At 45.8% G+C, this 144,179-nt stretch overlaps 6 protein-coding genes across 10 annotated transcripts in view; 1 reads left to right on the top strand and 5 right to left on the bottom strand.

The window, feature by feature from the left end:
- Positions 1 to 5,992, bottom strand: part of LOC106613311 (aldehyde dehydrogenase, dimeric NADP-preferring) — a 12,698-nt gene extending 6,706 nt beyond the window's left edge. The window contains exons 1-6 of one of the 2 annotated variants that reach the window (XM_014215402.2): positions 4,790 to 5,992; positions 3,423 to 3,601; positions 3,008 to 3,136; positions 2,549 to 2,651; positions 2,174 to 2,259; positions 789 to 997 (exon numbers count right to left, since the gene is read on the bottom strand). In XM_014215402.2, coding sequence (XP_014070877.1) covers positions 789 to 997; positions 2,174 to 2,259; positions 2,549 to 2,651; positions 3,008 to 3,136; positions 3,423 to 3,578 — 683 coding nt within the window. In that variant the 5' untranslated portion in view covers positions 3,579 to 3,601; positions 4,790 to 5,992. The remainder of the gene's footprint in view (positions 1 to 788; positions 998 to 2,173; positions 2,260 to 2,548; positions 2,652 to 3,007; positions 3,137 to 3,422; positions 3,602 to 4,789) is intronic. The other variant, XM_014215405.2, reaches the window with a different exon arrangement.
- A 13,786-nt stretch (positions 5,993 to 19,778) lies between these two features.
- On the bottom strand, positions 19,779 to 21,825 carry LOC123744763 (diacylglycerol O-acyltransferase 2-like). The gene has a single exon (XM_045724858.1). It carries the CDS (start codon positions 21,681 to 21,683, stop codon positions 20,703 to 20,705), a length of 981 nt encoding a protein of 326 aa, XP_045580814.1. The 5' UTR covers positions 21,684 to 21,825; the 3' UTR covers positions 19,779 to 20,702.
- Positions 21,826 to 40,374: 18,549 nt separating this feature from the next.
- Positions 40,375 to 46,552, bottom strand: bud23 (BUD23 rRNA methyltransferase and ribosome maturation factor). Its single transcript, NM_001165274.2, is given in 8 exon segments — positions 40,375 to 40,703; positions 44,516 to 44,687; positions 44,823 to 45,054; positions 45,229 to 45,325; positions 45,484 to 45,566; positions 45,826 to 45,921; positions 46,115 to 46,152; positions 46,402 to 46,552. Coding segments are annotated over 8 exon segments (816 nt in total). The 5' UTR covers positions 46,450 to 46,552; the 3' UTR covers positions 40,375 to 40,653.
- An 86-nt stretch (positions 46,553 to 46,638) lies between these two features.
- dnajc30b (DnaJ (Hsp40) homolog, subfamily C, member 30b) lies at positions 46,639 to 49,316 on the top strand. Of its 2 annotated transcripts, XM_014215401.2 has the most exons (2): positions 46,639 to 48,182; positions 48,293 to 49,316. In XM_014215401.2, the coding sequence occupies exons 1-2, from the start codon at positions 46,933 to 46,935 to the stop codon at positions 48,321 to 48,323; spliced, it is 1,281 nt and encodes a 426-aa protein (XP_014070876.2). In that variant the 5' UTR covers positions 46,639 to 46,932; the 3' UTR covers positions 48,324 to 49,316.
- Positions 49,317 to 56,415: 7,099 nt separating this feature from the next.
- LOC106613312 (SH2B adapter protein 2) lies at positions 56,416 to 111,639 on the bottom strand. Its single transcript, XM_045724857.1, has 10 exons — positions 111,439 to 111,639; positions 108,272 to 108,706; positions 81,349 to 82,309; positions 68,066 to 68,167; positions 64,366 to 64,457; positions 63,868 to 63,968; positions 63,572 to 63,736; positions 60,944 to 61,149; positions 58,415 to 58,580; positions 56,416 to 57,184 (listed from the first exon to the last, which is right to left on the bottom strand). Exons 3-10 carry the CDS (start codon positions 82,276 to 82,278, stop codon positions 56,790 to 56,792), a joined length of 2,157 nt encoding a protein of 718 aa, XP_045580813.1. The 5' UTR covers positions 82,279 to 82,309; positions 108,272 to 108,706; positions 111,439 to 111,639; the 3' UTR covers positions 56,416 to 56,789.
- Positions 111,640 to 121,642: 10,003 nt separating this feature from the next.
- LOC106613316 (protein CASP) overlaps positions 121,643 to 144,179 on the bottom strand; it is a 179,852-nt gene continuing 157,315 nt past the window's right edge. For 2 of the 3 annotated variants that reach the window (XM_045724853.1, XM_045724855.1), the window contains 4 exons: positions 125,053 to 125,109; positions 123,473 to 123,553; positions 123,308 to 123,372; positions 121,643 to 123,198 (listed from right to left, as the gene is read on the bottom strand). In XM_045724853.1, coding sequence (XP_045580809.1) covers positions 123,150 to 123,198; positions 123,308 to 123,372; positions 123,473 to 123,553; positions 125,053 to 125,109 — 252 coding nt within the window. In that variant the 3' untranslated portion in view covers positions 121,643 to 123,149. The remainder of the gene's footprint in view (positions 123,199 to 123,307; positions 123,373 to 123,472; positions 123,554 to 125,052; positions 125,110 to 144,179) is intronic. The other variant, XM_045724854.1, reaches the window with a different exon arrangement.

Raw genomic sequence — 144,179 nt, 5'->3', positions numbered from 1 at the left:
AAATCCCCAAATCCCCTTGTTTTCCAGAAATCCTGGGTGGATGATTATGTATTTCCTGCTTATTCCCTTCTAACTCCGGGAATCTCTCGAAAAGGATTTCTGGAAGACCTTGGAATTTTGGGAACATTTTTACAATTTTGCAACCTTATGACCCTTAATAAATCCTGTTCCTCACATCTTTCTCAATCACCAACTGCCAAAACATTAGCCACGATGCTACGCTAATACACGTCAGCTGAAACGGCTTTGCTAGGCAAAGATTCTAACTAGTCCAAAACTCCCTATCAAAGATGTTAACTAGTACAAACTCCCTATCAAAGATGTTAACTAGTACAAACTCCCTATCAACGATGCTAACACGTACAAAACTCCCTATCAACGATGCTAACTAGTACAAACTCCCTATCAAAGATGCTAACTAGTACAAACTCCCTATCAAAGATGCTAACTAGTACAAACTCCCTATCAATGATGCTAACTAGTACAAACTCCCTATCAAAGATGCTAACTAGTACAAAACGCCCTATCAAACGTGCTAACTAGTACACAACTCCTTATCAAAGATGCTAACTAGTACAAAACTCCTTATCAAAGATGCTAACTAGTACAAAACTCCTTATCAAAGATGCTAACTGTTAAAGCTAGCTCACTATGTCATCTCTCGCTGATAGCAACAGGTGGTGGGGTTGTTACCTTGACCAACAATATGGCTGTTATATTACTGACACCAGGTATTACAGACCACAGGTATTACAGACCACAGGTATTACAGACCACATGTTACTGACCGGCATGCGACTCTGAGGTCGACGTCCTTATCGATGTAACAGGGGCTCTTCCCCCCCAGCTCCAGGGTCACGGGGGTGAGGTGTCGGGCTGCGGCCTCCATCACCAGTTTACCCACAGTGCTGTTCCCTGTGTAGAAGACGTGGTCGAAACGCTGACGCAGCAACTCCTGGGTCTCTGACACACCCCCACACACTACAGGGTACAGCTCCTGGAAAGACCCCAACATTAACAGGACAGTTCATCCCAGAACCAAAGTTGCTTAGATGCATGGTAAGATGCTTGAAAATTAAGCATGCTGTGTACTATCCCTTTAAGCGTGCTGTTTACTATCCCTTTAAACATGCTGTGAACTATCCCTTTAAGCGTGCTGTGAACTATCCCTTTAAGCGTGCTGTGAACTATCCCTTTAAGCGTGCTGTGAACTATCCCTTTAAGCGTGCTGTGAACTATCCCTTTAAACACGCTGTGAACTATCCCTTTAAACACGCTGTGAACTATCCTTTTAAGCGTGCTGTGAACTATCCCTTTAAACACGCTGTGAACTATCCCTTTAAACACGCCATGAACTATCCCTTTAAGCGTACTGTGAACTATCCCTTTAAACACGCCATGAACTATCCCTTTAAACATGCTTTGAATTATCCCTTTAAGCGTACTGTGAACTATCCCTTTAAGCATGCTGTGCACTATCCCTTTAAACATGCTGTGACCTATCCCTTTAAGCGTGCTGTGAACTATCCCTTTAAACATGCTGTGTACTATCCCGTTAAGCGTGCTGTGAACTATCCCTTTAAACACGCTTTGAACTATCCCTTTAAGCGTACTGTGAACTATCCCTTTAAACACGCCATGAACTCTCCCTTTAAACACGCTTTGAACTATCCCTTTAAACATGCTGTGTACTATCCCTTTAAGCGTGCATAGGACACTAACTCAAGACAGCAGGATGTAGCCACTATGTATTATTGACATCACAGCAATAGAGGACTTGTCTATACTACACGCAGTATAAAGGTGATGCTGTAATATTGGAGCTAAATCGCTGACTATTGGCTCACAGTCACAGGACTAAAACAGTTCAGCTCAGATTGCTCTCAAAAAACGGAGTATACAAAACATTAAGAACACCTTCCTAATATTGGGTTACTTTCACCTGGTCAGTCTATGTCATGGAAAGAGCAGGTGTTCCTAATGTTTTGTACACTCAGTATATATAGGTAGTGTCCCAAATGGCACTCTATTACCTATATAGTACACTACTTTTGATCGGGGCCCATAGGGTTCTTGTCTAAAGTAGTGCACTATATAGGGAATAGGGTGCCATTTGAGGGACGGTGACATACAGTATTCTCATACAGCAGACAAGGGGGAATAGAATAGGGACCTGGTCCAGATATCGTGGGAGCAGAGCTTTGAGGAGACTAGCAGAGTATTCACTCAGCTCAGACGGCTTCACCACAGCTGCATTGCCTAGAGAGAGAGAGAGAGAGAGAGAGAGAGAGAGAGAGAGAGAGAGAGAGAGAGAGAGAGAGAATGAACAGTGTGTGAATGGGATGACATCACTCAGTGGTATCAGAAGGCTAGACAACTAGGGAGATGGATAATGCTGTGTGTCCGTGTCCGTGTCAGTGAGGGATGGAGAGACAAAGCTGAATAAAAGACAACTACAGTGGTGGGAAAAGTAGGAGTGGAGGGGGCAGCTGAAGATTACACAGCGAAGGAGGAATAGGAATGAAGGGGGGGGGTCGTTGTGGTGTACCTGCAGCGATAGCCCCGACCAGGGGCTGCAGGGTGAGGGCCCAGGGGTAGTTCCAGGCCCCAATGATGAGGACCACTCCCAGGGGCTCCGGCTGGATGTACGCCTTCAAGTATATTACATTACATTACAGTACATTCAACTTTATTCATCCCTTTTGAGTTCCAAGTAGAACCCTTTTGATTCCCAAGTAGAACCCTTTTGAGTTCCAAGTAGAACCCTGTTGAGTTCCAAGTAGAACCCTTTTGATTTCCAAGTAGAACCATTTTGATTTCCAAGTAGAACCCTTCTAAGTTCCAATTAGAACCCTTTTGAGTTCCAAGTAGAACCCTCTGTTGAAATGGTTATTCAAAGGGGACAGCGGCAGAACCATTTTAGGTTCTAGATATAACTTTGTTTCTAACAGTGTAGCTAACTGTAAACGGACTGATGTAGTGCAATGATAAGTCTTCCATAGAGTACCTGGTCTGAGATGGTGAGGAGGTTCCTCTCTACATGCCGAGGAGCAGCCCACTGGGCCAGCTTCGACACAGCCAGGCTGATCTCATTCTCCAGGCCGATCAGCTCAAACAGCGGGGTGTCGTACTGGCTCTGTGGAACGCAAAGTGAGCTTTCTTTATGTGAGATATGGGTATTTCCACAGTAAACTTACTGAAACTTTTGGCAAAATGATCTAAATGTATAAGTCCGTGTATTTGTACAGTTACTCCCAACACTTTAAACTTTCAAAAGCTACTGAGGAAGACATAATTCATAGTTCAGAGGCGTGATAGTTTGTGATATACTTACAAGGCTCATTTAATTGGCTCTTATCGAAGGCGTCACAATTGGCCCCAGACTATCACAGCTAATGAACTACTGTATGATTGAAGATTACCCTGCTGATGTCCTGTTTGAGGGCAGTAGCGATCTCTCCCTGTCTGTCTGTGATCATCCTCTGGAGGGACTTGAGCTGCTGAACTCTGAACTCTAGGGGTCGCGACCGCCCAGCGAGGAAAGCCTCTCTGGCCTTCTGCACCGCCTGCTTCTCCATGGTAACCGGTCACCAGCACACACCTGAACAGTAAACACACAGCCACTGTAAAGTACACACAAAGTACACCTGTTCAGATAGACACAGGTACATGTCACTAGAATACACCTGTTCAGATAGACACAGGTACATGTCACTAGAATACACCTGTTCAGATAGACACAGGTACATGTCACTACAATACACCTGTTCAGATAGACACAGGTACATGTCACTACAATACACCTGTTCAGATAGACACAGGTACATGTCACTAGAATATACCTGTTCAGATAGACACAGGTACATGTCACTACAATACACCTGTTCAGATAGACACAGGTACATGTCACTAGAATACACCTGTTCAGATAGACACAGGTACATGTCACTACAATACACCTGTTCAGATAGACACAGGTACATGTCACTACAATACACCTGTAAAGTAAAGTACAGCAGACAGACACAGGGACACTCGGCACGGAATAACTAAAATATGCATGCCCATCCTTATACTTGTATCATACATGGCTATATACTGTATATCACTAAATTTCTTATGAAAGATAATTGTTTTGAATAATTGGTACATTGGTTTATCATAGATTTGCCTATGAATACTCACGTGAAGAAAATGCTGAGAATTATCCCAAACCATCAAATAAATGTCCAGTGCTTTTGTGGTCTGCTTAAAATGAACAAATATGAAGTAGGTCTACTGTATTTTTCTTGAAGAGTATATTATCTAATCAACTTTGACCTGGCATGGTCCCGTGTAGCTCAGTTGGTAGAGCATGGTGTTTGCAACGCTAGGGTTGTGGGTTCGAGTCCCACGGGGGACCAGTACGGAGAAAAAAATGTATGAAATGTATGCATTCACTACTGTAAGTCGCTCTGGATAAGAGCGTCTGCTAAATGACTAAAATGTAAAAATATGTAGCGGGGTTCAACAGAGCACGAAAGTAGAATGCACGGTCTACAATAGAAGAGTAACTACAGGGTCAACAGTACTATGCAGTTGTTTGTTTTCTCTACCATCAACCTAAATGTGGAATATAAAATATCACTTAAAAATCAGTTTACATATGTTGGTTGTCAAATATGTTGAAATAATCATTAAATGATGACGCTTTCACCGCACAATAAAGAAGTACTGAACAGTATTTTGTCTGTTGAATAAGCTTAACTACGTCATCGAATACATGTAAAACAACGTTTCCAATACTCACACATGAATAAAAGAAGCACGCAGGATTATTGTCCGTTGTCAATAAATTCCATCCATAAAATCGGAAAAATGTATGACAAAAAATACACTTCTGAAAAGTTAAATCCTTCGGGACAGTGTAAAAAAAATATATATATAACGATATCAGAAACTTTACTATTCTGCGCAAACTTCTTGCATAAAACAAAAAGTCATTCACCGTGTGAAACAAAATGCGCTGCTACCGACGTCTCATTACCAAGGAGGTGAACTTCATTATGCCACAGTAACGCACCTTCTCTTCCGCTCAGGTTCTGCCTCACTGACGTAACCGCGGGATTGACGTTTATTTATTGCTTGAGGCAACGGGTGGTATCGGTTTAGCCGCAGACCGTAGCCTACTCAAATTAGCCGTTTATTTTGCATTTTTGCTAATTAATGGAAGTATTTGTCTTTATGGAAAACGAGCTAAAAATGACCTAGAATTTTCTTAATGACGTTAATTAAATATGTTTAATATATATTTTTTAAATGTCTCCTAGATTTAGGACAGACAAAACCGTGTTTCTAATCATGTATTCTTTGACTGTCCTTATTGCCATTATGAATGTATTATTCAGTCCTTCTTGCCATTATGAATGTATTATTCAGTCCTTCTTGCCATTATGAATGTATTATTCAGTCCTTCTTGCCATTATGAATGTATTATTCAGTCCTTCTTGCCATTATGAATGTATTATTCAGTCCTTCTCACAGCAGGAACACCAGCTTCCCCACGTTAACCTCACAGCAGGAACACCAGTTTCCCCAGTTAACCTCACAGCAGGAACACCAGTTTCACCACGTTAACCTCACAGCAGGAACACCAGTTTCCCCACGTTAACCTCATCGCAGGAACACCAGTTTCACCACGTTAACCTCATCGCAGGAACACCAGTTTCCCCACGTTAACCTCACAGCAGGAACACCAGTTTCACCACGTTAACCTCATCGCAGGAACACCAGTTTCACCACGTTAACCTCACAGCAGGAACACCAGTTTCACCACGTTAACCTCACAGCAGGAACACCAGTTTCCCCACGTTAACCTCACAGCAGGAACACCAGTTTCACCACGTTAACCTCATCGCAGGAACACCAGTTTCACCACGTTAACCTCACAGCAGGAACACCAGTTTCCCCACGTTAACCTCACAGCAGGAACACCAGTTTCCCCACGTCAGCCTCACAGCAGGAACCTCTGCAAGAAACACAAGGCACAAAATGGCTCCCATCATCACCTCTATTCACAAAACAGGACAACAAGTGAATACAAACAGTGACACAGCAAGTCACAGAGATGAGGAGATTGGCAGTCAGATATACTTTAAAGGGACTGTTCATGTGAGGACAAAGTGTAGAGGTCAACAAACAGCGATACAAAAAAACAAAGGCCTAATTTAGTGGAGGAGAATGGTGCATGCTGGGTAATTATAGGGGGCTGTAGATCATGTCGCTAGTTTTGTGTGGTTAGATTTTCCTCAACAACACCATACATTGTCTGACGGTGACAAAGCCATTCTTGTGTTGCAGCAGCGCAAGGGCTGTGTACCCAATGCCACACAGTTCCCTATATAGCGCACTACTTTTGACCAGATCTCTATGGGTCCCTGTTCAACACTAGTGGACTATGTAGAGTAAAGGGTAACATTTGGGACAAGCCTTAGCCTTTGGAGCTGTGGGACAATGTTCTCATAATGCATCTTGAAATCTCTGAGGAAAATGAACTTTTCATGATGGATTGGCGAGAGAAAATAGAAGCGTTTCCCCATTTTAGACAAACAAATAGCTCATTGAATAACAATAGCTGAGGTTTCTTTTTCCCCCGAGATAATAATTGAGTCCTATTTATAAAATCAAATGTTTTCATTTGAAAATAGTTACTGTTTGACAACATAAACTACGTAAAACACTGCTGCTACTCTCTGTATATTATCTATGCATAGTCACTTTAATAACTCTACATACATGAACATATTACCTCAACTACCTCAACCCCCTGTATATAGTCTCATTACTAACCTGTACCCCCTGTATATAGCCTCATTACTAACCTGAACCCCCTGTATATAGTCTCATTACTAACCTGTACCCCTTGTATATAGTCTCATTACTAACCTGTACCCCTGTATATAGCCTCATTACTAACCTGTACCCCCTGTATATAGCCTCATTACTAACCTGTACCCCTGTATATAGTCTCATTACTAACCTGTACCCCTGTATATAGTCTCATTACTAACCTGTACCCCTGTATATAGTCTCATTACTAACCTGTACCCCCTGTATATAGTCTCATTACTAACCTGTACCCCCTGTATATAGTCTCATTACTAACCTGTACCCCCTGTATATAGTCTCATTACTAACCTGTACCCCTGTATATAGTCTCATTACTAACCTATCCCCCCTGTATATAGCCTCATTACTAACCTGTACCCCCTGTATATAGCCTCATTACTAACCTGTACCCCCTGTATATAGCCTCATTACTAACCTGTACCCCCTGTATATAGTCTCATTACTAACCTGTACCCCCTGTATATAGTCTCATTACTAACCTGTACCCCCTGTATATAGTCTCATTACTAACCTGTACCCCCTGTATATAGTCTCATTACTAACCTGTACCCCTGTATATAGCCTCATTACTAACCTGTACCCCCTGTATATAGCCTCATTACTAACCTTTACCCCCTGTATATAGCCTCATTACTAACCTGTACCCCCTGTATATAGCCTCATTACTAACCTGTACCCCTGTATATAGCCTCATTACTAACCTGTACCCCTGTATATAGTCTCATTACTAACCTGTACCCCTGTATATAGTCTCATTACTAACCTGTACCCCTGTATATAGCCTCATTACTTACCTGTACTCCCTGTATATAGCCTCATTACTAACCTGTACCCCCTGTATATAGCCTCATTACTAACCTGTACCCTCTGTATATAGCCTCATTACTAACCTGTACCCCTGTATATAGTCTCATTACTAACCTGTACCCCTGTATATAGTCTCATTACTAACCTGTACCCCCTGTATATAGCCTCATTACTGACCTGTACCCCCTGTATAAAGTCTCATTACTAACCTTTACCCCCTGTATATAGTCTCATTACTAACCTTTACCCCCTGTATATAGTCTCATTACTAACCTGTACCCCTGTATATAGTCTCATTACTAACCTGAACCCCTGTATATAGTCTCATTACTAACCTGTACCCCCTGTATATAGTCTCATTGCTAACCTGTACCCCCTGTATATAGCCTCATTACTAACCTGTACCCCCTGTATATAGCCTCATTACTAACCTGTACCCCCTGTATATAGCCTCATTACTAACCTGTACCCCTGTATATAGCCTCATTACTAACCTGTACCCCTGTATATAGCCTCATTACTAACCTGTACCCCCTGTATATAGCCTCATTACTAACCTGTACCCCTGTATATAGCCTCATTACTAACCTGTACCCCTGTATATAGTCTCATTACTAACCTGTACCCCTGTATATAGTCTCATTACTAACCTGTACCCCTGTATATAGCCTCATTACTTACCTGTACTCCCTGTATATAGCCTCATTACTAACCTGTACCCCCTGTATATAGCCTCATTACTAACCTGTACCCTCTGTATATAGCCTCATTACTAACCTGTACCCCTGTATATAGTCTCATTACTAACCTGTACCCCTGTATATAGTCTCATTACTAACCTGTACCCCCTGTATATAGCCTCATTACTGACCTGTACCCCCTGTATATAGTCTCATTACTAACCTTTACCCCCTGTATATAGTCTCATTACTAACCTGTACCCCTGTATATAGTCTAATTACTAACCTGAACCCCTGTATATAGTCTCATTACTAACCTGTACCCCCTGTATATAGTCTCATTGCTAACCTGTACCCCCTGTATATAGCCTCATTACTAACCTGTACCCCTGTATATAGCATCATTACTAACCTGTACCCCCTGTATATAGTCTCATTACTAACCTGTACCCCCTGTATATAGCCTCATTACTAACCTGTACCCCTGTATATAGTCTCATTACTAACCTGAACCCCTGTATATAGTCTCATTACTAACCTGTACCCCCTGTATATAGTCTCATTACTAACCTGTACCCCTGTATATAGCCTCATTACTAACCTGTACCCCTGTATATAGTCTCATTACTAACCTGTACCCCCTGTATATAGTCTCATTACTAACCTGTACCCCCTGTATATAGCCTCATTACTAACCTGTACCCCTGTATATAGCCTCATTACTAACCTGTACCCCTGCACATTGACTCTGTACCGGTACCCCCTGTATATAGTCTCATTACTAACCTGTACCCCCTGTATATAGCCTCATTACTAACCTGTACCCCCTGTATATAGTCTCATTACTAACCTGTACCCCCTGTATATAGTCTCATTACTAACCTGTACCCCTGTATATAGCCTCATTACTAACCTGTACCCCCTGTATATAGCCTCATTACTAACCTGTACCCCCTGTATATAGCCTCATTACTAACCTGTACCCCCTGTATATAGCCTCATTACTAACCTGTACCCCTGTATATAGCCTCATTACTAACCTGTACCCCTGTATATAGCCTCATTACTAACCTGTACCCCTGTATATAGTCTCATTACTAACCTGTACCCCTGTATATAGCCTCATTACTAACCTGTACCCCTGTATATAGTCTCATTACTAACCTGTACCCCTGTATATAGTCTCATTACTAACCTGTACCCCCTGTATATAGCCTCATTACTAACCTGTACCCCCTGTATATAGTCTCATTACTAACCTGTACCCCCTGTATATAGCCTCCTTACTAACCTGTACCCCTGTATATAGCCTCATTACTAACCTGTACCCCTGTATATAGTCTCATTGCTAACCTGTACCCCCTGTATATAGTCTCATTACTAACCTGTACCCCCTGTATATAGCCTCATTACTAACCTGTACCCCTGTATATAGTCTCATTACTAACCTTTACCCCCTGTATGTAGTCTCATTACTAACCTGTACCCCTGTATATAGTCTCATTACTAACCTGAACCCCTGTATATAGTCTCATTACTAACCTGTACCCCCTGTATATAGTCTCATTACTAACCTGTACCCCTGTATATAGCCTCATTACTAACCTGTACCCCTGTATATAGTCTCATTACTAACCTGTACCCCCTGTATATAGTCTCATTACTAACCTGTACCCCCTGTATATAGTCTCATTACTAACCTGTACCCCTGTATATAGCCTCATTACTAACCTGTACCCCTGTATATAGTCTCATTAATAACCTGTACCCCCTGTGTATAGTCTCATTACTAACAAGTACCCCCTGTATATAGTCTCATTACTAACCTGTACCCCCTGTATATAGCCTCATTACTAACCTGTAGCCCTGTATATAGCCTCATTACTAACCTGTACCCCTGCATATTGACTCTGTACCGGTACCCCCTGTATATAGTCTCATTACTAACCTGTACCCCTGTATATAGCCTCATTACTTACCTGTACTCCCTGTATATAGCCTCATTACTAACCTGTACCCCCTGTATATAGCCTCCTTACTAACCTGTACCCCTGTATATAGCCTCATTACTTACCTGTACTCCCTGTATATAGCCTCATTACTAACCTGTACCCCCTGTATATAGCCTCATTACTAACCTGTACCCCTGTATATAGTCTCATTACTAACCTGTACCCCTGTATATAGTCTCATTACTAACCTGTACCCCCTGTATATAGCCTCATTACTGACCTGTACCCCCTGTATAAAGTCTCATTACTAACCTTTACCCCCTGTATATAGTCTCATTACTAACCTTTACCCCCTGTATATAGTCTCATTACTAACCTGTACCCCTGTATATAGTCTCATTACTAACCTGAACCCCTGTATATAGTCTCATTACTAACCTGTACCCCCTGTATATAGTCTCATTGCTAACCTGTACCCCCTGTATATAGCCTCATTACTAACCTGTACCCCCTGTATATAGCCTCATTACTAACCTGTACCCCCTGTATATAGCCTCATTACTAACCTGTACCCCTGTATATAGCCTCATTACTAACCTGTACCATAGTATATAGCCTCATTACTAACCTGTACCCCCTGTATATAGCCTCATTACTAACCTGTACCCCTGTATATAGCCTCATTACTAACCTGTACCCCTGTATATAGTCTCATTACTAACCTGTACCCCTGTATATAGTCTCTTTACTAACCTGTACCCCTGTATATAGCCTCATTACTTACCTGTACTCCCTGTATATAGCCTCATTACTAACCTGTACCCCCTGTATATAGCCTCATTACTAACCTGTACCCCTGTATATAGTCTCATTACTAACCTGTACCCCTGTATATAGTCTCATTACTAACCTGTACCCCCTGTATATAGCCTCATTACTGACCTGTACCCCCTGTATATAGTCTCATTACTAACCTTTACCCCCTGTATATAGTCTCATTACTAACCTGTACCCCTGTATATAGTCTAATTACTAACCTGAACCCCTGTATATAGTCTCATTACTAACCTGTACCCCCTGTATATAGTCTCATTGCTAACCTGTACCCCCTGTATATAGCCTCATTACTAACCTGTACCCCTGTATATAGCATCATTACTAACCTGTACCCCCTGTATATAGTCTCATTACTAACCTGTACCCCCTGTATATAGCCTCATTACTAACCTGTACCCCTGTATATAGTCTCATTACTAACCTGAACCCCTGTATATAGTCTCATTACTAACCTGTACCCCCTGTATATAGTCTCATTACTAACCTTTACCCCTGTATATAGCCTCATTACTAACCTGTACCCCTGTATATAGTCTCATTACTAACCTGTACCCCCTGTATATAGTCTCATTACTAACCTGTACCCCCTGTATATAGCCTCATTACTAACCTGTACCCCTGTATATAGCCTCATTACTAACCTGTACCCCTGCACATTGACTCTGTACCGGTACCCCCTGTATATAGTCTCATTACTAACCTGTACCCCCTGTATATAGCCTCATTACTAACCTGTACCCCCTGTATATAGTCTCATTACTAACCTGTACCCCCTGTATATAGTCTCATTACTAACCTGTACCCCTGTATATAGCCTCATTACTAACCTGTACCCCCTGTATATAGCCTCATTACTAACCTGTACCCTCTGTATATAGCCTCATTACTAACCTGTACCCCCTGTATATAGCCTCATTACTAACCTGTACCCCTGTATATAGCCTCATTACTAACCTGTACCCCTGTATATAGTCTCATTACTAACCTGTACCCCTGTATATAGTCTCATTACTAACCTGTACCCCCTGTATATAGCCTCATTACTAACCTGTACCCCTGTATATAGTCTCATCACTAACCTGTACCCCTGTATATAGTCTCATTACTAACCTGTACCCCCTGTATATAGCCTCATTACTAACCTGTACCCCCTGTATATAGTCTCATTACTAACCTGTACCCCCTGTATATAGCCTCCTTACTAACCTGTACCCCTGTATATAGCCTCATTACTAACCTGTACCCCTGTATATAGTCTCATTGCTAACCTGTACCCCTGTATATAGTCTCATTACTAACCTGTACCCCCTGTATATAGCCTCATTACTAACCTGTACCCCTGTATATAGTCTCATTACTAACCTTTACCCCCTGTATGTAGTCTCATTACTAACCTGTACCCCTGTATATAGTCTCATTACTAACCTGAACCCCTGTATATAGTCTCATTACTAACCTGTACCCCCTGTATATAGTCTCATTACTAACCTGTACCCCTGTATATAGCCTCATTACTAACCTGTACCCCTGTATATAGTCTCATTACTAACCTGTACCCCCTGTATATAGTCTCATTACTAACCTGTACCCCCTGTATATAGTCTCATTACTAACCTGTACCCCTGTATATAGCCTCATTACTAACCTGTACCCCTGTATATAGTCTCATTAATAACCTGTACCCCCTGTGTATAGTCTCATTACTAACCTGTACCCCCTGTATATAGCCTCATTACTAACCTGGAGCCCTGTATATAGCCTCATTACTAACCTGTACCCCTGCATATTGACTCTGTACCGGTACCCCCTGTATATAGTCTCATTACTAACCTGTACCCCCTGTATATAGCCTCATTACTAACCTGTACCCCTGTTTATAGCCTCATTACTAACCTGTACCCCCTGTATATAGTCTCATTACTAACCTGTACCCCTGTATATAGCTTCATTACTAACCTGTACCCCCTGTATATAGTCTCATTACTAACCTGTATCCCCTGTATATAGTCTCATTACTAACCTGTACCCCCTGTATATAGTCTCATTACTAACCTGTACCCCCTGTATATAGCCTCATTACTAACCTGTACCCCTGTATATAGCCTCATTACTAACCTGTACCCCCTGTATATAGCCTCATTACTAACCTGTACCCCTGTATATAGTCTCATTACTAACCTGTACCCCCTGTATATAGCCTCATTACTAACCTGTACCCCTGTATATAGCCTCATTACTAACCTGTACCCCCTGTATATAGCCTCATTACTAACCTGTACCCCCTGTATATAGTCTCATTACTAACCTGTACCCCTGTATATAGTCTCATTACTAACCTGTACCCCCTGTATATAGCCTCATTACTAACCTGTACCCCCTGTATATAGTCTCATTACTAACCTGTACCCCTGTATATAGCCTCATTACTAACCTGTACCCCCTGTATATAGTCTCATTACTAACCTGTACCCCCTGTATGTAGTCTGACTATTGTTATTTTACTGCTGCTCTTTAATTACTTGTTACTTTTATTTCTTATTCTTATTCATATTTTTTAAATTGTGTTGTTGGTTAAGGGTTTGTAAGTAAGAATTTCACTGTAAGGTCTACACCTGTTGAATTCGGCACATGTGACTAATAAAATTTGATTTGATTTGAAACACTTTATTCAGCCAATAAGCTGCAGTACCGGTCAGTTAGAGACACACAGTAAACTGCTGTGGTTTCGTCCTAAACGGCTCCCTATTACAGATATAGTGCGCACAAGTAGTACATTAAAAATGCACCCTTTATCTCCCTCTCTTCCTTGGATCACTGGTCGCTGAGAGGTTCTCGTAATTAAACCAGTCCCTCCCTGCCCTCACACAGGCCACTATGTTATTTAAGTAGGAGGGGTCGTAGAGACCAGCGGAGCTAAGAGGGGGGGAAATCTAATGTGGGGATCTCAACTGTTCATAATATCCATTTACGATATATGTCCAAAATGGCACCCTATTCCCTAGGTAGTGCACACTACTTTTGACCAAGGCTCTGGTCAAACTGGTTAAAAGTAGTGCACTATATAGGGAATAGCGTGCCATTTGGGACACTACCCTGGTTCTCTAAATCAGTGGTCACCAACCGGTCGGTCGCAATCGACTGGTCGATTACCAAGGCATTCCTAGTCGATCACCAAGGCATTCCTAGTCGATCTCCAAGGCATTCCTAGTCGATCTCCAAGGCATTCCTAGTCGATCTCCAAGGCATTCCTAGTCGATCTCCAAGGCATTCCTAGTCGATCACCAAGGCATTCCTAGTCGATCTCCAAGGCATTCCTAGTCGATCTCCAAGGCATTCCTAGTCGATCTCCAAGGCATTCCTAGTCGATCTCCAAGGCATTCCTAGTCGATCTCCAAGGCATTCCTAGTCGATCTCCAAGGCATTCCTAGTCGATCTCCAAACATTTCTGTAAAATAACAATGATAAAGCCTTGTGTTTATATTTGTTTTATTAGTTTTGTGCTGTTTGTGTTACGTTAATTATCCTAACCTGCTACATTAATTATCCTAACCTGCTACATTAATTATCCTAACCTGTTACGTTAATTATCCTAACCCGCTACGTTAATTATCCTAACCCGCTACGTTAATTATCCTAACCCGTTACGTTAATTATCCTAACCTGCTACATTAATTATCCTAACCTGCTACGTTAATTATCCTAACCTGTTACGTTAATTATCCTAACCCGCTACGTTAATTATCCTAACCTGCTACGTTAATTATCCTAACCCGTTACGTTAATTATCCTAACCCGTTACGTTAATTATCCTAACCCGTTACGTTAATTATCCTAACCCGTTACGTTAATTATCCTAACCCGTTACGTTAATTATCCTAACCCGTTACGTTAATTATCCTAACCCGTTACGTTAATTATCCTAACCTGTTACGTTAATTATCCTAACATGCTACGTTAATTATCCTAACATGCTGCTTAAGTTCTCCTAACCTGCTACGAATTGTCAATTCTGTTCAATTCTGACATAAAGTGTATCTCATCTAGTCAAACCCCTGTAACTGTTAGCAGAGAGGAAGAGGCGAAGCGAGAGGGGTTTCTCCACCCAAAAATGTATCCATGTTAAGCAGATCATGAATTATTAAGCAAGTGAGGAGTTTTTGTATGGGGGCAATGAGAGTACGTTGAATTTAGTCAAGATAAACATGAATTTCTATTTTGATACGTAATGCTTATTTGATCCTAATAGAAGTTTGGTAAATGCTTAGGTTGTTAGGAGTGTACTGATATAAGTGTGATGCAAATGACATTCCAGACACTTTGATTAAAAAAACACTTTATATCAGAGTTGTCCCTGTTGAAATTCGAGACAGTCTATGCATATTCATAAGGTTGATTAATTTGTAATATCTTTGCCAGAGATTTCAGGCGGTTGACGACAAAACTTATCGAATATTCACCACCCCTCATCGAATATTCACCACCCCTCATCGAATATTCAAAGGCATTGATGGAAAAGAGACCACTCTTGGGAAGTTTTCCCATAACAAAAGGGTCGAATACTTATCGACTCAAGACATTTCAGCTTTTCATTATTTATTCATTTGTACAAAATGTTTTAAATAAACAATTCCACTTTGACATTATGGGGTATTGTGTGTAGGCCATTGACAAATATAATCAATTTTAAATTCAGGCTGTAACAACAAAATTAGGAAAAAGCCAAAGGCTGTGAATAATTTCTGTAGGCACTCTAACTGGTTTCAGAGCTGAGGTGAGAGAAGTTGTCCGCCATGTTTTGTGTTTTGGCAAGGGTTGTGCGACGTCACGCACCCAAGAAGGCTCAACCAATCATCAGACAGATATTATTGACTGCCTCCAGGGATAGAACCCAGTCCGGTATTAGCTAGAACGTCGCGACTCTGCCCACCTGTGGGGTAAACAGCTTGCGGTTTTATTGTTACACAGAGAGATATGGAGTGCAGATCCGGGGAAGCTCGGATGAGTTGCAGAAAAAACAGATGTGGAGACTGAGGTTGGAGTTGGCTGAGTAGAACAGGGTAAACAGGTCCTAAGGGGAATCCAAGGTAGTGGTGGTGAGTAAAATCCAGAGCAAGGTAGTTGGGTGGTGAGATGTGGAACAGGAGACAGGAGCCAGAGACAGAGCTGTAATGAGCAGAGATTACAATCTGGCAGAGTGGAAGTGGCAGGACTGAGTATTTGTAGTAGAGGTCTTGATTATGGAACGAGTTGCAGCTGGTAGGGATCTGCTTTGACTCCAGCACACCTGTCTCAAACCACACAATCACACAGAGAGGGAGCGGGAGAGAGAGAGAGTGTGTACAAGGGGAGTAACTGCAGGTCAAGAAGATACCGGATGAACACCAGAGGGCGCTAGCTTATCGACTTTGAATCTCACTCCCCTAACAATGACTTACTACAGTGTTTCATAATTTTGTGATATACTGATATTCGTTGTTGCATTTCATAAGGGTCTGCTCAATAATACATGTTACAGCAATGCATACTTTGAGGTTCTGTTGATGTAAAAAGCTTATTACCAAATAAAGTAGGCTTTCTTGACACAGCGGCTTATGGCAACCTAAAGTAGGCTCTATAACAGAGGGTTCTGTTAAGTCAGGCTTATGACAGTTCTATGATAGTGCGTTCTGTTAAGTCAGGCTTACGACAGCCGAAAGTAGGCTCTATAACAGAGAGTTCTGTTAAGTCAGGCTAACGACAGCATAAGGTAGGCTCTATGACAGAGGGTTCTGTTAAGTCAGGCTTACGACAGCCTAAAATAGGCTCTATAACAGAGGATTCTGTTAAGTCAGGCTAACGACAGCATAAGGTAGGCTCTATGACAGAGGGTTGAAGTTCTACAGTATGTGATGACAGCAGTATGGTAGGCTCTATGACAGAGGGTTGAAGTTCTACAGTATGTGATGACAGCAGTATGGTAGGCTCTATGACAGAGGGTTGAAGTTCTACAGTATGTGATGACAGCAGTATGGTAGGCTCTATGACAGAGGGTTGAAGTTCTACAGTATGTGATGACAGCAGTATGCTTGGCCGTATACCGTATACTGGGGTATTTGGAAAAATACACGGGATGTTTTTTTTAATACAGTCAATACCGTTGAAACAATTTCTTTGAAGTGTTTTTTTATTCATTTCAATATTTGTAACCACTTTTTAAGTAGGTGCCTGCAGTCAACTTGTGCAATACGTTAGGAGATAAAGAACATTGCTTTCTTCATTTCACCTGTCACATTATTATGACACTTATGGTAGTCCCCAGTCACGTGTCATTTGGTGTTTGTTTACAAGCATATAACGATGAGTGACCGGAGCCTTGTGAGTCACTCACTGCTGTGCAGCATGCGCCAAGTGATCTAATTACAGAATACAAGATGGCGCTGATAGAGATGGCAGCTTCGCTTCTAGGCCTTAGGAAACTGTGCAGTATTTTTTTTTTATGTATTATTATTATTTATTTGATTTGATTTACAGTATTTGATTTACTAGATATTTACCAGATATATATCTTATAACTATTATGTTAACTGTCTAAAATGTGCTAAATGCTCAACAATTCTGCTAATTTAGTAGCTTGTTAGCTATGGTTTAGGTCAGAAACTGTACAAAATGGTTGCAATGCACTCGTTAGCATTTAGTTAGCATTCTCTATGGGATTTTACATGTACTTGTTAGCATTGCTAACAGTGAGGTTTGGAAACAGCACCCCTTGTGCTCAGTGCCGGTATTATTGAATATCACAGTATGGCACAAGGTCGGTATAAAAGGTATGACAATCTGGATACCGCCCAAGCCCAGACAGCATTCTGTTTCTGCCTGAGAATCATTTCCCTCTCAGTGCAACCAGCAGGCAGGTCAGAGTTCAACTGGTTAGACTGTCTCTGTCATCACAGCCCAGTCCTAATTATGTTTGACTCAACTCCTGGCTCTCACACCTCACTTATCTTCTTGGCACATGCACACACACACACACACACACACACACACACACACACACACACACACCCCATATCAACTACGTTCCAGATGTGAAAGAATATACTCCTTCAGAGAAGACCAGTGTAAAACACATGCTCCGGTCATAGGGTAAAGGACTTAGAGAATTACTGCTAACTGTGAAATATCTCAATGACACTAATCAATTATGGATCTAAAAACAAGAAATTGTCCTTTACCGAGGTGGTGTTTTGATGAATTTCCAGCGTTGTCTTACTGTGTTGTGCAAATGGTTGGAGTAATTATGTTACTATGCATGGAACTGGTTTAAACTGTTTGGCTAAGGTATCTAAGACACACACACACACACACATTGTCTCAGACACACACTGAGATGGAAGAAATCTAGGACACCCAAAGGTAATTACAGCTGCTAACTGTAAGTGAACAATGGTGAGATCAGAAAATTATCTAAAAATGCAAAGGGATATTCGATTTTAACGATGTATCAGATGACAAGGATGTTTTTTTCTATTTAAAATGTTTTGTGTGTGTGTGTGTGTGTGTGTGTGTGTGTGTGTGTGTGTGTGTGTGTGTGTGTGTGTGTGGTTCAGTTGTACTGTCATAGTAGTTGGTGAGGCAGAGTGTGTTCTCTTTCTTAAAATAAATAAATAAATAAAACTGATCAAAATTGACCCTCATCACAAGTCAAATTTATTGAAATAGAAAGTCATACTTTCAATATATTACTCTAGTGCGCAACTTGTTCAAAAAGGTTTGAGTTATTATACATGAAAGACTGTTAAGATCCCTGGTAACCTCCCTGGTAACCTCCCTGGTAACCTCCCTGGTAACCTCCCTGGTAACCTCCCTGGTAAACTCCCTGGTAACCTCCCTGGTAACCTCCCTGGTAACCTCCCTGGTAACCTCCCTGGTAAACTCCCTGGTAACCTCCCTGGTAACCTCCCTGGTAACCTCCCTGGTAAACTCCCTGGTAAACTCCCTGGTAACCTCCCTGGTAAACTCCCTGGTAACCTCCCTGGTAAACTCCCTGGTAAACTCCCTGGTAAACTCCCTGGTAACCTCCCTGGTAACCTCCCTGGTAACCTCCCTGGTAATCTCCCTGGTAAACTCCCTGGTAACCTCCCTGGTAATCTCCCTGGTAAACTCCCTGGTAAACTCCCTGGTAAACTCCCTGGTAAACTCCCTGGTAATCTCCCTGGTAAACTCCCTGGTAAACTCCCTGGTAACCTCCCTGGTAACCTCCCTGGTAACCTCCCTGGTAATCTCCCTGGTAACCTCCCTGGTAACCTCCCTGGTAACCTCCCTGGTAACCTCCCTGGTAATCTCCCTGGTAAACTCCCTGGTAACCTCCCTGGTAACCTCCCTGGTAATCTCCCTGGTAATCTCCCTGGTAAACTCCCTGGTAACCTCCCTGGTAACCTCCCTGGTAAACTCCCTGGTAACCTCCCTGGTAACCTCCCTGGTAACCTCCCTGGTAATCTCCCTGGTAAACTCCCTGGTAAACTCCCTGGTAAACTCCCTGGTAACCTCCCTGGTAATCTCCCTGGTAAACTCCCTGGTAACCTCCCTGGTAAAGCGGTAACCTCCCTGGTTATCTCCCTGGTAACCTCCCTGGTAACCTCCCTGGTAACCTCCCTGGTAAACTCCCTGGTAACCTCCCTGGTAACCTCCCTGGTAACCTCCCTGGTAACCTCCCTGGTAAACTCCCTGGTAAACTCCCTGGTAATCTCCCTGGTAAACTCCCTGGTAACCTCCCTGGTAAACTCCCTGGTAAACTCCCTGGTAACCTCCCTGGTAATCTCCCTGGTAAACTCCCTGGTAACCTCCCTGGTAAACTCCCTGGTAACCTCCCTGGTAACCTCCCTGGTAATCTCCCTGGTAACCTTCACTCAGATTGCTGCTGGTAACTACAAAGTCTGATTGTACTCAACATGTCCACCGAGTATTTTCTTTATAAATCCTAAATCACACAATCAATCACTGTGTTTTTTTAATGAAATGGAGAGTGAGGTATTCAGATTCACAGTTATATTATTGCTACATATAAAGCACATGCACTGCTCCATTGTAGTCTTTAAAAAAAAAAATTATATCACAAGGACAGACTACGTAAATAGCATCTGACCAAATTACGTGAGATTTGTGTTGATTCTTACAGTAAATACAGTCAGAAGCTATTGGCCAGGCAGCTTGGGTAATCCAGGGATCAATGATTGTGACCTCTTTGAATCAGATCCTCTAGTTGGAATGGGTGGATTGAAGTAGTCTCACTGTGGAGATCAGTAGGCTACAGTATCATTTACATTGTCCTCGTGGAAGCAGTCTTACATTTTTATTTTACCTTTATTTAACTAGCCAAGTCAGTTAATAAGAACAAATTCTTATTTTCAATGATGGCCTAGGAACAGTGGGTTAACTGCCTTGTTCAGGGGCAGAACGACAGATTTGTACCTTGTCAGGTCGGGGATTCAAACTTGCAACCTTTCGGTTACTAGTCCAACGCTCTAACCACTAGGCTACGCTGCCGACCCGAATGATTGGTCTATACGATGCGTAGCTCGTGGCTGTCTGAGAGTCCACAGCTGGCCTTGTGTTCATTGAAGAGCTTGGCCAGGGATTCCATGTATAGGCCATGATAGTGGTCCACCTCCTCCTGAGTGGGAAAAGGCCTCTTCGGCACTAGGATAGGACTACCCACTACAGTGGTGACCGGGCAGTGGTAAGGCATCCAAAACCAGCGTTCCCCTACAAACAGACATGGGGAAAAGCTCATGATTTTCTTAAAGAGTTGCTGTAACCTCCAGCCCACACTCCCCTCTGAGAAGATCACCTGGTGGAACATATTGTTCTCCCCATACGAGTAGACGGGCACCAGGTCAGCCCCAAACTCCAGGGCCACCCGGACGAAGCCTTTCCTCTGTTTCATAACCACAGTGTTGACCCCAGGCAGGCTCAACAATGACTCAGCAGCGCCCCCTATCACAATCACCACCGCATTGCCTTGTCCACTTTTAGACAGAAGGTGCTTTAGACTGGGCTTGCTGACTGGACAACAACCTGTGGCCATGGCATATTCCCTGTAGAGGGGGATCTTGAAGAGACCACCCAGGATGCAGAGGCAAGAGCGCACGCCAGGAAAAAGGTCCATAAAGCCACAGGCCTCGGTGCTAAAAGAGGCAAAGGCTCCGATACTGAACACCCCATGAGGATGACACCCTAAGATGTAGTTCTTGTTTGGGTTCAACTCCGCTGTCTTCACTAACTTCATTGGGAAATAATCCCTAACGTGCTTCCACACTTTCCAGTTTCTCACAAAAGAACTTCTCCTACCCCCTCTTTCAGGTGTGTGCCAGTCCGTCAACTGCCACATGAGGTAGAGAACAGGCAGCGGCCACAGAGAGGTCAACAGAAGGTACACCATCAATCCAATACAAGCCGGACCTAACAGGAGGAAGCTCCATATCCATTTCAGAACACTGATATTCTCCAGGAACTCCTTGTGTTTACTCTTTTCCTGCTTCATCCCTGCAAAACCTTTTCTGTAGTTTTCCCCCAAAAGTGTTTATAGCGTGACTCCGCGAACAAGAACAACTGTCCCGGAGAGCACTAGTACCCCTGCATGGACGTACTTTGATCACAGATCAATTGAAGTTGCAGAGATAACGATTACTTCCACTCCCCCGAGACTTTGACACACTGACGAGCTATCACTTTTCAAAGATAAACATGGCATTGTCCAAATCTAACATGAATGGGTACGATCCAGATTGAGGCTGTTCTCTCTGATAGCTCCATAGATCCTGGAGAGACAGCCCGGTCTCATAGACGGCTCCACAGAACCTGGAGAGACAGCCCGGTCTCATAGACGGCTCCACAGATCCTGGAGAGACAGCCCGGTCTCATAGACGGCTCCACAGATCCTGGAGAGACAGCCCGGTCTCATAGACGGCTCCACAGAACCTGGAGAGACTGCCCGGTCTCATAGACGGCTCCACAGAACCTGGAGAGACAGCCCGGTCTCATAGACGGCTCCACAGATCCTGGAGAGACAGCCCGGTCTCATAGACGGCTCCACAGAACCTGGAGAGACAGCCCGGTCTCATAGACGGCTCCACAGATCCTGGAGAGACAGCCCGGTCTCATAGACGGCTCCACAGAACCTGGAGAGACAGCCCGGTCTCATAGACGGCTCCACAGATCCTGGAGAGACAGCCCGGTCTCATAGACGGCTCCACAGAACCTGGAGAGACAGCCCGGTCTCATAGACGGCTCCACAGATCCTGGAGAGACAGCCCGGTCTCATAGACGGCTCCACAGATCCTGGAGAGACAGCCCGGTCTCATAGACAGCTCCACAGATCCTGGAGAGACAGCCCGGTCTCATAGACAGCTCCACAGAACTTGGAGCGACAGCCCGGTCTCATAGACAAGACATAACATAGTAATTGTAAGTTCGGGACACTCAAATAAGTATGATATGATACATTTGGTATTGCTACATAAGACAGTCCAAAAAACGAATGTGGGGTGGGTTGGTTGAGACTTTGAATCTCATCACGGATAACTTTAGCATTTTAGCAAATTAACAACTTTTTAACTACACAGAACAAAATGAGCAACGCAACATGTAAAGTGTTGGTCCCAAATCTCAGCATATAAAATGTATGCGGGAAAAAAACTGAAATAATGGCAATAGGAAAAGGAAAATAAATAATTCACGATCTGCAGCAATCCTTTAAGTGGACCACAAAAAATATGAAATACTAAGTATTAAAGTATTAAATACTTAGAATAAGTCACAAAGAACAAATATACAATGAACCCATGTCCCATGTTTCATGATCTGAAATAAAAAATCACCAAATTTCCATAAGCACAAAAAGCTGAGGAGTATTTCTGTCTGAAATAAAGCCCTTTTATGGGGAAAAACTCATTCTGATTGGCTGGGCCTGGCTCCCCAGTGCGTGGGCCTGGCTGCCATGTTGGTGGTCCTATGCCCTCCCAAGGCCCACCCATGGCTGCACCCCTGCCCAGTCATGTGAAATCCATAGATTATGGCCTAATCAATTTATTTAAATTGACTTATTTCCTTATATGAACTGTAACTCAATAAAAACTTTGAAGTTGTTACATGTGGCGCTGATATTTTTGTTCAGTATACTTAATATGCTTTAGCTAGTAGTCAGCTAGCCACTGCTAGCGGTCATCAGCTAACCTTTAGCCCGGACAACTCCTGCCAGTCTGCACAACGCAATTCAACCCAGAGCTTATCGGACTTCTTTTTCTCCCATATCGCCGGATTCCTACCGCAAGCTTTGAACCTCTTCACCTGGATCATCGCAGCTAGCTAGCTGCTATCCGATTGGCTTCTCCTGGCTAACGTCTCTGTCCCAAAGCAAGCAGCAATTAGCCTGGAGCTAGTCTATGCTAAGCCCATCTCCCGGCTAGCTGAAGAGGTCCATCAGCCACTCCTTGATCACTCGGCCACGCATGCCTCTCCCTAATGTCAATATGCCTTGTCCATTGCTGTTTTGGTTAGTGATTATTGTCTTATTTCACTGTAGAGCCTCCAGCCCTGCTCAATATGCCTCAGCTAACCCTCTTGTCCCACCTCCCACACATGCGGTAACCTCACCTGGTATAACTGATGTCTCTAGAGACAATACCTCTCTCATCGTCACTCAATGCCTAGGTTTACCTCCACTGTACTCACATCCTACCATACCGTTGTCTGTACATTATGCATTGAATCTATTCTACCGCGCCCAGAAAACTGCTCCTTTTACTCTCTGTTCCGAACGCACTAGACGACCAGTTCTTATAGCCTTTAGACGTACCCTTATCCTACTCTCCTCTGCTCCTCTGATGATGTAGAGGTCAATCCAGGCCCTGCAGTGCCTAGCTCCACTCTCATTCCCCAGGTGCTCTCATTTGTAAACTTCTGTAAACGTAAAAGCCTTGGTTTCATGCATGTTAACATTAGAAGCCTCCTCCCTAAGTTTTATTCACTGCTTTAGCACACTCTGCCAACCCGGATGTCATAGTCGTGTCTGAATCCTGGCTTAGGAAGGCCACCAAAAACCCTGAAATTTCCATCCCTAACTATAACATTTTCCGACAAGATAGAACTGCCAAAGGGGGCGGAGTTGCAATCTACTGCAGAGATAGCCTGCAAAGTTCTGTCATACTATCCAGGTCTGTGCCCAAACAATTTGAGGTTCTACTTTTAAAAATCCACCTTTCCAGAAACAAGTCTCTCACTATTGCCGCTTGCTATAGACCACCTTTTGCACCCCGATGTGCCCTGGACACCATATGTGAATTGATTGTCCCCCACCTATCTTCAGAGTTCGTACTGTTAGGTGACCTAAACTGGGACATGCTTAACACCCCGGCCATCCTACAATCTAAGCTTGATGCCCTCAATCTCACACAAATTATCAATGAACCTACCAGGTACAACCCCAAATCTGTAAACACGGGCACCCTCATAGATATCATCCTAACCAACCTGCCCTCCAAATACACCTCTGCTGTCTTCAACCAGGATCTCAGCGATCACTGCCTTATTGCCTGCGTCCGTAATGGGTCTGCGGTCAAACGACCTCCCCTCATCACTGTCAAACGCTCCCTAAAACACTTCAGCGAGCAGGCCTTTCCAATCGACCTGGCCCAGGTATCCTGGAAGGATATTGACCTCATTCCGTCAGCAGAAGATGCCAAGTTATTCGTTAAAAGTGCTTTCCTCACAATCTTAAAATGAGCACGCCTCATTCAAAAAATATAGAACCAGGAACAGATATAGCCCGTGGTTCACTCCAGACCTGACTGCCCTTGACCAGCACAAAAACATCCTGTGGCGTTCTGCATTAGCATCGAATAGCTCCCGCGATATGCAACTTTTCAGTTTAACCTAACTCCTATTAACCATAACAGTAACCCCCAGCCTAGCTAACTTTAGCCAGCTAGCTAATGTTAGCCACCTAGCCACCTAGATAGAATTCATAACATATTGTACAAAATTGAAATTCATAACATATAATACCAATTGTAAATCGTAACATATCATACGAAATGGGTGATGGACATCCACAAATTAAAACGTAACATATCATACTACTACTCTGCTCTGAGACCAGGTTGGGAGAGAAGAGGCTGACTGTGTACTGACCATGCCCTGCTAAGAGAGCACAGAGCTTGGTACCAGAGTATGGGGATGACCCCTCTTCACGTAACAGAGAGATCGGGTCAGGTATCCAGTGTCATGACATGACATTAGATGGTCATGGGAATGCCATGACATTAGATGGTTATGGGAATGCCATGACATTAGATGGTTATGGGAATGCCATGACATTAGATGGTTATGGGAATGCCATGACATTAGATGGTTATGGGAATGCCATGACATTAGATGGTTATGGGAATGCCATGACATTAGATGGTTATGGGAATGACATAACATTAGATGGTTATGACATGACATTAGATGGTTATGGGAATGCCATGACATTAGATGGTAATGGGAATGACATGATATTAGATGGTTATGACATGACATTAGATGGTTATGACATGACATTAGATGGTTATGACATGGCATTAGATGGTTATGGGAATGACATGACTAGATGGTTATGGGAATGCCATGACATTAGATGGTTATGGGAATGACATGACATTAGATGGTTATGCCATGACATTAGATGGTTATGGGAATGACATGACATTAGATGGTTATGACATGACATTAGATGGTTATGCCATGACATTAGATGGTTATGGGAATGCCATGACATTAGATGGTAATGGGAATGACATGACATTAGATGGTTATGACATGACATTAGATGGTTATGACATGACATTAGATGGTTATGACATGACATTAGATGGTTATGACATGGCATTAGATGGTTATGGGAATGACATTAGATGGTTATGGGAATGACATGACATTAGATGGTCATGGGAATGACATGATATTAGATGGTTATGGGAATGACATGACATTAGATGGTTATGGGAATGCCATGACATTAGATGTTATGGGAATGCCATGACATTAGATGGTTATGGGAATGACATGACATTAGATGGTTATGGGAATGCCATGACATTAGATGGTTATGCCATGACATTAGATGGTTATGGGAATGCCATGACATTAGATGGTTATGCCATGACATTAGATGGTTATGGGAATGCCATGACATTAGATGGTTATGGGAATGCCATGACATTAGATGGTTATGGGAATGACATTAGATGGTTATGGGAATGCCATGACATTAGATGGTTATGGGAATGCCATGACATTAGATGGTTATGGGAATGCCATGACATTAGATGGTTATGGGAATGCCATGACATTAGATGGTTATGGGAATGACATGACATTAGATGGTTATGGGAATGACATGACATTAGATGGTTATGCCATGACATTAGATGGTTATGGGAATGCCATGACATTAGATGGTTATGGGAATGCCATGACATTAGATGGTTATGGGAATGACATTAGATGGTTATGGGAATGCCATGACATTAGATGGTTATGGGAATGCCATGACATTAGATGGTTATGGGAATGCCATGACATTAGATGGTTATGCCATGACATTAGATGGTTATGACATGACATTAGATGGTTATGACATGACATTAGATGGTTATGGGAATGCCATGACATTAGATGGTTATGGGAATGACATGACATTAGATGGTTATGGGAATGACATGACATTAGATGGTTATGAACCATGACATTAGATGGTTATGGAAACATGACATTAGATGGTTATGAACATGACATTAGATGGTTATGGAACATGACATTAGATGGTTATGGGAATGACATGTAGATGGTTATGGGAATGCCATGACATTAGATGGTTATGCCATGACATTAGATGGTTTTGGGAATGCCATGACATTAGATGGTTATGGGAATGACATGACATTAGATGGTTATGGGAATGCCATGACATTAGATGGTTATGCCATGACATTAGATGGTTATGGGAATGCCATGACATTAGATGGTTATGGGAATGCCATGACATTAGATGGTTATGGGAATGCCATGACATTAGATGGTTATGGGAATGACATGACATTAGATGGTTATGGGAATGACATTAGATGGTTATGGGAATGACATGACATTAGATGACAGGAGTTACTATAAGACATTATGTAGAGAGACCGGGTTTTCTTCCTTTTGGACCAGCAGCTCAAGCGCCTCTCCATAAGTGCCTTTGTGAGAGAGTGAGTGAGTGAGTGAGTGAGTGAGTGAGTGAGTGAGTGAGTGAGAGAGAGAGAGCGTGCGTGCAGGGGGAGGGGTAGGGGTTAACCTTCTGTTACTGGGCACAGAGTCACGGGACAGGAGAATGTTTTCTACATTCAGGGTAACCATAGCAACGTCTATTTAACTTCCTGGGCTGTGAGGTCAATGCCACCAGACACATGGAGCTGGCCGCCTAAAATAGAGCAAATAACAGACTACGGCTGGTGTGTGTGTGTGTAAACAGATCAATCCAGTGCATATCACCATCCTTTCTGCTGTCTGACTCAAGAGAGAGAAGGCTAGACTAGAGAATCAATAGAATTCTAACTTCACTGAAGAGTCACACTCCATTCTGTTCTCCTTCATTCAGACACCGTTGCCATGGAGATGCATGATGCTTGTTTCAGAAAGAGAGAGCAAGAGAGGGAAAGAGGAGAGAGAGGGGAAGAAAGAGGGGAAGAGGAGAGAGGGAAAGAGGAGAGAGGGAAAGAGGAGAGAGAGGGAAAGAAAGAGGGAAAGAGGAGAAGAGAGGGGAAGAAAGAGGGAAAGAGGAGAGAGTCGGGAGGATGCGAGAGAGGGGAAGAGGAGAGTGAGGGAAAATGGAGAGAGAGGGAAAGAGAAAGAGAGAAAGGGGAAGAGAGAGAGGGGGAGAGAATAGAGAGGGAAAGAAGAGAGCGAGGGGAAGAGAAAGAGAGAAGGGGAGAGAGAGAGAGAGGGAAAGAGGAGAGAGAAAGGGGACGAGAAAGAGTATTCGGCGCATGTGACGAATAAAGTTTGATTTTGAATTGATTTGAATATCAGTCATTCTTGGCAGTGATATTATGATATTACATGGACAGATTATTTCAAATACTTAGATCACCTGCTGAGGCCCTCATCCAACAGAAGCAGTGTTGCATGTACACGCTTACAGGAATACTCATCTCTACTGCCAGTTAGCGTGTTGCTCCTATTCTGCCATGATTCATGTGCTGCAGGTTTGATCTGGTGATCTATCCGGGCCAGTGTAATCAGCAGACTTCCTCTCTCTGGCCCTGACAAGACAGGCCATCTCTGTGACACGGTGAAACTGACCTAGCAAGCTACTGTAGCAGCACCTGTCACAGTGTGATGAAATTAACTAGACACTGAGTCAATTCTGCTTCCTCCACTCTGCTCTCTACAGGTCAACCTCTCTCAAACTTCCTCCTTTCTGCTCTCTACAGGGTCAATCCCTCTCTCTCTCTCTCCTGCTCTCTCTCTGCTCTCTACAGGGTCAACCTCTCTCTCTCTCAAACTTCCTCCTTTCTGCTCTCTACAGGTCAACCTCTCTCTCTCTCTCCCCCCCCACTCTGCTCTCTACAGGGTCAATCCCTCTCTCTTTCACTGAGGCTCCATGAAGCCAGGGGTAGGGTTGAGCCAGGATGTGGACATGAATCCAGAGGTAGGGTTGTGGTTTAGACTAATTTAGGAATAACCTTGTTTTCTCATCCTGTCCACAACGCATCTCCCTACCCCCTCCCTCTCTCTCTCGCTCCCTCCCTACCCCCTACCTCTCTTTCTCGCTCCCTCCCACCCCATCCCTCTCTCTCGCTCCCTCCCTCCCCCTCCCACCCCCTCCCTCCCTCCCTCTCCTCTCTCCCCCTCCCTCCCTCTCCTCTCTCCCCCTCTCTCTTGTGTCAGCCTGCAGTGTAAATACATTGACCGTTCTCCCTGTTTGCATGTCGTATTGATCGGCTGACTCCAGTCCAGCTGTCTGCTGTTTGCAATAGACAGAACACCCCTCAGCCTGTTGTTAGACAGACAGAACACCCCTCAGCCTGTCGTTAGATAGACAGAACACCCCTCAGCCTGTCGTTAGATAGACAGAACACCCCTCAGCCTGCTGTTAGATAGACAGAACACCCCTCAGCCTGTTGTTAGATAGACAGAACACCCCTCAGCCTGCTGTTAGATAGACAGAACACCCCTCGCTGTTGTTAGATAGACAGAACACCCCTCAGCCTGCTGTTAGACAGACAGAACACCCCTCAGCCTGCTGTTAGATAGACAGAACACCCCTCAGCCTGTTGTTAGAGACAGAACACCCCTCAGCCTGTTGTTCTATAGACAGAACACCCCTCAGCCTGTTGTTAGATAGACAGAACACCCCCTGTTGTTAGATAGACAGAACACCCCTCAGCCTGCTGTTAGATAGACAGAACACCCCTCAGCCTGCTGTTAGATAGACAGAACACCCCTCAGCCTGTTGTTAGATAGACAGAACACCCCTCAGCCTGTTGTTAGATAGACAGAACACCCCTCAGCCTGCTGTTTTATAGACAGAACACCCCTCAGCCTGCTGTTAGATAGACAGAACACCCCTCAGCCTGTTGTTAGATAGACAGAACACCCCTCAGCCTGCTGTTAGATAGACAGAACACCCCTCAGCCTGCTGTTAGATAGACAGAACACCCCTCAGCCTGCTGTTAGATAGACAGAACACCCCTCAGCCTGCTGTTAGATAGACAGAACACCCCTCAGCCTGTTGTTAGAGACAGAACACCCCTCAGCCTGTTGTTAGACAGACAGAACACCCCTCAGCCTGTGGTTAGATAGACAGAACACCCCTCAGCCTGTTGTTAGATAGACAGAACACCCCTCAGCCTGTCGTTAGATAGACAGAACACCCCTCAGCCTGTTGTTAGAGACAGAACACCCCTCAGCCTGTTGTTAGATAGACAGAACACCCCTCAGCCTGTTGTTAGACAGAACACCCCTCAGCCTGTTGTTAGACAGAACACCCCTCAGCCTGTTGTTAGATAGACAGAACACCCCTCAGCCTGTTGTTAGATAGACAGAACACCCCTCAGCCTGTTGTTAGATAGACAGAACACCCCTCAGCCTGTTGTTAGATAGACAGAACACCCCTCAGCCTGTTGTTAGATAGACAGAACACCCCTCAGCCTGCTGTTAGACAGAACACCCCTCAGCCTGTTGTTAGACAGACAGAACACCCCTCAGCCTGTTGTTAGATAGACAGAACACCCCTCAGCCTGCTGTTAGATAGACAGAACACCCCTCAGCCTGTTGTTAGATAGACAGAACACCCCTCAGCCTGTTGTTAGACAGACAGAACACCCCTCAGCCTGCTGTTAGACAGACAGAACACCCCTCAGCCTGTTGTTAGACCAGAACACCCCTCAGCCTGTTGTTAGACAGAACACCCCTCAGCCTGTTGTTAGAGACAGAACACCCCTCAGCCTGTTGTTAGATAGACAGAACACCCCTCAGCCTGTTGTTAGATAGACAGAACACCCCTCAGCCTGTTGTTAGAGACAGAACACCCCTCAGCCTGTTGTTAGAGACAGAACACCCCTCAGCCTGCTGTTAGATAGACAGAACACCCCTCAGCCTGTTGTTAGATAGACAGAACACCCCTCAGCCTGCTGTTAGATAGACAGAACACCCCTCAGCCTGTTGTTAGATAGACAGAACACCCCTCAGCCTGTTGTTAGATAGACAGAACACCCCTCAGCCTGTTGTTAGATAGACAGAACACCCCTCAGCCTGTTGTTAGATAGACAGAACACCCCTCAGCCTGTTGTTAGATAGACAGAACACCCCTCAGCCTGCTGTTAGACAGACAGAACACCCCTCAGCCTGTTGTTAGACAGACATAACACCCCTCAGCCTGTTGTTAGACAGACATAACACCCCTCAGCCTGTTGTTAGACAGACAGAACACCCCTCAGCCTGTTGTTAGATAGACAGAACACCCCTCAGCCTGTTGTTAGACAGACATAACACCCCTCAGCCTGTTGTTAGACAGACATAACACCCCTCAGCCTGCTGTTAGATAGACAGAACACCCCTCAGCCTGTTGTTAGAGACAGAACACCCCTCAGCCTGTTGTTAGATAGACAGAACACCCCTCAGCCTGCTGTTAGATAGACAGAACACCCCTCAGCCTGTTGTTAGATAGACAGAACACCCCTCAGCCTGTTAGATAGACAGAACACCCCTCAGCCTGTTGTTAGATAGACAGAACACCCCTCAGCCTGTTGTTAGATAGACAGAACACCCCTCAGCCTGTTGTTAGATAGACAGAACACCCCTCAGCCTGCTGTTAGATAGACAGAACACCCCTCAGCCTGTTGTTAGATAGACAGAACACCCCTCAGCCTGTTGTTAGATAGACAGAACACCCCTCAGCCTGTTGTTAGAGACAGAACACCCCTCAGCCTGTTGTTAGATAGACAGAACACCCCTCAGCCTGTTGTTAGACAGACAGAACACCCCTCAGCCTGTTGTTAGATAGACAGAACACCCCTCAGCCTGTTGTTAGACAGACATAACACCCCTCAGCCTGTTGTTAGACAGACAGAACACCCCTCAGCCTGCTGTTAGATAGACAGAACACCCCTCAGCCTGTTGTTAGAAGACAGAACACCCCTCAGCCTGTTGTTAGATAGACAGAACACCCCTCAGCCTGCTGTTAGATAGACAGAACACCCCTCAGCCTGTTGTTAGATAGACAGAACACCCCTCAGCCTGTTGTTAGATAGACAGAACACCCCTCAGCCTGTTGTTAGATAGACAGAACACCCCTCAGCCTGTTGTTAGATAGACAGAACACCCCTCAGCCTGTTGTTAGATAGACAGAACACCCCTCAGCCTGCTGTTAGATAGACAGAACACCCCTCAGCCTGTTGTTAGATAGACAGAACACCCCTCAGCCTGTTGTTAGATAGACAGAACACCCCTCAGCCTGTTGTTAGATAGACAGAACACCCCTCAGCCTGTTGTTAGATAGACAGAACACCCCTCAGCCTGTTGTTAGAGACAGAACACCCCTCAGCCTGTTGTTAGATAGACAGAACACCCCTCAGCCTGTTGTTAGATAGACAGAACACCCCTCAGCCTGTTGTTAGACAGACAGAACACCCCTCAGCCTGTTGTTAGATAGACAGAACACCCCTCAGCCTGCTGTTAGATAGACAGAACACCCCTCAGCCTGCTGTTAGATAGACAGAACACCCCTCAGCCTGTTGTTAGACACAGAACACCCCTCAGCCTGCTGTTAGATAGACAGAACACCCCTCAGCCTGTTGTTAGACACAGAACACCCCTCAGCCTGCTGTTAGATAGACAGAACACCCCTCAGCCTGCTGTTAGATAGACAGAACACCCCTCAGCCTGTTGTTAGATAGACAGAACACCCCTCAGCCTGTTGTTAGATAGACAGAACACCCCTCAGCCTGTTGTTAGATAGACAGAACACCCCTCAGCCTGTTGTTAGACAGAACACCCCTCAGCCTGTTGTTAGATAGACAGAACACCCCTCAGCCTGTTGTTAGATAGACAGAACACCCCTCAGCCTGTTGTTAGATAGACAGAACACCCCTCAGCCTGTTGTTAGATAGACAGAACACCCCTCAGCCTGTTGTTAGATAGACAGAACACCCCTCAGCCTGTTGTTAGATAGACAGAACACCCCTCAGCCTGTTGTTAGACAGACAGAACACCCCTCAGCCTGTTGTTAGATAGACAGAACACCCCTCAGCCTGTTGTTAGACAGACAGAACACCCCTCAGCCTGTTGTTAGACAGACATAACACCCCTCAGCCTGTTGTTAGATAGACAGAACACCCCTCAGCCTGTTGTTAGAAGACAGAACACCCCTCAGCCTGTTGTTAGATAGACAGAACACCCCTCAGCCTGCTGTTAGATAGACAGAACACCCCTCAGCCTGTTGTTAGATAGACAGAACACCCCTCAGCCTGTTGTTAGATAGACAGAACACCCCTCAGCCTGTTGTTAGATAGACAGAACACCCCTCAGCCTGTTGTTAGATAGACAGAACACCCCTCAGCCTGTTGTTAGACAGACAGAACACCCCTCAGCCTGTTGTTAGATAGACAGAACACCCCTCAGCCTGTTGTTAGATAGACAGAACACCCCTCAGCCTGCTGTTAGATAGACAGAACACCCCTCAGCCTGTTGTTAGATAGACAGAACACCCCTCAGCCTGTTGTTAGATAGACAGAACACCCCTCAGCCTGTTGTTAGATAGACAGAACACCCCTCAGCCTGTTGTTAGATAGACAGAACACCCCCCTGTTGTTAGATAGACAGAACACCCCTCAGCCTGTTGTTAGACAGACAGAACACCCCTCAGCCTGTTGTTAGAGACAGAACACCCCTCAGCCTGCTGTTAGATAGACAGAACACCCCTCAGCCTGTTGTTAGACAGACAGAACACCCCTCAGCCTGTTGTTAGAGACAGAACACCCCTCAGCCTGCTGTTAGATAGACAGAACACCCCTCAGCCTGTTGTTAGATAGACAGAACACCCCTCAGCCTGTTGTTAGACAGACAGAACACCCCTCAGCCTGCTGTTAGATAGACAGAACACCCCTCAGCCTGTTGTTAGACAGCAGAACACCCCTCAGCCTGCTGTTAGATAGACAGAACACCCCTCAGCCTGCTGTTAGATAGACAGAACACCCCTCAGCCTGTTGTTAGATAGACAGAACACCCCTCAGCCTGTTGTTAGATAGACAGAACACCCCTCAGCCTGTTGTTAGACAGAACACCCCTCAGCCTGCTGTTAGATAGACAGAACACCCCTCAGCCTGTTGTTAGACAGAACACCCCTCAGCCTGCTGTTAGATAGACAGAACACCCCTCAGCCTGTTGTTAGAGACAGAACACCCCTCAGCCTGCTGTTAGAGACAGAACACCCCTCAGCCTGTTGTTAGATAGACAGAACACCCCTCAGCCTGTTGTTAGATAGACAGAACACCCCTCAGCCTGCTGTTAGATAGACAGAACACCCCTCAGCCTGTTAGACAGACAGAACACCCCTCAGCCTGCTGTTAGATAGACAGAACACCCCTCAGCCTGTTAGATAGACAGAACACCCCTCAGCCTGTTGTTAGATAGACAGAACACCCCTCAGCCTGCTGTTAGAGACAGAACACCCCTCAGCCTGTTGTTAGATAGACAGAACACCCCTCAGCCTGTTGTTAGACAGACAGAACACCCCTCAGCCTGTTGTTAGATAGACAGAACACCCCTCAGCCTGTTGTTAGAGACAGAACACCCCAAAAAAAGTTTGCACCCAGGGCACCTTAGTTACACATCACCCCTTGTTACTGTTGCCATGCCCATCAAGGTCCTGATTGGTGAACCACATCACCCCTTGTTACTGTTGCCATGCCCATCAAGGTCCTGATTGGTGAACCACATCACCCCTTGTTACTGTTGCCATGCCCATCAAGGTCCTGATTGGTGAACCACATCACCCCTTGTTACTGTTGCCATGCCCATCAAGGTCCTGATTGGTGAACCACATCACCCCTTGTTACTGTTGCCATGCCCATCAAGGTCCTGATTATTGAACCACATCACCCCTTGTTACTGTTGCCATGCCCATCAAGGTCCTGATTGGTGAACCACTGATCCAGTCAGAGTTGTTTGTCTTTTAGCAATGCAAGGGACACCCAAACATTGCTTTTAACACAGTGTTTTCAACTTCCATATTTGACACACTTTGACATACATGTTTACAATAGCTTGGTTCTTTGTTATATGGCCGAAAAGGTTGGAGAAGTGGTTTATCCATACATCTCCATTTTGGATAGATAACTCTTCATGTCATTTATTCAGTGTTTCACAGAAGTGACTTGATATTCTGGAATCGTCCATCTCTCCAGCTAGGGTTCTAATTGGCCAACATATTTTCATGCAAATATGCTACTTTTCCCATCAGTGGTGTGTTTAGAGCAAATGGACTTGGTGTGAACATAAATCAGTGCGTGTTGACGTAGTGCACACAAAAATAAATATTTCGCTTAAGTTTTCATGTACTGAATAAAAATCTAAAGTTCAATGTGTTTCCATCGAGCCTTACGGTCAGAGGCCGAGCAGTTGCCATACCAGGCGGTGATGCAACCGGTCAGGATGCTCTCGATGGTGCAGCTGTATAACTTTTTGAGGCTCTGTGGATCCATACCAAATCTTATCAGTCTCCCATAGGTTTTGCCGTGCCCTCTTCACGACTGTCTTGGTGTGTTTGGACAATGATAGTTTGTTGGTGATGTGGACACCAAGGACCTTGAAACTCTCGACCCGCTCCACTACAGCCCCGTCGATATTAATGGGTGCCTGTTCGGCCCTCCTTTTCCTGTAGTCCACAATCATCTCCTTTGTCTTGCTCACATTGAGGGCGAGGTTATTGTTCTGGCACCACACTGCCAGGCCTCTGACCTCCAACCTGTTGGTTCATGTCATTCTGATCTTCCTGCTTGGGATTTGAACTCACAACCTCTTGGTTCATTCTGATCTTCCTGCCATGTCATTAATATCATGTCTGTATTAATGACTGACTTCACCGGCAGGCCTATTGAACTTCCTGCTTATTCACCGGCAGGCCTATTGAACTTCCTGTCTATTCACCAGCAGGCTTATTGAACTTCCTGCCTATTCACCGGCTGGCCTATTGAACTTCCTGTCTATTCACCGGCAGGCCTATTGAACTTCCTGCCTATTCACCGGCAGGCCTATTGAACTTCCTGCCTATTCACCGGCTGGCCTATTGAACTTCCTGTCTATTCACCGGCAGGCCTATTGAACTTCCTGCCTATTCACCGGCAGGCCTATTGAACTTCCTGCCTATTCACCGGCAGGCCTATTGAACTTCCTGCCTATTCTTACACTTTCAACTTCAAAGTAAACCTCAGGTCGGTTAAAATAACACTGAAGAAAAATGATTATATGTAGCATAATGATTCAGGAGAAACATTAAAAATAATTAATTGTTTAAAGGAAAATTCCACTCCAAAAACAATATTTTGTTATTTGTTTCATTGGTCCATTGTCGTCATAGTGCCAAAAAATGTTTTGCATGTCAGCAATCAAGTTTTGAAGATATGTAACTTAAATAAATACAGCAGGTACGATGAATTTTGCAGCCTGCTAGGAGTAACCTGTACTTTGATCGATATTGTGGAGAACTTTGAAACATGGCGGTTTGTTTATTCCTGTCACCCAAAATCTTAAAGATCAAATAATGGAGGACATTTGTATTTATTATGGATCCCCATTACTTCCTGCCAAGGCAGCAGCTACTCTTCATGGGGTTTATTATGGATCCCCATTAGTTCCTGTGAAAGCAGCAGCTACTCTTCCTGGGGTTTATTATGGATCCCCATTAGTTCCTGCCAAGGCAGCGGCTACTCTTCCTGGGGTTTATTATGGATCCCCATTAGTTCCTGCCAAGGCAGCGGCTACTCTTCCTGGGGTTTATTATGGATCCCCATTAGTTCCTGCCAAGGCAGCGGCTACTCTTCCTGGGGTTTATTATGGATCCCCATTAGTTCCTGCCAAGGCAGCGGCTACTCTTCCTGGGGTTTATTATGGATCCCCATTAGTTCCTGCCAAGGCAGCGGCTACTCTTCCTGGGGTTTATTATGGATCCCCATTAGTTCCTGCCAAGGCAGCGGCTACTCTTCCTGGGGTTTATTATGGATCCCCATTAGTTCCTGCCAAGGCAGCAGCTACTCTTGCTAGGGTCCAGCAAAATTAAGGCAGTTATAAAATTTTAAAAACATTACAATACACTCCACAACACATTAAGTGTGTGCCCTCAGGCCCCTACTCTACTACCACATATCTACAGTACAACACAAAATCCATGTGTACATGTGTGTATGTTATCCTGTGTGTCTGTTATCATGTGTCTGTGTCTCTTCACAGACCTCACTGTTCCATAAAGTGTATTTGTGTATCTTAAATCTAATTTTACCTCTTGCATGAGTTACTTGATATGGAACATCATGTAGTCATGGGTCTATGTAGTACTGTGAGCCTCCCATAGTCTGTTCTGGACTTGGGGACTGTGAAGAGACCTCTTGTGGCTTGTCTTGTGGGGTATGCATAAGTGTCAGAGTTATGGGCTTGTAGGGTAAACAGACAGCTCGGTGCATTCAACATGTCAATACCTCTCATAAATACAAGTAGTGATGAAGTCAATCTCTCCTCCACTTTCAGCCAGGAGAGATTGACATGCATATTATTAATATTAGCTCTCTGTGTACATCCAATGGCCAGCCGTGCTGCCCTGTTCTGAGCCAATTGCAATTTTCCAAAGTCCCTCTTTGTGGCACCTGACCACACGACTGGACAGTAGTCCAGGGGCAACAAAACTATGGCATGTAAGAGCTGCCTTATCGATAGTGTTGTTAAGAAGGCAGAGCAGCTCTTAATTATGTACAGACTTCTCCCCATCTTAGCTTCTGCTGCATCAATGTGTTTTGACCATGACAGTTAACAATCCAGGGTTACTCCAAGCAGTTTAGTCTCCTGAGCTTGCTCAATTTCCACATTATTAATTTCAAGATTTAGTTGAGGTTGAGGGTTTAGTGAATAATTTGTCCCAATGCTTTTAGTTTTGGAAATATTTAGGATTAACTTATTTCTTGCCACCCATTCTGAAACTAACTGCAGCTCTTTGTTAAGTGTTACAGTGATTTCAGTCGCTGTAGTAGCTGACGTGTATAGTGTTGAGTCATCCGCATACATAGACACACTGACTTTACCTAGAGCCAGTGATAGGTCATTAATAAAGATTGAAAAAAGTAAGGGGCCTAGACAGCTGCCCTGGGGAATTCCTGATTCTACCTGGATTATGTTGGAGGCTTCCTTTACAGAACACCCCCTTTGTTCTGTTGGACATTCCATCCTGTGGATGGATAGATAGGCCTGCCGAAGCAGGTAAGACCGCATATATGGGGAGTTTACTCACTTGGTAGCTACATATTTCTAATATTAAGTATATCTGGTATGGATTGTCATAGATACTACATACCTGACTTGAAACAGAACTTTGTTTCAAGTAAAAAAAAAAATATATATATATAAAAAAGTAATGTTATGGAGGTGAATTAATTCCAATCTCTAGAGAAAGATCAAGGTGACTATTGTACGATCTACTGGGCTCCATGGGGACATGTAGCTCTCCCAAACCTCTAATGGATGCTGGGGCATAACATATAGCACATATTAAATCAGTAGCACAAATAACAGTAGTAAAATACCTCTTTAAAAGAAACTCGGGACATATACAGTTGAAGTCGGAAGTTACCATACACGTAGGTCGGAGTCATTAAAACTCGTTTTTCAACCACTCCACAAATTTCTTGTTAACAAACTATAGTTTTGGCAAGTCGGTTAGGACATCTACTTTGTGCATGACACAAATAATTTTTCCAACAATTGTTTACAGACAGACTTCAATTATAATTCACTGTATCACAATTCCAGTGGTTCAGAAGTTTACATACACTAAGTTGTGTGTGCCTTTAAACAGCTTGGAAAATTCCAGAAAATAACATCATGGCTTTAGAAGCTTCTATGAGGTGTACCTGTGGATGTATTTCAAGGCCTACCTTCAAACTCAGTGCCTCTTTGCTTGACATCATGGGAAAATCAGAAGAAATCAGCCAAGACCTCAGAATATAAATTGTAGACCAAATGCCTTAAGGTAGCACGTTCATCTGTACAAACAATAGTACGCAAGTATAAACACCATGAGACCATGTAGCCGTCATACCGCTCAGGAAGGAAACCCGTTCTGTCTCCTAGAGATGATTACATAGTACAGTTAGAACTATTAACAGCAGATATGATTACATAGTACAGTTAATAAATATATTTTCAGAGCTATTGGGTGGCAGGTAGCCTAGTGGTTAGAGCGTTGGACTAGTAACTGAAAGGTTGCAAGATCGAATGCCCAAGCTGACAAGGTAAAACATCTGTTGTTCTGCCCCTGAACAAGGCAGTTAACCCACTGTTCCCCGGTAGGCCGACACTATAAATAAGAATTTGTTCTTAACTGACTTGCCTAGTTAAATAAAGTTAAAATTTAAACATTTAAAATTAGCAGCAGATATGATTACATAGTAATTTATTCTCAGTGCCATTAGCAGCAGATATGATTAGATAGATCTCATACAACTGTAGTACAGTTTAGTACTGCTATATAGCAATAATTTCTAAAGGAATATAGTATATAAACAATCAATATGCATCACCGCCTACCTCCATTGGAAGAAAGGTACCAGAATTGATGGAATCTTCTTCCGCAGGGTTTTCTTATTTCTGGATCGTCGGGGCTTCTTTGTGGATGAGGTGAACATTGTCCTCTTTTAAGGGGGATTTTGGCATCATTAGGTGGTACACACACTCGTATGGGGACGGTATATTTATCTAAAACTACGGTACCCCCTGTATATAGTCTCATTACTAACCTGTACCCCCTGTATATAGCCTCATTACTAACTGGTACTCCCTGTATATAGCCTCATTACTAACCTGTACCCCCTGTATATAGTCTCATTACTAACCTGTACCCCCTGTATATAGCCTCATTACTAACCTGTACCCCTGTATATAGCCTCTTTAACCTGTACCCCTGTATATAGCCTCATTACTAACCTGTACCCCCTGTATATAGCCTCATTACTAACCTGTACCCCTGTATATAGCCTCATTACTAACCTGTACCCCTGTTATAGCCTCATTACTACCTGTACCCCTTTATAGCCTCATTACTAACCTGTACCCCCTGTATATAGCCTCATTACTAACCTGTACCCCCTGTATATAGCCTCATTACTACCTGTACCCCCTGTATATAGCCTCATTACTAACCTGTACCCCCTGTATATAGCCTCATTACTAACCTGTACCCCCTGTATATAGCCTCATTACTAACCTGTACCCCCTGTATATAGCCTCGCTATTGTTGCTCTTTATTATTATTTACTTCAGTTAATTTAGTAAATACTTTAGTACTTAAAACTGCATTGTTGGTTATGGGCTTGTAAGTAAGCATTTCCCTGTAAGGTTTACACCTGTTGAATTCAGCATGTGATAAATAACATTAGATTCGAATTATTGTATGTAAACCGCTGTGAAATATATTTTCAAGAACCAGAAATATTACATCTTCAGCTGGTGTACAAAACCAAAAGACGCAAAAACAAAACTTAAGAACAGGAAGCATAGAAATAACACACACAGAACATCTACAGCTTCTTAGACTTGCTTTCAATGAGTATGACAGATCTATAACTCACATTTCTATGTGAATTCGATTAGTCGACCCAAAAAGCAGCTTTAAAATAGAATATCCTGATTGATGGGGAATTATATAGTCCAGAAGAATGGGTCCAAGATCAGAGAGGGGAATATTGTATATGCAGTCTACCGGTCCATGTCCTGGAGGGGCCAGTTTCTGTCCAGAGGATAGGGGGCCATGTCCTAGAGGGGCCAGTTTCTGTCCAGAGGATAGGGGGCCATATCGTAAAGCATTAGACTGGTGGCCAGTCTGTTTAGCTACAACTTTCCACTCCTTATGCTCCAGTGGCACATGAGACCACAAGGAGTGGAAAGTACAGAAACGGTCCCTGTCCTCTGGACAGAAACGGTCCCTGTCCTCTGGACAGAAACGGTCCCTGTCCTCTGGACAGAAACGGTCCCTGTCCTCTGGACAGAAACGGTCCCTGTCTAGGAATGTTATAGCTAAACAAAGCCTAGCAACCAGTCTAGGTAACAACAGCAACTGGCAGTCACCAGCGTGGGTGGGAATCGCATTCTCAAATTTATATGAATTAATTTCCATTCCATTGATAGGCAGACAACTCCTGGAAGAAAACAACCGTCAATTTCTAAATGGGGAGAAAAAATAAATGATTTTAATCCACCCGTTTGTAAGTGAGTAGGATTGATTCGAGTCCATTTGAGTCTAAATCTTGCCGGTCACAGCTCCTCTGGTCACACAGGAAGGACAGTAGTACTCCATGAGTGTGAATCTCCAGGCCGGAACACACAGGACTGACTGGGGTTTAGAAGTGAGGCCTTCTCTGCCGGGCAGTGTACTTTGTGTCAGCTCGGACTTCCCTGGGAGACAGAACACACCACAGAGAGGCAAGACTGTAAGAGACCAGCCTTTCTGTTACAGAGCCTGGTGGCTTCCTCCAAATGGGGTTGTAAGCTATATGAACATCATAATGCATGGTACAAATGTTGACCTGTACAGGATCAGGATCCCTGCCCCAATGAGGCAGAGTAGCCAGGATCCCTGCCCCAATGAGGCAGAGTGGCCAGGATCCCTGCCCCAATGAGACAGAGTAGCCAGGATCCCTGCCCCAACGAGACAGAGTAGCCAGGATCCCTGCCCCAATGAGGCAGAGTGGCCAGGATCCCTGCCCCAATGAGACAGAGTGGCCAGGATCCCTGCCCCAATGAGACAGAGTGGCCAGGATCCCTGCCCCAATGAGACAGAGTAGCCAGGATCCCCGCCCCAACGAGACAGTAGGCAGAGGGGTACATACCTGCCCTGTCTTCTCCTCCTCTCCTTCTTCTCTAGGATCCAGTCTTTTCCCTTCTTTGCAGACTTGCCCTTCATGTTCTTAAAGCGAGATCTTTACAAAAGACAAACAGGAAATGACCACCAGCAGACACAGGAAGGGATAGAGACACCTCAGCTCTAATCAAATCGGTAGTTATGTTTTACATATTTCAATCTTCAAACGGGCTCCGTGTCTTCTGACAGATGTGATCAGTGTCATTGTAAAGGACGTCACACTGCTTGCTAAGCCATTTCCTCCCGATTTGGTTCATACCAAGGCTCCATCCCAGGACCTCAGTCTAGCAAACACACAGGATCACCCTCCTTTAAGTGTCTTACCCAGTCGAGACACAGAAAAGCTAGCTATTTGGACGAGCAAGTGGAGACACTTCAGGCTGAGTTTCCCATATCCCCATCTGCTACATCATGTGATGTCAGAGGGAGGAAAAGCTGCCGGGCAGTAACTTTAATCAGGCAGGAAGACAGCCCTCTTGTCTCTCTGGGAGATGAGCCTGGCCTGACGACAAGACCTGTCCAAATGCCATCTACCCAACTATGTTAATGCATTGATTAATGAGTCATAATGGTGGTAATTAATCACCACAACACTTCTAAAGTAGAGGATGTTATTGCTTTACCTCTGTCCTGTGAACTGGACTTGATTTGGGACTCCCCTGTCCACTGTCTCTGACCCTAGCCCCTGAAACACAGGGAACACAAACCATCAGCGTTCAGCATTCAAGACAACAGTCTCTCCAATGAACCCTTATTATTTTTCCTCACCTTGGGTAGGGTTCCTGAAAACCCAGCGAACAGACACAGGAAGAACCTGATGAGGGAAAATCAGAGAACAATGTCAGTGTTAGTCATTTAGCAGCCACTCTTAACCAGAGCGACTTATAGTTAAGTGCATTCATCTTAAAGTAGCTAGGTGGGACAACCACATATCACAGTCATAGTAAGTAAAACCAGTCAGTAGTGTGAGTGTTCGTGCCAGAAAGACATGGGTTTGTGTGTGCGTTTTTCTAGTATAACCACCAACTGATGACCATAGAAATAGAATCTGACATCATTGACTCATTATGCCATCATTCACATAATTATGACATCATTGACTCATTAATGACATCATTGACTCATTATGACATCATTGACTCATTATGACATCATTGACTTTACTGGAGAGGCACATTCAATTGGTTACATTTTTCTGGTGACCGACCAATCCCGGTTGGGCCGCTGGGGGACTCACTTTTTGGCCTTGGTGCTGTTAGGATAGTCCACCACCATGCCTCCACTGAAGCCTGCCTTCATGGCCTGGGATGTAATCAGTTCCAGCTGCACACAGTCAAGTCTATTACTCATATGCACAGCACAGACATGGTGTACACCGAAACGCTCGCTGGCAGGTTCACCTCTTTAATAATATCAATAGTAAAAAAGAAGTAATAAAGGTGTAATAAAATAGAACAACATTTAGTATAAATATATATAGAAGGAAGACAGTCAGCAACAGTACACAGATGAGAGGAGCAACTACAGGTTAGCAGTGGATATCAGGTGTCACGGAGTGTGTCGGCATGTTTCTGTGGAGATTAATAAACTATTTTAATATCACTGTACCTGCTCAGAGTTCTCTGGGTAAAGCTGAAACACAGCTCGGGCTCCTCTTGACTAAAAACATACGGGACAATAACAGTAGTTAGATTGGACCGAGGTCCCTAGGCAGCTCACCAGGGAGGAGTAGTTACATTGGACCGAGGTCCCTAGGCATCTCACCAGGGAGGAGTAGTTAGATTGGACCGAGGTCCCTAGGCATCTCACCAGGGAGGAGTAGTTAGATTGGACCGAGGTCCCTAGGCATCTCACCAGGGAGTAGTAGTTAGATTGGACCGAGGTCCCTAGGCATCTCACCAGGGAGGAGTAGTTAGATTGGACCGAGGTCCCTAGGCATCTCACCAGGGAGTAGTAGTTAGATTGGACCGAGGTCCCTAGGCATCTCACCAGGGAGTAGTAGTTAGATTGGACCGAGGTCCCTAGGCATCTCACCAGGGAGTAGTAGTTAGATTGGACCGAGGTCCCTAGGCATCTCACCAGGGAGTAGTAGTTAGATTGGACCGAGGTCCCTAGGGATCTCACCAGGGAGGAGTAGTTAGATTGGACTGAGGTCCCTAGGCAGCTCACCAGGGAGGAGTAGTTAGATTGGACCGAGGTCCCTAGGCATCTCACCAGGGAGGAGTAGTTAGATTGGACCGAGGTCCCTAGGGATCTCACCAGGGAGTAGTAGTTAGATTGGACCGAGGTCCCTAGGCATCTCACCAGGGAGGAGTAGTTAGATTGGACCGTGGTCCCTAGGCATCTCACCAGGGAGGAGTAGTTAGATTGGACCGAGGTCCCTAGGCATCTCACCAGGGAGTAGTAGTTAGATTGGACCGAGGTCCCTAGGCATCTCACCAGGGAGTAGTAGTTAGATTGGACCGAGGTCCCTAGGCATCTCACCAGGGAGTAGTAGTTAGATTGGACCGAGGTCCCTAGGCAGCTCACCAGGGAGGAGTAGTTAGATTGGACCGAGGTCCCTAGGCAGCTCACCAGGGAGGAGTAGTTAGATTGGACCGAGGTCCCTAGGGATCTCACCAGGGAGGAGTAGTTAGATTGGACCGAGGTCCCTAGGCATCTCACCAGGGAGGAGTAGTTAGATTGGACCGAGGTCCCTAGGGATCTCACCAGGGAGGAGTAGTTAGATTGGACCGAGGTCCCTAGGCATCTCACCAGGGAGGAGTAGTTAGATTGGACCGAGGTCCCTAGGCATCTCACCAGGGAGGAGTAGTTAGATTGGACCGAGGTCCCTAGGCAGCTCACCAGGGAGGAGTAGTTAGATTGGACCGAGGTCCCTAGGGATCTCACCAGGGAGGAGTAGTTAGATTGGACCGAGGTCCCTAGGCATCTCACCAGGGAGGAGTAGTTAGATTGGACTGAGGTCCCTAGGCAGCTCACCAGGGAGGAGTAGTTAGATTGGACCGAGGTCCCTAGGCAGCTCACCAGGGAGGAGTAGTTAGATTGGACTGAGGTCCCTAGGCAGCTCACCAGGGAGGAGTAGTTAGATTGGACCGAGGTCCCTAGGCAGCTCACCAGGGAGGAGTAGAGTGTACTGAAGAAGGTGTAGAGCCTCTTGTGGGGGCTGTGAGTCTTTTTGTCAGCATTGCAGAGCCACTGGAGAGCAGAAATACTGAGGGATGAGACAAAGAGAGGTAGGGGAGGACACAGACGATGGGTAGAAAGAGAAGGATGGAGACAGACAGAAGGAGACATTACTAACTCAGTCTTGACAAGTTCATCAATAGTAATTTGTCAGTAGAGAACTCAGGTATCTCTTACAGGACAGGAAGGACAAGCTCTTTACCTGATGCAGCCATCAAAGGTCCCAGGCCTGAAGGGCAATCCCTCACCCATATCCCCCAACACAAGGTCTCCCTCCACCTCCCGATCCAGCGCTACATCTAGAGACAAGGACACAGCACTGGTCAACAGCCGAGCACAACAAACAAATATTGACTGCTAGATTTCAGGTTGCTGATCCATCTCTAAATATGAATGCAATATTTTTACACCAGGAATGACACCAACCACACATGGCTGTGCTGACACCCACACTCACCCAACATGGCTGTGCTGATGTCCACTCCAACCCAGCAATGTCCCTCCTCTGACAGGTAGTCCCCACTTAGCCCAGAGCCACACCTGATGGGACAAGTTATATAGACACTCAGTCTAAAGTAGGTTTGGTGTTGTTTTGTTCTCCTACCCAGACCCATTACATCAATGAGAGCCGTCAGCAGTCCCCTGGCTGGTACACATACCCCACATCTAGCAGGAAACAGGGCTGGTCCTAATGAGAGCCCTCAGCAGTCCCCTGGCTGGTACACATACCCCACATCTAGCAGGAAACAGGGCTGGTCCTAATGAGAGCCCTCAGCAGTCCCCTGGCTGGTACACATACCCCACATCTAGCAGGAAACAGGACTGGTCCTCGGGCAGGTTCAGCAGCTCCACAGCTCTCTCAGACATCTGGCTCTGGATCTCAATCATCCGAGAACTGGAAACCAACGAGGAAATTATTTAACAGTTGATTACTTAGCTACCTCGAATCATATTAAATTCTACTGTCTCAAAGAGATTCTGTTAAGGACAGCCTCTGGTCAGTATGTAAATGGTAAAAATGCAACGATTTGTATTCAAACACAGTGATTCGTATTATGCAGCCCATAGGAGGTTATTGTCAAACTCACTTCTGAGAATATTTCTTGGCCTCCTCTTCGTTATAGAACTGCAGAACGAGTAGAAACACAAGAAGTTAAGTGCTGTGTGCAGGTAAACACAAGATGTGTCGGGGAAATGTAGTCCACATCATGAAATAAACATAACTAGTCACTTGCTAGGTAGGTATTTAGGAACAGATCACTAGCTAACTAACTTAGCAAACGTTTGTTTTCTTCCAGTTAATGCGGCTAACGTTAGCTAGCTCTCGTCTGTCTTTCAACAACAACACCAACAACGATGAAAATATCATACTAACAATTTCAGGCGGAGCCATATGCTCGGGTCTTCGACAACTTGAGGCCATGTCTAATAGTGTTTACTACAAGATATCTACGAATGATCGATTTAAACCAAAAAGCTTAAACGTTTTTATGACGTCTGGTTACAGCTGAGGCTCCACATGTACGTGTGACGTAGAATTTCAGCGACAAGGAAAGACGCACGTAATTAAAGCGACAGCCGCATAGTTGGGGAATAAAACAATACTGTCAGAAACGACAAAAACAACCACAACGGCCTATGGAATGAAATGCATATCTAAACACCATTTTAAAGCATAGGAAAAATTAATTTGCACAAGACCATCAAATCAGAGAGGAAGAGGCGATATTTGAGAACGTTTAAACCTCAATGTCCTCGTATATGATTGGATGACAGAATAGGTTTTGTGACCACATCCCATTTATATATTCTGTCATTGGTCTGCTATACATTTAACCGGATCCCACCCCTGTCTTCTTCGCTTCTGGCATTTCTCCATGGCCGCTGTACCTGCTGCTACGGGAGAATGGCGGAGGTCAGTCGGAGATTGGGGAGCGGACTTTACAGTTTTTCAGCTATCAGAAACGCACCGATTCACTCCATCCCCTGCGCCGAAGGTCGACCACACGAAACGATGTCAGTAGTAACAGCAGCAACCTCTATAATTGGAGCCAGAACCTGTAAAGCCAAGGTAACCGGCCAAGGGATTTACTTATGTCACCCGGTGTCAACAAGGGACAGTCAGGCGAGTTCCTGGGAACCGGAACATAAAAACCTCAAAGAGAATGCACAGGAATGCACGGATATAGAGCACATTGACCAAATACTTTCTAGGCTTAAACACGAGGAGAGACTGGGGTATGGGACATTACTTTGGTCAAGTAGTGACTTGCTTTTATTAGACATTAATGCTAAACCTGCTATCAAATTAGCAACTGTTCAGGATAGTGAGCTCAGACGGTCACCTTTGAACCTGTGGCCCAGTGTACAGCCTCTGTCCCAGGGTTACCTAGTAACGGTGCACAGGATGACGTGTTGGAATAACAGAGGTGTTGTCATGGCCACCTTACACCCTGAAATCTTTGGGTTACCTCAGCAGCTCCGAGCATTCAGCACGGTCATGCTCAACCTCTCAGAGCACCAGTCAGGCCAGTTTAGACCTCACCCAGAGGTCTCCACCAGGGCTTACAGCTGGAGGAGCAAAAACAACCAGTCAGACTTCCCGCCGCTTCACAGGAGCAGAACGGCCTACTACGACATCCTCCGAGTGTCCCCAAGCGCCACCCAATCCCAAATAAAGACAGCATATTACAAGCAGTCGTTCATCTACCACCCAGACAAGAACCCAGACAACGAGGAAGCCACCCAGCGTTTCTCTGAGATCAGCGAGGCCTATAGCGTGCTGGGGAGCATGGTCCTGAAGAGGAAGTACGACCGCGGCATCCTCAGTGGGTCAGACGTCCAGGGGGTCGGCAGACCCTCGGACCGGGAGTCTACCTCCAGCAACAGAGCCTCTGGCCCACAGCAGTATCAACAACAGCAGAGGTCCCGGCGGTTCTCCAACGTTGGAGGGAAGGCCATGTTTGACTTTGATGCCTTCTTCCAGGCTCACTATGGAGAGCAGCTGCAGAGGGAGAAGGAGCTGAGGGCCAGAAGGGCCCAGTACCAGCAGAAACAGCAGCAGGATTATAAGCAGTGGAAGCTGGGGAAGATGTTGGAGATTACTGTCGGGGTGTTGCTGGCCATGGGAGGGGTCATCTTTTTCAGTATCACCAGGTCCTGAAATAGAAATAAACCAATCTGTCTCTACCTACCTGGTGAGGTTCTGTTTTTGGACAGGTGGTTGCTTGAAGTGTTTCACAATGTTTCAATTTCTCTCTCCCCAGGTTATTTTCACAGCAAACCGTTGACTTTTAACAAGAATAGCAGAAACTGATGTCACTAATGGACTCTACTCTCCATAGTGTCATTATCAGGACTGATGCCAGGCTTTAGCCTACTTCCTTTCTACACAACTGATTATAGCCACATGTACATGGCCAAGCTATTGTAAAAACTCAATCAAACCACAGTCAGTTGTTTTATACAGAGAGGATTTAGTTAAGTAGGATCTCCATTAGCTGTTATGCATGCAGCAGATACTCTTCCTGGGGTCAACACATTTACATTGACCTTTTAGTGATGCAGCAGATACTCTTCCTGGGGTCAACACATTTACATTGACCTTTTAGTGATGCAGCAGATACTCTTCCTGGGGTCAACACATTTACATTGACCTTTTAGTGATTCAGCAGATACTCTTCCTGGGGTCAACACATTTACATTGACCTTTTAGTGATTCAGCAGATACTCTTCCTGGGGTCAACACATTTACATTGACCTTTTAGTGATTTAGCAGATACTCTTCCTGGGGTCAACACATTTACATTGACCTTTTAGTGATTCAGCAGATACTCTTCCTGGGGTCAACACATTTACATTGACCTTTTAGTGATTTAGCAGATACTCTTCCTGGGGTCAACACATTTACATTGACCTTTTAGTGATTCAGCAGATACTCTTCCTGGGGTCAACACATTTACATTGACCTTTTAGTGATGCAGCAGATACTCTTCCTGGGGTCAACACATTTACATTGACCTTTTAGTGATTCAGCAGATACTCTTCCTGGGGTCAACACATTTACATTGACCTTTTAGTGATTTAGCAGACACTCTTATCCAGAGCGACTTATAGCAGTACATTCACCTTAAGATAGCTAGGTGGGACAATGACATATCACAGGCATAGTAAGTACACTTTTCCTCAATAAAGTAGCTATCAGGTTGGTTGGGGGGGTTATTTACGATACTCTGAAGTGGAAGGGTTTCAGGTGCTTTCGGAAGATGGGAAGGGCTTCAGGGGGAAGATGGGAAGGGTTTCAGGGGGAAGATGGGAAGGGTTTCAGGGGGAAGATGGGAAGGGAAGATGGGAAGGGCTTCAGGGGGAAGATGGGAAGGGCTTCAGGGGGAAGATGGGAAGGGCTTCAGGGGAAGATGGGAAGGGCTTCAGGGGGAAGATGGGAAGGGTTTCAGGGGGAAGATGGAAGGGTTTCAGGTGCTTTCGGAAGATGGGAAGGGCTTCAGGGGGAAGATGGGAAGGGCTTCAGGGGGAAGATGGGAAGGGCTTCAGGGGGAAGATGGGAAGGGCTTCAGGGGAAGATGGGAAGGGCTTCAGGGGGAAGATGGGAAGGGTTTCAGGGGGAAGATGGAAGGGTTTCAGGTGCTTTCGGAAGATGGGAAGGGCTTCAGGGGGAAGATGGGAAGGGTTTCAGGGGGAAGATGGGAAGGGTTTCAGGGGGGAAGATGGAAGGGTTTCAGGGGGAAGATGGGAAGGGAAGATGGAAGGGTTTCAGGGGGAAGGGTTTCAGGGGGAAGATGGGAAGGGCTTCAGGGGGAAGATGGAAGGGCTTCAGGGGGATGATGGGAAGGGTTTCAGGGGGAAGATGGAAGGGTTTCAGGGGGAAGATGGGAAGGGTTTCAGGGGGGAAGATGGGAAGGGCTTCAGGGGGAAGATGGGAAGGGCTTCAGGGGGAAGATGGGAAGGGCTTCAGGGGGAAGATGGAAGGGCTTCAGGGGGAAGATGGGAAGGGTTTCAGGGGGAAGATGGGAAGGGTTTCAGGGGGAAGATGGAAGGGCTTCAGGGGGAAGATGGGAAGGGCTTCAGGGGGAAGATGGGAAGGGCTTCAGGGGGAAGATGGGAAGGGTTTCAGGGGGAAGATGGGAAGGGTTTCAGGGAGAAGATGGTTCTACTTTTGGGGCGCCAGGACAGAGAGGAGCTTGGACTGGGCTGAAAAACACAAAACATAAAATACATGTTCAGAGTACAGAACATTTACTTTATATACAAGAACAACAAGATGATAATAATACATCAATATAAAATAATAAATTATAATGACACAACTGAATTGTGGTTGTTTATAGAGATCTCGGATGATGACTTCATCCCTGTTTCTATTGGTCCAGTCGGAGTTGATACAGTGAATAGGTCTGATACTTGGCACTGGTTTAAGATAGAACTATTGTAACGTTTGGCCAGGGACTACAGTGTTGTAAGGATTGTGGAATATACAGTAGATATTTTTTATTTTATTTATTTTTATTTAACCTTAATTTAACTAGGCAAGTCAGTTAAAAATAAAAAAAATCTTATTTACAAAGTCTACCAAAAGGCCTCTTGCTGGGGACGGGGACCTGGGATTAAAAATAACAACAAATACAATAGAAATATAGGACAAAACACACATCACCACAAGAGAGACAACACAACACTACATAAAGAGAGATCTAAGACAACAACATAGCAAGGCAGCAACACATGACAACACAGCATGGTAGCAACACAACAGGACAACACAGCATGTAGCACACACAACCACATTACACACAGCATTAGCACACAAAATGGTAGCCACAACAGGACAACACAGCATGGTAGCAACACAACAGGACAACACAGCATGGTAGCAACACAACAGGACAACACAGCATGGTAGCAACACAATATGACGACAACATGGTAGCAACACAACATGACAACAACATGGTAGCAACACAATATGACGACAACATGGTAGCAACACAACATGGAACAAACATTGTTAAGCACAGACAACAGCACAAAGGGCAAGAAGGTAGAGACAACAATACATCACGTGAAGCAGCCACCACTGTCAGTAAGAGTGACCATGATTGACTGTTTGAATGAAGAGATGGAGATTTAACATATGAATAAAATAATAGGTACTCATTGTATTTCGGGGTAATGGCTGTTGTTCTTTTCTAACTGTGTCACTTGTCAAATCAACCTTTCTGTCGTTCCATCCTGATTTCTGGGTCAACATTAACGTCACAATATAAATATATTAAAGCAATTAACTCCATGTTACCTCTTGACTTTAGTGATCACAATTAAAATGGTTATGACTTTTGAATGAAAACGTATTTCTCACAATTGGTCATTAAGTAGTCTCTACCTCTGTAGTAGTACTCTAGTCTCTACCTCTGTAGTAGTACTCTAGTAGTACTCTAGTCTCTACCTCTGTAGTAGTACTCTAGTCTCTACCTCTGTAGTAGTACTGTAGTAGTACACTAGTCTCTACCTCTGTAGTAGTACTCTAGTCTCTACCTCTGTAGTAGTACTCTAGTAGTACTCTAGTCTCTACCTCTGTAGTAGTACTGTAGTAGTACTCTAGTCTCTACCTCTGTAGTAGTACTCTAGTCTTTACCTCTGTAGTAGTACTCTAGTCTCTACCTCTGTAGTAGTACACTAGTCTCTACCTCTGTAGTAGTTCTCTAGTCTCTACCTCTGTAGTAGTACTCTAGTAGTACTCTAGTCTCTACCTCTGTAGTAGTACTGTAGTAGTACTCTAGTCTCTACCTCTGTAGTAGTACTCTAGTCTCTACCTCTGTAGTAGTACTCTAGTAGTACTCTAGTCTCTACCTCTGTAGTAGTACTGTAGTAGTACTCTAGTCTCTACCTCTGTAGTAGTACTCTAGTAGTACACTAGTCTCTACCTCTGTAGTAGTACTCTAGTAGTACACTAGTCTCTACCTCTGTAGTAGTACTGTAGTAGTACACTAGTCTCTACCTCTGTAGTAGTACTCTAGTAGTACTCTAGTCTCTACCTCTGTAGTAGTACTCTAGTCTCTACCTCTGTAGTAGTACTCTAGTCTCTACCTCTGTAGTAGTACTCTAGTAGTACTCTAGTCTCTACCTCTGTAGTAGTACTGTAGTAGTACTCTAGTAGTACACTAGTCTCTACCTCTGTAGTAGTACTCTAGTAGTACACTAGTCTCTACCTCTGTAGTAGTACTCTAGTAGTACACTAGTCTCTACCTCTGTAGTAGTACTCTAGTAGTACACTAGTCTCTACCTCTGTAGTAGTACTGTAGTAGTACACTAGTCTCTACCTCTGTAGTAGTACTCTAGTCTCTACCTCTGTAGTAGTACTCTAGTCTCTACCTCTGTAGTAGTACTCTAGTAGTACTCTAGTCTCTACCTCTGTAGTAGTACTCTAGTAGTACTGTATTCTCTACCTCTGTAGTAGTACTCTAGTCTCTACCTCTGTAGTAGTACACTAGTCTTTACCTCTGTAGTAGTACACTAGTCTCTACCTCTGTAGTAGTACTGTATTCTCTACCTCTGTAGTAGTACTCTAGTCTCTACCTCTGTAGTAGTACTGTAGTATCTGAAATGCAGAGGAGGCTGCTGAGGGGAGGAAGGCTCATAATAATGGCTGGAATGGAGTCAATGGAATTTGTAAGTCGCTCTGGATAAGAGCGTCTGCTAAATGACGTAAATGTAAAATGTAAATGTATCAACCGCATGGAAACCATGTATTTAATACAATTCCACTCATTCCGCTCCAGCCATTACCACGAGCCCATCCTCCCCAATTAACGTGCCACCAACCTCCTGTGCTGAAATCCCAGACAAGTGTATGCTGGGATGTTATTTATGTGAGGCGGCAGGTACCCTAGTTAGAGCGTTGGGCCAGTAACCCAAAGGATTCTGGATCCAATCCTTCTGCTGACAAGGTAAAAAAAATCATCTGTCATTTTGCCCCTGAACAAGGCAGTTAACCCTTCGTTCCTCAGTAGGCCGTCATTGTAAATAAGAATTTGTTATTTTAACTGACTTGCGTAGTTAAATAAAAGGTTAAATACAATAGACCTAGAAGACAAGTCAATAAGCACAGTGTTTGTCCACTAGATGGCTCTGTTCTCCATCAGTTAAAAACAAGCCTTTTCTCATGGACTTATTACTGAGCAGTGTTCAATTCAATATGCTGTGTTGTGATGCAAGGGTTGGTGCTAAATCAAATGTCCTGTGGGTTGCTTAGAAACAGAAGACATGACAGGGCCGTTGTAACCGTTTGCTCACATGTTTTATTCACAGAAATATAAAGCATTATGTCAAGTACATCACTTTGTACAAAAGTTCACAGACTCTTCAAAACTCAGCCACACAACAGAAATCAGCATTAAATGTTAAGAAATGAAGTGGAAACCGCTCCGGCATTAGCCTCTGATATGTGAACAAGTCTGCTGTGACTCACCGGTTACACTGAGGATCTCACTGAGAACAATGGAGAAGAATGATGACATCAAATAAGACTCGATAGGAAATTTGTCATGTACAAAAACGGGCGGAGGAATACTCTTGAAAAATACGATTTGAATTTCCACATGTAGCTGCTGTCGTTCTCTATCAGTCTGATTATAGGGAAACGGGCGGTGTCTGTCAGTCTGATTATAGGGAAACGGGCGGTGTCTGTCAGTCTGATTATAGGGAAACGGACGGTGTCTGTCAGTCTGATTATAGGGAAACGGGCGGTGTCTGTCAGTCTGATTATAGGGAAACGGACGGTGTCTGTCAGTCTGATTATAGGGAAACGGACGGTGTCCGTCAGTCTGATTATAGGGAAACGGGCGGTGTCTGTCAGTCTGATTATAGGGAAACGGACGGTGTCTGTCAGTCTGATTATAGGGAAACGGACGGTGTCCGTCAGTCTGATTATAGGGAAACGGGCGGTGTCCGTCAGTCTGATTATAGGGAAACGGGCGGTGTCGCCATAATGACCACGTTATACAGGACGGAAGTACAGCGTTTTCTGATTACAAAATGCTATTTCAATAATAACCTATTGCCGATTCAGCCTTCGAGGGGAGACCACCAGGCCACCAGGCCATCTGAACAGTTCACCAGCAGGTCACACACACAACGATGCAGCGGTGCCATTACGTAGCACTAAGTCCCCCAAACTACGGTCGTCAAGTCCCCCAAACTACGGTCGTCAAGTCCCCCTAACTACGGTCGTCAAGTCCCCCTAACTACGGTCGTCAAGCCCCCTAACTACGGTCGTCAAGTCCCCCTAACTACGGTCGTCAAGTCCCCCTAACTACGGTCGTCAAGTCCCCCTAACTACGGTCGTCAAGTCCCCCTAACTACGGTCGTCAAGTCCCCCTAACTACGGTCGTCAAGTCCCCCTGTTTCTGCTTGTTTTCCTGTATTCTAATTCCACAATCAAGTTGTTGAGAATGTTCCAAACCAACTTTAAAATGAGTCAAGTCTTCAGATACCTTGGACAGACGGCCATCACACAAAGAGGAGGTCCAGGACCAGGGTCAGGAAACGTTACTGTAGCACATCAATCATCACAAACATCAGTCTTCAGGCTGTACATCACACCAGAGATTAGTCAAACCCATAGAGGTCACCCAGAACAACCCTCCTTCCTCCTCCCTCCTTCCTCCTCCCTCCTCAGGTTCTGTTGTTTTCATCGTGTAACTTTACAACTTCAACTGCCATAGATGATCATATCGCTGTCGCTTGGCTCTCAGACAGTTGTCTTGTAGGCACTTGCCAGTGGCGCAGCGGTCTAAGACACTGTCTCTCAGTGCAAGAGGCGTCACTGCAGTCCCTGGTTCGAATCCAGGCTACATCACATCTGACTGTGTATTGGGAGTCCCATAGTGTGGCGCACAATTGGCCCAGCGTTGTCCGGGGCAGGCCGTCATTGTAAATAAGAATTTATTCTTAACTGACTTGCCAAGTTACATAAAAAAATACAATATATCACTTAAATTCTGCATTGTCCCCAACAACAGTCCATATATGCCTGGAAGCAAAACATGTTGAATATTATGCATTGAATTTGACTGAATTACAGTAGTGAAAATGTTGCTGGCTGCATCATGTTGATATGTGAGTGGAAATGCTGGGTTCTGGTAGTGGATCATGTTTTCAAGTCAATTCCATAGAAATTCCAGTCAATTCAGGAAGTATTGGAACTTTCAATTCTCTTTAAATGTTTTTTTTTTAAGAGGACAACGTGGAATTAGAATGGGGTTAACTTTCTGCATGACTGGAATTCCAAAGGGAATCGACCCCCAACCCTGCACGTTTTATCCCTCTGACCTGATGTCATCACGGCCAATGAGACGGCCAGTCAGTCACAATCATATCAGGTCAAAGGTCCTTTGTGACTGACAGGCACTAAGATCTTTTGACACTAAGAAAATATCCATCTCTGAAATGACACTAACACACCCTTACCATTCATTTTGTTTTGCAAAGCTATAGGAGAAGAAAGTACTTGGAACTCCCCTTGGGGACAGCGAGGATATCCGGGACAGACTACAAGCAGCTTCACAAACATTAGAGATATGCTCAGGAGGGCTTGGGGAGGAAAACCATTTATTACGGGTGGCTTCACCTCTTGATCACTTAGCAGGGCAGTGACAGAGGCTTTGTTCCTAGGGAACTGTGGGTAGGGCGGACAGGGAGTCATCTGGTGAAGTGAATCAAAACCTCCACTCAACTACTTCCTTTCTCTCGTTCTCCATCCTTCCCTCTCTCTCATCTCTCTTTCACCATCCCTCCCTCCCTCTCATCTCTCCTTCCTTCTCCCTCCCCCTCTCTCATCTCTCTCCTTATCTCTCTCCTTCTCCCTCCCTCCCTCTCATCTCTCTTTTCTTCTCCATCCCTCCCTCCCTTTCTCTCATCCCTCTCTCCTTCTCCCTCCCTCTCTCTCCTTCTCTCTATCTCTCTCCTTCTCCCTCCCTCCCTCCCTCCCTCCCTCCCTCCCTCCCTCCCTCCCTCTCTCATCTCTCTCTCCTCCATCCCTCTCTCTCTCATCTCTCTCCTTCTCCCTCCCCCTCATCTCTCTCATCTCTCTCCTTCTCCATCTCTCTCTCCTTCTCATCTCTCTCTCCTCCATCACTCTCTCCTCTCTCTCCTCCATCCCTCTCTCCATCTCCATCCCTCTCTCATCTCTCTCCTTCTCCCTCCCTCTCTCATCTCATCTCTCTCTCCTCCATCCCTCACCTTCCTATTCCCCTCTCATTATCTCCTTCTCCCTCCCTCTCTCTCTCTCTCTCTCGCTCTCTCTCCTTCTCTCATACCTCCCTCCCTCCCTCCCTCCCTCCCTCCCTCCCTCCCTCCCTCCCTCCCTCTCCTTATCCCTCTCTCTCTCTCCTTCTCCCTCCCTATCTCTCTCTCTTTCTCCCTCCCCCCTCTCATCTCTCTCCTCACACTCAAGTCTAAATCATCAGTTTCTTCATATATTTCAATGTCAGCTGCTGATGAGGGTGACCAAAGATCCAACGGCTAACTGGACACAGACTGGCATACAGTCTGATATGCTTCCTTGTCACATTGGAGAAACAGCACATCTCTTGGAAAACAAACAAGAAAATAAACAAGATAATTAGTGATCCATGTCCATCCACACACAGCACTCCCCTGCCATCCATGGCCTTTCACCTATTGGGTCCAAATCCCTGCACGTCCTGTGTCTCAGCCAATGAGAGCTCCCGGGTTTGGTTGTGCCCAGTCTCAGTAGAAGGAGTACTGGTTCTCCACAGCTCTGGCCCTGCGTGTTCCGTCTGTCTCTTGGTAGTCCTCCGAGGCGCCACTAGAGGGATCTAACAGACGCTCTGCGCTGTTACTCCTGCTAACCAGCCCCCCTTCTTCTTCTCCTCCTCCTCCTCCTCCTCCTCCTCCTCCGCTGCCTGGCTCACCACGGGAGAGGGAAGGAAGAGCGGTTGGTGAGGATGAGGAGCTGGAGGAGAGCTGGGTGTCGGAGGTGGGCCCTGCCGGCTGTGAGACCCCAGGGAGGTGAAGGGTTGGCTGGGCTGGGTCAGTCCAGCAGCCTTGGTCCCTGGGTGGGGTTGGGAGCTGAGGCGCGGTCACATCTGTGTGAGAGCAGTAGAGAGAGACGGGATATCTGTCTGTAAGAAAAGAGAAGTGTTTTTAGAGACCTGATACAGTTCATTTTATAAACGTATCTTTCATTAAAATGCCAAAGATAAACACAAGATCAAGTGTTGACCTTTTAAGCATTTCACTGTAAGATTCTACACCTGTTGTATTCGGCGCAAGTGAGAAATAAAATGTGATTTGATCTACAACAGCAGCAGCAGCAGCAGCGATAAAGACACGGCTGAGCAGCGTGTATGAATAAAGCCTTTTACACACAGCATCAACAACCCACTCAGTGTGTCTGTGTAGACCCAGGGCCATGGGTGGAAACAGAGGGTCTCTTTGTGAGTGTTGGGTTGGGGCTGGAGCCTGGGCCTGTATGCAAAAACCAGTGTGGTATAATCACCCTCTCTCTCCCCCCCCCCGTCTCCCCCCTTGCACAGGAGGGCATTCATCCCTTGCCAGGTGAGGGTGTGGGGGAGGAAGGACGAGGCTAGTTGACTGCGTTTCTGTGTTGGTTTCCTCAGTTTAAGGACTAACCTGTAGTTAAAACATTTTAAGACTGAAGGAAAAACATCAATCTGTCTGTGAGGTCATCCCACATGAACGTTTGTTCCTCCAAGCGATTCACAGGACTTAAGCACCCAGCGATGTTGTTGTTTACAGGCAGACGTTAGAGAGTTTGAGAGGCTGTCATCTTCAATAACAAGGGCCAGATTGAGCCACCGAGGGGCTGTGAGACATAGTAGTTACAACTGATCAGGAAAACTGTTTCTAGAAGGACATTGTCAACATTGGACCTGTTATTAATGTCTTTATGTAAACCTACAGTATGCTGTGCACATTCATGTTTAGGGGGTGTGTGTGTGTGTGTGTGTGTGTGTGTGTGTGTGTGTGTGTGTGTGTTGGGCGTACCTGTGGGGGGTGTGTGTGTGTGTGTGTGTGTGTGTGTGTGTCTGTGTCTGTGTGTTTGGTTTGGGCGTACCTGTGGGGGTGTGTGCGTGTTGGGCGTACCTGTGGGGGATGTGTGCGTGTGTGTGCGTGTGTGTGTGTGTTGGGCATACCTGTGGGGGTGTGTGCGTGTGTGTGTGTGTGTGTGTGTTGGGCGTACTTGTGGGGGTGTGTGCGTGTGTGTGTGTGTGTTGGGCGTACCTGTGGGGGTGTGTGTGTGTGTGTGTTGGGCGTACCTGTGGGGGTGTGTGCGTGTGTGTGTGTTGGGCGTACCTGTGGGGGTGTGTGCGTGTGTGTGTTGGGCGTACCTGTGGGGGTAACCTGTACGTAGGAACGCAGTGTGATGTCAGCACAGCCCCCTGACTCCAGAGGGATGGGGTGGGAGTGGAAGTGCCTCAGCATGTCTGACACGGTGTGGAACCACAGATGATGAACATGACACTGACCCTTACCATTCACCGACAGACGCAGGTGCTGGGGGAGAGGGGGGAGAGGAGGGAGAGGAGGGAGGAGAAAGAGGGAGGGAAGAAGGGAGGGAGGGAGGGAGGGAGGGAGGGAGGGAGGGAGGGAGGGAGGGAGGGAGGGAGGGAGGGAGAAAGAGGGAGGGAGAGAAAGAGGGAGAGAGGGGGAGAAAGAGGGAGGGAGGAATGGAGGGAGGGGGAGAAAGAGGGAGGGAGGGAGGGAGGGAGGGAGGGAGGGAGGGAGGGAGGGGGAGAAAAAGGGAGAGGGAGAGGGAGGGTGGCAGGGGGGAGGGAGGGAGGGGGGAGAGGGGGAGAAAGCGCGAGGGAGGGGGATCAAGAGGGAGGGAGGGGGAGAAAGAGGGAGGGAGAGAGAGAGAGAATTATGAGTAATATACACTATATCATTAGAACACTTTCCTAATATTGAGTTGTCCCCTCCCCTCAGAACAGCCTCAATTCATCAGGACATGGACTCTACAAGGTGTTGAAAGCGTTCCACAGGGATGCTGGACCATGTTGACTCCAATGCTTCCCCACAGTTGTGTCAAGTTGGCTGGATGTTCTTTGGGTGGTGGACCATTCTTGATACACACTGGAAACAGTCACACACAGATACACAAACACACAAACACACAGATACACAAACACACAGATACACAAACACACAGATACACAAACACACAGATACACAAACACACAGATACACAAACACACAGATACACAAACACACAGATACACACTCAAACCGGTGTGCCGGTACTACCATACCCTGTTCAAAGATGCTTAAATATTTTGTCTTGCCCCGTTCATCCTCTGAGTGGCACAAATACACAATCCATGTCTCAAGGCTTAAAAATCCTTCTTTAACCTGTCTCCTCCCCTTTCATCTACACTGAATGAAGTGGATTTAACATGTGACATCAATAAGGGGTCACAGCTTTCACCTGGATTCACCTGGTCAGTCCGTGTCATGGAAAGAGCAGCTGTTCTTAATGTTTTGTATACTCAGTATAAAGTTTCAAGTCTAACACTGAGAGATTGAAAGAGACAGAGAGAGAGAGAGACAGAGAAATAGAGGGGGGAGACAGAGAAATAGAGGGGGGAGACAGAGAAATAGAGGGGGGAGACTGAGAAATAGAGGGGGGAGACTGAGAAAGAGAGAGACCACTGTGACTGACCCAAACTTAAGGAAAGCTTTGACTATGTAAAGACTCAGTGAGCATAGCCTTGCTATTGAGAAAGGCCACCGTAGTCAGACCTGACTCTCAAGAGAAGACAGGCTGTGTCCACACTGTCCACAAAATGAGGTGGAAACTGAGCTGCACTTCCTAACCTCCTGCCAAATGTATGACCATATTAGAGACACATATTTCCCTCAGATTACACAGATCCAAAAATCCAAGCAGGACATAATGCTGAACTGTTGGAGGAGAGTCACAGAATGCCAAGACTGGCACTGGAGGAGAGGAGGAGAAGAGCCTTGACTTCCTGAGACTGACACTGGAGGAGAGGAGGAGAAGAGCCCTGACTTCCTGAGACTGACACTGGAGGAGAAGAGCCCTGACTTCCTGAGACTGATACTGGAGGAGAAGAGCCCTGACTTCCTGAGACTGACACTGGAGGAGAAGAGCCCTGACTTCCTGAGACTGACACTGGAGGAGAAGAGCCCTGACTTCCTGAGACTGACACTGGAGGAGAAGAGCCCTGACTTCCTGAGACTGACACTGGAGGAGAAGAGCCCTGACTTCCTGAGACTGACACTGGAGGAGAAGAGCCCTGACTTCCTGAGACTGACACTGGAGGAGAAGAGCCCTGACTTCCTGAGACTGACACTGGAGGAGAAGAGCCCTGACTTCCTGAGACTGACACTGGAGGAGAAGAGCCCTGACTTCCTGAGACTGACACTGGAGGAGAAGAGCCCTGACTTCCTGAGACTGACACTGGAGGAGGAGAGCCCTGACTTCCTGAGACTGACACTGGAGGAGAAGAGCCCTGACTTCCTGAGACTGACACTGGAGGAGAAGAGCCCTGACTTCCTGAGACTGACACTGGAGGAGAAGAGCCCTGACTTCCTGAGACTGACACTGGAGGAGGAGAGCCCTGACTTCCTGAGACTGACACTGGAGGAGAAGAGCCCTGACTTCCTGAGACTGACACTGGAGGAGGAGAGCCCTGACTTCCTGAGACTGACACCGGAAGAGAAGAGCCCTGACTTCCTGAGACTGACACCCAGAGGGTATGGGAACAGACCTGGTGCCTGCAGCTCCAGAGGGCATGGGAACAGACCGGTCTGTCTGTTTCATGAAGGGGAGGAAGAAGAGATAGGCCGCCTGTGATTGGCTAACCTTGGCGTTGCCATGCATGTGATTGGCTCACCTTCGCTTTGCCCTGGAAATTAAAGGTGAGGACGTACTCCCCCGGCCGCGTCTCGCTTTGGCGAATCACAAACAGCCCGTGGCTCCTAGGGCCGCCCGCCAGCACCAGTTGGGCCGCCCGTACGCGTGACAACGTCCCGTGGAACCATGGGTAGGTTGCCAGGCTGGGGTCAGCCTCCGCCTCGGTCGCTCCCTCACCTGAAACACCTGAAGGGAGGAGAAAAAGAGGCGAGATCACATGGTAAAGATGGACCACAACCCCTCTGACTTCTTCAAACTATATATGTGTATGTGTATGTTAATATAGAATAATGATATGACTACCGTTCAACAGTTTGGTGGTCACTTACAAATGTCCTTGTTTTTGAAAGAAAAGCACATTTTTTGCCCATTAAAATAACATCAAATTGATCAGAAATACAGTGTAGACATTGTTAATGTTGTAAATGACTATTGTAGCTGGAAACCGCAGATTTTTTATGGAATATCTACATAGGCGTACAGAGGCCCATTACCAGCAACCATCACTCCTGTGTTCCAATGGCACGTTATGTTAGCTAATCCAAGTTTATCATTTTAAAAGGCTAATTGATCATTAGAAAACCCTTTTGCAATTATGTTTGTGGGTTCGATTACAGGCTCAAAATGGCAAGAAACAAAGCACTTTCTTCTGAAACTCGTCAGTCTATTCTTGTTCTGAGACATGAAGGTTATTCCATGCAAGAAACTGCCAAGAAACTGAAGATCTCGTACAACGCTGTGTACTACTCCCTTCACAGAACAGCGCAAACTGGCTCTAACCAGAATAGAAAGAGGAGTGGGAGGCCCCGGTGCACAACTGAGCAAGAGGACAAGTACATTAGAGTGTCTAGTTTGAGAAACAGACGCCTCACAAGTCCTCAACTGGCAGCTTCATTAAATAGTACCCGCAAAACACCAGTCTCAACGTCAACAGTGAAGAGGCGACTCCGGGATGCTGGCCTTCTAGGCAGAGTTCCTCTGTCCAGTGTCTGTGTTCTTTTGCCCATCTTAATCTTTTTTTTTATTGGCCAGTCTGAGATATGGCTTTTTCTTTGCAACTTAAGCAGACACTTTTCATCCAGGGGTAAAAGTCGAATTAATTTCTTCCCGGTACAGGACCACCCACATGTCCTATAGCCCTAATCGTGGAACTACACAAAGAGTTTCAGTGGGCCTAGTCGTAAAGATTTGTCATTTAACTTTGAAAACTTGTAAACCTTTTATTGTGTCATAAACACAACCAGTCATGATGTTTTCATCTGATAATCACTTCAAAAGGGCTCCTTTTACTAGGTTATCAGCGCACGTTCATCCACTCGTAACACAGCCTCCAAACAGAGAGAGACTTCTGTTACACATAACCACAAGAAGTCTCCAACTGATTCCACCGAGGGCCGAGTGTCAGCTGGTTTTCACTCCTCCCTTGTCCTTGATTGATGAATTAAGGTCACTAATTAATAAAGAACTCCCCTCACCTGGTTGTCTAGGTCTCAGTAAGGAACTCTCCTCACCTGGTTGTCTAGGTCTCAGTAAGGAACTCTCCTCACCTGGTTGTCTAGGTCTCAGTAAGGAACTCTCCTCACCTGGTTGTCTAGGTCTCAGTAAGGAACTCCCCTCACCTGGTTGTCTAGGTCTCAGTAAGGAACTCTCCTCACCTGGTTGTCTAGGTCTCAGTAAGGAACTCTCCTCACCTGGTTGTCTAGGTCTCAGTAAGGAACTCTCCTCACCTGGTTGTCTAGGTCTCAGTAAGGAACTCTCCTCACCTGGTTGTCTAGGTCTCAGTAAGGAACTCTCCTCACCTGGTTGTCTAGGTCTCAGTAAGGAACTCTCCTCACCTGGTTGTCTAGGTCTCAGTAAGGAACTCTCCCCACCTGGTTGTCTAGGTCTCAGTAAGGAACTCTCCTCACCTGGTTGTCTAGGTCTCAGTAAGGAACTCTCCTCACCTGGTTGTCTAGGTCTCAGTAAGGAACTCTCCTCACCTGGTCGTCTAGGTCTCAGTAAGGAACTCTCCTCACCTGGTTGTCTAGGTCTCAGTAAGGAACTCTCCTCACCTGGTCGTCTAGGTCTCAGTAAGGAACTCCCCTCACCTGGTCGTCTGGGTCTCAGTAAGGAACTCCCCTCACCTGGTTGTCTGGGTCTTAATTGAAAAGAAAAAAACTAAAATCCCACAGACACTCGGCCCTTCCGTGGAATGTTGACACCTCTGATGACAGCGATTGTCATTAGGCCAGATTGAATATGTCCACTGCAGTCTGTGCGTGTCTCGATGTTGGCAGCTCATCTCTGCCAAACTTGTATGTTTTGACGTGTAGGCTATACCACTCGTTGTCAAGTCCATTCGTCCGCGTGCCACGCCGCTGACATGCGGTAACGATAAAGTGGTGTTATTGCCGACAGTTTCCTTGACATTTTGTTTTAATAATTGTGATAGGCTCAGGTTTTACAGATACGGCGTATCCCCTACTATTTATTTACGTTTCACCCCGGGTTTTATCCAAAAACGACAGTCATACGTGCATACAGTTTATGTACGGGCGGACCCGGGAATCGAACACACTATCCTGGCATTGCAAGCACTCTCTACCAGCCTAGCTACAGTTCCCTTTACCTGTGGTGGGGTTTTTCTCCTGGGCCTCTGGGAACTGGAGGAAGTGCTCCAGGGGAACATGGGAAGGGTGCTGGGTGAAGGGTAGTTCTCTGCAGCGGACAGAGGGGGCGCTATACAGTTCTGCTGCTGCTGAGCCACAGGATTTTTCAGGGACACGATGGACACCTGGACACAAACACGACAACATGAGATACTAGAGAACAACATTACACAGCAGACAGACTGACAGCACATCCATTTCCTCTCAAAAGGCAATGTGTGAGGTTAGGTTACGTGTGTGTGTGTGTTTGTCTCACCCTCTGACAGAAGCTCACAGCTGCAGGAGGCCACCATGGAGAACTCTTTAGACGCCTGGCCGTTGGGACATGACGCCAGCTCAATGTCATCTCCACTGTCCCTGTGCCACACACGGACACACACACACACGGAGACACACACACACACACACGGAGACACACACACACGGACACACACACACACACACACACACACACACACACACACACACACACACACACACACGGACACACACGGACACACACACACACACACACACACACACACACACACACACACACGGACACACACGGACACACACGGACACACAAAATGTATTTCTGTTTATGGCCGTCCAAAAACATGCCGTGACTGAACAGAGAAACTCACTGTACCAGAAAAACTCGGCGTGAAATAGTGTGAGAGAGGGATCTGTCAAAAACTGTCTTACAGGGTGATTAATGACTGTGTGCTGTTCCCTCCCTCAGGGAACAGTAAATATTTATCCCTCCATTTACCCAGGGTCCATGCAGTCCTGGATGTCAGCGACCCAGGAGTTTTTCTGCAGCGAGTCGATGGTCTCCAGGATATATTCACCTCCGTTCTCCACCTGTGGAGAGAGAACACACCACACCATAGAACAGTTACTGTGGAGAGAGAACACACCACACCATAGAACAGTTACTGTGGAGAGAGAACACACCACACCATAGAACAGTTACTGTGGAGAGAGAACACACCACACCACACCACACCATAGAACAGTTACTGTGGAGAGAGAACACACCACACCACACCACAGAACAGTTACTGTGGAGAGAGAACACACCACACCACACCATAGAACAGTTACTGTGGAGAGAGAACACACCACACCATAGAACAGTTACTGTGGAGAGAGAACACACCACACCATAGAACAGTTACTGTGGAGAGAGAACACACCACACCATAGAACAGTTACTGTGGAGAGAGAACACACCACACCACACCATAGAACAGTTACTGTGGAGAGAGAACACACCACACCATAGAACAGTTACTGTGGAGAGAGAACACACCACACCATAGAACAGTTACTGTGGAGAGAGAACACACCACACCATAGAACAGTTACTGTGGAGAGAGAACACACCACACCATAGAACAGTTACTGTGGAGAGAGAACACACCACACCATAGAACAGTTACTGTGGAGAGAGAACACACCACACCACACCACACCATAGAACAGTTACTGTGGAGAGAGAACACACCACACCACACCATAGAACAGTTACTGTGGAGAGAGAACACACCACACCATAGAACAGTTACTGTGGAGAGAGAACACACCACACCACACCATAGAACAGTTACTGTGGAGAGAGAACACACCACACCATAGAACAGTTACTGTGGAGAGAGAACACACCACACCATAGAACAGTTACTGTGGAGAGAGAACACACCACACCATAGAACAGTTACTGTGGAGAGAGAACACACCACACCATAGAACAGTTACTGTGGAGAGAGAACACACCACACCATAGAACAGTTACTGTGGAGAGAGAACACACCACACCATAGAACAGTTACTGTGGAGAGAGAACACACCACACCACTAGAACAGTTACTGTGGAGAGAGAACACACCACACCATAGAACAGTTACTGTGGGAGTCCAGAGGAGAGACAGAGAGACTTCTGAACACACTGCAAGAAAGAGAAGTAGGCAGTTAGTTTGGTTTGTCAGGTCAGGTAGTCGTGTCTATAAGGTAGTGTTGTGAGAGGACAGGGAGAAGACAGGGTAATGTTGTGAAAGGTAGAACAGGGAGAAGACAGGGTAGTGTTGTGAAAGGTAGAACAGGGAGAAGACAGGGTAATGTTGTGAGAGAACAGAACAGAGAGAAGACAGGGTAATGTTGTGAGAGGTAGAACAGGGAGAAGACAGGGTAATGTTGTGAGAGAACAGAACAGAGAGAAGACAGGGTAATGTTGTGAGAGGTAGAACAGGGAGAAGACAGGGTAATGTTGTGAGAGGTAGAACAGGGAGAAGACAGGGTAATGTTGTGAGAGAACAGAACAGAGAGAAGACAGGGTAATGTTGTGAGAGGTAGAACAGGGAGAAGACAGGGTAATGTTGTGAGAGAACAGAACAGAGAGAAGACAGGGTAGTGTTGTGAGAGGTAGAACAGGGAGAAGACAGGGTAATGTTGTGAGAGAACAGAACAGAGAGAAGACAGGGTAATGTGAGAGAACAGAACAGAGAGAAGACAGGGTAATGTTGTGAGAGGTAGAACAGGGAGAAGACAGGGTAATGTTGTGAGAGAACAGAACAGAGAGAAGACAGGGTAGTGTTGTGAGAGGTAGAACAGGGAGAAGACAGGGTAATGTTGTGAGAGGTAGAACAGGGAGAAGACAGGGTAATGTTGTGAGAGAACAGAACAGAGAGAAGACAGGGTAGTGTTGTGAGAGGTAGAACAGGGAGAAGACAGGGTAATGTTGTGAGAGGTAGAACAGAGAGAAGACAGGGTAATGTTGTGAGAGAACAGAACAGAGAGAAGACAGGGTAATGTTGTGAGAGGTAGAACTGGGAGAAGACAGGGTAATGTTGTGAGAGGTAGAACTGGGAGAAGACAGGGTAGTGTTGTGAGAGAACAGAACAGAGAGAAGACAGGGTAATGTTGTGAGAGGTAGAACTGGGAGAAGACAGGGTAATGTTGTGAGAGGTAGAACTGGGAGAAGACAGGGTAATGTTGTGAGAGAACAGAACAGAGCGAAGACAGGGTAATGTTGTGAGAGAACAGAACAGAGAGAAGACAGGGTAATGTTGTGAGAGAACAGAACAGAGAGAAGACAGGGTAATGTTGTGAGAGAACAGAACAGAGAGAAGACAGGGTAATGTTGTGAGAGGTAGAACTGGGAGAAGACAGAGTAATGTTGTGAGAGGTAGAACTGGGAGAAGACAGAGTAATGTTGTGAGAGGTAGAACAGGGAGAAGACAGGGTAATGTTGTGAGAGAACAGAACAGAGAGAAGACAGGGTAGTGTTGTGAGAGGTAGAACAGGGAGAAGACAGGGTAATGTTGTGAGAGGTAGAACAGAGAGAAGACAGGGTAATGTTGTGAGAGAACAGAACAGAGAGAAGACAGGGTAATGTTGTGAGAGGTAGAACTGGGAGAAGACAGGGTAATGTTGTGAGAGGTAGAACTGGGAGAAGACAGGGTAGTGTTGTGAGAGAACAGAACAGAGAGAAGACAGGGTAATGTTGTGAGAGGTAGAACTGGGAGAAGACAGGGTAATGTTGTGAGAGGTAGAACTGGGAGAAGACAGGGTAATGTTGTGAGAGAACAGAACAGAGCGAAGACAGGGTAATGTTGTGAGAGAACAGAACAGAGAGAAGACAGGGTAATGTTGTGAGAGAACAGAACAGAGAGAAGACAGGGTAATGTTGTGAGAGAACAGAACAGAGAGAAGACAGGGTAATGTTGTGAGAGGTAGAACTGGGAGAAGACAGAGTAATGTTGTGAGAGGTAGAACTGGGAGAAGACAGAGTAATGTTGTGAGAGGTAGAACAGGGAGAAGACAGGGTAATGTTGTGAGAGAACAGAACAGAGAGAAGACAGGGTAGTGTTGTGAGAGGTAGAACAGGGAGAAGACAGGGTAATGTTGTGAGAGGTAGAACAGAGAGAAGACAGGGTAATGTTGTGAGAGAACAGAACAGAGAGAAGACAGGGTAATGTTGTGAGAGGTAGAACTGGGAGAAGACAGGGTAATGTTGTGAGAGGTAGAACTGGGAGAAGACAGGGTAGTGTTGTGAGAGAACAGAACAGAGAGAAGACAGGGTAATGTTGTGAGAGGTAGAACTGGGAGAGGACAGGGTAATGTTGTGAGAGGTAGAACTGGGAGAAGACAGGGTAATGTTGTGAGAGAACAGAACAGAGAGAAGACAGGGTAATGTTGTGAGAGAACAGAACAGAGAGAAGACAGGGTAATGTTGTGAGAGAACAGAACAGAGAGAAGACAGGGTAATGTTGTGAGAGAACAGAACAGAGAGAAGACAGGGTAATGTTGTGAGAGGTAGAACTGGGAGAAGACAGAGTAATGTTGTGAGAGGTAGAACTGGGAGAAGACAGAGTAATGTTGTGAGAGAACAGAACAGAGAGAAGACAGGGTAATGTTGTGAGAGGTAGAACTGGGAGAAGACAGGGTAGGGGTGTGTTATGGTTTCTTACCTTCAGGACGAAGGTGTTGTCTTTGTCAGGCATCTCCAGGGGCATGGTGGTCCTCACCTCCACGATGGCAGACAAAGGGATGCTCACCTTGGGCTTTGATGACTGTTAGACACACACACACACAACCACACAGATCCCAATTCTTTTAGATTTCAATTAAAAAGTCCTCTGTGTGTGTGTGTGTGTGTGTGCGTGCGTGCGTGCGTGCGTGTGTGTGTGTCTGTGAGTGAGAGAGGCCATAGTAAAGGTTTATCAGTTGATCTGACTGTTCTTCATCTTCATCTCCCTGTACGACTGACTGGCTGTCCTGAGTCCTCCACTCCACTCATCTCCCTGTATGACTGACTAGCTGTCCTGAGTCCTCCACTCATCTCCCTGTACGACTGACTAGCTGTCCTGAGTCCTCCACTCCACTCATCTCCCTGTATGACTGACTAGCTGTCCTGAGTCCTCCACTCATCTCCCTGTACGACTGACTAGCTGTCCTGAGTCCTCCACTCCACTCATCTCCCTGTACGACTGACTAGCTGTCCTGAGTCCTCCACTCCACTCATCTCCCTGTACGACTGACTAGCTGTCCTGAGTCCTCCACTCCACTCATCTCCCTGTACGACTGACTAGCTGTCCTGAGTCCTCCACTCATCTCCCTGTACGACTGACTGGCTGTCCTGAGTCCTCCACTCCACTCATCTCCCTGTACGACTGACTAGCTGTCCTGAGTCCTCCAATCCACTCATCTCCCTGTACGACTGACTAGCTGTCCTGAGTCCTCCACTCATCTCCCTGTACGACTGACTGGCTGTCCTGAGTCCTCCACTCCACTCATCTCCCTGTACGACTGACTAGCTGTCCTGAGTCCTCCACTCCACTCATCTCCCTGTATGACTGACTAGCTGTCCTGAGTCCTCCACTCCACTCATCTCCCTGTACGACTGACTGGCTGTCCTGAGTCCTCCACTCCACTCATCTCCCAGTACGACTGACTAGCTGTCCTGAGTCCTCCACTCCACTCATCTCCCTGTACGACTGACTAGCTGTCCTGAGTCCTCCACTCCACTCATCTCCCTGTACGACTGACTAGCTGTCCTGAGTCCTCCACTCCGCTCATCTCCCTGTACGACTGACTAGCTGTCCTGAGTCCTCCACTCCGCTCATCTCCCTGTACGACTGACTAGCTGTCCTGAGTCCTCCACTCATCTCCCTGTACGACTGACTAGCTGTCCTGAGTCCTCCACTCCGCTCATCTCCCTGTACGACTGACTAGCTGTCCTGAGTCCTCCACTCATCTCCCTGTACGACTGACTAGCTGTCCTGAGTCCTCCACTCCACTCATCTCCCTGTACGACTGACTAGCTGTCCTGAGTCCTCCACTCATCTCCCTGTACGACTGACTAGCTGTCCTGAGTCCTCCACTCCACTCATCTCCCTGTACGACTGACTAGCTGTCCTGAGTCCTCCACTCCACTCATCTCCCTGTACGACTGACTAGCTGTCCTGAGTCCTCCACTCCGCTCATCTCCCTGTACGACTGACTAGCTGTCCTGAGTCCTCCACTCCACTCATCTCCCTGTACGACTGACTAGCTGTCCTGAGTCCTCCACTCATCTCCCTGTACGACTGACTAGCTGTCCTGAGTCCTCCACTCCACTCATCTCCCTGTACGACTGACTAGCTGTCCTGAGTCCTCCACTCCACTCATCTCCCTGTACGACTGACTGGCTGTCCTGAGTCCTCCACTCATCTCCCTGTACGACTGACTAGCTGTCCTGAGTCCTCCACTCCACTCATCTCCCTGTACGACTGACTAGCTGTCCTGAGTCCTCCACTCCACTCATCTCCCTGTACGACTGACTAGCTGTCCTGAGTCCTCCACTCCACTCATCTCCCTGTACGACTGACTAGCTGTCCTGAGTCCTCCACTCCACTCATCTCCCTGTACGACTGACTAGCTGTCCTGAGTCCTCCACTCATCTCCCTGTATGACTGACTAGCTGTCCTGAGTCCTCCACTCCACTCATCTCCCTGTACGACTGACTAGCTGTCCTGAGTCCTCCACTCATCTCCCTGTACGACTGACTGGCTGTCCTGAGTCCTCCACTCCACTCATCTCCCTGTACGACTGACTAGCTGTCCTGAGTCCTCCACTCCACTCATCTCCCTGTACGACTGACTAGCTGTCCTGAGTCCTCCACTCCACTCATCTCCCTGTACGACTGACTAGCTGTCCTGAGTCCTCCACTCATCTCCCTGTACGACTGACTGGCTGTCCTGAGTCCTCCACTCCACTCATCTCCCTGTACGACTGACTAGCTGTCCTGAGTCCTCCACTCCACTCATCTCCCTGTACGACTGACTAGCTGTCCTGAGTCCTCCACTCCACTCATCTCCCTGTACGACTGACTAGCTGTCCTGAGTCCTCCACTCCACTCATCTCCCTGTACGACTGACTAGCTGTCCTGAGTCCTCCACTCATCTCCCTGTACGACTGACTGGCTGTCCTGAGTCCTCCACTCCACTCATCTCCCTGTACGACTGACTAGCTGTCCTGGAGTCCTCCACTCCACTCATCTCCCTGTACGACTGACTAGCTGTCCTGAGTCCTCCACTCCGCTCATCTCCCTGTACGACTGACTAGCTGTCCTGAGTCCTCCACTCCGCTCATCTCCCTGTACGACTGACTAGCTGTCCTGAGTCCTCCACTCCGCTCATCTCCCTGTACGACTGACTAGCTGTCCTGAGTCCTCCACTCCGCTCATCTCCCTGTACGACTGACTAGCTGTCCTGAGTCCTCCACTCAGTTCATCTCCCTGTACGACTGACTAGCTGTCCTGAGTCCTCCACCCATCTCCCTGTACGACTGACTGGCTGTCCTGAGTCCTCCACTCCACTCATCTCCCTGTACGACTGACTAGCTGTCCTGAGTCCTCCACTCCACTCATCTCCCTGTACGACTGACTAGCTGTCCTGAGTCCTCCACTCCACTCATCTCCCTGTACGACTGACTAGCTGTCCTGAGTCCTCCACTCCACTCATCTCCCTGTATGACTGACTAGCTGTCCTGAGTCCTCCACTCCACTCATCTCCCTGTACGACTGACTAGCTGTCCTGAGTCCTCCACTCCGCTCAGCTCATCTTTGGGGGAAGAATATCAAATGTCACTTCCTGTATCTAAAGGGATATTTCCTGTTCCTCTTGCCCCACTCAGATCACATAACATCCTTGGCAACAGTCAAGAAGACCCTGGCCCCATTCAAAAACTGTACCTGAAAAATGGTTTCACTAATTTCATCTGACATGACTGGATTGATAAAAGCACTATGGAGTAGAGGTCGGCCGATTATGATTTTTCAACGCCGATACCGATACCGATTATTGGAGGGGCAAAAATGCCGCTGCCGATTAATCGGCCGATTAAATTTTCCCCCAAAAATCTATTTGTAATAATGACAATTACAACAATACTGAATGAACACTTATTTTAACTTAATATAATACATAAATAAAATCAATTTAGCCTCAAATAAATAATGAAATGTGTTCAATTTGGTTTAAATAATGCAAAAACAAAGTGTTGGAGAAGAAAGTAAAAGTGCAATATGTTCCATGTAAGAAAGCTAACGTTTAAGTTCCTTGCTCAGAACATGAGAACATATGAAAGCTGGTGGTTCCTTTTAACATGAGTCTTCAATATTCCCAGGTAAGAAGTTTTAGGTTGTAGTTATTATAGGAATTATAGGACTATTTCTCTCTATACAATTTGTATTTCATATACCTTTGACTATTGGATGTTCTTATAGGCACTTTAGTATTGCCAGTGTAACAGAATAGCTTCCGTCCCTCTCCTCGCTCCTACCTGGGCTCGAACCAGGAACACATCGACAACAGCCACCCTCGAAGCAGCATTACCCATGTAGAGCAAGGGGAACAACTACTCCAAGTCTCAGAGCGAGTGACGATTGAAACGCTATTAGCGTGCACCCGCTAACTAGCTAACCATTTCACATCGGTTACACCAGCCTCATCTTGGGAGTTGACAGGCTTGAAGTCATAAACAGCGCAATGCATTGCGAAGGGCTGCTGGCAAAATGCACGAAAGTGCTGTTTTGAATGAATGCTTACGAGCCTGCTGGTGCCTACCACCGCTCAGTCAGACTACTCTATCAAATCATAGACTTAATTATAACATAATAACACACAGAAACACGAGCCTTAGGTCATTAATATGGTTGAATCCGGAAACTATCATTTCGAAAACAAAACGTTTATTCTTTCAGTGAAATACGGAACCGTTCCGTATTTTATCTAACGGGTGGCAACCATAAGCCAAAATATTCCTGTTACATTACACAACCTTCAATGTTATGTCATAATTACGTAAAATTCTGGCAAATTAGTTCGCAACGAGCCAGGTGGCCCAAACTGTTGCATATACCCTGACTCTGCGTGCAATGAACGGAAGAGAAGTGACACAATTTCACCTGGTTAATATTGCCTGCTAACCTGGATTTCTTTTAGCTAAATATGCAGGTTTAAAAATATATACTTCTGTGTATTGATTTTAAGAAAGGCATTGATGTTTATGGTTAGCTACAGTTGTGCAACGATTGTGCTTTTTTTCCGCAAATGCGCTTTTGTTAAATCATCCCCCGTTTGGCGAAGTTGGCTGTCTTTGTTAGGAAGAAATAGTCTTCACAGTTCGCAACGAGCCAGGCGGCCCAAACTGCTGCATATACCCTGACTCTGTTGCAGAGGTGACACATTTTCCCTAGTTAAAATAAATTCATGTTAGCAGGCAATATTAACTAAATATGCAGGTTTAAAAATATATACTTGTGTATTGATTTTAAGAAAGACATTGATGTTTATGGTTAGGTACAAGTTGGAGCAACGACAGTCCTTTTTCGCGAATGCGCACCGCATCGATTATATGCAACGCAGGACACGTTAGATAAACTAGTAATATCATCAACCATGTGTAGTTAACTAGTGATTATGATTGATTGATTGATTGTTTTTTATAAGATAAGTTTAATGCTAGCTAGCAACTTACCTTGGCTTCTTACTGCATTCGCGTAACAGGCAGGCTCCTCGTGGAGTGCAATGTAAAGCAGGCGGTTAGAGCGTTGGACTAGTTAAACGTAAGGTTGAAAGATTGAATCCCCAAGCTGACAAGGTAAAAATCTGTCGTTCTGCCCCTGAACAAGGCAGTTAACCCACCGTTCCTAGGCCGTTATTGAAAATAAGAATGTGTTCTTAACTGACTTGCCTAGTTAAAAAATATTTCTAAAAGAAATATTTTTTTTAAATCCCCCCCCCCAAAAATCGGCAAATCGATGGCCAAAAATACTGATTACCGATTGTTATGAATCCTTGAAATCGGCCCTAATTAATCGGCCATTCCGATTAATCGGTCGACCTCTACTATGGAGCAGACTTAGCTCACCCCACTACCTCTATGGGATAAGTCAACATCTTCAAAGAGGAGAGAAGGAAGCATTTTAACTGCTGTTATACAGTGTACTGTGTGGTTAGAGGTTAGAGGCAGGTAGCCTAGTGGTTAGAGTAGTGGCAGGTAGCTTAGTGGTTAGAGGCAGGTAACCTAGTGGTTAGAGGAGCGGCAGGTAGCCTAGTGGTTAGAGGAGCGGCAGGTAGCCTAGTGGTTAGAGGGGCGGCAGGTAGTCTAGTGGTTAGAGTAGTGGCAGGTAGCTTAGTGGTTAGAGGCAGGTAACCTAGTGGTTAGAGGAGCGGCAGGTAGCCTAGTGGTTAGAGGAGCGGCAGGTAGCCTAGTGGTTAGAGTAGTGGCAGGTAGCTTAGTGGTTAGAGGCAGGTAGCCTAGTGGTTAGAGTAGTGGCAGGTAGCCTAGTGGTTAGAGTAGTGGCAGGTAGCTTAGTGGTTAGAGGCAGGTAGCCTAGTGGTTAGAGGAGCGGCAGGTAGCCTAGTGGTTAGAGGAGCGGCAGGTAACCTAGTGGTTAGAGGGGCGGCAGGTAGTCTAGTGGTTAGAGGGGCGGCAGGTAGTCTAGTGGTTAGAGGGGCGGCAGGTAGCTTAGTGGTTAGAGGGAGGTAACCTAGTGGTTAGAGGGGAGGCAGGTAGCCTAGTGGTTAGAGGGGCGGCAGGTAGCCTAGTGGTTAGAGGGGCGGCAGGTAGCCTAGTGGTTAGAGGGGCGGCAGGTAGCCTAGTGGTTAGAGGGGCGGCAGGTAGCCTAGTGGTTAGAGGAGGAGGCAGGTAGCCTAGTGGTTAGAGGGGCGGCAGGTAGCCTAGTGGTTAGAGGGGCGGCAGGTAGCCTAGTGGTTAGAGGGGAGGCAGGTAGCCTAGTGGTTAGAGCGTTGGGCCAGTAACTGAAATGTTGCTAGATCGAATCCCCGAGTTGACAAGGTAAAAATCTGTCGTTCTGCTCCTGAACAAGGCAGTTAACCCACTGTTCCTAGGCCGTCATTGTAAATAAGAATTTGTTCTTAACTTGACTTGCCTAGTTAAAATAATGTTTTATTTAATTTCTTTGTAAAAATAAAACAGGCCCTGATAAACGTAGTGAAGCAGTCTCTGCTGAGACATGTACGTATTTTAGGGAACAACATGATCATTATTCAGTGGACCTGGATCACAACAACAAGTTACAGTCAGTTTCAGGATTGGCACGGCAACTTCTACTTAATAGCAACAAAAATGTGTTTGGAGAAAACAGACAGTTCCAGAAGATGTGAAACAACCCATCGTGTCATCGTATTCCATATCCTCATTTCTCTTCCGAAAGTAATTCCTCAGATTCACAATAACGATCCAGAATATCAAATTTCAAATCAAATTTATTTTTATATAGCCCTTCGTACATCAGCTGATATTCTCAAAGTGCTGTACAGAAACCCAGCCTAAAACCCCAAACAGCAAGCAAAGCATGTGAAAGAAGCACGGTGGCTAGGAAAAACTCCCCTAGGAAAAACTCCCTAGAAAGGCCAAAAACCTAGGAAGAAACCTAGAGAGGAACCAGGCTATGAGGGGTGGCCAGTCCTCTTCTGGCTGTGCAGGGTGGATATTAAAACAGAACATGGTCAAAATGTTAAAATGTTAAAATGTTCATAAATGACCAGCATGGTCAAATAATAATAATCATAGTAGTTGTCGAGGGTGCAACAAGCACGTCCGGTGAACAGGTCAGGGTTCCATAGCCGCAGGCAGAACAGTTGAAACTGGAGCAGCAGCACGGCCAGGTGGACTGGGGACAGCAAGGAGTCATCATACCAGGTAGTCCTGAGGCATGGTCCTAGGGCTCAGGTCCTCCGAGAGAAAGACAGAAAGAGAGAAAGAGAGAATTAGAGAGAGCATATTTAAATACACACAGGACACCGGATAGGACAAGAGAAATACTCCAGATGTAACAGACTGACCCTAGCCCCCGACACATAAACTACTGCAGCATAAATACTGGAGGCTGAGACAGGAGGGATCAGAAGACACTGTGGCCCCATCCGATGATACCCCGGACAGGGCCAAACAGGCAGGATATAACCCCACCCACTTTGCCAAAGCACAGCCCCCACACCACTAGAGGGATGTCTCCAACCACCAACTTACCGTCCTAAGACAAGGCCGAGTATAGCCCACAACGATCTCCGCCATGGCACAACCCAAGGGGGGGGCGCCAACCCAGACAGGAAGACCACGTCAGTGACTCAACCCACTCAAGTGACGCACCCCTCCCATGGACGGCATGGAAGAACACCAGTAAAGACTTAAAGGTTGAGACTGAGTCTGCGTCTCTCACATTGGTAGGCAGACCATTCCATAAAAATGGAGCTCTATAGGAGAAAGCCCTACCTCCAGCCGTTTGCTTAGAAATTCTAGGGACAATTAGGAGGCCTGCGTCTTGTGACCGTAGCGTACGTGTAGGTATGTACGGCAGGACCAAATCGGAAAGATAGGTAGGAGCAAGCCCATGTAATGCTTTGTAGGTTAGCAGTAAAACCTTGAAATCAGCCCTTGCCTTAACAGGAAGCCAGTGTAGGGAGGCTAACACTGGAGTAATATGATCAAATTTTTTGGTTCTAGTCAGGATTCTAGCAGCCGTATTTAGCACTAACTGAAGTTTATTTAGTGCTTTATCCGGTAGCCGGAAAGTAGAGCATTGCAGTAGTCCAGCCTAGAAGTAACAAAAGCATGGATTAATTTTTCTGCGTCATTTTTGGACAGAAAATTTCTGATTTTTGCAATGTTACGTAGATGGAAAAAAGCTGTCCTTGAAACAGTCTTGATATGTTCTTCAAAAGAGAGATCAGGGTCCAGAGTAACGCCGAGGTCCTTCACAGTTTTATTTGAGACGACTGTACAACCATCCAGATTAATTGTCAGATTCAACAGAAGATCTCTTTGTTTCTTGGGACCTAGAACAAGCATCTCTGTTTTGTCCGAGTTTAAAAGTAGAAAGTTTGCAGCCATCCACTTCTTTATGTCTGAAACACAGGCTTCTAGCGAGGGCAATTTTGGGGCTTCACCATGTTTCATTGAAATGTACAGCTGTGTGTCGTCTGCATAGCAGTGAAATTTAACATTATGTTTTCGAATGACATCCCCAAGAGGTAAAATATATAGTGAAAACAATAGTGGTCCTAAAACGGAACCTTGAGGAACACCGAAATTTACAATTGATTTGTCAGAGGACAAACCATTCACAGAGACAAACTGATATCTTTCCGACAGATAAGATCTAAACCAGGCCAGAACTTGTCCATGTAGACCAATTTGGGTTTCCAATCTCTCCAAAAGAATGTGGTGATCGATGGTATCAAAAGCGGCACTAAGATCTAGGAGCACGAGGACAGATGCAGAGCCTCGGTCTGACGTCATTAAAAGGTCATTTACCACCTTCACAAGTGCAGTCTCAGTGCTATGATGGGGTCTAAAACCAGACTGAAGCGTTTCGTATACATTGTTTGTCTTCAGGAAGGCAGTCAGTTGCTGTGCAACAGCTTTTTCTAAAATTTTGGAGAGGAATGGAAGATTCGATATAGGCCGATAGTTTTTTATAATTTCTGGATCAAGATTCGGCTTTTTCAAGAGAGGCTTTATTACTGCCACTTTTAGTGAGCTTGGTACACATCCGGTGGATAGAGAGCCGTTTATTATGTTCAACATAGGAGGGCCAAGCACAGGAAGCAGCTCTTTCAGTAGTTTAGTTGGAATAGGGTCCAGTATGCAGCTTGAGGGTTTGGAGGCCATGATTATTTTCATCATTGCGTCAAGAGATATAGTACTAAAACACTTTAGTATCTCCCTTGATCCTAGGTCCTGGCAGAGTTGTGCAGACTCAGGACAATGGAGCTTTGGAGGAATACCCAGATTTAAAGAGGAGTCTGTAATTTGCTTTCTAATGATCATGATCTTTTCCTCAAAGAAGTTCATAAATTTATTACTGCTGAAGTGAAAGCCATCCTCCATTTGCGAAGGCTGCTTTTTAGTTAGCTTTGCGACAGTATCAAAAAGAAATTTCGGATTGTTCTTATTTTCCTCAATTAAGTTGGAAAAATAGGATGATCGAGCAGCAGTAAGGGCTCTTCGATACTGCACGGTACTGTCTTTCCAAGCTAGTCGGAAGACTTCCAGTTTGGTGTGGCGCCATTTCCGTTCCAATTTTCTGGAAGCTTGCTTCAGAGCTCGTGTATTTTCTGTATACCAGGGAGCTAGTTTCTTATGACAGATGTTTTTAGTTTTTAGGGGTGCAACTGCATCTAGGGTATTGCGCAAGGTTAAATTGAGTTCCTCGGTTAGGTGGTTAACTGATTTTTGTCCTCTGACGTCCTTGGGTAGGCAGAGGCAGTCTGGAAGGGCATCAAGGAATCTTTGGGTTGTCTGAGAATTTATAGCACGACTTTTAATGCTCCTTGGTTGGGGTCTGAGCAGATTATTTGTTGCAATTGCAAACGTAATAAAATGGTGGTCCGATAGTCCAGGATTATGAGGAAAACATTTAGATCCACAACATTTATTCCATGGGACAAAACTAGGTCCAGAGTATGACTGTGGCAGTGAGTAGGTCCAGAGACATGTTGGACAAAACCCACTGAGTCGATGATGGCTCCGAAAGCCTTTTGGAGTGGGTCTGTGGACTTTTCCATGTGAATGTTAAAGTCACCAAAAATTAGAATATTATCTGCTATGACTACAAGATCCGATAGGAATTCAGGGAACTCAGTGAGGAACACTGCATATGGCCCAGGAGGCCTATAAACAGTAGCTATAAAAAGTGAGTGAGTAGGCTGCATAGATTTCATGACTAGAAGCTCAAAAGACGAAAACGTCATTGTTGTTTTTTTTTGTAAATTGAAATTTGCTATCGTAAATGTTAGCAACACCTCCGCCTTTGCCGGATGCACGGGGGTATGGTCACTAATGTAACCTGGGGTGAGGCCTCATTTAACACAGTAAATTCATCAGGCTTAAGCCATGTTTCAGTCAGGCCAATCACATCAAGATTATTATCAGTGATTAGTTCATTGACTATAACTGCCTTGGAAGTGAGGGATCTAACATTAAGTAACCCAATTTTGAGATGTGAGGTATCACAATCTCTTTCAATAATGGCAGGAATGGAGGAGGTCTTTATACTAGTGAGATTGCTAAAGCGAACACCGCCATTTTTAATTTTGCCCAACCTAGATCGAGGCACAGACACGGTCTCAATGGGGGAAGCTGAGCTGACTACACTGACTGTGCTAGTGGCAGACTCCACTAAGCTGGCAGGCTGGCTAACAGCCTGCTGCCTGGCCTGCACCCTATTTCATTGTGGAGCTAGAGGAGTTAGAGCCCTGTCTATGTTCGTAGATAAGATGAGAGCACCCCTCCAGCTAGGATGGAGTCCGTCACTCCTCAACAGGCCAGGCTTGGTCCTGTTTGTGGGTGAGTCCCAGAAAGAGGGCCAATTATCTACAAATTCTATCTTTTGGGAGGGGCAGAAAACAGTTTTCAACCAGCGATTGAGTTGTGAGACTCTGCTGTAGAGCTCATCACTCCCCCTAACCGGGAGGGGGCCAGAGACAATTAATCGATGCCGACACATCTTTCTAGCTGATTTACACGCTGAAGCTATGTTGCGCTTGGTGACCTCTGACTGTTTCATCCTAACATCGTTGGTGCCGACGTGGATAACAATATCTCTATACTCTCTACACTCGCCAGTTTTAGCTTTAGCCAGCACCGTCTTTAGATTAGCCTTAACGTCGGTAGCCCTGCCCCCTGGTAAACAGTGTATGATCGCTGGATGATTAGTTTTAAGTCTAATACTGCGGGTAATGGAGTCGCCAATGACTAGGGTTTTCAATTTGTCAGAGCTAATGGTGGGAGCCGTCGGCGTCTCAGACCCCACAACGGGAGGAGTAGAGACCAGAGAAGTCTCGGCCTCCGACTCCGACTCGCTTAATGGGGAGAACCGGTTGAAAGTTTCTGTCGGCTGAATAAGCGACACCGGTTGAGCATTCCTACAGCGTTTCCCTCCAGAAGCCATGAGAAAGATGTCCGGCTGCGGGGACCGTGCGAGGGGGTTTATACTAACGTTACTATCTGTACTTACTGGTGGCACAGACGCTGTTTCATCCTTTCCTACACTGAAATTACCCTTGCCTAACGATCGCGTCTGAAGCTGGGCTTGCAGCACAGCTATCCTTGCCGTAAGGCGATCGTTCTCCTGTATATTATAAATACAACGACTGCAATTAGAAGGCATCATGTTAATGTTACTTAGCTTCGGCTGTTTGAAGTCCTGACGAACCATGTCCAGATAAAACCTCCGGGGATGAATGAAAAAAGTTGAGTGAGGAAAAAAGTTGAGTGAGGGAAAAAGTAAAAATATACGGTAATGAAAAAGTAAAAAACCGTCAGGTATCAAAGTAAGATCGGCAACAAAAACGCACAGCAGCGTAAACAAGTCTGCAAGTTGTGACCGGAGTGACCGGAGTATCCATACATAACTAATCCCTCTACGTCGGTGTCTCTTCTTCCTGGTTCTGGGGCCCCTAGCACTACACACCTGATTCGACTAATTAACTCATCATCGTCGAACCTTAGGAACTAAGTCTGAGTGGATTCGCTAATCGGCTGTGTAGTTGCTAGGGGCAAAAACTAAAATGTGCACCACTTTGGGTCCCCAGGACCAGGATGAAGAACCACTGCTCGGTTTCATATAGAATCTATCATCCATGGAAATCCCTCTACATGGCTACATCCCCTCATATCTCTCCCCATAAAGCCATGGAAATCCCTCTACATGGCTACATCCTCTCATATCTCTACCCATAAAGCCATGGAAATCCCTCTACATGGCTACATCCTCTCATATCTCTACCCATAAAGCCATGGAAATCCCTCTACATGGCTACATCCTCTCATATCTCTCCCCATAAAGCCATGGAAATCCCTCTACATGGCTACATCCCCTCATATCTCTCCCCATAAAGCCATGGAAATCCCTCTACATGGCTACATCCCCTCATATCTCTCCCCATAAAGCCATGGAAATCCCTCTACATGGCTACATCCCCTCATATCTCTACCCATAAAGCCATGGAAATCCCTCTACATGGCTACATCCCCTCATATCTCTACCCATAAAGCCATGGAAATCCCTCTACATGGCTACATCCCCTCATATCTCTACCCATAAAGCCATGGAAATCCCTCTACATGGCTACATCCTCTCATATCTCTCCCCATAAAGCCATGGAAATCCCTCTATATGGCCACATCCTCTCATATCTCTCCCCATAAAGCCATGGAAATCCCTCTACATGGCTACATCCTCTCATATCTCTCCCCATAAAGCCATGGAAATCCCTCTACATGGCTACATCCTCTCATATCTCTCCCCATGAAGCCATGTGTTCCTGGGTGGGTTTCCTCAGTCAGCTTCCTCCCAAGCTGCTTAATGTTTCCTTCAGGTCCTTAAGGTCCTTCAGAAAGCCCTCCATCCCTCTAGTTCTTCTACCCCCTCCCTCCCTCCCTCCCTCCCTCCCTCCCTCCCTCCCTCCCTCCCTCTCTCCCTCTCTCCCTCCCTCCACACCCACCTCCCGGCCCCATCTCTCCTTGGGGCCCTCTGGTATCAAGGAGAGAAAGTCAGTTGGACAGCTTTAGTCTTATTTAGTCACCTTAAGGTCAGAGCCAGTGATCATAGACATATACTCAGACTGTTTCATGTGTGTGTATGTGTGTGTGTGTGTGTTTACCTGTGTGTGTGTGTGTGTGTGTGTGTGTGTGTGTGTGTTTGTGTGTGTGTGTCCACGTCCATATACTGTAACTCTACCTTGGGTGGCACATAGAACTCCAACAGGAACTTGTTACCCCCTTCGTCCCTCCTGGTCTTCCTCAGCAGCAACCTACACTTCTGCCACTGAGGCACCCCTATACAGTTAGTATCATCAGCTACCATGTAACGCAGAGCCCCCTCTCTCTGGATCTCCAGCAGCTCAGCCTTGTGCCCCTGGGAACCCCTGTGAAGACGCAGTCTCTGGGACCATCTCTCCCCCCCTGGCTCCCCTCCTCCGTTGGCCCGTCTGACCCCTCCGGACCCTCCTACAGGGTCTGGTTCAGGGGAGGCGCGGCGGTGCCAGATCTCCTTCACCCCGTCCACCACACACAGACTCATGTTCCTCAGAGAGAATCCCTTCTTGAAGCGGGCCTTGGGGTGTCCCACTGACACGTCCTCTGAGCTGCGTGATTGGCCCAGAGCAGAGGGCTTGTGGGTGGGTTGAGGGGTGCGGGAGGTGGCCATAGCCATGGAGGAAGAACTTCCTCCTCCTATCCCTTCTATTCCTAAACCTCCACTGTCCATACTGTCCAGGGACTCGCTGGAGGCACCGGTGTCCTTGCGCCGCTGGTAGAGGTCGTTGTGTCCGTAGGGCAGAAGGCAGCCCTGGATGCCCAGGAAGGGAACAATGCTGTATTTGGGGGGAGCGTTGGAGCCGTCGTCCCCTGGCGAAAGCGAGGCCTGGTGGTCCCTGGCTTGTGTGACAGCAGCAGAGAAACACTCCAGGAAGTGTCTGGCGAAGTGCTGCGAGAAGCTGCTGTCGGCGCCCGGGGAGTCGTAGCACGGGTTCTCCGTTAGGAAGCGGCGAAACTTGTGGGCAAAGTCGGAGGCGGAGGAACGGGCATGGAGCTCGCAGAACTCTCTCCAGTCGGGCAGCGGGCATGAGGAGGAGAACTCCGGGCTGCCGGGCACCGCCGCTCCGTTCATCACTGGGCCATGCCAACCCGCCTTGGAGAGGCTGAGACAGATGACAGAAGGAAAGAAAGAGAGAGAGAGAGACATGTTAGAGAGAGTGTGGGGGTTCTTTCATCACCAAGCCCTGCCAACATACTGTGTGTGTGTGTGTGTGTGTGTGTGTGTGTGTGTGTGTGTGTGTGTGTGTGTGTGTGTGTGTGTGTGTGTGTGTGTGTGTGTGTCACCAATAGCAGGGAAAGAGACATTACAGTGAGAATGTGTGGCTCCTAGGATTTACAAAGACAGCGCCAACAGAATAACAGTCCCTGTGTGGGAAAGCGTGTCGTGTGAACAACAGAAGATGTGGGAATGAAACAAGACTTCTGAGGCTGGGAGATTGTGAGCGTGTTTGTCATTTCCCTAAATAGAGGCAACAGCCCTAGTTCTTTTCTCTCTGTGGAAGAACGGTCTCTCCACACAGCCCTGCTACACTGACATACATTATAATCCACTCGTGTAAAGTATTTAAGTAAAAATACTTTAAAGTACCATTTAAGTAGTTTCTTTGGGGTATCTGTACTTTTACTTTTACTTCACTACATTCCTAAAGAAAATAATGTACTTTTTACTCCTTGCATTTTCCCTGACAAACAAAAGTACTCGTTACATTTTGAACGCTAAGCAGAACAGGAAAATGGTCTAATTCACACTCTTATCAACACAACATCCCTGGTCGTCCCTTCTGCCTCTGATCTGGAGGACTCACTAAACAGAGAACATCCCTTGTCATCCCTACTGCCTCTGACCTGGAGGACTCACTAAACAGAGAACATCCCTGGTCATCCCTACTGCCTCTGATCTGGAGGACTCACTAAACAGAGAACATCCCTGGTCATCCCTACTGCCTCTGATCTGGAGGACTCACTAAACAGAGAACATCCCTGGTCGTCCCTTCTGCCTCTGATCTGGAGGACTCACTAAACAGAGAACATCCCTGGTCGTCCCTTCTGCCTCTGACCTGGAGGACTCACTAAACAGAGAACATCCCTGGTCGTCCCTACTGCCTCTGATCTGGAGGACTCACTAAACAGAGAACATCCCTGGTCGTCCCTACTGCCTCTGATCTGGAGGACTCACTAAACAGAGAACATCCCTGGTCGTCCCTACTGCCTCTGATCTGGAGGACTCACTAAACAGAGAACATCCCTGGTCATCCCTACTGCCTCTGATCTGGAGGACTCACTAAACAGAGCACATCCCTGGTCATCCCTACTGCCTCTGATCTGGAGGACTCACTAAACAGAGAACATCCCTGGTCATCCCTACTGTCTCTGATCTGGAGGACTCACTAAACAGAGAACATCCCTGGTCGTCCCTACTGCCTCTGATCTGGAGGACTCACTAAACAGAGAACATCCCTGGTCGTCCCTACTGCCTCTGATCTGGAGGACTCACTAAACAGAGAACATCCCTGGTCATCCCTACTGTCTCTGATCTGGAGGACTCACTAAACAGAGAACATCCCTGGTCGTCCCTACTGCCTCTGATCTGGAGGACTCACTAAACAGAGAACATCCCTGGTCGTCCCTACTGCCTCTGATCTGGAGGACTCACTAAACAGAGAACATCCCTGGTCGTCCCTACTGCCTCTGATCTGGAGGACTCACTAAACAGAGAACATCCCTGGTCGTCCCTACTGCCTCTGATCTGGAGGACTCACTAAACAGAGCACATCCCTGGTCATCCCTACTGCCTCTGATCTGGAGGACTCACTAAACAGTGAACATCCCTGGTCATCCCTACTGCCTCTGATCTGGAGGACTCACTAAACAGAGAACATCCCTGGTCATCCCTACTGCCTCTGATCTGGAGGACTCACTAAACAGAGAACATCCCTGGTCATCCCTACTGCCTCTGATCTGGTGGACACTAAACAGAGAACATCCCTGGTCGTCCCTACAGCCTCTGATCTGGAGGACTCACTAAACAGAGAACATCCCTGGTCATCCCTACTGCCTCTGATCTGGAGGACTCACTAAACAGAGAACATCCCTGGTCATCCCTACTGCCTCTGATCTGGAGGACTCACTAAACAGAGAACATCCCTGGTCATCCCCTGCCTCTGATCTGGAGGACTCACTAAACAGAGAACATCCCTGGTCGTCCCTACTGCCTCTGATCTGGAGGACTCACTAAACAGAGAACATCCCTGGTCATCCCTACTGCCTCTGATCTGGAGGACTCACTAAACAGAGAACATCCCTGGTCATCCCTACTGCCTCTGATCTGGAGGACTCACTAAACAGAGAACATCCCTGGTCGTCCCTACGGTCTCTGATCTGGAGGACTCACTAAACACACATTCTTCGTTTGTAAATTATGTTGGAATGATGGAGTGTGCTTCTGGCTGTCCGTAAATTAAAAAAAAAAGAAAATGGTGCTGTCTGTTTTGCTTAATATAAGGAATAAAAAAGTATTCATACTTTTACTTTTGATACTTAAGTATATTTTAGTAATTACTTTTACTTTTTATACTTCAGTATATTTAAAACCAAATACTTTTAGACTTTTACTCAAGTAGTATTTTACTGGTTGACTTTCACTTTTACTTGAGTCATTTTCTACTAAGGTATCTTTACTTTTACTGCAGTATGAGTTTTGGGTACTTTTTCCACCACTGTCACAATCACACGGCTCATACCAGCTGACATCATCTGTTGTAAAGAGGTCATTGACATGGACATGAATAAAGCCAGACGGAATCTGGAGAAAATTATTTCCTTTTAAATCATTTTTATCCTGCTGTGTTCATCGAATCCAAAATAAATCTGTATCTGTTCACGTTTTGTAGCAGTGTTTGGTTTGGAATTCTACAGATAGTATGACTTTAAGCACAGATAGATGTTTGTTCATCAGCTAAAAACAATCCAATTAAAAGAGGCATTTAGAAAGATATAAGAACTATCCGTTTGTCAGCTAGAAATCTATAATTCCATGAATGTTCCTCCTGAGTTCTACCCCCCCTATATCCTTTTACTGTAGGCAGCATGAGTTGTTATCGCTGTAACTCGGTGTGACAGTGGTCACCTTGTTCCTCCTCTCTTACTGAAGACACTCCTCTCCCTCTCTGATCCTTCCATCTCTCTCTGCCTCACTGGGACGATGACTCAGCCCTATCCCTCTCTCCCTCGCTCCCTCCTCCCTCAGCCCTATCCCTCCCTCCCTCAGCCCTATCCCCCTCCCTCCCTCCCTCCCTCCCTCAGCACTATCCCTCCCTCGCTCCCTCCCTCCATCAGCCCTATCCCTCCCTCCCCCCTCCGCCCTATCCCTCCCTCCCTCCCTCAGCCCCTATCCCTGTCTCCCTCCCTCCCTCCCTCCCTCAGCCCTATCCCTCTCTCCCTCCCTCCCTCCCTCCCTCCCTCCCTCCCTCCATCAGCCCTATCCCTCCCTCCCTCCCTCCCTCAGCCCTATCCCTCTCTCCCTCCCTCCCTCCCTCCATCAGCCCTATCCCTCTCTCCCTCCCTCCCTCAGCCCTATCCCTCCCTCCCTCCCTCAGCCATATCTCTCTCTCTCTGTGTGTCTCTCTCTCGCTCTCTCTGTGTCTCTCTCTCTCCCTCTCTCTCTGTGTCTCTCTCTCTCCCTCTCTCTCTGTGTCTCTCTCTCTCCCTCTCTCTCTGTGTCTCTCTCTCTCCCTCTCCCTCTGTCTCTGTCTCTCTGTCTCTGTGTCTCTCTGTGTGTCTCTCTCTCTCTGTCTCTCTCTCTCTCTCCCTCTCTGTGTCTCTCCCTGTCTGTGTCTCTCTCTCTCCCTCTCTGTGTCTCCCTCTCTCCCTCTCTGTGTCTCTCCCTCTCTGTGTCTCTCTCTCTCTGTGTCTCTCTGTCTCCCTCTGTCTCTCTGTCTCTGTGTCTCTCTCTCTCTCTCTCAGGTTAATGAGAAGGGTGTGCTTGAAATGATGCTCATAACTCTGTAATGTTGGGTTGTATCGGAGAGAGTCTCAGTCTTAAATCATTTTCCATACACAGTCTGTTCCTGTATTTAGTTTCCATGCTAGTGAGGGAGGAGACTCCACTCTCACATAGGTATGTGGTTGCAAAGGGCATCAGTGTCTTAACAGCGCGATTTACCAAGGCAGGATACTCTGAACGCAGCCCTATCCAGAAATCTGGCAGTGGCTTCTGAATAAATTCAATTTTCACAGAACCGCTTGTTGCAATTTCGATGAGGCTCTCTTGTTCAGATATCGGTAAGTGGACTGGAGGCAGGGCATGAAAGGGATAACGAATCCAGTTGTTTGTGTCATCCGTTTCGGGAAAGTATCTGCGTAATTGCGCACCCAGCTCACTCAGGTGCTTCGTTATATCACATTTGACATTGTCCGTAAGCTTGAGTTCATTTACACACAAAATCATACAATGATGGAAAGACCTGTGTGTTGTCCTTGTTAATGAAGACAGAGAAGAGCACAAACTTCTTAATCATAGCTTCAATTTTGTCCTGCACATTGAATATACAGTCGTGGCCAAAAGGTTTGAGAATGACACAAATATTAATTTCCACAAAGTTTGCTGCTTCAGTGTCTTTAGATATTTTTGTCAGATGTTACTATGCAATACTGAAGTATAATTACAAGCATTTCATAAGTGTCAAAGGCTTTTATTGACAATTACATGAAGTTAATGCAATCCGCCCTGACATGCTGTCAATTCACTTCTGGGCCACATCCTGACTGATGGCTGCCCATTCTTGCATAATCAATGCTTGGAGTTTGTCAGAATTTGTGGGGTTTTGTTTGTCCACCCGCCTCTTGAGGATTGACCACAAGTTCTCAATGGGATTAAGGTCTGGGGAGTTTCCTGGCCGTGGACCCAAAATATTTCTGTTTTGTTTGTTATCATTTTGCCTTATGGCAAGGTGCTCCATCATGCTGGAAAAGGCGTTGTTCGTCACCAAACTGTTCCTGGATGGTTGGGAGAAGTTGCTCTTGGAGGACGTGTTGGTACCATTCTTTATTCATGGCTGTGTTCTTAGGCAAAATTCTGAGTGAGCCCACTCCCTTGGCTGAGAAGCAACCCCACACATGAATGGTCTCAGGATGTTTTACTGTTGGCATGACACAGGACTGATGGTAGCGCTCACCTTGTCTTCTCCGGACAAGCTTTTTTCCAGATGCCCCAAACCATCGGAAAGGGGATTCATCAGAGGAAATGACTTTACCCCAGTCCTCAGAAGTCCAATCCCTGTACCTTTTGCAGAATATCAGTCTGTCCCTGATGTTTTTCCTGGAGAGAAGTGGCTTCTTTGCTGCCCTTCTTGACACCAGGCCATCCTCCAAAGGTCTTCGCCACATTGTACGTGCAGATGCACTGTCACGCCCTGACCTTAGAGATCCTTTTTATGTTTCTATTTAGGTTTGGTCAGGGTATGATTTGGGTGGGCATTCTATGTCTGTATTTCTATGTTGGGGATTGCTTTGTTTCGGCCGGGTATGGCTCCCAATCAGGAACAGCTGTACATCGTCGCCTGTCCGGAGCCGCCAGAGTCGCCCGCCTGTCCGGAGCCGCCAGAGTCGCCCGCCTGTCCGGAGCCGCCAGAGTCGCCCGTCTGTCCAGAGCCGCCAGAGCCGCCCGCCTGTCCGGAGCCGCCAGAGTCGCCCGTCTGTCCAGAGCCGCCAGAGTCGCCCGCCAGTCCGGGGCCCGCTGCGAGGGTCCCCAGTCCGTGGTCGGCGGCAGGAGATCACGCTCTAGGGGAGCCAGTGAAGTGGGGTGAGCCAGTGGTGGAGCGGGGTCTGCGTCCCGCTCCAGAGCCTCCACCGCGGAGAAATGCCCACCAGACCCTCCCCTATAGGTTCAGGTTTTGCGGCCGGAGTCCGCACCTTTGGGGGGGGTACTGTCACGCCCTGACCTGAGAGAGCCTTTTTATGTCTCTATTTAGGTTTGGTCAGGGTGTGATTTGGGTGGGCATTCTATGTCTGTATTTCTATGTTGGGGATTGCTTTGTTTCGGCCGGGTATGGCTCCCAATCAGGAACAGCTGTACATCGTTGTTGCTGATTGGGAGTCATACTTAGGCAGCATGTTTTTCCTTTGGGTTTTGTGGGTAGATGTTTTCTGTTTAGTGTGTTAGGATACCTGACAGGACTGTTTGGCTGTCGTCTGTGTTTCTTTGTGAAGTGCCTTTTTTCATCTAAAATAAAAGATGAACAAATTCCAGGCTGCACCTTGGTCTACTACTTCAGACAGCCGTTACAGTTCAGTCTGTCCCTGATGTTTTTCCTGGAGAGAAGTGGCTTCTTTGCTGCCCTTCTTGACACCAGGCCATCCTCCAAAAGTCTTCGCCTCACTCTGCGTGCAGATGCACTCAAACCTGCCTGCTGCCATTCCTGAGCAAGCTCTGTACTGGTGGTGCCCCAATGCCGCAGCTGAATCAACTTTAGGAGACGGTCCTGGTGCTTGCTGGACTTTCTTGGGCGCCCTGAAGCCTTCTTCACAACAATTGAACCGCTCTCCTTGAAGTTCTTGATGATCCAATAAATGGTTGATTTAGGTGAAATCTTACTGGCAGCAATATCCTTGCCTGTGAAGCCCTTTCTGTGCAAAGCAATGATGACGGCACGTGTTTCCTTGCAGGTAACCATGGCTGACAGTAGAAGAACAATGATTCCAAGCACCACCCTCCTTTTGAAGCTTCCAGTCTGTTTTTCGAACTCAATCAGCATGACAGAGTGATCTCCAGCCTTGTCCTCGTCAACACTCACACCTGTGTTAACGAGAGAATCACTGACATGATGTCAGCTGGTCCTTTTGTGGCAGGGCTGAAATGCAGTGGAAATGTTTTTTGGGATTCAGTTCATTTGCATTGCAAAGAGGGACTTTACAATTAATTGCAATTCATCTGATCACTCTTCATAACATTCTGGAGTATATGCAAATTGCCATCATACAAACTGAGGCAGCAGACTTTGTGAAAATTAATATTTGTGTCATTCTCAAAACTTTTGGCCACGACTGTAGTGTCCAAAACGTCTTTCAAGCTGTCAGGCATTCCCTTGGCAGCAAGAGCCTCTCGGTGGATGCTGCAGTGGACCCAAGTGGCGTCGGGAGCAACTGCTTGCACACGCGTTACCACTCCACTATGTCTCTCTGTCATGGATCTTGTGCCATCAGTACAGATACCAACACATCTTGACCACCAAAGTACATTTGATGTCCCAAAGCTGTCCAGTACTCTGCTCTTTACTGAGGGGGCTCTCTGCAGACTGCAGGTAGAGGTCTTTACTGAGGGGGCTCTCTGCAGACTGCAGGTGGAGGTCTTTACTGAGGGGGCTCTCTGCAGACTGCAGGTGGAGATTTTGACCCACTGGTTTTGGGGTCATTTTGTTATTAAGTGCTGCTTGTAATTTGTGTTGGATTGGAGCAGTCCTGATTTCTCAACCCACACAAAGTTACACTTACAATCCAGATGAAGAGAGGAGCTGTACACACACAACAGTCCCACTCCATCATCACCTGCACTGTCACTCCATCATCACCTGCACTGTCACTCCATCATCACCTGCACTGTCTGTTTGTCCTTTTCAAAAACAGAATCTTGTCACACAGGTTTAGTGCCCAAGCCTCTCTCTACCCTCTCTCTCTCTACCCTCTCTCTCTCTCTACCCTCTCTCTCTCTCTCTACCCTCTCTCTCTCTCTCTCTACCCTCTCTCTCTCTCTCTACCCTCTTTCTCTCTCTCTCTCTACCCTCTCTCTCTACCCTCTTTCTCTCTCTCTCTCTACCCTCTCTCTCTCTCTCTCTCTACCCTCTCTCTCTCTACCCTCTCTCTCTCTCTCTCTACCCTCTCTCTCTCTCTCTACCCTCTCTCTCTCTCTACCCTCTCTCTCTCTCTCTCTACCCTCTTTCTCTCTCTCTCTCTACCCTCTTTCTCTCTCTCTCTCTACCCTCTCTCTCTCTCTCTCTCTCTCTACCCTCTTTCTCTCTCTCTCTCTACCCTCTTTCTCTCTCTCTCTCTACCCTCTTTCTCTCTCTCTCTCTACCCTCTTTCTCTCTCTCTCTCTACCCTCTCTCTCTCTCTCTCTCTACCCTCTTTCTCTCTCTACCCTCTTTCTCTCTACCCTCTTTCTCTCTCTCTACCCTCTTTCCCTCTTTACCCTATTTCTCACTCTCTCTACCCTCTCTCTCTCTCTCTCTCTCTACCCTCTTTCTCTCTCTCTCTACCCTCTCTCTCTCTCTCTACCCTCTTTCCGTCTCTCTCTCTCTACCCTCATTCTCTCTCTCTACCCTCTCTCTCTCTCTCTCTCTCTACCCTCTCTCTCTCTCTACCCTCTCTCTCTCTCTACCCTCTTTCTCTCTCTCTCTCTACCCTCTTTCTCTCTCTACCCTCTTTCCCTCTCTCTCTCTCTACCCTCTTTCTCTTTCCCTCTCTCTCTCTCTACCCTCTTTCTCTCGCTCTCTCTCTACCCTCTTTCTCTCTCTCTCTCGACCCTCCTCAATGCCCTGATCTCTCCTCTCCTCTCTCTACTCTTCCTCTCCTCTCCTCCCTCCTCACTGAAGCCCTGTGGTAGAGATCCAATTGAGCTGGATTAAATCAGATCTCATGAAGGACCTAGACTGAGCCCAGGGAAGGATAAGGAGACAAACTCCAAGTACATACAGCTGTTGGAGGGAGCATCCATCTATCACCTTATTTCAAGATGTAAAAACATGTTTGTGATGCCGCCCGAGATAAAACCACATCTAGAGGAATGTCAGAGGATGTGGAGAGAGAGGAGGAGGGGTAGGAGGAGAGGAGGGAGATGAGAGGAGGAGAGAGAGGGGGAGGTAGGAGGAGAGGAGGGAGATGAGAGGAGGAGAGAGAGGGGGGTAGGAGGGGAGGAGGGAGATGAGAGGAGGAGAGAGAGGGGGAGTTAGGAAGAGAGGATCACAAAATGAAAATCAGAAGACAGATTCATGTTGAGTGAAATCCCTCTGATCTCTTTGTCTGCTTCTCCTTCTCTCTCTACTCCTCCTCTCCTCTTTCTACTCCTCTACTCCTCCTCTCCTCTCCTCTTTCTACTCCTCTGCTCCTCTCTCTCTACTCCTCCCCTCCTCTCTACTCATCTCCTCTCCTCCTCCTCTCTACACCTCCCCTCTCTACCCCTCCTCCTCTCTACTCCTCTCTCTACTCCTCCTCTCCTCTTTCTACTCCTCTACTCCTCCTCTCCTCTCCTCTTTCTACTCCTCTACTCCTCCTCTCCTCTCCTCTTTCTACTCCTCTGCTCCTCTCTCTCTACTCCTCCTCTCCCCTCCTCTCTACTCATCTCCTCTCCTCTTTCTACTCCTCTACTCTCCTCTTTCTACTCCTCTACTCCTCCTCTCCTCTCCTCTTTCTACTCCCCTGCTCCTCTCTCTCTACTCCTCCCCTCCTCTCTACTCATCTCCTCTCCTCCTCCTCTCTACACCTCCCCTCTACCCCTCCTCCTCTCTAGTCCTCTCTCTACTCCTCTCTACTCCTCTCTCTACCTCTCCTCCTCTCCCCTCCTCTCTCTATCCCTCCTCTCCTCATATCTCTCTCTCTCTCTCAGCCAAGTACATACAGCTGTTGAAGGGAGCATCCATCTATCACCTTATTTCAAGATGTAAAAACATGTTTGTGATGCCGCCCGAGATAAAACCACATCTAGAGGAATGTCAGAGGATGTGGAGAGAAGGAGGAGGGGGGTAGGAGGAGAGAAGGGAGATGAGAGGAGGAGAGAGAGGGGGAGGTAGGAGGAGAGGAGGGAGGGAGATGAGAGAGGGGGGTAGGAGGAGAGGGGGGTAGGAGGAGAGGAGGAAGATGGGAGGAGGAGAGAGCGTGGGAGGTAGGAGGGGAGGAGGGAGATGAGAGGAGGAGAGAGAGGGGGAGGTAGGAGGAGAAGACGGAGATGGGAGGAGGAGAGAGAGAGGGGGAGGTAGGAGGAGAGGAGGGAGATGAGAGGAGGAGAGAGAGGGGGAGGAGAGGAGGAGAGGAGGGAGATGAGAGGAGGAGAGAGAGGGAGAGGTAGGAGGAGAGGAAGAGAGAGAGGGGGAGGTAGGAGGAGAGGAGGGAGATGAGAGAGAGGGGGAGGTAGGAGGAGAGGAGGGAGATGAGAGGAGGAGAGAGAGGGGGAGGTATGAGGAGAGGAGGGAGATGAGAGGAGGAGAGAGAGGGGGAGGTAGGAAGAGAGGAGGGAGATGGGAGAGGATCAGACAGATTCATGTTAAGTGAAATCCCTCTGAAGGGCAGTAATCTCTGGAGAAGTTGAAGAACATTCCCTCCGTGGTTGGTAGCACAGTTGAACAGCATAGGTTGAATAATAAACACTGTGTTAATGTCTACAGTCTTCCCATCAAAGATTAAAGTATCTTTAACCAGCAGCCAGGACATAAATACTCTTATTGAAGTATCAGCCACAGCAGGCAAGGTTACGTCTGACTAAGAGGTTTTAGTGAATGAGACTCTCGCCCACGCACACACACGCACACACATATACACACACAAACACAGGCGCATAAAGACGCATACACACACAGCTGAATGAGAGAGACCTCCCATCCAGTGACCTGATCAATAGTTAATACATAGAGTTAACTAATGTTCTCTAAATCACTAGTGTCTGTTTCAATTCAACAAAACATTTCATCCTGACTCAATGTTCAGCATTAAACCAGTTTCATAAATACATTGCAATGTAACTCCCTACGTAACCACTATGTAATTCATTATATAATCTAGCCAGCAGCGTAGGTCCAGCAAAAAATATAGGTGGGCCAGAATGTGGACCCTCAAATCATCATTAAATTATCATACAAGCCTACCCTATACCCCTACTCTAAAGGCATTATCATCATTGCATGATCATAAAAGCCTACCCTATACCCCTACTGTAAATACATGATCATCATTCCATTATCATAAAAGCCTACCCTATACCCCTACTGTAAAGACATTATCATCATTCCATTATCATAAAAGCCTACCCTATACCCCTACTCTAAATGCATGATCATCATTCCATTATCATAAAAGCCTACCCTATACCCCTACTGTAAAGACATTATCATCATTCCATTATCATAAAAGCCTACCCTATACCCCTACTGTAAATACATTATCATTAAATGATCATAAAAGCTTAGCCTACCCTATACCCCTACTGTAATCAATCACACACCCTCAACCATCCAACATGTGATTTCACTTTACTGACCAACTAGTCTTGTAGGCTTACGTAAATCCAGGACTCTTGCATTGAACATGTGACTCACATAGACTCACACATAATAACCCAGAAGTCTATAGTTAATAGACTATGAGACTAGAACATCATGTCCTGATGCAGTGCATTCAGAAAGTATTCAGACCCCTTGACTACGTTACAGCCTTATTCTAAAATGTAGGAAATTGTTTTGTTTTTTATTTGGGGAGTTTCTCCCAGTGTTCCCTGCAGATCCTCTCAAGCTCTGTCAGGTTGGATGGGGAGCATTGCTGCACAGCTATTTTCAGGTCTCTCCAGAGATGTTTGATCGGGTTCAAGTCCGGGCTCTGGCTGGGCCACTTAAGGACATTCAAGGACACTTGTTCCAAAGCCACTCTTGCGTTGTCTTGGCTGTGTGCTTAGGGTCATTGTCCTGTTGGAAGGTGAACCTTCGCTCCAGTCTGAGGTCCTGAGCACTCTGGAGCAGGTTTTCATCAAGGATCTCTCTGTACTTCGCTTCGTTCATCTTTCCCTCGATCCTGACTAGTCTCCCAGTCCCTGCTGCTGAAAAACATCCTCACAGCAGGATGCTGCCACCACCATGATTCACCGTAGGGATGTTGCCAGGTTTCTTCCAGATGTGACGCTTGACATTCAGGCCAAAGAGTTCAATCTTGGTTTCATCAGACCAGAGAATCTTTTTTCTCATGGTCTGAGAGTCTTTAGGTGCCTTTTGGGAAGGCCCTTCTCCCCTGATTGCTCAGTTTGGCCGGGCAGCCAGCTCTAGGAAGAGTCTTGGTGGTTCCAAACTTCTTCCATTTAAGAATGATGGAGGCCACTGTGTTCTTGGGGACCTGCAATGCTGCAGAAATGTTTTGTTACCCTTCCCCAGATCTGTGCCTCGACACAGTCCTGTCCCGGAGCTCTATGAACAATTCCATTGACCTCATGGCTTGGTTTTTACTCTGACATGCACTGTCAATTGTGGGACCTTAGAAAGACAGGTGTGTGCCTTTCCAAATCATGTCCACTCAATTGAATTTACCACAGGTGGACTCCAATCAAGTTGTAGAAACATCCAGGATGATCAATGGAAACAGGATGCACCTGAGCTCAATTTTGAGTCTCATAACAAAGGGTCTGAATACTTATGTAAATAAGGTATTTCTGTTTTTTTATTTTAATACATTTGCAAACATTTCTAAAAACCTATTTTTGCTTTGTTATTATGGGGTAGATTGACAAGGAAAATATTTAATTGAATACATTTTAGAATAAGGCTGTAACGTAACAAAATGTAGAAAAAGTAAAGAAATAGTAAAATAAATATGAATACTTTCCAAATGCACTGTATAACAAAAAAATACTCACAATAGGCTTGGCAACCTCTCACTGGCTCAGCGACCAAATTGTATTTATCACATGCGCCAAATACAACAGATGTAGACCTAACCATGAAATGCTTACTTACAAGCCCTTAATCAACAATGCAGTTTTAAGAAAATACGTAGAGTTAAGAAAAGTAAATAAAAAAGTAACACAATAAAATAACAATAATGAGACTATATACAGGGGGTACCGGTACAGAGTCAATGTGCAGGGGTACAGGTTAGTCAAGCTAATAGGTTCCCTGTTAGCTTGTTGATAGGTTCCCTGTTAGCTTGTTGTAGGTTCCCTGTTAGCTTGTTGTAGGTTCCCTGTTAGCTTGTTGAGAGGTTCCCTGTTAGCTTGTTGATAGGTTCCTTGTTAGCTTGTTGAGAGGTTCCCTGTTAGCTTGTTGAGAGGTTCCCTGTTAGCTTGTTGAGAGGTTCCCTGTTAGCTTGTTGATAGGTTCCCTGTTAGCTTGTTGAGAGGTTCCCTGTTAGCTTGTTGAGAGGTTCCCTGTTAGCTTGTTGTAGGTTCCCTGTTAGCTTGTTGATAGGTTCCCTGTTAGCTTGTTGTAGGTTCCCTGTTAGCTTGTTATAGGTTCCCTGTTAGCTTGTTGATAGGTTCCCTGTTAGCTTGTTGATAGGTCCCTGTTAGCTTGTTGATAGGTTCCCTGTTAGCTTGTTGTAGGTTCCCTGTTAGCTTGTTGAGAGGTTCCCTGTTAGCTTGTTGAGAGGTTCCCTGTTAGCTTGTTGTAGGTTCCCTGTTAGCTTGTTGATAGGTTCCCTGTTAGCTTGTTGAGAGGTTCCCTGTTAGCTTGTTGAGAGGTTCCCTGTTAGCTTGTTGAGAGGTTCCCTGTTAGCTTGTTGAGAGGTTCCCTGTTAGCTTGTTGAGAGGTTCCCTGTTAGCTTGTTGAGAGGTTCCCTGTTAGCTTGTTGAGAGGTTCCCTGTTAGCTTGTTGATAGGTTCCTTGTTAGCTTGTTGTAGGTTCCCTGTTAGCTTGTTGTAGGTTCCCTGTTAGCTTGTTGATAGGTTCCCTGTTAGCTTGTTGATAGGTTCCCTGTTAGCTTGTTGATAGGTTCCCTGTTAGCTTGTTATAGGTTCCCTGTTAGCTTGTTATAGGTTCCCTGTTAGCTTGTTATAGGTTCCCTGTTAGCTTGTTGATAGGTTCCCTGTTAGCTTGTTGATAGGTTCCCTGTTAGCTTGTTGATAGGTTCCCTGTTAGCTTGTTGATAGGTTCCCTGTTAGCTTGTTATAGGTTCCCTGTTAGCTTGTTATAGGTTCCCTGTTAGCTTGTTATAGGTTCCCTGTTAGCTTGTTGATAGGTTCCCTGTTAGCTTGTTGATAGGTTCCCTGTTAGCTTGTTGATAGGTTCCCTGTTAGCTTGTTGATAGGTTCCCTGTTAGCTTGTTGATAGGTTCCCTGTTAGCTTGTTGTAGGTTCCCTGTTAGCTTGTTGTAGGTTCCCTGTTAGCTTGTTGTAGGTTCCCTGTTAGCTTGTTGTAGGTTCCCTGTTAGCTTGTTGATAGGTTCCCTGTTAGCTTGTTGATAGGTTCCCTGTTAGCTTGTTGATAGGTTCCCTGTTAGCTTGTTGTAGGTTCCCTGTTAGCTTGTTGTAGGTTCCCTGTTAGCTTGAGAGGTTCCCTGTTAGCTTGTTGTAGGTTCCCTGTTAGCTTGTTGATAGGTTCCCTGTTAGCTTGTTGTAGGTTCCCTGTTAGCTTGTTGTAGGTTCCCTGTTAGCTTGTTGTAGGTTCCCTGTTAGCTTGTTGTAGGTTCCCTGTTAGCTTGTTGATAGCTTCTCTGTTAGCTTGTTGAGAGGTTTCCTGGCACTGAAGTCCACAAGCGAACGGAAAAGGTGAGAGGAGGAGAGCGCGTAAATGCGAGAAGGAATTCTACAACGAGCAAAATGATCATGCTGTTTGTATGTGGCTGCTATGAAAGTGAACTCTGTGTGCAAGTGATCAGGGGGTGTCTTCATTCCACCGATTCTGTTGAAAAACATTTCTTAAAAGGAAGCAAATGGAACGAAACGGGGATAAACCTACCTGAATATGTCCAACTGAAAGTCCCGTTTGCAACTGTTGGACTAATGATTCCACCCTAGATCAGATAGATGCAGGGCGGTATTGAATGTGTCACTGTCTGTCACCTTGATTACTCCAAGTTGTAATCTTTCATTCACAGGCTAGGTTGTAGCAACCTCATGATGGCTATAGGGGAACATTCTAGCATCATGTAGTAGCCTAAACCTATCGACGTTACATTGAGCCGGGTGAACGGAATATGAATGACAGTCATCCAATATGCTATAATAGAAATAAGGCCATGTTCATTAACAATATATTAAAACATCAGTCCTCCCTCGTGCTGTGTGCGTGTGCAGTGGCTGGGAGGCAGTCCGATATCAGTTCAGCTATTTAAAAATATCCGGGTGGTCCAGTTTTCCACACGTTCAGCAAAAAACATAACACACATGATGAGGAGCATTTCTCAAGATCATGTCCTTCCGTTAAGAAGAGGATATGTGCCTTTCTAAAAGATACAGGATAGACTGTACACACACACACACACACACACACACACACACACACACACACACACACACACACACACACACACACACACACACACACACACGTCAGCATGAAACTCAAGCCAGAGAAGCTTGTAGAGGAAGTGGAAGCAGTGGGTTTGAGGTCTGGAGTCCAGTGGATGCTGATACAATACTGAACACGGAGGGTCTCCAGATACTACAATACTGAACACGGAGGGTCTCCAGATACTACAATACTGAACACGGAGGGTCTCCAGATACTACAATACTGAACACGGAGGGTCTCCAGATACTACAATACACTGTGTACACAGTACCAGTCAAAAGTTTAAACACACCTACTCATTTCAGGGTTTTTCTTTATTTTTTACTCTTTTCTATATTGTAGAATAATAGTGAAGACATCAAAACTATGAAATAACACATATGGAATCATGTAGTAACCAAAAAAGTGTTAAACAAATCAACATGTATTTTATATTTGAGGTTTATCAAAGTAGCCACCCTTTGCCTTGATGCAGCTTTGCACACTCTTGGCATTCTCTCAACCAGCTTCATGACGCAGTCACCTGGAATGACTGTCATTAATTTATTTAGAATTCAAGGCACACTTAACCAGCATGGCTACCACAGCATTTTGCAGCGATACACCATCCCATCTGGTTTGCGCTTAGTTATGAGATGAGGAGAGAGAAAGAGAGAGGGGTGGTGAGATGAGGAGAGAGAGAAAGAGAGGGGTGGTGAGATGAGACAGAAAGAGAGGGGTGGTGAGATGACGAGACAGAAAGAGAGAGGTGGTGAGATGAAAGAGAGGGGTGGTGAGATGAGACAAAGAGAGAGGGGTTATGAGATGAGAGAGAGGAGTAGTAAGATGAGACAGAAAGAGAGAGGGGTTATGAGATGAGAGAGAGAGAGAGAGAGAGAGAGAGAGAGGAGTAGTAAGATGAGACAGAAAGAGAGAGAGGTTATGAGATGAGAGAGAGAGAAAAAGAGGGGTGGTGAGATGAGACAGAAAGAGAGAGGGGTTATATGTATGAGATGAGAGAGAGAACGAGAGAGGGGTTGTGAGCCTATGGAAAGAGAAGAGAAGAGAGAAGAAGGGGTCATGTTTTTGCTCCATGGTCCAGCTGCTAAAACAATGTGTGTGTGTGTGTGTGTGTGTGTGTGTGTGTGTGTGTGTGTGTGTGTGTGTGTGTGTGTGTGTGTGTGTGTGTGTGTGTGTGTATATACATGTGTACATATGTAGGTGGAGAGGCCACTGGGGACACAGAGGGGAAAACAGGCCCACTCCAGGACCTTGGTGAACATTCAGTCACCATTTACAGCACCTTAAAGGGATCATTCAGTCACCATTTACAGCACTTTAAAGGGATCATTCAGTCACCATTTACAGCACCTTAAAGGGATCATTCAGTCACCATTTACAGCACCTTAAAGGGATCATTCAGTCACCATTTACAGCACCTTAAAGGGATCATTCAGTCACCATTTACAGCACCTTAAAGGGATCATTCAGTCACCATTTACAGCACCTTAAAGGGATCATTCAGTCACCATTTACAGCACTTTAAAGGGATCATTCAGTCACCATTTACAGCACCTTAAAGGGATCATTCAGTCACCATTTACAGCACCTTAAAGGGATCATTCAGTCACCATTTACAGCACTTTAAAGGGATCATTCAGTCACCATTTACAGCACCTTAAAGGGATCATTCAGTCACCATTTACAGCACCTTAAAGGGATCATTCAGTCACCATTTACAGCACCTTAAAGGGATCCTTCAGTCACCATTTACAGCACCTTAAAGGGATCATTCAGTCACCATTTACAGCACTTTAAAGGGATCATTCAGTCACCATTTACAGCACCTTAAAGGGATCATTCAGTCACCATTTACAGCACCTTAAAGGGATCATTCAGTCACCATTTACAGCACTTTAAAGGGATCATTCAGTCACCATTTACAGCACCTTAAAGGGATCATTCAGTCACCATTTACAGCACCTTAAAGGGATCATTCAGTCACCATTTACAGCACTTTAAAGGGATCATTCAGTCACCATTTACAGCACCTTAAAGGGATCATTCAGTCACCATTTACAGCACCTTAAAGGGATCATTCAGTCACCATTTACAGCACCTTAAAGGGATCATTCAGTCACCATTTACAGCACTTTAAAGGGATCATTCAGTCACCATTTACAGCACCTTAAAGGGATCATTCAGTCACCATTTACAGCACCTTAAAGGGATCATTCAGTCACCATTTACAGCACTTTAAAGGGATCATTCAGTCACCATTTACAGCACCTTAAAGGGATCATTCAGTCACCATTTTCAGCAATTTAAAGGGATCATTCAGTCACCATTTACAGCACCTTAAAGGGATCATTCATTCACCATTCTCTCTCTCTCTCTCTCTCTTATACCCCCACCCCTCACTATCCACTCTGTCTCTCTCTGCCCCCCACACCTCCCTCTCTCTATACCCCCCACCCCTCCCTATCCACCCTCTCTCTCTCTGCCCCCACCCCTCCCCTCTCTCTCCCCACCCCTCCCTCTCTCTCTGCCCCCACACCTCCCTCTCTCTCTGCTCCCACACCTCCCTTTCTCTCTCTCTCTGCCCCCACCCCCTCCCTCTCTCTCTCTCTCTCCCCACCCCTCCCTCCCTCTCTCTGCCCCCACACCTCCTCTCTCTCCCCACCCCTCCCTCTCTCTCTCTCTCTCCCCCCCCTCCCTCTCCCCCCACCCCTCCCTCCCTCTCTCTCTGCCCCCACACCCTCTCTCTCTCTCTGCCCCCACACCTCTCTCTCTCTCTCCCCACCCCTCCCTCTCTCTCTCCCACCCTCTCTCTCTCTCTCCCCACCCCTCTCTCTCTCTCTCCCCCCCACCCCTCTCTCTCTGCCCCCACACCTCTCTCTCTCTCTCCCCACCCCTCTCTCTCTCTCTGCCCCCCACACCTCCCTCACTCTCTCTCTCCCTCTCTCTCTCTTCTCTCCCTCTCTCCACCTCCCAGAAGGATATGGCTGATATCTCTGTCAGGTGGTTTAAGTTTAGCAATGGTAGCTGTGTGTGTGTGTGTGTGTGTGTGTGTGTGTGTGTGTGTGTGTGTGTGTGTGTGTGTGTGTGTGTGTTCATCAGGTGGTTTTAGTATGGTAATAGTAACTGACCCAGGAGATATGGACAGGAAAGAGACTAGGAGCAGGAAGCAGAGAGGAAACTCCAACCTGCGAAACACATTGACCAGGAGATGTGTGATCAGTGTGATCTGATATGATCCAGTCCCTCTAAGGAGATGTTCTGTTCACTACATCATGTTGATTAATACAGCAGCACTATTTTAGCTGCACACACACACACACACACACACACACACACACACACACACACACACAAACACACACACACACACAGGAAATGACTGCTGGGATGAGCAGGAAATTACACAAACAGACATCGACACATCACAGTTCACACACACAGGCCTACAAGAGTAGAATGTAACCACACAGAAATAGATCCAAAAGTCATTGGTTTCCTCTGTGTATTAGGGTAAGTGTACGTTTTAGGGTAAGTGTACATATTAGGGTAAGTGTACGTTTTAGGGTAAGTGTACGTATAAGGGTAAGTGTACGTTTTAGGGTAAGTGTACATATTAGGGTAAGTGTACGTTTTAGGGTAAGTGTACATATTAGGGTAAGTGTACATATTAGGGTAAGTGTACGTTTTAGGGTAAGTGTACATATTAGGGTAAGTGTACGTTTTAGGGTAAGTGTACGTATAAGGGTAAGTGTACGTTTTAGGGTAAGTGTACGTTTTAGGGTAAGTGTACATATTAGGGTACACGTAATAGGGTAAGTGTGCGTATTAAACCCACCAAAATCTAAGTTTTGACACGGCTGGATAAAAAACATACCCGATTTAATCTGGTTACTACTCCTGCCCAGTAACTAGAATATGCATATAATTATTGGCTTTGGATAGAAAACACCCTAAAGTTTCTAAAACTGTTTGAATGGTGTCTGTGAGTATAACATAACTCCTATGGCAGGCCAAAACCTGAGAAGATTTCAAGCAGGAAGTGGCCTGTCTGAGAAGTAGTGTTTCATCTTGGCTCTTTTTATTGAAGACACAGGATCTGTGCAATAACGTGACACTTCCTACGTCTTCCATAGGGTCTCAGAGCCCGGGAAAAAGTTGAACGATATCGAGGCAGGCTCTGGCTGAAACACTTTATCGCTTTTGGCAAGTGGCCACTCAGAGTACTATGGGCTTAGGCGCGTGCCCGCGTTGACCGAATGCTTTCTTTTCCTTTGTCTGTTTATCTAAACGCAGATTCCCGGTCGGAATATTATCTCTTTTTTTATGAGAAAAATGGCATAAAAATTGATTTTAAACAGCGGTTGACATGCTTCGAAGTACGGTAATGGAATATTTAGAATTCTTTTGTCACGAATTGCGCCATGCTCGTCACCCTTCTTTAGCCTTTAGGATAGTGTCTAGAACGCACGAACAAAACGCTGCTGTTTGGATATAACGATGGATTATTTTGGAACAAACCAACATTTGTTATTGAAGTAGAAGTCCTGGGAGTGCATTCTGACGAAGACAACAAAGGTAATAACATTTTTCTTATAGTAAATCTGACTTTGATGAGTGCTAAACCTGCTGGGTGTCTAAATAGCTAGCCCTGTGATGCCGGGCTATCTACTGAGAATATTGCAAAATGTGCTTTCACCGAAAAGCTATTTTAAAATCGGACATATCGAGTGCATAGAGGAGTTCTGTATCTATAATTCTTAAAATAATTGTTATGCTTTTTGTGAACGTTTATCGTGAGTAATTTAGTAAATTCACCGGCAGTGTTCGGTGGGAATGCTAGTCACATGCTAGTCACATGCTAATGTAAAAAGCTGGTTTTTGATATAAATATGAACTTGATTGAACAAAACATGCATGTATTGTATAACATAATGTCCTAGGGTTGTCATCTGATGAAGATCATCAAAGGTTAGTGCTACATTTAGCTGTGGTTTGGGTTTATGTGACATTATATGCTAGCTTGAAAAATGGGTGTCTGATTATTTCTGGCTGGGTACTCTGCTGACATAATCTAATGTTTTGCTTTCGTTGTAAAGCCTTTTTGAAATCGGACAGTGTGGTTAGATTAACGAGAGTCTTATCTTTAAAATGGTGTAAAATAGTCATATGTTAGAAAAATTGAAGTAATAGCATATCTAAGGATTTGAATAACGCGCCACAGGATTCAACTGGCTGTTGAGTAGGTGGGACGCAAGCGTCCCACCTAGCCCATAGAGGTTAATGCATTTGAGCCAATCAGTTGTGTTGTGACAAGGTAGGAATTGTTTACAGAAGATAGCCCTATTTGGTAAAAGACAAAGTCCATATTCTGGCAAGAACAGCTCAAATAAGCAAAGAGAAATGACAGTCCATCATTACTTTAAGACATGAAGGTCAGTCAACACGGAACATTTCATGAACTTTTAAAGTTTCTTCAAGTGCAGTCGCAAAAACCATCAAGCACTATGATGAAACTGGCTCTCATGAGGACCACCACAGGAAAGGAAGACCCAGAGTTATCTCTGCTGCAAAGGATAAGTTCATTAGAGTTACCAGCCTCAGAAATTGCAGAGTTCAAGTAACAACATCAACTGTTCAGAGGAGACTACGTGAATCAAGCCTTCATGGTCGAATTGCTTCAAAGAAACCACTACTAAAGGACACCAATAATAAGAAGAGACTTGCTTGGGACAAGAAATACGAGCAATGGAATTCAGACCGGTGGAAATCTGTCATTTGGTCTGATGAATGCAAATTTGAAATTTTTGGTTCCAACTACCGAGTCTTTGTGAGACGCAGAGTAGGCAAACGAATGATCTCCGCATGTGTGGTTCCCACCGTGAAGCATGGAGGAGGAGGTGTGATGGTGTGGGGGTGCTTTGCTGGTGACACTGTCTGTGATTTATTTAGAATTCAAGGCACACTTAACCAGCATGGCAACCACAACATTCTGCAAGACTGTTGGAAAAGCATTCCAGGTGAAGCTGGTTGAGAGAATGCCAAGGGTGTGCAAAGCTGTCATCAAGGCAAAGGGTGGCTACTTTGAAGAATATAAAATATAAAATATATTTTGATTTCTTTAACACTTTTTTGGTTACTACATGATTCCATGTGTGTTATTTCATAGTTTTGATGTCTTCACTATTATTCTAAAATGCAGAAAATAGTAAAAAAATAAATAAGAAAAACCCTTGAATGAGTAGGTGTCCAAACTTTTGACTGGTACTGTATATCATTACATTCATCTCTTAACTTTACATATGTGGTCATTCTTTATCTGACAAGGTACAAAAAAATATCAGAAAATGTATTTATCTGATGGTCGCCTCAACCCCAAGAGTTGTTGATCAGCTTTGAAATTGGCCACTTGTGGGAACTTAACACATAACTGTATAACTGTCAATAACTTAATAATAAAACATCTGATTGGCTTAGAATACAAACTGTTATGGATATAACAACCAGATGAATTGGTTGAAACATTAAACAGCTGAACATTTTTCTTGTTTTCTTTTTATTTGAATCCACAGATGGAAGTGGACTTAATTGGTACACTTACCCTGTGTCTAAAATCAACAAGGTTTGTTCCTTCGGGATCTACAAGAGCAGATCGTCAGAGAGTGGAGGGTAGCCTAGTCTGACTACTGGGACTGACTGACTGACTGACAGACTGGATGACTGGCTGACTCACCAAAGGAAGCCAGAGGCCAGAGAAACCAATGGCAGCCTAAATGCATAGTAGAAGAAAGGATGACAGAGAGAGAGGGAGCATCAGAAAGGATGACAGAGAGAGAGGGAGCAGCAGAAAGGATGACAGAGAGAGAGGGAGCATCAGAAAGGATGACAGAGAGAGAGGGAGCAGCAGAAAGGATGACAGAGAGAGAGGGAGCAGCAGAAAGGATGACAGAGAGAGAGGGAGCATCAGAAAGGATGACAGAGAGAAAGGGTTCATCAGACATTCAGAAGAAAGGATGACAGAGAGGGAGCATCAGAAAGGATGACAGAGAGAGAGGGAGCAGCAGAAAGGATGACAGAGAGAGAGGGAGCATCAGAAAGGATGACAGAGAGAGAGGGAGCAGCAGAAAGGATGACAGAGAGAGAGGGAGCATCAGAAAGGATGACAGAGAGAGAGGGAGCAGCAGAAAGGATGACAGAGAGAGAGGGAGCAGCAGAAAGGATGACAGAGAGAGAGGGAGCATCAGAAAGGATGACAGAGAGAGAGGGAGCATCAGAAAGGATGACAGAGAGAGAGGGAGCATCAGAAAGGATGACAGAGAGAAAGGGTTCATCAGACATTCAGAAGAAAGGATGACAGAGAGGGAGCATCAGAAAGGATGACAGAGAGAGAGGGAGCAGCAGAAAGGATGACAGAGAGAGAGGGAGCAGCAGAAAGGATGACAGAGAGAGAGGGAGCATCGGAAAGGATGACAGAGAGAGAGAGGGAGCATCAGAAAGGATGACAGAGAGAGGGAGCAGCAGAAAGGATGACAGAGAGAGAGGGAGCATCGGAAAGGATGACAGAGAGAGAGAGGGAGCATCAGAAAGGATGACAGAGAGAGAGGGAGAATCAGAAAGGATGACAGAGAGAGAGGGAGCAGCAGAAAGGATGACAGAGAGAGAGGGAGCATCAGAAAGGATGACAGAGAGGGAGAGAGAGGTAGCATCGGAAAGGATGACAGATAGAGAGCAGCAGAAAGGATGACAGAGAGAGAGGGAGCAGCAGAAAGGATGACAGAGAGAGAGGGAGCAGCAGAAAGGATGACAGAGAGAGAGGGAGCAGCAGAAAGGATGACAGAGAGAGAGGGAGCATCAGAAAGGATGACAGAGAGAGAGGGAGCAGCAGAAAGGATGACAGAGAGAGAGGGAGCATCAGAAAGGATGACAGAGAGAGAGGGAGCATGGGAAAGGATGACAGAGAGAGGGAGCAGCAGAAAGGATGACAGAGAGAGAGGGAGCATCAGAAAGGATGACAGAGAGAGAGGGAGCATGGGAAAGGATGACAGAGAGAGAGGGAGCAGCAGAAAGGATGACAGAGAGAGAGGGAGCAGCAGAAAGGATGACAGAGAGAGAGAGAGAGCAGCAGAAAGGATGACAGAGAGAGCAGCAGAAAGGATGACAGAGAGAGAGAGGGAGCAGCAGAAAGGATGACAGAGAGAGCAGCAGAAAGGATGACAGAGAGAGAGAGCAGCAGAAAGGATGACAGCCCATAGAGCCAGCCAGTAGATAAGACCTCCAGAGGTAAGAAAGGGGTTCAGAGGCCAGAGTTATACAACCTTCACCTGCTCTGGCCTCATCATCACAGACCACACACTATGACCTTTGACCTGACCTCTGATAACCCTGCCGGCCCGCTTCCTGACTCTCAACCAACTGTCTGAGAGAGGAATGTTCTTTCCTGGTAGAAGTGGGATGTAGCCTAGCAACAGATCTACCCCACCTCCTCACTGATACAGTCTCTCTTTTAACTCCTGATAGAGCAGGGCTGACATGATGACAGTAGTCACTTACTCAATGACCAAACACTGAATCATGCTACAAGCATAACGTACTCTGAGTAAATACACAAAAACATGGAAATGATGTCTTTGAGGAGTGCAGTATTATAAAAAATACTCCCGTCAGGAATCTAACTGTTTTCTTCTGATTGTGAATGTGACTACTGTTAAGACTACAGGCTCCTACAGTGATGTAAAACAAACAACAACGACCCACTTATAACAACCCACACGTCACTGTGCATGTTAAACACACTAATTAGCATGTCCTCTGGGGTGAGAAAGGGCACGGAGACAAACAGAGCTAATGTAAATATTGAGCGAGCTGAGGGTGAGCCTTCATGCAGCGAGTCTCCACATGGCCAACCGTGATAAAGGATAGAGCGTGGGAGACGCGCATTCCGCGACTCCGTTTCTGCTTCCTGTCCCTCTCACCCACTAAATTAATTTCACAGATGACCAACAAAAAAAGAAAAAAAACACACCCTGAAATGCAAGATGTGGAAGTTTTTAATTTTTCATGTTGAAACTATAAAGATGAACGGTGGATACATCGGCTGTAATCAACGAATAAATGATGTGAACGAACAGGATACTGCAGCATTTTAACAGACTGGTAACAAAACCAACACGTGTAAAAGTTGGAATAGGACTAGGTTAGCCTAGCTTGTTGCACTACACTGACATGTATGAAGTGGCATGATGCTTGTTTGATCTTCACTGTCCTATTGTTTCATAGTCTATCGAATAAAACAGGCCGCGATTGAAGCAAAAAACATTTATATATATATATATATATATATATATATATATATATATATATATATATATATACATATATATATATATAGCAGTATGCCTATATAAACCATTACCAATAAGAAAGAACTGTAAAAGATATGACTAGTCTAGGCCTTTTAATTAATGGGAATAATCGATATGCTGTGGTAGCATGTGCGCACCGTGGCGGTACTCATGAATGAGAAATAACCCGCTGCTGAATGGCTGAGCGCCGAATCTACGCGTGAAAGAACCGATCCCGAAATCCGCGAATCAATGAATGACTGTTAACAGAGAGTCTATTCGCAGGGCCAGGACACAGACAGACCCGGGGGATTGTCAATAACTGCTGGAGACTGAATGTTATAATGGTATCTGTTATGGTCAGTGACCAGAGACCTTTACCCCTGGACAGACCTACCCCTGGACAGACATACCCCTGGACAGACCTACCCCTGGACAGACCCACCCCTGGACAGACCCACCCCTGGACAGACCCACCCCTGGACAGACCCACCCCTGGACAGACTTACCCCTGGACAGACCTACCCCTGGACAGACCTAGCCCTGGACAGACTTAGCCCTGGACAGACCTACCCCTGGACAGACCTACCCCTGGACAGACCTACCCCTGGACAGACTTACCCCTGGACAGACCTACCCCTGGACAGACCTACCCCTGGACAGACCTACCCCTGGACAGACCTACCCCTGGACAGACCTACCCCTGGACAGACCTACCCCTGGACAGACCTACCCCTGGACAGACTTACCCCTGGACAGACTTACCCCTGGACAGACCTACCCCTGGACAGACCTACCCCTGGACAGACCTACCCCTGGACAGACCTACCCCTGCCCTGGACAGACCTACCCCTGGACAGACCTACCCCTGGACAGACCTACCCCTGGACAGACCTACCCCTGGACAGACCTACCCTTGGACAGACTTACCCCTGGACAGACTTACCCCTGGACAGACCTAGCCCTGGACAGACCTACCCCTGGACAGACCTACCCCTGGACAGACCTAGCCCTGGACAGACCTACCCTTGGACATACCTACCCCTGGACAGACCTACCCCTCGATCCGCAAAAATGGATTAGGGGAAAAGTCCTTTACCGCGACCCTCAATCCCGAGCAGCGAATGTCTTGAGGAAGCGTATCAATCGTTGAGGTGTACTAAGAACGGAATCATTCGAGTCTGTTATAGCCTAGGATACCCGTGTGTTGAAATCATGTTGTTTTTACATGGATGCGTTTCAGCACCAGGCGCGTTGGCGAGTCGATTGGACATACGGCTATCCTTCAGCACCTGGACCCAACACAGTGAGGGCTGAGACGAGCTGCCTATCTTATTGCTACCGTCCTCACTAAAAACACGACGCAAACATTTTCATAGCCTAGGAAATCATATTATATGTGGAACGTAGCCTAGGTTACAGGTTGGCGATTATAAAAGGCAACTGGTAGGCTAGAATGTGCGCTAAATTGCTTCCAGCAACATCCAAACAGGTCGGGAAGTCACAAAATGGAAAACATGAATGCAGCAGCACTCACCTCGATGTCCGACTCACTGCATGGCGCTACGCTGATGTCTGGGAGCCAATCCTTGCTCTGTTGTTTGTTGTTGTTGTTGTTGTTCTCCAATCAAGTCCAATAATATGTATTAATTGTCTTCATATCTGTATTCTCGATGAGCGGTTAGACAGATATAAGAGGCTAGCGGCCGCGCCGTTACATTTCCTCCATATCCATTCGAAGCACACTGCACTGTAGGATCCACGGTCTCTCATTCCAGGACTGTCTGCCCTTAAAGGAGCCGCCCACGGCTCCCGCTTGCCAAAACCAGTTCACTTTGCCATAGGTATAAACGTTTAGTGTTTTTTTTTTTTTTTTGTGAGCCAGAGGGAAGTCCATTGTGTGTAATCCCACCAGTCTTCTCCCTCTTTTTCTCCCTCTCACTCAGAGGCGTCGTGCCCCCTCAGATTTGTCCTATTAAAGAAAATAATATATACAGTACCAGTTAAAAGTTTGGATGCACTTATTCTACGGTTTTTTCTTTACTTTTACTATTTTCTACATTGTAGAATAATAGTGAAGACATCAAAACTATGAAATAACACATGGAATCATGTAGTAACCAAAAAAGTGTTAATGAAATCTAAATATATTTTTGATTTTAGATTCTTCAAAGTAGCCACCCTTTGCCTTGTTAACAGCTTTGCACACTTTTGGAATTCTCTTAACCAGCTTCACCTGGAATGCTTTTCCAACAGTCTTGAAGGAGTTTCCACATATGCCTTTACTCTGCGGTCCAACTCATCCCAAACCATCTCAATTGGGTTGAGGTCGGGTGATTATGGAGGCCAGGTCATCTGATGCAGCACTCCATCACTCTCCTTCTTGGTCAAATATCTCTTACACAGCCTTGAGGTGTGATGGGTCATTGTTCTGTTGAAAAACGAATGATAGTCCCACTAAGCGCAAATCAGATGGGATGGCGTATCACTGCAGAATGCTGTGGTAGCCATGCTGTTTTAGTGTGCCTTGAACTCTAAATAAATCACAGTGTCACGAGCAAAGCACCCCTACACCATCACACCTCCTCCTCCGTGCTTCACGATTTTTAACCTTTATTTAACTAGGCAAGTCAGCTAAAAGCAAATTATTATTTACAATGATGGCCTACCCCGGCCAAACCTGGATGAAGCTTGGCCAATTGTATGCCGCCCTATGGGACTCCCAATCACGGCCGGATATGATACAGCCTGGATTCGAACCAGGGACTGTAGTGATGCCTCTTGCACTGAGATCGATGGGAACCACACATGCAGAGATCATCCATTCACCTACTCTGCATCTTACAAAGACATGGCGGTTGGAACCAAAATCTTAAATTTGGATTTATCAGACTAAAGGACAGATTTCCACCAGTCTAATGTCCATTGCTCGTGTTTCTTGGCCCAAGCAAGTCTCTTCTTATTATTGGTGTCCTTTAGTAGTGGTTTCTTTGCAGCAAATCGACCATGAAGACCTGATTCACACAGTCTCCTCTGAACAGTTGATGTTGAGATGTTCAAGTAACAGACCGTGAGGCATTTATTTTGGCTGCAATTTCTGAGGCTGGTAACTCTAATGCACTTATCTTCTGCAGCAGAGGTAACTCTGGGTCTTCCTTTCCTGTGGCGGTCCTCATGTGGGTCAGATTCATTATAGCGCTTGATGGTTTTTGCGACTGCACTTGAAGAAACTTTCAGTTCTTTACATTTTCCAGATTGACTGACCTTCATGTCTTAAAGTAATGATGGACTGTCATTTCTCTTTGCTTATTTGAGTTGTTCTTGCCATAATATGGACTTGGTCTTTTACTAAATAGGGCTATCTTCTGCATACCACCACTACCTTGTCACAACACAACTGATTGGCTCAAACATATTAAGAAGGAAAGAAGTTCCACAAATTAACTTTTAAGATGGAACACCTGTTAATTGAAATGCATTCCAGGTGACTACCCCGATGAAGTTGGTTAAGAGAATGCCAAGAGTGTGCAAAGCTGTCATCAAAGCAAAGGGTGGCTACTTTGAAGAATCTCAAATATAAAATATATTTGGATTTGTATAACACTTTTTTGGTTACTACATGATTCCATATGTGTTATTTCATAGTTTTGATATCTTCACTATTATTCTACAATGTAGAAAATAGTAAAAAATAAAGAAAAACCCTGAAATGAGTAGGTGTGTCCAAACTTTTGACGGGTACTGTATATATTTTACAAAGAATTAAGCATAATGATTATGGCTCTAGATTGCAGGAAAAAGCTGTTTCAGGTGTTTGAAAAATGCAAAATTCTCCAATTTACAGTCAGTGGGGCTAGCCACCCCCCTAGCCACCCCCCCGGACCACCCCCCTAGCCACCCCCCCGGACCACCCCCCTAGCCATCCTCACGTATTTTGTGCCCCCTCAGATTTTTGGGGTGCCTGCTCTCCCTGTCACTCTCTCACCAGCATACTCCCTAAAGCTTGGTGTCTAAGCAGCGCTAATGTTGATTCACACTTTATAATACGGGATGTTCAGTGCTGGTGGGTTTCCTGGAGTGGTGAGTGGGAGAGAGAGCCAGGTGACCTATTGCCACACACACACACACACACACACACACACAGTTAGTCTCAATCACTAGCCATTTCTCTTACCACTCCATTATATCAGAGCCTATAAGCCTGGCACTGGCATATCATACATTCATTTGGTGACAGACAGACAGACAGACAGACAGACAGACAGACAGACAGACAGACAGACAGACAGACAGACAGACAGACAGACAGACAGACAGACAGACAGACAGACAGACAGACAGACAGACAGACAGACAGACAGACAGACAGACAGACAGACAGACAGACAGAGTAACTCATTGAGTGCAGAGTGACACAGCCTCCCCCACACGATTTCTCACAGTATTGTTCTTTCAGACTGTCTCCTGAAAATCACTCACAAGGGGCTTCCTGAGGGAAGGGCTCAGACCAGCTGGACACACACACACGCACGCACGCACGCGCACGCACGCACGCACACGCACACACACACACACACACACGGTGCTTTCCACACTGCGTCTGTCCAGTAGAGGACTGCTGCAAAATGTATTTACATTTTTTTACATGATACAATATCAGTACATGTTGCATTTCCAACTAGACTAAAACCTACAGCTACAAACCTGTCATCCAGTGATATCAGCCAGTGTCTGGATGGCTGTGGATTGACTGCATTGTTTGAATGGAATGTTGGCATATTGGCAGTTCATTTGTAACATGTAGGGAATTCATCCTCAACAAAAACTGGCTAGCTAGCTAACCAACATACAGTGCAGATAAATTCCTCAAATTCATTATTTTACACAATATCTTATCACAGCACTGGCTGACCAAAATGGCTGATCTTTATCTCATCATAAAGAAGGTTCATGTACATTCTAGAATTCTATTTCCTAATTCTATTGAATTAGACAGGAACAAGGTGTGTTTCCCTCCATTAGACAGGAACAAGGTGTGTTTCCCTCCATTAGACAGGAACAAGGTGTGTTTCCCTCCATTAGACAGGAACAAGGTGTGTTTCCCTCCATTAGACAGGAACAAAGCTACCTGGAGATGTCCTAAAACAAGGCTATGGGGAGTGTACGTGTGAGTGAGTGAGTGAGTGTACGTGTGAGTGAGTGAGTGAGTGAGTGAGTGAGTGAGTGAGTGTACGTGTGAGTGAGTGAGTGAGTGAAAACAGCTGTCCTTTATATAGGACCACTTTAAGATGATTCTTAACGTGTACAGTACCAGTCAAACGTTTGGACTCATCTACTCATGGAACACCTGTCCTAACCCTTCCGCTAACTGGATCAGTACACTAACAATGAGACTGTATCTTACATGGAATCAAGCTCCATCTAAAGTAACAGTACCACGTAAAAATGTGGACATATCTCAACATCAACTGTTCAGAGGAGACTGCATGAATCAGGCCTTTATGGTCGAAGTACGGCAAAAAAAACAGTACTAAAGGACACCAATAAGAAGAAGAGACTTGCTTGGGCCAAGAAACACGAGCAATGGACATTAGACCAGTGGAAATGTGTCCATTGTTCTGATGAGTCCAAATTTGAGAATTTTGGTTCCAACCGCCGTGTCTTTGTGAGACACAGAGTAGGTGAACGGATGATCTCCGCATGTGTGGTTCCCACCGTGAAGCATGGAGGAGGAGGTGTGATGATGCTTTGCTGGTGACACTGTTAGTGATTTATTTAGAATTCAAGGCACACTTAACAAGCATGGCTGCCACAGCATCCCATCTGGTTTGTGCTTAGTGAGACTACTTGTTTTTCAACAGGACAATGAGCCAAAACACCTCCAGGCTGTGTAAGGGCATTTTGACTAAGAAGGAGAGTGATGGAGTGCTGCATCAGATAACCTGGCCTCCACAATCACCCAACCTCAACCCAACTGAGATGGTTTTGGATGAGTTGGACCGCAGAGTGAAGGAAAAGCAGCCAACAAGTACTCAGCATATGTGGGAACTCCTTCAAGACTGTTGGAAATGCATTCCAGGTGAAGCTGGTTGAGAGAATGCCAAGTTTGTGCAAAGCTGTCATCAAGGCAAAGGATTTGTTTAACACTTATTTTGTTACTACATTATTCCATATGTGTTATTTCATAGTTTTGATGTCTTCAAAACCCTTGAATGAGTAGGTCAAATCAAATCAAATGTTATTGGTCACATACACATGGTTAGCAGATGTTAATGCGAGTGTAGTGAAATGCTTGTGCTTCTAGTTCCCGACAGTGCAGTAATATCTAACAAGTAATCTAACAATTCTCCAATAGCTACCTAATACACACAAATCTAAAGGGATGGAATAAGAATATGTACATATATATAAATATATGGATGAGCGATGTCCGAGCGGCATAGGCAAGATGCAGTAGACGGTATAAGATACAGTATATACATATGAGATGAGTAATGTGTCCAAACTTCTGACTGGTAGTATGTTATCAGTATGTTATACCTGAAGACAAATATTACAAATCTTTAGAACTGCACCATAATAGTGAATTATACTTGTCTGTGTTGAAGTTTTACCACATCGGTCACACAAGAACCCAGACGGGATAATCTTCGATCTGACAGCGGGAGAGGGTTGTTCACCTCCCTACGCTATACAGGAATCTGAAGTACGTGGGGGGGGGGGGGGGCACCCTCTCATTCTCCCGACCACAGAGCGTAGTCCACACCCAACCAGCCTTTCCATTGACTTCTTCCTCAGGAAAGTGTCTGAAAAGTGGTTGAAGGGGAGAATGAACACTCTTGGGGGTGTTTGAGGATCGATGTGCGGGTCTTCTCAACCCCCCCCAACCAGAGACATTCCTTAATTCCAAGACAGAATTCCAGAGGAGCACATCTTATTGATTAGGGGGGGCGGGGGCACTTAAAAGCACGTCTCCAAAAACGGCCTGTCTGTCACAAGAGGGCCTGGCGACTGCAAGATCCCCCTTCCCCCTTCCCCCTGAGCTGTAGAGATGGGAGAGATGGGAGAGAGATAGAGAGAGAGTTGTGACGGTGAGACCTCTGTTCTTCCTAGAGACCGAGAACAGAAAAGGCCCAATGAACAGAGCTTACTCAGGCTCCCACAGTCCCTCAGCGCCCATTTGTCTCACTGGGGTCATCAACTACATATTTATTAAAGCAGCTAATGTGTGTGTGTGTGTGTCTGTGTGTGTGTATTGTGTGTGTGTATTGTGTGTGTGTGTGTGCGTGTGTATTGAGAGTCAAATTGCACCTGATCTCTCACAGAGCTAGTGATTAATTTGATGATGTCAGTATGTCTGGGGCCGGGACAGGAGGAGACAACACACAGAGAACCAGACAGACAACACACAGAGAACCAGACAGACAACACACAGAGAACCAGACAGACCAGGAGAGACAACACACAGAGAACCAGACAGACAACACACAGAGAACCAGACAGACCAGGAGAGACAACACACAGAGAACCAGACAGACCAGGAGAGACAACACACAGAGAACCAGACAGACCAGGAGAGACAACACACAGAGAACCAGACAGACCAGGAGAGACAACACACAGTAAACCAGACAGACCAGGAGAGACAACACACAGTGAACCAGACAGACCAGGAGGAGACAACACACAGTAACCCAGACAGACCAGGAGGAGACAACACACAGAGAACCAGACAGACCAGGAGAGACAACACACAGTAAACCAGACAGACCAGGAGAGACAACACACAGTGAACCAGACAGACCAGGAGGAGACAACACACAGTAACCCAGACAGACCAGGAGGAGACAACACACAGAGAACCAGACAGACCAGGAGAGACAACACACAGTAAACCAGACAGACCAGGAGAGACAACACACAGTGAACCAGACAGACTAGGAGAGACAACACACAGTAAACCAGACAGACCAGGAGGAGACAACACACAGTAACCCAGACAGACCAGGAGGAGACAACACACAGTAACCCAGACAGACAACACACAGTGAACCAGACAGACAACACACAGAGAACCAGACAGACCAGGAGGAGACAACACACAGTAACCCAGACAGACCAGGAGAGACAACACACAGAGAACCAGACAGACCAGGAGGAGACAACACACAGTAACCCAGACAGACAACACACAGTAACCCAGACAGACCAGGAGAGACAACACACAGAGAACCAGACAGACCAGGAGGAGACAACACACAGTAACCCAGACAGACCAGGAGAGACAACACACAGAGAACCAGACAGACCAGGAGGAGACAACACACAGTAACCCAGACAGACCAGGAGAGACAACACACAGAGAACCAGACAGACCAGGAGGAGACAACACACAGTAACCCAGACAGACAACACACAGTAACCCAGACAGACCAGGAGAGAAGGATGAATGTGCAGCATCCAACCACATCAAAAGAGACATCAACAGCACTTGATGAACAGCAAGTGTTCCCATTCACTCCCGCAATAATGAAACCATCAGTATCAATCAATGACATTTCACGCTGCTTCGTAGAGAAATAAATTGGACACAAAGTCCCTGACAGTTAAAACGTATCCATTTTAATTGTGTTTGACACCATGTACTCTTCAATAAACACTGCAGGAGACTAAGAGTCTGACAGTAAATAATATGAATGTTGTTTTTGCCATGAGGCCATGATCCCAGTGATCAGTGGAGGAGTGGAGCAGTCTTCACTCTGAGACCCAGCTCCAATCCTCACAGTTACCTCCTGTACCCGACGGTAAGGGGGCCGGGTGAAAGGGGGAGGGGGGGGACAGGCCACAGAGCTGGGCTGGGAGGGGCTCTAGACATCTGATTGGCTGGACAGGGGTTACATGTGTGGGCAACTCAAGCCAGATGCTGTCAGAGCGAATCAGAAAGCATCGGGAGTGTTCAGCAGGAGCAACCTGACAGAGGACTGTTTCCATGGCAACGCCCGGGAAGGGGGGGGGGACCGGTACGAAGCGACTGCATGCTGGGAAAGAGCGATAGAGAGAGGCGGGGTTGTTGTGGGCGAGAGGTACAGACAGTTCCCTAGGAGATAAAGGGAATGAGGAGGAGTGGTACAAGATGCTATGGACCCCCCCACTCCTCTTTGTACTAATGATCACGGGAAAAATAAATCTTGATTCTTCATTTTCTGAGCTGAGGTACTTAGCAACACAAAATAGAAAATCTTGAATGATGTTGAATCGGTGAATGAGATTTCCACAGCTACTTAGAAGTGAATGAAGAGGGAACACTTCACATACAGCACTTCTGGCCTGGGGAGCAGGTTTGGGGTCAATTCCATTTCAATTCCAGTCACTTCAGAAAGTTGAAACCAAATTCCAATTCCAAATTTTCCTCATTGAAAATCATGGTAGAGAATTGAAACTGGACTTCCAGTGTACTTTCTGAATCGACTGGAATTGTAAATGGATTTAACCTTTACAGACAACGGTCCCGTGTGGCTCAGTTGGTAGAGCATGGTGTTTGCAACGCTAGGGTTGTGGTTTCGATTCACACGGGGGACCAGTACGGAAAAAACATGTATGAAATGTATGCATTCACTACTGTAAGTCGCTCTGGATAAGAGCGTCTGCTAAATGACTAAAATGTAAATGTAACCCTGCGGAGTAGTCTTTAAAAAACAGGGGTTTAAAGTAACTGCCCAGTGAAAATCATATTCTGTTAACTCATACCTAAATAATGTTGTTGACTATTCCTATATTCGGATTTGTGGCCAAACCATCAATTGGAGAAAATCCCACTTCAAACTTGTATCACAAAACAGACCGTTTAAAAAAAATGCTTGCTATTTCCTCAGAGAATGATGTCATCCTCCTGAGCCAAGGATGCACTTTGCTAGGTTTAGGACCTCATATTGTAGCTTATGGAGATCCCAAATGACTTATAAAACAGTCTTAAAATTATCTACGTTGGTTTAGATACCTATAAACACAATACATTTATTTGACTTGGTGAAAATCTGTTTTTTTGGATCTAATTTGCTAACCACTTTTTTTCCCATGTGGTTCCTTCCTTCACAGACTCCATGTGGTTCCTTCCTTCACAGACTCCATGTGGTTCCTTCCTTCACAGACTCCATGTGGTTCCTTCCTTCACAGACTCCATGTGGTTTCTTCCTTCACAGACTCCATGTGGTTCCTTCCTTCACAGACTCCATGTGGTTCCTTCCTTCACAGACTCCATGTGGTTCCTTCCTTCACAGACTCCATGTGGTTCCTTCCTTCACAGACTCCATGTGGTTCCTTCCTTCACAGACTCCATGTGGTTCCTTCCTTCACAGACTCCATGTGGTTTCTTCCTTCACAGACTCCATGTGGTTCCTTCCTTCACAGACTCCATGTGGTTCCTTCCTTCACAGACTCCATGTGGTTCCTTCCTTCACAGACTCCATGTGGTTCCTTCCTTCACAGACTCCATGTGGTTCCTTCCTTCACAGACTCCATGTGGTTCCTTCCTTCACAGACTCCATGTGGTTCCTTCCTTCACAGACTCCATGTGGTTCCTTCCTTCACAGATTCCATGTGGTTTCTTCCTTCACAGACTCCATGAAATGATGACCTCTTCCTAAATATTTGGTCACATGATACATTTTGTTTATGGTTTCCTAGAAACAAGGGGTGGCTCAACTTACCCCACTCTCCCCTAAACATTTTTTTTTTGGGGGGGGGGAAGTTGAACTCAAATTCTAATTAATTAAAGGTCATATTTCATGGAAATACTGGACATCACTCTTCTGATCTCAATACATTATTTGCAGTTTTGTGATTTCACCTAATTTACCTAATCTCTTATGTATTTTTCAGCAGTGCAGGTTGAATTAAATTACACCCTAATTAGCAGAAGCAGAAGTTTGTATGTATTGTCAACTGTGAGGTAGAAAGAAACAGGGAACAGCCTGGAGACATAAGAACACCACTATTCATTACAGTATTTCTGCCTGAGCATCTCTATGGACAGAAAGATCCCTTTAGCAACACTGGACAAACAAAACACAATGACAGAGAGACAGAGAATGAAAGAGACAGAAAGAGAGAGAGAGAGAAATAGACAGAGAATGAAAGACAGAGAGAAATAAGACAGAAAGGGAGAGAGAAATAGACAGAGAATGAAATAAAGACAGAAAAATAAGACAAAAGAAGGAAATAAAGACAGAGAGAAATAGACAGACAGAAACACAGACACGCCCCTAAGGTAAGGATGAGAGAAGGAGAGCCAGCATGAGGCCAATAAATAATTCAGAGAACGCATTCCTCTATCGCCCTCTGCTGACGGCATGTTGTTGTCGGATCTCAAAGTGTGTCTGGATTTCAGCTCGTGGGGATGACGCGTGTGGTCAGACCGCCTTGTTACAGTTTAATGAGCCAGTATGAGGTTTAGAGACGTCGAACTCCAAGAAGACTCCTCATCACAACCCTCCAAGAGGACTCCTCACATGAATAATGCAGCCTAATTGAGTCTCCCTCAGACAGAACTGAGATCTCCTGCAGCCCCCTCAAACTGTAGACAGGGACCTCTCCTTCCAACACATCAACGGGTGGGTGTGTTTGACTCGTAGGGCTCAAGCAACCGACTGTAGACAGGGAACTCTCCTTCCAACACATCAACGGGTGGGTGCGTTTGACTCGTAGGGCTCAAGCAACCGACTGTAGACCAAAGTGAATTGGGGGAGGTACATCTGACATGGAGGGAGAATAGACGTGACATGGAGGGAGAATAGACGTGACAGTGACATGGAGGGAGAATAGACGTGACAGTGACATGGAGGGAGAATAGACGTGACATGGAGGGAGAATAGACGTGACAGTGACATGGAGGGAGAATAGACGTGACATGGAGGGAGAATAGACGTGACATGGAGGGAGAATAGACGTGACATGGAGGGAGAATAGACGTGACATGGAGGGAGAATAGACGTGACATGGAGGGAGAATAGACGTGACATGGAGGGAGAATAGACGTGACAGTGACATGGAGGGAGAATAGACGTGACATGGAGGGAGAATAGACGTGACATGGAGGGAGAATAGACGTGACATGGAGGGAGAATAGACGTGACATGGAGGGAGAATAGACGTGACATGGAGGGAGAATAGACGTGACATGGAGGGAGAATAGACGTGACATGGAGGGAGAATAGACGTGACATGGAGGGAGAATAGACGTGACAGTGACATGGAGGGAAAATAGACGTGACATGGAGGGAGAATAGACGTGACATGGAGGGAGAATAGACGTGACATGGAGGGAGAATAGATGTGACAGTGACATGGAGGGGAGAATAGACATGACATGGAGGGAGAATAGACGTGACATGGAGGGAGAATAGACGTGACATGGAGGGAGAATAGACGTGACATGGAGGGAGAATAGACGTGACAGTGACATGGAGGGAGAATAGACGTGACATGGAGGGAGAATAGACGTGACATGGAGGGAGAATAGACGTGACATGGAGGGAGAATAGACGTGACATGGAGGGAGAATAGACGTGACATGGAGGGAGAATAGACGTGACATGGAGGGAGAATAGACGTGACATGGAGGGAGAATAGACGTGACATGGAGGGAGAATAGACGTGACATGGAGGGAGAATAGACGTGACAGTGACATGGAGGGAGAATAGACGTGACATGGAGGGAGAATAGACGTGACATGGAGGGAGAATAGACGTGACATGGAGGGAGAATAGACGTGACATGGAGGGAGAATAGACGTGACAGTGACATGGAGGGAGAATAGACGTGACATGGAGGGAGAATAGACGTGACATGGAGGGAGAATAGACGTGACATGGAGGGAGAATAGACGTGACATGGAGGGAGAATAGACGTGACAGTGACATGGAGGGAGAATAGACGTGACATGGAGGGAGAATAGACGTGACATGGAGGGAGAATAGACGTGACAGTGACATGGAGGGAGAATAGACGTGACATGGAGGGAGAATAGACGTGACATGGAGGGAGAATAGACGTGACATGGAGGGAGAATAGACGTGACATGGAGGGAGAATAGACGTGACATGGAGGGAGAATAGACGTGACATGGAGGGAGAATAGACGTGACATGGAGGGGAGAATAGACGTGACAGTGACATGGAGGGAGAATAGACATGACATGGAGGGAGAATAGACGTGACATGGAGGGAGAATAGACGTGACAGTGACATGGAGGGAGAATAGACGTGACATGGAGGGAGAATAGACGTGACATGGAGGGAGAATAGACGTGACATGGAGGGAGAATAGACGTGACATGGAGGGAGAATAGACGTGACATGGAGGGAGAATAGACGTGACATGGAGGGAGAATAGACGTGACAGTGACATGGAGGGAGAATAGACGTGACAGTGACATGGAGGGAGAATAGACGTGACATGGAGGGAGAATAGACGTGACATGGAGGGAGAATAGACGTGACATGGAGGGAGAATAGACGTGACATGGAGGGAGAATAGACGTGACATGGAGGGAGAATAGACGTGACAGTGACATGGAGGGAGAATAGACGTGACATGGAGGGAGAATAGACGTGACATGGAGGGAGAATAGACGTGACATGGAGGGAGAATAGACGTGACATGGAGGGAGAATAGACGTGACAGTGACATGGAGGGAGAATAGACGTGACATGGAGGGAGAATAGACGTGACATGGAGGGAGAATAGACGTGACATGGAGGGAGAATAGACGTGACATGGAGGGAGAATAGACGTGACAGTGACATGGAGGGAGAATAGACGTGACATGGAGGGAGAATAGACGTGACATGGAGGGAGAATAGACGTGACAGTGACATGGAGGGAGAATAGACGTGACATGGAGGGAGAATAGACGTGACATGGAGGGAGAATAGACGTGACATGGAGGGAGAATAGACGTGACATGGAGGGAGAATAGACGTGACATGGAGGGAGAATAGACGTGACATGGAGGGAGAATAGACGTGACAGTGACATGGAGGGAGAATAGACATGACATGGAGGGAGAATAGACGTGACATGGAGGGAGAATAGACGTGACAGTGACATGGAGGGAGAATAGACGTGACATGGAGGGAGAATAGACGTGACATGGAGGGAGAATAGACGTGACATGGAGGGAGAATAGACGTGACATGGAGGGAGAATAGACGTGACATGGAGGGAGAATAGACGTGACATGGAGGGAGAATAGACGTGACAGTGACATGGAGGGAGAATAGACGTGACAGTGACATGGAGGGAGAATAGACGTGACATGGAGGGAGAATAGACGTGACATGGAGGGAGAATAGACGTGACAGTGACATGGAGGGAGAATAGACGTGACAGTGACATGGAGGGAGAATAGACGTGACAGTGACATAGAGGGCAGCTGTAGTTAGTTTAAGGTCCTAACAGCAGGTAGTGAGAGGAGGTCAGGAAATAGGAATCTTTCAACATAATCAACCACATGAAATTCAGTAACCATTCATGTGAACTACCGCAACAGAAATCATGACCTGTCTGTTGTCCTCTGTCCAAATCCACCAAGCTAGGAACCAAAGAGCCCTCAACACAAACACAACACCCTTATTCATCTGACTGGAAACAACGCCCCTGTCCGGCCATATTGTCAATTCAATTAAATTCAGATATTTCTAATCAATTACAGGTGCTGTGATAATTCTTCACATTTTCCTCAACGATGTACTCTCAATAAGGGAACTCTAAAAGCCAAGACTTCATCTTTAATCAACATCTCTTAAATTGTCTTGTAATATTTAATCCCTTAACAAATATACATGCGCTTTCCCAGAATTCCCAGCACCCCTAACATATAGCCGTATCAAATGATAACAAACACCCCTCTTGTCAATCAGTACTTCATTCATCAAAATTAATATCAGTACAGAAGACTACAGTTAATATCAGCATAGGAGATTACAGTTAATATCAGTATAGGAGATTACAGTTAATATCAGCATAGGAGACTACAGTTAATATCAGCATAGGAGATTACAGTTAATATCAGCATAGGAGATTACAGTTAATATCAGTATAGGAGATTACAGTTAATATCAGTATAGGAGATTACAGTTAATATCAGTATAGGAGACTACAGTTAATATCAGCATAGGAGATTACAGTTAATATCAGCATAGGAGATTACAGTTAATATCAGCATAGGAGATTACAGTTAATATCAGCATAGGAGATTACAGTTAATATCAGCATAGGAGATTACAGTTAATATCAGTATAGGAGATTACAGTTAATATCAGCATAGGAGATTACAGTTAATATCAGCATAGGAGATTACAGTTAATATCAGTATAGGAGATTACAGTTAATATCAGTATAGGAGATTACAGTTAATATCAGTATAGGAGATTACAGTTAATATCAGTATAGGAGATTACAGTTAATATCAGTATAGGAGATTACAGTTAATATCAGTATAGGAGATTACAGTTAATATCAGTATAGGAGATTACAGTTAATATCAGTATAGGAGATTACAGTTAATATCAGTATAGGAGATTACAGTTAATATCAGCATAGGAGATTACAGTTAATATCAGCATAGGAGATTACAGTTAATATCAGCATAGGAGATTACAGTTAATATCAGCATAGGAGATTACAGTTAATATCAGCATAGGAGATTACAGTTAATATCAGCATAGGAGATTACAGTTAATATCAGCATAGGAGATTACAGTTAATATCAGTATAGGAGATTACAGTTAATATCAGCATAGGAGATTACAGTTAATATCAGCATAGGAGATTACAGTTAATATCAGCATAGGAGATTACAGTTAATATCAGCATAGGAGATTACAGTTAATATCAGTATAGGAGATTACAGTTAATATCAGTATAGGAGATTACAGTTAATATCAGCATAGGAGATTACAGTTAATATCAGTATAGGAGATTACAGTTAATATCAGTATAGGAGATTACAGGCTAGAACAGAATATAGCAAGACCTAAAGGAGACTTTTCTGACCAGCATCCCATTGACAGCTCGACTAGCCAAAATCACATTGGTCTCGTTTAAGTTTACGGTTAATGAAAGGATTCAAAAAGATTAAATATTACGGGTTTGCACATAAACCACATCCACTTAGTTCCCCTCCCGAAGAAGAGAGCAAGCCTACCCCCTAGTGGTTAAAAGCAGCTACTGCAGAAAATAAAGCTGTTCTTTCTGTCAAACCAACTCTGCAAAAAACTCAGACTTGGAAAATAGTGTTGAACGATCACCCAACTCGGAATTCCAAGTCGGAAACTCTGGCATCTTTCTAGAACTCCGACTTTCTGACCTGAAGATCACTGACGTCATGAATTGACCCCCAGTTGTCTTGAAAGCCTCACAGGTTGTCCCCGTTCTCATGAAAACGATGCAGGTGATCCGAGTACCTGAGAAACAGACAGAGGGGAGGAGATCGAAAGATTAGAGGCAATCCTAACTAAAATCCCAAACACACCGCTGTTCTGCTAGCGGGAAGGAAGACAGAATGAAACTCACTTCTTAGCACAGAAGGCAGAGCAGTCTCGACCGATGCTCTCACTCCAGGCAGTCTTATACAGCACCTGAGAACACACACAAACACACATTATGACATCAGCAAACATCTCTGAATAACCAATGGGCACTGGAGTGGCGGGAGGTGAAAGGTCAAAGGCTACATACCAGGAAGACCAGGCAATGCAGGAAGAGGGTGTAGAAGAATGTAACGGTTCTGGCCATCTTGTTGGAGAGAATACCACGACCCTAAAACACATGGGTGAATTACAACCGTTTGTTCACACATATCTATCTGTGTGAATGACTCACCAGGCTGAGGGTAACCTTGTCACATATCTATCTGTGTGAATGACTCACCAGGCTGAGGGTAACCTTGTCACATATCTATCTGTGTGAATGACTCACCAGGCTGAGGGTAACCTTGTCACATATCTATCTGTGTGAATGACTCACCAGGCTGAGGGTAACCTTGTCACCTATCTATCTGTGTGAATGACTCACCAGGCTGAGGGTAACCTTGTTACATATCTATCTGTGTGTATGACTCACCAGGCTGAGGGTAACCTTGTCACATATCTATCTGTGTGAATGACTCACCAGGCTGAGGGTAACCTTGTTACATATCTATCTGTGTGAATGACTCACCAGGCTGAGGGTAACCTTGTTACATATCTATCTGTGTGTATGACTCACCAGGCTGAGGGTAACCTTGTTACATATCTATCTGTGTGAATGACTCACCAGGCTGAGCGTAACCTTGTTACATATCTATCTGTCTGAATGACTCACCAGGCTGAGGGTAACCTTGTCACATATCTATCTGTGTGAATGACTCACCAGGCTGAGGGTAACCTTGTTACATATCTATCTGTGTATATGACTCACCAGGCTGAGGGTAACCTTGTTACATATCTATCTGTGTGTATGACTCACCAGGCTGAGGGTAACCTTGTTACATATCTATCTGTGTGAATGACTCACCAGGCTGAGGGTAACCTTGTCACATATCTATCTGTGTGAATGACTCACCAGGCTGAGGGTAACCTTGTTACATATCTATCTGTGTGAATGACTCACCAGGCTGAGCGTAACCTTGTTACATATCTATCTGTGTGTATGACTCACCAGGCTGAGGGTAACCTTGTTACATATCTATCTGTGTATATGACTCACCAGGCTGAGGGTAACCTTGTTACATATCTATCTGTGTGTATGACTCACCAGGCTGAGGGTAACCTTGTTACATATCTATCTGTGTGAATGACTCACCAGGCTGAGGGTAACCTTGTCACATATCTATCTGTGTGAATGACTCACCAGGCTGAGGGTAACCTTGTTACATATCTATCTGTGTGAATGACTCACCAGGCTGAGCGTAACCTTGTTACATATCTATCTGTGTGTATGACTCACCAGGCTGAGGGTAACCTTGTTACATATCTATCTGTGTGAATGACTCACCAGGCTGAGGGTAACCTTGTCACATATCTATCTGTGTGTATGACTCACCAGGCTGAGGGTAACCTTGTCACATATCTATCTGTGTGTATGACTCACCAGGCTGAGGGTAACCTTGTCACATATCTATCTGTGTGAATGACTCACCAGGCTGAGGGAAACCTTGTTACATATCTGTGTGAATGACTCACCAGGCTGAGGGTAACCTTGTCACATATCTATCTGTGTGAATGACTCACCAGGCTGAGGGAAACCTTGTTACATATCCATCTGTGTGAATGACTCACCAGGCTGAGGGTAACCTTGTCCCAGGGGCTGAGGCTCAGGTATCTATGGTGCCGTTCCTGTAAACACACACAATGAGTCTCAACAACAAAACTACTGACCACTAACCACTGACCACTACATACTGACCACTACACACCACTACACACTGACCACTACACACCACTACATACTGACCACTACACACTGACCACTACACACTGACCACTACATACTGACCACTACACACTGACCACTACACACTGACCACTACACACTGACCACTACACACTGACCACTACATACTGACCACTACACACCACTACACACTGACCACTACACACTGACCACTACACACTGACCACTACATACTGACCACTACACACCACTACACACTGACCACTACACACTGACCACTACACACTGACCACTACATACTGACCACTACACACCACTACATACTGACCACTACACACTGACCACTACACACCACTACACACTGACCACTACACACTGACCACTACACACCACTACACACTGACCGATACACACCACTACACACTGACCACTACATACTGACCACTACACACCACTACACACTGACCGATACACACCACTACATACTGACCACTACATACTGACCACTACACACCACTACATACTAACCACTACATGCTAACCACTACATACTGACCACTACATACTGACATCTACACACCACTACACACTGACCACTACACACCACTACACACCACTACATACTGACCACTACATACTGACCACTACACACCACTACACACTGACCACTACACACCACTACACACCACAACATATTGACCACTACACACCACTACATACTGACCACTACACACCACTACATACTGACCACTACACACCACTACACACTGACCACTACACACCACTACACACTGACCACTACACACCACTACATACTGACCACTACACACTGACCACTACACACCACTACACACTGACCACTACACACCACTACATACTGACCACTACATACTGACCACTACACACCACTACATACTGACCACTACATACTGACCACTACACACCACTACATACTGACAACTACACACCACTACATACTGACCACTACACACTGACCACTACATACTGACCACTACACACTGACCACTACATACTGACCACTACACACCACTACACACTGACCACTACACACCACTACATACTGACCACTACATACTGACCACTACACACCACTACATACTGACCACTACACACCACTACTCACTGACCACTACACACCACTACATACTGACCACTACATACTGACCACTACACACCACTACATACTGACCACTACACACCACTACATACTGACCACTACATACTGACCACTACACACTGACCACTACACACTGACCACTACACACCACTACATACTGACCACTACACACCACTACATACTGACCACTACACACCACTACATACTGACCACTACATACTGACCACTACATACTGACCACTACACACCACTACATACTGACCACTACATACTGAGCACTACACACCACTACACACCACTACATACTGACCACTACATACTGACCACAACATACTGAGCACTACATACTGAGCACTACACACCACTACACACCACTACACACTGACCACTACACACCACTACATACTGACCACTACACACAGACCACTACATACTGACCACTACATAGTGACCACTACACACTGACCACTACATAATCACCACTACACACAGACCACTACACACCACTACACACTGACCACTACATAGTGACCACTACACACTGACATCTACACACCACTACATACTGACATTTACACACCACTACATACTGACATTTACACACCACTACATACTGACCACTACACACCACTACATACTGACCACTACACACTACTACATACTGACCACTACATACTGACCACTACACACTGACCACTACATACTGACCAGTACACACTGACCACTACACACTGACCACTACACACTGACCACTAAATACTGACCACTACACACAACTACATACTGACCACTACACACCACTACACACTGACCACTACACACCACTACACACCACTACATACTGACCACTACACACCACTAAATACTGACCACTACACACCACTACATACTGACCACTACACACCACTACATACTGACCACTACACACCACTACATACTGACCACTACACACCACTACATACTGACCACTACATACTGACCACTACACACCACTACACACTGACCACTACATACTGACCACTACACAACACTACATACTGACCACTACACACCACTACACACCACTACATACTGACCACAACAAACCACTACACACCACTACATACTGACCACTACATACTGACCACTACACACCACTACATACTGACCACTACATACTGACCAATACATACTGACCACTACACACTGACCACTACACACTGACCACTACACACCACTACATACTGAACACTACACACCACTACATACTGAACACTACACACCACGACATACTGACCACTACACACCACTACATACTGACCACTACACACCACTACATACTGACCACTACATACTGACCACTACACACTGACCACTACACACCACTACACACCACTACATACTGACCACTACACACCACTACATACTGACCACTACACACCACTACACACTGACCACTACACACCACTACACACTGACCACTACACACAACTACACACTGACCACTACATACTGACCACTACACACCACTACATACTGACCACTACACACCACTACATACTGCCCACTACACACTGACCACCACATACTGACCACTACACACCACTACATACTGACCACTACATACTGACCACTACACACCACTACATACTGACCACTACATACTGACCACTACATACTGAGCACTACACACCACTACATACAGACCACTACACACTGACCACTACATACTGACCACTACATACCACTACATACTGACCACTACATACTGACCACTACATACTGACCACTACATACTGAGCACTACACACCACTACATACTGACCACTACATACTGACCACTACATACTGACCACTACACACTGACCACTACATACTGACCACAACATACTGACCACTACACACCACTACATACTGACCACTACACACCACTACACACCACTACATACTGACCACAACAAACCACTACACACCACTACATACTGACCACTACACACCACTACATACTGACCACTACACACCACCACATACTGACCACTACATACTGACCAATACATACTGACCACTACACACTGACCACTACACACCACTACATACTGACCACTACACACCACTACATACTGACCACTACATACTGACCACTACACACTGACCACTACATACTGACCACTACACACTGACCACTACATACTGACCACTACACACTGACCACTACACACCACTACACACCACTACATACTGACCACTACACACCACTACATACTGACCACTACACACCACTACACACTGACCACTACACACCACTACACACTGACCACTACACACAACTACACACTGACCACTACATACTGACCACTACACACCACTACATACTGACCACTACACAACACTACATACTGACCACTACACACCACTACATACTGACCACTACACACCACTACATACTGCCCACTACACACTGACCACTACATACTGACCACTCCACACCACTACATACTGACCACTACATACTGACCACTACATACCACTACATACTGACCACTACATACTGACCACTACATACTGACCACTACATACTGAGCACTACACACCACTACATACTGACCACTACATACTGACCACTACATACTGACCACTACACACTGACCACTACATACTGACCACAACATACTGACCACTACACACCACTACATACTGACCACTACACACCACTACACACCACTACATACTGACCACAACAAACCACTACACACCACTACATACTGACCACTACACACCACTACATACTGACCACTACACACCACCACATACTGACCACTACATACTGACCAATACATACTGACCACTACACACTGACCACTACACACCACTACATACTGACCACTACACACCACTACATACCGACCACTACATACTGACCACTACACACTGACCACTACATACTGACCACTACACACTGACCACTACATACTGACCACTACACACTGACCACTACACACCACTACACACCACTATATACTGACCACTACACACCACTACATACTGACCACTACACACCACTACACACTGACCACTACACACCACTACACACAACTACACACTGACCACTACATACTGACCACTACACACCACTACATACTGACCACTACACAACACTACATACTGACCACTACACACCACTACATACTGACCACTACACACCACTACATACTGCCCACTACACACTGACCACTACATACTGACCACTCCACACCACTACATACTGACCACTACATACTGACCACTACACACCACTACATACTGACCACTACATACTGACCACTACATACTGAGCACTACACACCACTACATACAGACCACTACACACTGACCACTACATACTGACCACTACATACTGACCACTACATACTGACCACTACATACTGAGCACTACACACCACTACATACTGACCACTACATACTGACCACTACACACCACTACATACTGACCACTACATACTGACCACTACACACCACTACATACTGACCACTACATACTGACCACTACACACCACTACATACTGACCACTACACACCAATACATACTGACCACTACATACTGAGCACTACACACCACTACATACTGACCACTACATACTGACCACTACATACTGAGCACTACATACTGAGCACTACACACCACTACATACTGACCACTACACACCACTACATACTGACCACTACACACCACTACATACTGACCACTACACACCACTACATACTGACCACTACACCACTACACACCACTACATACTGACCACTACACACCACTACACACTGACCACTACACACCACTACATACTGACCACTACACACAGACCACTACATACTGACCACTACATAGTGACCACTACACACTGACCACTACACACCACTACACACTGACCACTACACACCACTACATACTGACATTTAAACACCACTACATACTGACCACTACACACCACTACATACTGACCACTACACACTCCCTGACCACTACATACTGACCACTACACACTACTACAACGACCACTACATACTGACCACCCACCGACCACTACAACCGACCACTACACACTGACCACTACACACTGACCACTACACACTGACCACTAAATACTGACCACTACACACCACTACATACTGACCACTACACACCACTACACACTGACCACTACACACCACTACACACCACTACATACTGACCACAAAACACCACTACACACCACTACATACTGACCACTACACACCACTACATACTGACCACTACACACCACTACATACTGACCACTACACACGGACCACTACACACCACTACACACCACTACATACTGACCACTACACACCACTACATACTGACCACTACACACCACTACATACTGACCACTACACACCACTACACACTGACCACTACACACCACTACACACTGACCACTACACACCACTACACACTGACCACTACACACAACTACACACTGACCACTACACACTGACCACTACACACAACTACACACTGACCACTACATACTGACCACTACACACCACTACATACTGACCACTACACACCACTACATACTGACCACTACACACCACTACATACTGCCCACTACACACTGACCACTACACACTGACCACTACATACTGACCACTACATACTGACCACTACATACTGACCACTACATACTGACCACTACACACTGACCACTACATACTGACCACTACATACTGACCACTACATACTGACCACTACACACCACTACATACTGACCACTACATACTGACCACTACACACTGACCACTACATACTGACCACTACACACTGACCACTACACACTGACCACTACATACTGACCACTACATACCACTACATACTGACCACTACATACTGACCACTACACACTGACCACTACATACTGACCACTACATACTGACCACTACAAACCACTACATACTGACCACTACACACCACTACATACTGACCACTACATACTGAGCACTACACACCACTACATACTGACCACTACACACTGACCACTACATACTGACCACTACATACTGACCACTACACACCACTACATACTGACCACTACACACCACTACATACTGACCACTACACACCACTACATACTGACCACTACACACCACTACATACTGACCACTACACACCACTACATAATGACTACTACACACCACTACATACTGACCACTACACACCACTACACACCACTACATACTGAACACTACACACCACTACATACTGACCACTACACACCACTACATACTGACAGCTACACACCATTACACACTGACCACTACACAATGACCACTACATACCACTACATACTGACCACTACATACTGACCACTACATATTGACCACTACATACTGACCACTATATACTGAGCACTACATACTGAGCACTACACACCACTACACACCACTACATACTGACCACTGCATACCACTACATACTGACAACTACACACCACTACATACTGACCACTACACACCACTACATACCACTACACACCACTACATACTGACCACTACACACCACTACATACTGACCACTACACACCACTACATACTGACCACTACACACCACTACACACTGACCACTACACACCACTACACACTGACCACTACACACCACTACATACTGACCACTACACACCACTACACACCACTACATACTGACCACTACATACCACTACATACTGACCACTACATACCACTACATACTGACCACTACACACCACTACATACTGACCACTACACACCACTACATACTGACCACTACATACTCACCACTACATACCACTACACACTGACCACTACACACTGACCACTACATACTGACCACTACATACTGACCACTACATACTGAGCACTACATACTGAGCACTACATACTGAGCACTACATACTGAGCACTACACACTGACCACTACACACCACTACATACTGACCACTACACACCACTACATACTGACCACTACACACCACTACACACTGACCACTACACACCACTACATACTGACCACTACACACCACTACATACTGACCACTACACACCACTACATACTGACCACTACACACCATTACACACTGACCACTACACACCACTACATACTGACCACTACACACCACTACACACCACTACACACTGACCACTACATACTGACAACAACACACCACTACACACTGACCACTACACACCACTACATACTGACCACTACACACCACTACACACCACTACACACTGACCACTACACACCACTACATACCGACCACTACACACCACTACATACTGACCACTACATACCGACCACTGCATACTGACCACTACATACTGACCACTACACACCACTACATACTGACCACTACACACCACTACACACCACTACACACTGACCACTACACACTGACCACTACACACCACTACATACTGACCACTACTAACCACTACATACTGACCACTACATACTGACCACTACACACCACTACACACCACTACACACTGACCACTACATACTCACCACTACACACTGACCACTACACACCACTACACACTGACCACTACACACCACTACATACTGACCACTACACACCACTACACACTGACCACTACACACCACTACATACTGAACACTACACACCACTATATACTGACCACTACACACTGACCACTACACACTGACCACTACACACTGACCACTACACACCATGAACCACTACACACTGACCACTACACACCACTACATACTGACCACTACACACCACTACACACCACTACATACACACCACTACACACTGACCACTACACACCACTACACACCGACCACTACACACCGACCACTACACACCACTACACACCATTACATACTGACCACTACACACTGACCACTACATACTGACCACTACACACTGACCACTACACACCACTACATACTGACCACTACACACCACTACATACCACTACACACTGACCACTACACACCACTACACACTGACCATTACACACCACTACATACTGACCACAACACACTGACCACTACATACTGACCACTAGACACTGACCACTACATACTGACCACTACACACCACTACATACCACTACACACCACTACATACTGATCACTACACACCACTACATACTGATCACTACACACCACTACATACTGACCACTACACACCACTACATACTGACCACTACACACTGAACACTACACACCACTACACACCACTACATACTGACCACTACACACCACTACACACCACTACACACTGACTACTTCATACTGACCACTACATACTGACCACTACACACCACTACATACTGACCACTACACACCACTACACACCACTACATACTGACCACTACACACCACTACATACTGACCACTACACACCACTACATACTGACCACTACATACTGACCACTACTGACCACTACATACTGACCACTACTGACCACTACATACTGACCACTACACACCACTACATACTGACCACTACAGACCACTACATACTGACCACTACACACCACTACATACTGACCACTACACACCACTACACACTGACCACTACTGACCACTACATACTGACCACTACACACCACTACATACTGACCACTACTGACCACTACACACCACTACATACTGACCACTACTGACCACTACATACCGCTACATACTGACCACTACACACCACTACATACTGACCACTACTGACCACTACATACTGACCACTACATACCACTACATACTGACCACTACACACCACTACATACTGACCACTACACACCACTACATACTGACCACTACACACCACTACATAATGACTACTACACACCACTACATACTGACCACTACACACCACTACACACCACTACATACTGAACACTACACACCACTACATACTGACCACTACACACCACTACATACTGACCACTACACACCATTACACACTGACCACTACACAATGACCACTACATACCACTACATACTGACCACTACATACTGACCACTACATACTGAGCACTACATAGTGAGCACTACACACCACTACACACTGACCACTACACAACACTACATACTGACCACTACACACCACTACATACTGACCACTACACACCACTACATACTGACCACTACACACCACTACATACTGACCACTACACACCACTACATACTGACCACTACATACTCACCACTACATACCACTACATACTGACCACTACACACTGACCACTACACACTGACCACTACATACTGACCACTACATACTGAGCACTACATACTGAGCACTACATACTGAGCACTACATACTGAGCACTACACACTGACCACTACACACCACTACATACTGACCACTACACACCACTACATACTGACCACTACACACCACTACACACCACTACATACTGACCACTACATACCACTACATACTGACCACTACACACCACTACATACTGACCACTACACACCACTACATACTGACCACTACATACTCACCACTACATACCACTACATACTGACCACTACACACTGACCACTACATACTGACCACTACATACTGACCACTACATACTGAGAACTACATACTGAGCACTACATACTGAGCACTACACACTGACCACTACACACAACTACATACTGACCACTACACACCACTACATACTGACCACTACACACTGACCACTACACACCACTACATACTGACCACTACACACCACTACATACTGACCACTACACACCACTACATACTGACCACTACACACCATTACACACTGACCACTACACACCACTACACACCACTACACACTGACTACTTCATACTGACCACTACACACCACTACATACTGACCACTACACACCACTACACACTGACCACTACACACCACTACATACTGAACACTACACACCACTACATACTGACCACTACACACCACTACATACTGACCACTACATACTGACCACTACTGACCACTACATACTGACCACTACTGACCACTACATACTGACCACTACACACCACTACATACTGACCACTACTGACCACTACATACTGACCACTACACACCACTACATACTGACCACTACACACCACTACACACTGACCACTACTGACCACTACATACTGACCACTACACACCACTACATACTGACCACTACATACTGAGCACTACATACTGAGCACTACACACTGACCACTACACACCACTACATACTGACCACTACACACCACTACATACTGACCACTACACACCACTACACACTGACCACTACACACCACTACATACTGACCACTACACACCACTACATACTGACCACTACACACCATTACACACTGACCACTACACACCACTACATACTGACCACTACACACCACTACACACCACTACACACTGACTACTTCATACTGACCACTACACACCACTACATACTGACCACTACACACCACTACACACCACTACATACTGACCACTACACACCACTACATACTGACCACTACACACCACTACATACTGACCACTACATACTGACCACTACTGACCACTACATACTGACCACTACTGACCACTACATACTGACCACTACACACCACTACATACTGACCACTACTGACCACTACATACTGACCACTACACACCACTACATACTGACCACTACACACCACTACACACTGACCACTACTGACCACTACATACTGACCACTACACACCACTACATACTGACCACTACTGACCACTACACACCACTACATACTGACCACTACTGACCACTACACACCGCTACATACTGACCACTACACACCACTACATACTGACCACTACACACCACTACATACTGACCACTACACACCATTACACACTGACCACTACACAATGACCACTACATACCACTACATACTGACCACTACACACTGACCACTACATACTGACCACTACATACTGACCACTACATACTGAGAACTACATACTGAGCACTACATACTGAGCACTACACACTGACCACTACACACCACTACATACTGACCACTACACACCACTACATACTGACCACTACACACCACTACACACTGACCACTACACACCACTACATACTGACCACTACACACCACTACATACTGACCACTACACACCACTACATACTGACCACTACACACCATTACACACTGACCACTACACACCACTACATACTGACCACTACACACCACTACACACCACTACACACTGACCACTACATACTGACAACAACACACCACTACACACTGACCACTACACACCACTACATACTGACCACTACACACCACTACACACCACTACACACTGACCACTACACACCACTACATACTGACCACTACACACCACTACATACTGACCACTACATACTGACCACTGCATACTGACCACTACATACTGACCACTACACACCACTACATACTGACCACTACACACCACTACACACTGACCACTACACACTGACCACTACACACCACTACATACTGACCACTACTAACCACTACATACTGACCACTACATACTGACCACTACACACCACTACACACTGACCACTACACACCACTACATACTGACCACTACACACCACTACACACTGACCACTACACACAACTACATACTGAACACTACACACCACTATATACTGACCACTACACACTGACCACTACACACTGACCACTACACACTGACCACTACACACTGACCACTACACACCACTACACACCACTACATACTGACCACTACACACCACTACATACACACCACTACACACTGACCACTACACACCACTACACACCGACCACTACACACCACTACACACCGACCACTACACACCACTACACACCACTACATACTGACCACTACACACTGACCACTACATACTGACCACTACACACTGACCACTACACACCACTACATACTGACCACTACACACCACTACACACTGACCACTACACACCACTACACACTGACCATTACACACCACTACATACTGACCACAACACACTGACCACTACATACTGACCACTACACACTGACCACTACATACTGACCACTACACACCACTACATACCACTACACACCACTACATACTGATCACTACACACCACTACATACTGATCACTACACACCACTACATACTGACCACTACATACTGACCACTACACACCACTACAAACTGACCACTACACACCACTACACACTGACCACTACACACGACTACATACTGACCACTACACACTGAACACTACACACCACTACACACCACTACATACTGACCACTACACACCACTACACACCACTACACACTGACTACTTCATACTGACCACTACATACTGACCACTACACACCACTACATACTGACCACTACACACCACTACACACCACTACATACTGACCACTACACACCACTACATACTGACCACTACACACCACTACATACTGACCACTACATACTGACCACTACTGACCACTACATACTGACCACTACTGACCACTACATACTGACCACTACACACCACTACATACTGACCACTACTGACCACTACATACTGACCACTACACACCACTACATACTGACCACTACACACCACTACACACTGACCACTACTGACCACTACATACTGACCACTACACACCACTACATACTGACCACTACACACCACTACATACTGCTACATACTGACCACTACACACCACTACATACTGACCACTACTGACCACTACATACTGACCACTACATACCACTACATACTGACCACTACACACCACTACATACTGACCACTACACACCACTACATACTGACCACTACACACCACTACATACTGACCACTACACACCACTACATAATGACTACTACACACCACTACATACTGACCACTACACACCACTACACACCACTACATACTGAACACTACACACCATTACATACTGACCACTACACACCATTACACACTGACCACTACACAATGACCACTACATACCACTACATACTGACCACTACATACTGACCACTACATACTGACCACTACATACTGAGCACTACATAGTGAGCACTACACACCACTACACACTGACCACTACACACCACTACATACTGACCACTACACACCACTACATACTGACCACTACACACTGACCACTACACACCACTACATACTGACCACTACACACCACTACATACTGACCACTACATACTCACCACTACATACCACTACATACTGACCACTACACACTGACCACTACATACTGACCACTACATACTGAGCACTACATACTGAGCACTACATACTGAGCACTACACACTGACCACTACACACCACTACATACTGACCACTACACACCACTACATACTGACCACTACACACCACTACACACTGACCACTACACACCACTACTTACTGACCACTACACACCACTACATACTGACCACTACACACCACTACATACTGACCACTACACACCATTACACACTGACCACTACACACCACTACATACTGACCACTACACACCACTACACACCACTACACACTGACCACTACATACTGACAACAACACACCACTACACACTGACCACTACACACCACTTCATACTGACCACTACACACCACTACACACCACTACACACTGACCACTACACACCACTACATACTGACCACTACACACCACTACATACTGACCACTACATACTGACCACTGCATACTGACCACTACATACTGACCACTACACACCACTACATACTGACCACTACACACCACTACACAACACTACACACTGACCACTACACACTGACCACTACACACCACTACATACTGACCACTACACACCACTACACACTGACCACTACACACTGACCACTACACACTTCACCACTACAGACCACTACACACTGACCACTACACACCACTACATAATGACCACTACACACCACTATATACTGACCACTACATACTGACCACTACACACTGACCACTACACACTGACCACTACACACTGACCACTACACACCACTACACACCACTACATACTGACCACTACACACCACTACACACCGACCACTACACACCACTACACACCACTACATACTGACCACTACACACTGACCACTACATACTGACCACTACACACTGACCACTACACACCACTACATACTGACCACTACACACCACTACATACCACTACACACCACTACACACTGACCACTACACACCACTACACACTGACCATTACACACCACTACATACTGACCACAACACACTGACCACTACACACTGACCACTACATACTGACCACTACACACCACTACACACTGACCACTACACACTGACCACTACATACTCACCACTACACACTGACCACTACAGACCACTACACACTGACCACTACACACCACTACATAATGACCACTACACACCACTATATACTGACCACTACATACTGACCACTACACACTGACCACTACACACTGACCACTACACACCACTACACACCACTACATACTGACCACTACACACCACTACACACCACTACATACACACCACTACACACTGACCACTACACACCACTACACACCGACCACTACACACCACTACACACCGACCACTACACACCACTACACACCACTACATACTGACCACTACACACTGACCACTACATACTGACCACTGCACACTGACCACTACACACCACTACATACTGACCACTACACACCACTACATACCACTACACACCACTACACACTGACCACTACACACCACTACACACTGACCATTACACACCACTACATACTGACCACAACACACTGACCACTACACACTGACCACTACATACTGACCACTACACACCACTACATACTGATCACTACACACCACTACATACTGATCACTACACACCACTACATACTGATCACTACACACCACTACATACTGACCACTACATACTGACCACTACACACCACTACATACTGACCACAACACACTGACCACTACACACTGACCACTACATACTGACCACTACACACCACTACACACCACTACATACTGACCACTACACACCACTACATACTGACCACTACACACCACTACATACTGACCACTACATACTCACCACTACATACCACTACATACTGACCACTACACACTGACCACTACATACTGACCACTACATACTGAGCACTACATACTGAGCACTACATACTGAGCACTACACACTGACCACTACACACCACTACATACTGACCACTACACACCACTACATACTGACCACTACACACCACTACACACTGACCACTACACACCACTACTTACTGACCACTACACACCACTACATACTGACCACTACACACCACTACATACTGACCACTACACACCACTACACACTGACCACTACACACCACTACATACTGACCACTACACACCACTACACACCACTACACACTGACCACTACATACTGACAACAACACACCACTACACACTGACCACTACACACCACTTCATACTGACCACTACACACCACTACACACCACTACACACTGACCACTACACACCACTACATACTGACCACTACACACCACTACATACTGACCACTACATACTGACCACTGCATACTGACCACTACATACTGACCACTACACACCACTACATACTGACCACTACACACCACTACACAACACTACACACTGACCACTACACACTGACCACTACACACCACTACATACTGACCACTACTAACCACTACATACTGACCACTACACACCACTACACACTGACCACTACACACTGACCACTACATACTCACCACTACACACTGACCACTACAGACCACTACACACTGACCACTACACACCACTACATAATGACCACTACACACCACTACATACTGACCACTACACACTAACCACTACACACTGACCACTACACACCACTACACACCACTACATACTGACCACTACACACCACTACACACCACTACATACACACCACTACACACTGACCACTACACACCACTACACACCGACCACTACACACCACTACACACCGACCACTACACACCACTACACACCACTACATACTGACCACTACACACTGACCACTACATACTGACCACTACACACTGACCACTACACACCACTACATACTGACCACTACACACCACTACATACCACTACACACCACTACACACTGACCACTACACACCACTACACACTGACCATTACACACCACTACATACTGACCACAACACACTGACCACTACACACTGACCACTACACACTGACCACTACATACTGACCACTACACACTGACCACTACACACTGACCACTACATACTCACCACTACACACTGACCACTACACACTGACCACTACACACCACTACATAGACTGACCACTACATACTGACCACTACATACTGACCACTACACACTGACCACTACACACTGACCACTACACACCACTACACACCACTACATACTGACCACTACACACCACTACACACCACTACATACACACCACTACACACTGACCACTACACACCACTACACACCGACCACTACACACCACTACACACCGACCACTACACACCACTACACACCACTACATACTGACCACTACACACTGACCACTACATACTGACCACTACACACTGACCACTACACACCACTACATACTGACCACTACACACCACTACATACCACTACACACCACTACACACTGACCACTACACACCACTACACACTGACCATTACACACCACTACATACTGACCACAACACACTGACCACTACACACTGACCACTACATACTGACCACTACACACCACTACACACCACTACATACTGATCACTACACACCACTACATACTGATCACTACACACCACTACATACTGATCACTACACACCACTACATACTGACCACTACATACTGACCACTACACACCACTACATACTGACCACTACACACCACTACACACTGACCACTACACACCACTACACACCACTACACACTGACCACTACACACGACTACATACTGACCACTACACACTGAACACTACACACCACTACACACCACTACATACTGACCACTACACACCACTACACACCACTACACACTGACTACTTCATACTGACCACTACATACTGACCACTACACACCACTACATCCTGCCACTACACACCACTACATACTGACCACTACATACTGACCACTACTGACCACTACATACTGACCACTACTGACCACTACATACTGACCACTACATACTGACCACTACTGACCACTACATACTGACCACTACACACCACTACATACTGACCACTACACACCACTACACACTGACCACTACATACTGACCACTACACACCACTACATACTGACCACTACACACCACTACACACTGACCACTACTGACCACTACATACTGACCACTACACACCGCTACATACTGACCACTACACACCACTACATACTGACCACTACTGACCACTACACACCACTACATACTGACCACTACACACCACTACACACCCCTACATACTGATCACTACACACCACTACATACTGACCACTACATACTGACCACTACACACTGACCACTACATACTGACCACTACATACTGACCACTACACACTGACCACTACACACCACTACATACTGACCACTACATACTGACCACTACACACTGACCACTACATACTGACCACTACACACCACTACATACTGATCACTACTGACCACTACATACTGACTACTACACACTGACCACTACACACCACTACACACCGACCACTACACACCACTACATACTGACCACTACACACCACTACACACTGACCACTACACACTGACCACTACATACTGACCACTACACACCACTACATACTGACCACTACACACCACTACACACCCCTACATACTGATCACTACACACCACTACATACTGACCACTACATACTGACCACTACACACTGACCACTACATACTGACCACTACATACTGACCACTACATACTGACCACTACACACTGACCACTACACACCACTACATACTGACCACTACATACTGACCACTACACACTGACCACTACATACTGACCACTACACACCACTACATACTGATCACTACTGACCACTACATACTGACTACTACACACTGACCACTACACACCACTACACACTGACCACTACATACTGACCACTACACACTGACCACTACATACTGACCACTACACACCACTACATACTGATCACTACTGACCACTACATACTGACTACTACACACTGACCACTACACACCACTACACACTGACCACTACATACTGACCACTACTGACCACTACACACCACTACACACTGACCACTACACACTGACCACTAGATACTGACCACTACATACTGACCACTACACACCACTACATACTGACCACTACACACTGACCACTACACACTGACCACTAGATACTGACCACTACATACTGACCACTACACACCACTACATACTGACCACTACACACCACTACACACCACTACACACTGACCACTACATACTGACCACTACACACTGACCACTACACTACTGACCACTACACACCGACCACTACAAACTGACCACTACACACTGACCACTACATACTGACCACTACACACTGACCACTACATACTGACCACTACACACCACTACATACTGACCACTACATACTGACCACTACACACCACTACATACTGACCACTACACACTGACCACTACACACTGACCACTACACACCACTACATACTGACCACTACACACCACTACATACTGACCACTACATACTGACCACTACACACCACTACACACCACAACATACTGACCA

The sequence above is a fragment of the Salmo salar genome, chromosome ssa09 (genome assembly GCF_905237065.1).
Source record: "Salmo salar chromosome ssa09, Ssal_v3.1, whole genome shotgun sequence".
NCBI lineage: Eukaryota > Metazoa > Chordata > Actinopteri > Salmoniformes > Salmonidae > Salmo > Salmo salar.
Note: the sequence above shows the minus strand (reverse complement) of the source record. Positions and strands in the feature narration are given on the sequence as shown.

What these genes read in the sequence shown, in the direction of transcription:
- dnajc30b (XM_014215401.2), top strand. Translation starts at nt 46,933, where the DNA reads ATGGCGGAGGTCAGTCGGAGATTGGGGAGCGGACTTTACAGTTTTTCA. An exon ending in ATCTTTTTCAGTATCACCAG is followed by an intron (nt 48,183 to 48,292) that starts GTCCTGAAATAG and finishes CTCTCTCCCCAG; the next exon opens with GTTATTTTCACAGCAAACCG.
- LOC106613312 (XM_045724857.1), bottom strand. Translation starts at nt 82,278, where the DNA reads ATGAACGGAGCGGCGGTGCCCGGCAGCCCGGAGTTCTCCTCCTCATGC. An exon ending in ACAACACCTTCGTCCTGAAG is followed by an intron (nt 64,458 to 68,065) that starts GTAAGAAACCAT and finishes CTCTCTCCACAG; the next exon opens with GTGGAGAACGGAGGTGAATA. An exon ending in CTGTGAGCTTCTGTCAGAGG is followed by an intron (nt 63,737 to 63,867) that starts GTGAGACAAACA and finishes GTTTGTGTCCAG; the next exon opens with GTGTCCATCGTGTCCCTGAA.
- LOC123744763 (XM_045724858.1), bottom strand. Translation starts at nt 21,683, where the DNA reads ATGAAGCAGGAAAAGAGTAAACACAAGGAGTTCCTGGAGAATATCAGT.